The sequence below is a fragment of the Loxodonta africana genome, chromosome 6, assembly GCF_030014295.1.
Source record: "Loxodonta africana isolate mLoxAfr1 chromosome 6, mLoxAfr1.hap2, whole genome shotgun sequence".
NCBI lineage: Eukaryota > Metazoa > Chordata > Mammalia > Proboscidea > Elephantidae > Loxodonta > Loxodonta africana.
The window spans coordinates 70,447,076-70,591,254 of NC_087347.1; the positions used below are offsets into that span (position 1 = coordinate 70,447,076).

At 37.2% G+C, this 144,179-nt stretch overlaps 1 protein-coding gene across 1 annotated transcript; it reads right to left on the reverse strand.

Moving 5' to 3' along the window:
* Positions 1-15,848: 15,848 nt before the first annotated feature.
* MTX2 (metaxin 2) lies at positions 15,849-113,104 on the reverse strand. Its single transcript, XM_023542819.2, has 12 exons — positions 112,931-113,104; positions 108,499-108,826; positions 76,995-77,042; positions 75,976-76,022; positions 36,537-36,609; positions 32,979-33,055; positions 31,628-31,720; positions 31,105-31,143; positions 30,594-30,719; positions 29,278-29,354; positions 21,369-21,536; positions 15,849-16,240 (listed from the first exon to the last, which is right to left on the reverse strand). Exons 1-12 carry the CDS (start codon positions 113,102-113,104, stop codon positions 16,216-16,218), a joined length of 1,275 nt encoding a protein of 424 aa, XP_023398587.2. The 3' UTR covers positions 15,849-16,215.
* Positions 113,105-144,179: the final 31,075 nt, after the last annotated feature.

The following is a 144,179-nucleotide window of genomic DNA, read 5'->3' on the forward strand; positions in this document are numbered from 1 at the left end:
CATCTGTGTGCCTTACACCCTCGAAAAACTGACCGTCTAATTGGGGAGATAGACAACTAAAACAATTAACTATAATATATACAAATGTTCTATAACAGAAGTTAGCATGAAGTTGCATGGGACAGAAGAAGGAACAACTGAATAAATAGTGATACTAACTGAAGGAACAGCAGTCTTGAAAGGACACGTAGAACTTGAGGTGCTTATGGAACACCCAGTTGAATATGTTCAATAGGACGTTAGACATAGAGGTATGGATCTTATATATCAGCATATAGGTGATGAATCTCAAAATAAATGAATTAGTTAAGTTTGTTGGAAGACAGGGGAAAAAAAAGATTGTCTTTGGCATCTTTATACTTTGGTCTTATAAATACAATATTTGATTTTATTGTCATTTTCATCAAGTTTAAATTTTTATTTAAATCTTTCTGAATACCAAATAAGAATGTCTCAGTTTAATGCTAAAGACTTTCAGAAATCTTCTGAATCTAATGTCGTATTCCCTGATGTACCATTAAGTGTGTCATTTAAGATAGATGGAAACAACTTATTTGCATATGTTTATCTCACTGCATATATCAGTAAAAATAGCATGGTGATAATGACTACCTTCAATGAAAAAAAAAGTTCTTTCAATAATGCAAATGTTGGGATTAAATTGACAAGGGCAACTCGAAAGATTAGGTAGGAACTTACGGGGTAGTGAATTTATGTTAATGAGGGAGAAACAACTCAGAAAAGGAAGGTATCTTGGTCATCAAGTGCTGCTATAACAGAAATATCACAGGTGGATGGCTTTAACAAAGAGAAATTTATTCTCTCACAGTCTAGTAGGCTAGAAGTACAAATTTAGGGTGAAGGCTCCAGGGGAAGGCTTTCTCTCTCTGCTGGCTCTGGAGGAAGGTCTTTATCATCAGTCTTTCTTCCCTTGGCCTGGGAGCATCTCAGCACAGGAACCTCAGGTCCAAAGGACATGCTCTGCTCCCAGCACTGCTTTCTTGGTGGTATGAGGTCCCTATGTCTCTCTGCTTGCTTCTCTCTTTTATATCACAAAAGAGATTGGCTTAAGACACTATCTAATCTTGTATAACTGCCGATAATCCATCTTATTACATCATAGTGATAGGATTTACAACACACAGGGAAATCACATCAGATGATAAAACTGTAGACAATCATACAATACTGGGAATCATGACCCAGCCAAGTTGACAGATACTTTTAGGGGACACAATTCAATCCATGACCCAATCCATGACAGAGGGTGAGAATTGTTACACAACTCGAAGAGTGTAATCAATGTCACTAAATTGTACATGTAGAAACTATTTAGTTGGTGTATGTTTTGCTGTGTATGTATACTCTCAACAACAACAAAAATAAAATTTAGAAAAAAAAGAAAAGAAAAATGTAAATGTAATAAATCGTAGTTTTAAGGGGTATATAATAAGGCAGATGTAGTTCTGCTGTTAGAACTGAATGGAAGTAACTTCTCCAAATGAAGACAAATTGTATTTCTCTTTAGAAATTTTGAAGTCAATTCTGAATGCCTTGTTAAAGAATGTATAGTTTTCTTGGGGACTTTGGAAAATTGAGGAATTGTCTCCAAAGTTCATTTATCAATTGGTCCAAATATATGTGATACAGCAATGACTCAGAAGTGTTTACAACATTTGCTATGTATGGTTAAACTGTAAAACAGTTTTCAACATCAACTGGCATCAAGAACTCAATAAGTAAAACCTGCCACATGGCATTAAGTGCATACAATAGAAACAGGGACAACATCATCTGCTATTTAATCACCATTTACAGCCATTTGGTTAAGTTGAGAAAGAAATCCAATAATACCATTTATAAAATTTTTAAGTTGGCTCTGAGGTATCATTTAACATTTGAATAGCAGCCTCTCAAATTTACCAGAAAACATACTTAAGAAAAACCCTTATGATGGACCATTTCCTATCTTATACACATTCTACACGTCTGTATACTAAGAAACAAAAGTTAACATTCTCACAAATAACCTCACTAACTTGAAAAACTAAAGATGAAAAATAGTAGAGGGAAAGTTTTATTTAACCACCACCTCATAAAGATATGAAATGGAAGACTGCCTCAAGATGCCCATCCTGTGGAATGTGCATTTTATTTTTATCTAAGCAATGTGCATGATACAGAACATGACTAAACTTAACCCAATTTGATTTGTTTTGCAGTGGTTCTCCAAAGATCAAATCTATAAAATTACAACATGTGAAAGCTTAACACAGTGATATAAAATGGCAGTGGCACGGTTCATATCTTAAACTGACAGACTGATGGTGATTATTGCAAGGACAATGCCTTGCATATGTCAAATGATTTGCAAATAATTTATGTCACCTTCCCCTCCATTATTGTTTTTGCAGAGGACATAAACTGTGTCACCAATATTAAACTGTCTACAAAAAGAGCCGAGCTCAGCTTTCTCCTCTCTAAGAACGCAGAGCCATCTGCACCCAGACAAACATGCATATGGCCATCATTTGTCCAACATCTTACACAATGTGAAGGTTTTTTGCTTGAAATGCCAACCTGTGTGGCAGATGATGTATGTGTTTCCTCAGTCCTGTGATTACCAGGCCTGCGTCGCCGTGCCGCGCTCTCACCTCATCAGTTCCACAAGCTGCGCTCCAAGGTGTGTGAAGCATTTGCAGCAAGATGGCTTCTGACACACAGTGAGGCAAAGGCATTCTGGTGTGAATATTTGACTCCAGATTTTGTTCCAATCAGGGTCAAAGTCTGACCCACAGAAATTAGTGTGGGTAGAGATTTAGGACTCAAAAACAGCAATTTGAAAACTGGAATGAATATATTTTGATAAAGGGGAGAGCAAAGGCTACCACTGCTATCCCCTGGTTGACTGCTATGGCAAATGCCTTAGGGATAGGCTGTGTTTTGTTTCTTTGGAAGAGAATGTAGTATAAAGCATATTTGTTATCACCAGTTGTAAACAGAAAAGGTTACACCTACAACTAGCAGATGTCGTTAGTTTCAGGGATTTGCCATTACTATAGACTAAAAATAGGAGAATTGTTATCCCTGGAAAATGACCAGGCAGCTCTTCTACAGATTTGCATAAACATTTATGCAAATTATATATATATATATTTGTAGTTAGTTGCCATTGATTCAACTCCAATTCATGGCAACCCCATGTGTGCAGAGTAGAACTGCTTCACAGGGTTTTCAAGACTGTAACCTTCTAGAGGTAGATCACCAGGTCTGTCTGTCGAGGCATTTCTGAGTGAGTTCAAACTGCCAACCTTTCAGTTGACAGTTGAGCGCTTAGCTGTTTGAGCTACCCAGGGATCATATATACATGTGTGCATGTACACACACACACACACGTAAGAGTGAGATTCTAAAACATAATTGTCTGAACTATTGAGATAGAAATTTTGTTGCAACAACAAGAGCTCTACAGAATCCAGACACCAATTCAAGGTAGAGTACAATATTTTTCTCTTAATATGATCCTCTGTTTTTATCAGGGAAGGTAAAGGAGCAATACAGGAACATGACTAAGAAGTTTAAAGATTGTCCCAAAGGAATCCGTTTAGACCTCAAATAGCTTTTACAAAACCACACATTTTGATGAGTTAAGTGTAAATTCATCAGAAACACGTGGCTTTATTTTCCTATGAAGTTCACATGGACATAAAATACCTCCCCACCTCTTTTTTTCAAATATGGGTGGGTAGAAGGACTAAAAAAAAGACATGATATTTAGCTCTTGTCTTCTACTATTTACAATGTTTGGACATAAAAAAAGTTTCCAGACATTGGCTTTGAAAATTCACTGGAAAGTACATATTTTTCATAAGGGAGAATAATTCCTCAAAATTAATTTTACACAACAAATATCTATATACTTTCCAAAATGAAAATATATCCCACTTACGACCAGTTATACTCTGGGAGTAAGCTAAATCAAAGCCAGCAAGACCATCTTAGTTATGCACGATATCATTTCCAGAAACTGAATAGTCTCAATTTAAAATAATATGCAGTTAACAGAATTTCCGTCAATAATTTGCCACTTCTGATTACCTGTCATTCTTTCAATTAATGACAAGAGGGAAGAAAATGGAAACACACATGTTAATAATAAAATTATAGAAAACAAGCAGGATGGATTTTCTGAATTTTAATTCAGGGAGTTTTTAAGATGTGGCCAATAGTCCCATAGGAGCTTATTCTGACAAGTTTGATTTACATATTTTAAAGTGAGCATTGTCAAGGTTGGCAGAGCAAAATTACACCCAGTATACCCTTCCTCCATTCCCAAGCTTTTTGTTCTCTTATACTCTAAAAATACTACAAACATGTGGATTAAAGATCTCTCTTATGTCACAGGTTCTTTGGGAAATTCTTTAAATTAGCATTGTGAAAATTAATGCCTTTTAAAACTGCTTCCTGGACATATCTACTTAGATATCCAACTGAATGTATGCAAAACTGGCCTCCACATGAATTTGTTTTTCTATCAACTATAACTATTCTGCCACTAACAGTCTTTGACCATACTTCAACACATCCAATTAGCTATCAGCCCTGTTAGCTTTTCCTTCCTCTCAATTTTTTCTCAGATCTACCTTCTAGTACCTTTTTCTTAGCGACCTTTTTAATTACTTCACGCTTGAATTAATGAAATATCCTTTCATTTTTTTCTCCTTAGCTTGTAGCCTTCCTTGCCCACTCAAAAGCATTCTGCACATCACCTCCTGATCAATCTTGCTCAAAAGCCAACTGAATCATATCATATTCTTCTCTCCAATAAAAATAACACTTTGCACTTGTGGAGCGTTTCATAATTCACTAAGCACTTTCACGTGAATTAGCCCATCAAACCTGTGCGGTGAGCAGAACAGGTATTAACATTTCCATTTTGTAGGTGAAGAAGTTAAAACTTGGAAAGGGAGTGACTTTCCTCAGGAAACAAAACTACCAGTTTTGACTCCAAGCCCAGAGCTATTTCCATTATACGATGTTATCTCCGATGGCTCCACATTGTTTAAATGTCTAAATTGGTTAAGTGTATACTCAAGGTCTTTTGTAATCTAGTCCAAAATTACATTTATAACTTCATCTTCCTTAAATACCCTACAGAAACTTTCTGATCCAGCCACATTGGTTTAAAAACTGTTTATGAATTTGCTGGACACATTTTATTCATATCTTCTAATCTAAAGGATGTTCCCTGTTTATTCAAAGTCTACTACCTACTTTTTAAAATACAATTCAATTTGCTTTCTCCATGAAGCTGTCTGTAACCATTCCATTAAACATCAGTAACCTTTTACATGTGTAAACTCAGGGTCATTTTTTTAATACTTAAGTATATATGATCTTATGTCCTTTTTAAATTGTTACTTTTTAGAAATCACATTTAACTTTTCACACATCTTTGTCTTATCTACCCATATAGATCATAATCTTCTTGAGAGCAGGGGTTGTGTCTAATACTCTTTGTAGCCCCTTCAGAATCCAACAAATGCAACATAAAAGATATTCAATAAATATTTAATTGAATTGTTTTGTTAGTAGATGGCTTCTCTATTTGGAATTTCCATCCTGGCCTTATCATTGGAGACCCTATATGGATATCCTAACTACCTCCTATTAGATGTTTTTAATTTGCTATATTTTGTTTTAGTTATTCATTTTAAATATCATATAAATCATTATCATCTTCAAAGAAGAAGTTTAAAATAAAGTATATTTGGGATTATTTTAGAAATCAAGATTTTCTTTGACACATTATTTTCTAATTAGGTATATTAACACAGATGGTGTTCACTAATTCTTGTAAGAAAACTACTTGAAGCTTTTCTTCCTACAGCAAAAATGTACAATTAATCATAATTATTAAATACAATGTTTTGAAACATACCAAATGAAAAAGACATAGGCTTACACTTTGTTTATTCTCTTATATTCTTAATCATCTTAAGATCATTTCTAACACAAGCATAAATATGATAAAGTTCAGCATTTCAAGGTTTTCTACGCTTATTTAAGTGCATCTCCTAGAAAGCCAACCATATTAACCTTGGTTTATTTAAATTTATATAGCCCTTAACACACTTTTAAATTCTATCGTTGATTGTATGTCTAGAATGCTCATTTTACACAGTATTCTCTCCTTGCCTTCTTGAACATATGAAGTATATTTATAATAGCTGTTTTAGTACCCTTGTTTACTATCACCTGTATCATTTTGGGGCCTATTTCTCTTTAATGATTTTTCTCTTTATGGATATTTTTCTGCTTCTTTGCATGACTGGTAACTTTTTATTTGATACCAGACATTGTGAATTTTTCTTTATTGGTGCTTGAGATATTTGTGTTTCTTAAATATTTGGGGGCTTCATTCTGGGATGCAGTTATCTAATTTGATCCTTCTGAGGCTTGCTTTCAAGCTGTTAGCAGGTCCAGAACGGCCATTAGTCTAGATGTAATTTGGCCTTAGAAGTCCCTAGGTGTTGCAAATGGCTAAGTGCTCAACTACTTACTGAAAGATTGGCAGTTCAAACTTGCCCAGAGGTACCTCCAAAGAAAAGCCTGGTTATCTGCTTCTAAAAGGTCACAGCCTTGAAAACCCTATGGAGCAGTTCTACTCTGAAACACATGGGATCACCATGAGTTGGAATCGACAGCAACTGGCTTGGTTTTCTGCATTTTTTTTTTTTTAGTAATATAGCCCTGATACTGAGGCAATACCCTCCTGAGAACTCTATTTGATGCCATATGTGTCCAGAGGTTTTCTATTCTGACTTGTAGGACACCAACTATTTCCAGCTTGTCATGAGCTCTGAAGATTTTTTTGCTTTCTCTTTTCCCATAATTCTTTCCCTAGTCTCTGTAGTTTCTTTATGTGCACGTGCTGAGAAATACTTACTTGAAGGCTGGAAGAGGAATCCTCTACAGTTCTCAAGTTCTCATTCAATGCAGTTCTCTCCTCCCCAGTATTCTGCTCTGTGAACTCTAGCTACCTTGGCCTTCTCTCTCTTTTTTTTTTAATTGTGCTTTAAGTGAAAGTTCACAATTCAAGTCAGTTTCTCATACAAAAACTCACACACACATTGTTATGTGACTCTAGTTGCTCTCCCTACAATGAGACAGCACACTCCTTCTCTCCATCCTATATTTCCCATGTTCATTCTACCAGCTCCTGTACCCCCCTGCCTTCTCATCTCTCTTCCAGACAAGAGCTGCCCACATAGTCTCATGTGTCTGCTTGAGCTAAGAAGCACAGTTCTCACCAGAATCATTTTATGTCTTATAGTCCAGTCTAATCTTTGTCTGAAGAGTTGGCTTCAGGAATGGTTTTAATTTTGGGCTAACAGAGAGTCCGGGGACCATGACTTCTGGGGTCCTTCCAGTCTCACTCAGACCATTAAGTCTGGTCTTTTGACTAGAATTTGAGGCCTGCATTCCACTTTTGTCCTGCTCCACCAGGGATTCTCTGTTGTGTTCCCTGTCAGGGCAGTCTTTGGTGGTAGCTGGGCACCATCTAGTTCCTCCGGTCTCAGACAGATGGAGTCTCTGGTTTATGTGGCCCTTGTTTCTCTTGCACTCTTGTTTCCCTGTGTCTTTGGTATTCTTCATTCTTCTTTGCTCCAGGTGGGTTGAGGCCAACTGATGCATCTTAGATGGCTACTTGCTAGCTTTTAAGACCCCAGACACCACTCATCAAAGTGGGATGCAGAACATTTTCGTAATACACTTTGTTATACCAATTGACCTAGATGTCCCCTGAAACCATGGTGCCCAGACTCCCATCCCTGCTACTCTGTCCCTCAAAGTGTTTGGTTGTATTCAGGAAATTTCTTAGCTTTTGTATTAGTCCAGTGGTGCTGACTTCCCTTGTATTGTGTGTTGTCCTTCCCTTCACCTAAAGTAGTTCTTGTCCTTCTTGAACTCTGAACTCTTGTCTCAATTCAGGGAAACTACTGAGCTCTTTGAGTTCCTCTCCTCCCTGGCTGCAGCCTGGGAATGCTCTCTAAGCAGAAGTTGGGGCAATGGAAGGGCTTACTTCCTTTGTTTCCCTTCATGCAGAGATCACTGTCCTGAACCAACTATTGTTCCATGTCTAAAAACTATTGTTTCTAATATTTTGTCTGGATTTTTTAGTTGTTAAGGCAAGATGATAAATCCAGTGCCTACTAGTCCCATATCATGACTGGAAGTTGAAGTTCTTAGACAGCTTTATGAAAGGTAAACTTTGCTTCAGGGACCAGAGTGAAAATTAGCTCTTCTTATTTGAAGTGGTCAAAGAATAAAAAACAATAGAAATGAAAATTTACCCTATCTAAAATAAAACCTTAAGCAATGACATTAAATCAAAATACAAAAAGTAAAATCTTTATACACATATGAAAAGGTAATTCAACATTTTAAAGGTAATTTATTATCTTTCAAAATCGCTTTAGTTTCTTAAAGTTCACAAAAACATTGTTTCAATTGTCAGAAACATTTTCTGATATAATATTAAAATACAAGGTATTTTTTCATTTTTGTTATTTGGTGGCAAAAAAAACAAACAATATGATTGCAACACAAATCTATTGACAGTTCAAAAGGAGACAGAGAGACATAGAGGGAAAAAGGAATGAAATAAACAGAAAAATTGGTCTGAGCAAGCTGGCACTTTTTATTTTCTTTTACATGCCCCACTTTGTATTGGTAAGACCAGATAATGAGTAGCACTTTTTCTTTGTAACAATTCATTAATCAAAGAAATGATCCTTGCTAGTGTTTAGATGTTTTACTTAATTTGGTACCTCTGGCCTGCTGCCCCACTAGTGCCAAAATTATTATTTCTCACCCAGCAGGTGATAAATAACAACTTCAGTCGTGATTAATACCACAAATCCTTCAACCTGACTAATGCAAAAAACTTGAGACCTAAAGAACAAGTGGGTGATAATTGTTGTGAGAACTGTTGAAGCTCTTCTTAGCTTGTGAGGGAAGAAATCCACAGGAAATGAAGCGTTTGCTAGCAGTCCAGCTGATCCTAAGAGGCTTCATTAAGCCCATCTCAGCGACATTCACCATTTGAATATCAGTGTTAGATTTCTTCACTCCAGACATTAAGTTTTAAGTATCATCGGAAGAAAGAAACCACTAACTCATTTTGCATATATTTAACTATTCATTGAATGGATGGATGGATGAATAATAAATGAGAAAACAGAATTCTTACCCAAGTACTCTACATTGTAATGCTGGTCACTTCAGAGTTAAACCAAAGCCAAACAAGTTGCCAGTGCAGTGGACTCTGTCCTGTAGTGACCCTATGTAGAACTTCCCTATGGGGTTTCCAAGGCTATAATCTTTATAGAAGCAGACTGTCACATCTTTCTCCTGCAGAGTCACTGCTGGGTTTGAACCACCAACCTTTCAGATTGCAGCGGAGCACTTAACCACTGTGCCACCGGGGCTCCTTGCTTGAGAGATATATATGATTATCTCTTGTCATTTCTCTAATAATGCAATTGTGCACAAATGTAGTTTTGCTAAAACCCACAGCAAAATTAACATTCTCTGCTGACAAAAAGACTGTTAGCAATGACCAGTAACTAAAGCCTCATGGTGCCATCAACTTGATTATTATCATTTATTTAGCACTAGATACCAAGGCATTGTTAGCTGCCGTTGAGTCGATTTCAACTCATGGAAACACTGCTTTAAATGGTACTATATATTTTAAGTCACCAATCAACAGATTCATAATGGTGGTCAACTAGTTGAATTTAGCCTACAGACATATTTGTTTGGCAGGCAAAGTTTTTAAATTATTTTAATACCTTTATATAGGGGGCTGCATTGTCCAGTTTGACATAGCTACCATTATTCCCTATTGTCTAATACCCAGTCTGTTCATTATATGCCTGGCTTCTGAATCAAGTCTGTGATCCCTGGCTAAATGGAAAGATTAAACAATAACAACCTAAAAAAAATAAATAACTTGGATACAGATGTGGGGCTAAATATATCCAGATTTTCAAAAATAATTTTGCTGGTTTTGAATGTAGAGGGTGTCTTAGTCATCTAGTGCTGCTATAACAGAAATACCACAAGTGGATGGCTTTAACAAAGAAAAATTTATTTCCTCATAGTCTAGGAGGCTAGAAGTCCAAATTCTGGGTTATCAGCTCCAGGGGAAGGCTTTCTATCTCAGCTCTGGAGGAAGGTGCTTCTTGTCAATCTTCCCCTGGACTAGAATCTTCTCCGTGCAGGAACCCCACGTCCAAAGGATGCGCTCTGCTCCCGGTGCTTCTTTCTTGGGGTATGAGGTCCCCAACTCTCTGCTTGCTTCCCTTTCTTTTATCTCTTGTAAGATAAAAGGTGGTGCAGGCCACACCCCAGGAAAACTCCCTTTACATTGGATCAGGGATGTGGCCTTAGCAAGGGTGTTATGTTACATCCCACCCTAATCTTTAACCACAGGCAGAGATTATAACACACAGGAAAATCACAAAATGGAGAACAACCCCACATGGCCTTACCAAGCTGGCACATATTTTGGGGGGACACATTTCAATCCACTACAGAGGGGCACAAACAAGAGCAAGTTCCATTTGTGACCCATTTCTGTGAAGTCATTCCTGAAAGCACAACCCAGAATGTTTCTTCAGTACTCTTTAAGCCATTTAATATTCTGTAATAAACTTGCTGGTTAAATTACCTAGAGTGAATTCTCATGGGTTTTTTTTGTTTTCTAATGCTTGTAAATGAGTTTGCTTAGTCATAGAGCCATCATAAGCTAGCCTTACATATCACACAGGAGCTAGGAATTCAAACAGTAGTCATTTCTAGGACAGTTCTTCCTGCTAACCAGAACCCGAAGGACTTGACTTTTGTTTCCCTTTTCCACAGGAGTTCTGTGCAGTTGGAAATTATACATTTTCAACAGATCTGATGTCAATTTCCCATTGTCTTGCTCCACAGACTTCAACAAAAAGTAAACTGAAATTTGCTTAGCAATTGCAGTGTTCTTTATCAGTATTACTTTTGACATATACTTTTTTTTAAGGTCTCTCCTTATTTGCTAAAGTGGCAAAAACTTACAAGCGGAAAACTAAAATACTCAGAAATATTTTGCTCAACATCATACAATGAGGTTTAAGTGTCCAGTCACCTGCTCCATGGCTGCATCCAGTTGGTTCCTAGTACTCTGATGGGTCCACCCAATGGGTTAAAAAAAAATTTAGGTTATAGAAAATAAGCCAACCACAAGGACTTGGCACTCATTTCCCACAGGAGAGAGTGAAGCCTTCTGAATCATAGGATTCATGGGACCTTAAAACTGAACCTGAATTATACATAAGGGTTGGGAAGGAATTCTTAAACAAGATGCAAAAAGCTTAAATCATAAAGGAAAAGATTGATCAGTTTGACTATATTAAAGTTAAGAATGTCTATACATCAAAAGATACCATAAAGAGAACCAAAAGACAACCACAAACTGGAAGGAGATATTTGTATCGTAAATAATCGCCTATGCAATAATATCTGTATTACTAATAAAACCAAAACCAAAACCCAGTGCCGTCAAGTCAATTCCAACTCGTAGCAACCCTAGAGGACAGAGTAGAATTGCTCCATAGAGTTTCCAAGGAGCACGTGGTAGATTTGAACAGCCAACCTTTTGGTCAGCAACTGTAGCACTTAAGCACTACGCCACCAGGGTTTCCATATTACTAATAGGACTTCTATAAATCAATACAGATAGACAAAATACCCAAGAGAAAAATGGGCAAAAGCCATTATGAACAGCTATTTCACCAAAAAGACAGACAGACTGATAGGAGAAAAGAGAGAGAAAAAAGAAGGAAGGGAGGAAGGGTCAACAAACACATAAAAATATACTCATTTCATTGGTAATCTGGAAAATACAAATTAAAACTACATTGGAAAAAATTAAAGTCTAATAACTTCAAATGTTGGCAAAGATGTAGATAACTATTTAAATGTGTAAACTGACATGAATGCTTATGAAAACAAACTGGAATTACCAAAAAAATTCACTGCATAGAGTTGATTTTGATTCATAGCGATCCTATATTAAATATTCACATACCTAACAACCCAGCAATTCCACTCATAAGTATACACCCTGGAAACATTCTTGTGCATTTGTACCAAAAGATGTGTACAGAAATGTCCATAAGCAGTATCTTTTATAATAGCCAAACTCTGGAAACAACTTAGTCCACAGACAAAAGCACAGAGAAATAAATTGTAGTGTTAGCATATAAAAGAATACTATAGCAATGAAAGCTAATTAACTACTGCTGGGTGGGTGCAACAAGGAGACCTGGTGGTATAGTGGTTAACAGTTCAGCTGCTGTCATGGATTGAATTGTGTCCCCCCCAAAATATAAGTCAACTTGGTTAGGCCACGATTCCAATATTGAGGGGTTCTCCTCCATTTTGTGATTGTAATTTTATGTTAAAAGGTTTAGGGTGGGATTGTAACACCACCCTTACTCAGGTCTCCTCCCTGATCCAATGTAATGAGTTTCCCTGGGGTGTGGCCTGTACCGCCTTTTATCTCTCAAGAGTTAAAAGGAAAGGGAAGCAAGCAGAGATTTGGGGACCTCAAACCACCAAGAATGCAGCACTGGGGGCAGAGCACATCCTTTGGACCCGGGGCCCCTGCGCCTGAGAAGCTCGTCTACCATGGGAAGCTTGAGGACAGAGACTTTCCACTAGAGCCGACAGAGACAGAAAGCCTTCTCCTGAAACTGATGCTCTGAATTTGGACTTTTAGCCTACTTTACTGTGATAAAATAAACTTCTCTTTGTTAAAGCCATTTACCTGTGGTGTTTCTGTTATAGCAGCACTAGATAACTTAGACACCAACCAAAAGGTTGGCAGTTCAAATCCACCAGCTGCTCCTTCGAAACCCTATTGGGCAGTTCTACTCTATCCTATAGGATTGTTATGAGTTGGAACCAACACGACAGCAATGGGTTTGGTTTTGAGTTTTTCAGATGCAATAAAAGGAGCCCTGGTTGCACAATGGTTAAACACTTAGCCGCTAACCAAAGGTTGGTGGTTTGAACTTACCAGCTGCTCCACAGGAGAAAACACCTGACGATTTGCTTCTGTAAAGATTACAGCCTAGGAAACCCCATGGGGCACTTCTACTCTGTCATATAGGGTCACTATGAGTCACAATTGACTCAAGAGCACACAACAAGGTGCAAGAAAATGAATGAATTTCAAAAATGTAATATTGTGTGAAAGAAACATAACACAGAATACATACAGTATGATTCCATTTACAAAAAGACCAAAAACAGAAAATTAAATCATGAGAATGATTAACTGAAATTCAGTATAGTGACAATATTTAGGGGTGGGGTAGAGGGCTGGGATTAGACTAGATTGGGGAGTGCTACACAGAGGTCTTTTAAGATACTGCCAATGTTCTATTTTTTAATCTAAGTATGTATATAATCTATACAATAATAATAAAATTTTAAGGAAAAAGAATGCTTTTGTGTTACACTTTAAAAGAAAGCAAACTTATGTGAACTGATATGCAACACATGTTAATAAAGCATGTAAAAAAGAATGGGAGTAAAGGTTGGTCATGAGTCGATACCTGTTTAAGCAAGAACATGGGAAGTTCTTTTATTCTTTTCTCTACTTTTATACGTTTGACATTTTTCATAATACAACTTGTTTTAAAAAATTCAACAGGCATTGTAAATTGTATTTCTTATCTCAAGAATAAAAAGTGACCTAGATTTCCAGCTTCTTCTTAGAATGTAGAAAGTTGGAAAGAACATTGCTCCTACCCTTACAACAACAACAAATTCACCACTTTTCTTGAACTCATCAGAGAGCTGAGTTTGCAGAGCAAAGCAACACAATACCTAAGGAGAGAAGGGATGTGAGCACTTGCTAAAGGCTGAGAATGGGCTAACAAGAGAATATAAAAACTTTGGGGACAAAGACACAGGGGAATTCATACCACTCACAGGTTCTTTTCCAAGGACCTCAGTGGAAGTTCACCAAAAAATATTGAAGACAGATTAAGAATCCTGAGAAAGTGTCCCCTGTGGTGCAAGACTTGGAGAGAACACCAGCAGCTGCAGAAAAGGCTCAAAGCCCTGTCTAGATCCTTCTTTCCTATCTCTCAAACGGAACAAAAACCTAAATCACTGGAGGAAGGGGAATACACACTGTTGTCCTTAGGGGCACTGGTAAAAGTCCACTACAGCTGGAAGAAGGAAACACACACAAAAAAAGTCTCTGGGAAGGGAGGTGAGTGGCCCAGAAATAAGACCTAGAGCTGGGGGAAGAGCAAAATCACTGAGAACCCCCCATGCCTGAGACCCGGGAATACAGTGCCTGAGGCATAATTGGAGCAGACACACACACACTTAGAAGGCTAGCAAGCATCAAGTTACAAGAAAGCAACAGTCTGCTGCTGGGAAAGGAATAAGAACTTAAAGAGAAACGTTTTAGAGATATAGTGCAAAAGGAAGACCTAAAGCTGTGGGTTGAGTTGACACTGAGAAAAACTGTCTGGCAAACCAGACACTGTTCTAAACACAAGGTAACACTAGAGGAATCTGAACCCTGCAGTAGGTTGACCACAGCACCAACAAATCCCAAATCCAGCTAAACTCCTGACAGACTGACTCAACCCATCACAACAAAAAGCACAGCAGAAGGAAAAGGATGCCCATTTCCAGGCATAAAAACTATTTACCTCAGTCTGTATTGTCTTACAAAAGACATCCAGCTTTATATAAAAAAGCACAAGACATACAAAAAAGCAAAACAAAGCCAAAAAAAAAAAAAAAAAAAATCACACTCTTAAACAGACAAAGCAATTTGACAGAATCAGACTCCCATATAACACAGATGTTGTAACTGTCAAAAGGGGGTTTAAAATAATTATGATTAATAGGTTAAGAAGGAGCCTAGTGGAAAAGGTGAAAAATATGTATGATCAGATGAGTAATTTAAGCACAGTGACAGAAGCTATAAGAAATAATCAAATGGAAGTTCTAGAAATAAATGAAAGAAAGATAAAGAATGCCTTCAATGGGCTCAGCAGTAGATCTGACACAGTGAAAAAGATGCAATGAACTTAAAGATAACCCATTGCTATTGAGTCGATTCCGACTCATAGCAACCCTATATGACAGAGTAGAACTGCCCCATGGAAATGCAGAGAAACTAGTATAACCAAAACCATTTGAAAAAGAACATAGTTGGAGGACTCATAATATCTGATTTCCAGACTTTCTATAAAGCTACGGTAGTCAACACAGTGTAGCACTGGCACCAAGACAGACAAACAGATTAATGGAACAGGATAGATAGTTCAGAGATACTCCCACACATATATAGATAACTGCTTTTTTACTAAGATGCAAAAGATATTTTTTCCACAAATGGTGCTGGCTATTTGTATTTAAAAAAAAAAAAAATTAACATCAAACCTTACTTCACACCATATACAAAAATTAACTCAAAATAGATTATATTTGGAATCAAATGTAAAATCTAAAACTACAAAACTTTTAGAAGATGACACAGAAGAAAATCTTTGTCACCTTGGGTTAGGGAAAATTTTTTAGATATGACAGCAAACGCATAATCCATGAAATAAGGGATAAATTGGACTTCATCAAAATTAAAAACATCTGCTCTTTGGAAGACACTATTAATTAAAAAAAAAAAAAAAAAAACAAGCTGCAGTCTAGGAGAAAGTCTTTCCAAATCACTTATCTGATAAAGGACTTGTATCTAGTATAAAGAACTCTCAAAACACAATCAGAAAACAACCCAATAAAACAATAGGCAAAAGATTTCAACAATTACTTCATAAAAGAAGATATTCAGATGGCAAACAAGCATATGAAATATACCCAACATTCACACTGTTATTAGCGAAATGTAAATTTAAAAACCACAGCATGATACCTCTACACACTTACTTGTTGTTGTTAGTTGCCACTGAGTCAATTCCAACTCGTGGCAACCCCATGTGTGCAGAGTAGAATTGCTCCATAAGGTTTTCAAGGCTGTGACCTTTCATAAGCAGATCACCAGGCCTGTCTTCCAGTGCGCCTCTGGGTGGTTCAAATCGCCAACATTTCAGCTAGGAATTGAGTGCTTAACTGTTTGCACTACCCAGGGACTCCTATACACTTTCTAGAATGGGTAAAATTAAAAAAAAAAAAGTAATGACATCAAGTGCTAGTGACAATATGGCGCAACTGGAATACATTGTTGGTGGGAACGTAAAATGGTACAGCCACTTTTGAAACAGGCTGGCATTTCTGATAAAGTTATTCATAAGCTTACTGTGTAACCCAGTAATTCTACTCCTAGGTATTTACCCCTATGTTTACACAAAAGCCTGTACTCGAATGCTTATAGCAACTTCATTTGTAATCACCATAAACTGGAACAACCCAAATAGTCCTAACCTGGTGAACAGTTAAACTATGGTATACGGTATACTCATACAATGCAAAAATACCAACACAAAGGAGTAAAATACTAATACACACAACAACATGGATGAAGCTCAAAGGCCTTATAAATGAAAGAAGGCAGATTCAAAACACTACATACTCATAATTCCATTTATATGACATTCTTATAAAGGCAAAACTATAGGAATAGAAAAAAGATCAGAAGTTACGAGGCCTTAGGAGTAGGTGGCAGGGATAACTGCAAAGGGGCTCAGGCATGGTTTCTTGTGACGACAGAACTGTTTTACACATTGATTGTGGTAGTGTTAACATGGTGTGTACACGTCTTTCAAAACTTACAGAACTGTACACGAAAAGAGTAAATTTTACCATATGTATAATACTATACCTCAATTTAAAAATGAAAGCAAAAACAAACTAAAAACTAGAAAAAGAGAATTTATTATCAGTTTACTCTTTTGGGACCAAGTTGTTTTTTGTTTTTTTTTTAAGTCTGCACTTGTGAGTCATCCAACGGCCCACAAGCCAAATCCAGTCCATTGCCTATTTTAGTAAATAAACCTGTATTGGAACACAGCTATCCCCACTGGTTTACATATTGTCTATGGCTGCTTTCATGCTACAACAGCAGGGTGGAGTAGTCAATGACAAAAACCATGGCTCACAAAGCCTTAAATATTTACTACCTGCGCTTTTCAGAAAAGTTTGCCAAACCCTGGTCTATACAATATAGTCATAATATGATTTCTAACGCTGGCACCTAGGATCCTGACTGCATGATAAAGACACACATATGCTTATATTAATGTCTTTTAGGAAGTTTTATTTACCCCCAAGGAAACTTAGGCATTTTTCAAACATTCCTCACAAAATCATATAGGGTATAGTGATTACACAGGAAATGTTACTCACACTTCATGGAATTGGAAATGGAGTCCCAGGAAGATTTACTAAATTATCCCAAGTTACCCAGATATTTAGTAGGATAACCAAAATTGGATACAGTATTTCTAACTTTGTTAAGGTCTGTAACTATTCTCAATTTCATAAGGAGCATGAAATCATACTCTGGAGGGCAATCAGGCCATTTCAGAAGCATTCAAGTAAGACACCCTTAAGTAAACTGAAGGGATTTTCATAGTCTTATCACAAATTGGATTATCTAATTTGATGAAAATGTAAAAAAAAAAAAAAATTACAGATAGCAATCTGATCCCATGACAATAAATAATACCAAAGCTATAAAGAATTAAAACCCAGTCTTAGGAGCATAAAAATAAAAAATGTTTACATCAGTCCAGATATAATAGTTCCTTTTATTTAAGGCTCAAGAAAGTTTACAGATTAAGTTTCATGTGTATGTGGATATAAATGGCTGAGACATACTACAAAATAGAAGCAGAATATATACAAGTATTTGGCAGTAGAGCAACATTCAGCTCTTTTGTCAGCAAACTGAGTAACGGGAACGAGCATAGCTAACTTTTCAGTGATAATTTTTAGCTACTGTGATTGGGCGACTGGGCATAGAAACCTGGCAGTGTAGTGGTTAAGAGCTATGTCTGCCAACCAAAAGGTTGGCAGTTCAAATCCACCAGGTGCTCTTTGGAAACCCTATGAGGCAGTTCTACTCTGTCCTATAGGGTCAGAATCAACTTGACAGCAGTGGATTTGGTTTTTGGTTGGTGACTGGGCTTTATGAACCCAAATTTAAAAGATAAAGGCAGGAAATTGAATCACCATAACAGGATGACAAGATTTCCATTGTCTAATGCATTCTGTTTTGATAGTAATTCATCTCAACACTGGAGAGAAACAAGACCTCTCTAGAGTAATCCACAGGTTTTGTTCTTACTATATTTTTGCATAAATAACACACACTTTCTATGTTTGCCAACCTCACCCTCTTTTCCACCTCCCCCTGCAAGAGGTATTTTCGTAAGCATGCTATGCTAATTTTTTTTTTTTTACAAGTAAAAAAAACTTGCCACAGCAGCGCTTATGAAAATACCTCCTGGGGGGAGGGCGTGGTTGGCAAACAAACATAGAGGGCACGTGTTATTTGCATAAAAATATGGTAGTTGTCATCAAGTCGATTCTGACTCATGGCAACCCCATGTGTGCAGAGAACTGCTCCGTAGGGTTTTCAAGGCTGTGATCTTTTGGAAGCAGAATGCCAGGCCTGTCTCCCAAGGTACCTCTTGGTGGGTTCAAACTGCCAACCTGTCGCTAGTAGTAAAGCACATAACTGTTTGCACCACCCAGGGACTCCAGTCCACAAATAAAACCAAACCAATCCAAACCCATTGCCGTGGAGTCGATTCTGACTCATAGTGGCCCTACAGAACAGAGTAGAACTGCCCCATTAGGTATCCAAGGAGCAGCTGGTAGAATCAAACTCACAACCTTTTGGTTGGCAGCCTGAACTCTTAACCATTGCGACACTAGGGCTCCAATTCATAAACAGTCTACCCATTACCCATTGCCATCAAGTCAATTCCAACTCATAGGGACCTTATAGGACAGAGTAGAACTGCCCCATAGGGTTTCCAAGGAGCGCCTGGTGGATTCAAACTACTGACCTTTTGGTTAGCAGCCATACCTCTTAGCCATTACGCCACCAGGGTTTCCAGATAGAAGTCTAGTAAGTATTAAACAAGAGGAAATAACTTGGAATAAACCACCACTGTCTCATCATGTTCCTCAGATTAAGATAAACCACTTGTAGTTAATATTAAAATATTACAGCCCATGCTGATATAGTATCTTTATATCCAAAAATTCAAAGAAAAAAGTCTAGATCTTACATACTGAGATACAAATGGTGCTTATACAACTAAATGAATGAATGTGATGGCAATATTGAAACCAAAAAAAATGATTATATACAAAACAAATGCACAAAAATATACAAATAAACCTGTCATGAATATCATACGAAATACAGGTAGCTACGAACTTTAGTAACAGTACAAAATTAGTTCAGAAAAGCTATAATAGCACTACAGTCTCAAGAGAGAACCCAAAATTGATGTGGGATTTGGATTAAAAGGAACCTAACATATTCTTTATATAGTAAAAATACATAATCCTTTAAAAAAAAAAAAAGCATAGTGAGTAGTAAAAAGCTAAATGACACCAGACTGCCTGGGTTTGAATTCTAACTCTACCACTTAACTAACTCTATGACTTTGGGCAAGTTTTATCACCATTTCTGTGCCTCCATTTCCTCATCTGTAAACTGGGATAATAACCTTCATGGTGTTCTCTTAAGAATTTAACTAGTTTAAAATGTTTAGTATAATACATCTATTGGTCTCTTACCATCCAGAGCAAAGGACAGTGAAGAAAACCAAAGACTCAAAGGAGCAATTAGTCCAAATGACTAATGGACCACATGAACACAGCCTACACACCCCCAAGACCAGAAGAACTAGATGGTACCTGGCAACCACAACTGACTGCTCTGACTGGGATCACAACAGAGTCTGGGACAGAGCAGGAGAAAAAATTGTAGAACAAAAAATCAAATTCACAAAAAAGATCAGACTTACTGGTTTGACAAAGACTAGAAGAACTCCCAAGACTATGGCTCTAAGAAACCCTTCTGAATTGGAACTAAAGCCAGTCCCGGAGGCTACCTTTCAGCCAAACGATAGACAGGCCCATAAAATAAACAATTCCATTCCCAGAGATCACTTTTCAGCCAAACCATAGACAGGCCAATAAAATAAACAATACCACTGAGAGGAACATGCTCCTTAGAACCATCAATTATTTGAGATCAAAAGGGCAATACTAGCCCAGAAGCAAAGATGAGAAGGCAGAAAGGGACAGAAAATTAAGACAAAAGGAAATGGGGAACCTAGGACGGAAACGGGGAGAGCACTCACACATCGTCGGGAATGAAGCCATTGTTATGGAACGCTTTACGTACAAGCTATCCAATGGGAAACTAATTTGCTCTGTAAACTTTCACCTAATGCACAATAAAAAAAAATTTTTTTTTAATGTTTGGTATATAAAAGTATTATTCTACATATTTTCAAGAAATGATTTTTACATCTGATTATAGCATCCTTGGTTTTATTTATGAAGTAGAAAACTTGAAGACACAAAATATAATCATTAGTGCTTATACAGAAATTCCTGTTGATATTTCTGTGAAAACTATCCTCCCTATCCTACAAAAGAAATAAAATGGCATTATTAAAATGTGCTTGTACCAAAAAAAAAAAAAAAAAAAGATCTCTTTATCAAATGTAAATTATAGCTGCTATGGTAAACGTTTTTAAGGCAATTACATTTCTATATGAAAAATGTTTTTAAAAGTTAATCTGTTACAGGAATTAATAGCCATGTAAACGTTCACATTTTCTAAGTGCATACTTGTTAAGAATATTTTTCCCATGATTATGTACCTAGCAAAATAATCTTGGAGTATATAATACAAGTCACTTGCTTTTGAAAAAGCAGTTTATTCCACATGTATAAAGCTTAGTGAGTGGTTTTCAAAAGAAAAGAAAGTAAATATAACATCCATATAGTTAGTTAAACTTTATTTTTTATATGCATACACATTTCAAGGAAAAAGATTTCAGGATATAGAGTACAATATGTCAAATGGAATAATTCAGAATTATTTTAATGTGTACAGAAAGAACAGTAGAAAGCACATGTAAAGAACACAATATATAATTTGTTTTGAGGTTTCCAAAGCAGTGTTTTTGGTTTTAAAACTCTGATACCACTATCTATTATAACATTCAAGTAATATATACTTTAAAGGTTAGATTTTTTTAAAAAATAATAACTAAATTAACAAGTAATTCTAAGACAACCTGATAGATGAGCTACCACGATCTTCAAAATAATGATGTTCAATTCTTCTGCAGAAAGCAAGGAGGTTGCTATAGTTTTTCACCTTCTCAGAAAGTTCATCATTAGTCAACTGCGTGGTAAGAATGGTATACAAATGCCCAAATACCAGAGCATCTAGTTCTGTAGGCCTAAGGTAAAAGGAGAAATGAGAGTATCATGAATGGCATTTAACTTTTATGGTAGAAAATATAGTATATTCAAAAAATATTTTATTCATTAATTTAAAAGAAAAAAGTCACAGAAGAAAAAAATCCTACCCCAATGCTATAGAATTTTAAGAGTTCCTACTGTAAGATAGGAAAAAAAATATTTTAGAGTATGATTTGCTAGTTTTATGACTTGCTTTTTTAAATAGTTATATTATTCTGAGGTGAATCAAAACAAATTTTTTGTCATATGATTACCAATTAAATGTGTTAAAGTAATAAAGGTACAATGGATAACATTCATTTTATTCATTAATTCATTCACTGAATAAATAAAGTAGGTCTCCAGTGTGCCAGGAACTATGCTGATGCTAGGGACAGAAAAACAAGAAAGATACTCTAAGACATGGATACAAAACATAAATTACTAAACACAATTTAGTAAGTGCTTTAACAGATATACACAGTGCTATCAAGGCACCAAGGATTTCGCTGTGGTGCTAAGGTAACAAAGGGATGACTGGATATCCCAACAATACATTAACAATATGTGTAACTTTAATTTTACCAGTTCTAAAGTTTTTTTTTAAAGTAACTTAGCTTTCTGAAGAAAACATAAATAATCATAGAGATGGCCTCAACAGAAAATTTTTTAGTTTTCCCTTTAATTATATATTACTAACAAAAAATTAAATTAATCTACCTCACTACTAATGGTCTATAAATGGAGCATTACAATCTAAAAAAAAAACCAAAAACACAAAACCTGTTCCCCTCAAGTAGATTTTGACTCATAGCAAACCTACAGGACAGAGTAGAACTGCCCCATACAATTTCTAAGGAGCGGCTTGCAGTATAATGGATTGCTTTTGTGTGGCCTTTCTCTTCAGGGTCTTATAATTCCCACCCAGGTGATTGAGCTGGACTGTGAAGATATGGTAATTGTGGCCCACCAAAGGGATTGGTCAGTTTTGCAGTCCCACTGGGTTTGAAATGAGCCACCCCAGAGGCAGGGAAGAGAGAAACCCACCATCACCAAGGACAAACAGCCAAGAGCACAAAGTGCGTCCTTTGGACCCCCCCTGTGCTGAGAAGCTCCTGGAAGCAGGAGACAGAGAGAGAAAGCTGTAACCCTGAAGACAGTGAGAAGCAGTAGCACTACTGTGCCACCAGGGCTCCATTACCGATCTACATTATAAGAAAATAATTACTAGTACAACATTACTTACAGGAGAAAATAACATCCTAAGTATGAACTAATTATCGCTATCGGTCCTGTAGTGAGAAAGTTTTTGAGAAAGTATTTTTTAGACTACCTAAATATGAAAATATGTTGAGGTAATCTGGTTTGACGAAAAGAGAACAGATTTTGGGGTCAGTTAAATTGAAAAAAAAAAAAATTTTTTTTTTTTTTTTTTTAAATCGAAGTCTGAATCCTAACTATGCCAATTACTAGGTATGTGTCCTTAAAAGCTATTAATGAATGACCTCATACAGTTGCATGGCTTTAAATATCATCTTCATGCCATTAGCTCCCAAATCTCTCCCCTGGGCTCCAGACTCATACATTCAAATGTCTACAAGACATCTTCTCTTGAATGCTGAGTGTACCTCAAACCTATTCGTCCCCTATCTTTCCAAAATAAAAGGCATCACTATCTACTCAGCTGTTCAAACCAAATATCCAGGAGTTGCCCTTGAATCCTCTCTATTACCCTTCTATATCCACATCAGCAAGCCCAGTGAGACAGTACCACCAAAACATACCCTGAACGCCACCACTTAACTCACTCTCCATTATCATCTGCTAGGCTAAGCCGCCATCACCTCTCATCTGGACCATTGCAAGTCTCCTAATATGTTTTCCACTTCTATTTATTCTCCACCCAGTGGCCAGAGTAATTCTTTTTTCATGTCACCTGTTCATGCTACTCCACGTTTAAAATATTCTAATGGATTTCCATTCCACTTACACTAAAAGGCCAAACTCCTAACCATAACCATACAAAGACTAGATGATCTGGCCCGTGCCTACCTCTTCAGCCTAATCATCTAGCATTCTCTCCTTATCCTTCCTCTCAACAACCACCAAGCTGACCTTGTTCCTTTCATTTGAACATAACAAACTCAAGCCAATCTTTGGGCCTTGACAACAACTATTCCTGATGCCTAAAATATTCTTCCCCTGAACTTCATGTCTCTGGCTACTTCTTGTTTTTCAGATTAAGGCTTAAAGGTCACATCCTAAAGAAGCCTCTCCTGACCACCCAAACAAAAGTGGCCAGTCACTTACTACAACATGATCTTATTTTAATTATCCATGTGCCACTTAACATTATCATATTTTTTGTTTATTATCTGTCTCCCTCTACAGAATGTAAATTCTATAAGAGAAAGAATTTTATTTACCTGTTTCCTGCTGTGTCTCCAATACCCAGAATAATGCCCAGCACAAAGTTCTCAATAAATGTGTTGAATAAATCAATAAAAAGGTGACACTTCTCATACCACACTGTAACTGTATTTACTTAGCTATTTCCCCCACTATACTTCAAGCTCTTGAGGATAAACATTGTATTTATCTTCATATCCCCAACTGTTGGCAAATATCTAAGGAATTTAATGAGCATTTGCTAGATAAATTGAGTGAGACAGAAAATAAGGACTAAAGGTATACAGGGTATTTAATTTTTTCAATAGCAGTAATCACATTCTTTCAAAGCCTTCCCCCTTCTGACAGATTCATGAAGTATTCATCAAAATCAAGTGTGCAGTCTATGGCCATGTTTAAGAGGGCAGCCAACTACATAGTTCAAAAGATCATAAGTGTTCTTGGACTAAAGAGCACCATGATCTTATCATCACAGATAAATTATCATTAACAAACTGATCCCTGAAAAGAATCAAGGATGTAAAAGGTGAATAAATATAGAGATGACCTACTTCGTGAGATGTAATACAAACACCGACTCTTCCATATCCTAAACATATTTCTTAAAAGGTATATCTTACCTCACCAATTTACGATTTATTTTCCTAATCTTTGTTTAAGGCCAACTATCCTTCACTTCTTGTACTAGAGCCTAAAAAAAAGGTGACCATATTCCCTGATACAGTGTAGATGGACATCCTTTATCACTACGTAGAGATTTTGACTGAGTTCACGGATGAATATAAGTTAAAATTAGAGTAGTTTAAAAGTGCCCCTGAAATGGCCAAAATGTTATTTGCTAGAGATATACATCCACACAGCTCCAAAGGTGCTGAATTATATATAGGCATGAGCATACAAAAATTGATCAGATGTTACATATAGCTAGCAACTTTGTGGCAATCTACTTTAGAACATCTAACAGGAAATAAAATACAGTATACTAAATCAAACTATACATACACACACAGATATATATACACACACACATACACATATAAATACATAAATATACATCACTTTTGAGCTTAGGTATTTATTCCCTTTTTTATTGTGGTAAAATATATTTTACAAAACGTTTGCCATTTGAACCATTTTTAAGTATACAATTCAGTGACATTCATACACATAACTTCTAACCAATTTTTTTCACATAATCCTTACAAATTTCAACAACTGCTTATATTTTCATTGACTCTGACATATATAAATTACCAATGTTAAAAATCTCGGCAACTGCTTATATTAATTGATTCTGACATATATAAATTATCAATTCCTATAATTTTTTCATTTTAAAACACAGACTTTGTGATAGTGGTTGCATGACTGTGTACCTTTGTTAAAACTCATTAGAACTATACAACAAAAACTGTCAATTTGTATACGTAAATTACACCAAATTAAACCTAACTTGAAATTAAAAAGACAAGCAACAAACTGGAAAAACTCATATGAGAGACTTCAACAACAAAAAATACACTTTACGTAGTTATTTCTACTTAATTTTTTAATTATGTCAAGATCTTCAAATACCACTGGTTTTAATTAACTTTCTTACACAATATGAAAAGAAAACATAACTTTCTACTCTTCTGCTTACTAAAGAGTTTGTGAATTATAATTTGGCTATATATAGCAACTCTCCTAAGAACTCTAAGATCTTTCATATATATTGTCTCATTTATCTTTATAAGCTTTTTATTAGAAAAATATCCCAGGGTGACATACAAATATATTTTTTAAGCCCCAAGAAATTTGTTGTGATCTCATCTTGCATTATCATTCTTTCCACATTTCTGTTGGTTATCTACTACTCTTTCAATTTGAATATCAAAATGAAACTGTAGTGTAAAATGCGAATGTATTCCTAACCTTTCCCATTTTAAATTTTTCTGGTGCTCGTCTTTTTTGCTTTCTTTATTCATTATGATTTCATCTTTTTTCCTTTATGATACCTTCCATCTATCAGTCTAGTATCAAAAACATTAATTTTGTCTGGCTATTCCCTAATTTTCCTTTGCCAATACACTATTAACTTGTTATCTCTTGATACTACTATGTCTAATCTACATATCCTTTCTTTATACATTAATCACTATTCTTTAGGATTGTCATTCAAGTCTGTAAATCAAGCCCCTTGCCATCAACCTTTTTTCTATATTTTGCCTTAGAATATTTTTGAGTGATTTCCCCATTTTTCTTAGCTGATGACTTCTTAATTGAATAGGTTAATAAAATCCTATTCCTCCTTGAAATTTTCCATCTTAAGACTCCCAGATTTTATTTTTTGCACCATTTCCTTAGTATGCTCTCCTATTAGCATACAAGCATATATCTTTAAATTTTGTCCTTTATTTAATGGTTATTAACAGTATTTTTTCTTTTTCAAGTCTAACTCCTTCTTCAATTTCTCATTCAATTTAATCTAGTTTAACAACATTTATTGAGCTTCTTCTAGCTAACACGTTTTATTTGGAAAGCATCTAATCTGCAAAAAAAAAAAAAAAAGCAAGGAGTTCATAAATGCTTTAAAATAATACAACTCTTGCTATCCTTATTATATTTAGGAAAAATATATATATTTATTTTATTTTATTTCCCTTTATTAAAATAACGTGAAAAGGTCACTTTAAGAAAAATTTTAGTTTTACCATTCCAAGTCCACATTCACCACCTGAAAGGGATTAAATGCCCTAGTAGTCTTGGGTAGTTGTCTTAACCGGTATCACATAAACAAGATAGCATGGGTGCAACGGACAGTACAGATTTTGTTTTAAAATTATGTTTTAAATAGTTAGATATTCAACATTATATATTATGAAGGATAAAAAAGCCACCAATGTTACTAACCATCTTGTATTACTTTTTTTTTTTTCAAATTCATTTACCTTTTTCCTTCTCACAATTTACCTTCTTGTCTTCTCATCCCAATTACTATTATTGCTCTAAGATTTCCTTTAACTACCTTTTTCTTTTCTCTCATTGATTAAAGCCATTTGGTTTCTTGCATGAGTCCTCTCAACAACCCCAGCAGGTAAGCTAGAAGGAAACCTGATTCTGTTGAGGGGAATGGGGCATACAGGATACACAGGAAAACAAAGTAACCTGCCCAAGTTCAGTATAAGTTAGAGCCAAGACTAAAATTCAGGGCCCTGACTTGGCAGTCCAATGTCATATATCTTGACTTAAGCAAGTGCTCTATTCACTAAGCTATAGTGTTTTACAAAGTAATGACCCTGCTACAGATAAAGGGGAGCCCTGTTGGTGCAGTGGTTCAAGCACCTGTCTGCTAACCCACCAGCTGCTCCACAGGAGAAAGATGTGGCAGTCTGCTTCTGTAAAGATTTATAGCCTTCAAAACCCTATAGGGCAGTTCTATTCTGTCTATAGAGTCACTATGAGTCAGAATGGACTCGATGGCAGTGGATTTGCTTTATAGATACAGGAATGAGAAAATTTTTGCCACAACAAAGTGAAAATACAAATTACTTTTTCTTAAATGTAATTTACTTACATTCTAATATTAATTGGGTAAAATTAAAGATTAAATCTATTCCATTCTTTGACCATAATTGCTTGTTAGGGGAAAATGTTTATCAGTTTAAGCTTCAGATAAGATAAAATTATTTCAAAACCTACAATTTCATATTATTTAAGGAGTTCCTCAAAAGCAAGCCTTTGGTTTTGCACGTTCTAAATTTTGAATTTTTCACAATAAGTTTAAATATAATTATTTCCTTATAAAGAAAAAAATTATCTTGATCATGCCACTGAACTATATGCCAAATGACCCCTGATCACTAACTCTTTGCCAGCGGGTTTAAATAAGAAGAAAAATAAGTTAGATCTATTCTCCTGGCCTCCCCTGAAGACAGTGTGCATAACAAAACCAACTCTTAAAACAAAATGATGCACTTCAAACAATAAAACACACTCCTTCTGAGCTTTTCAACTCCAAAAAATTCCTATATCAGAAAGAAAAAGAACTACATAATACTAACATTTGGGTACATTTCTTTTGTGTTAGGGACTAAGCAAGTAGAAAGAATCTGCATAGCAAACGTCACTAGAAACATAGCCGTAGAGTCTTTACCTACCAGCATTTCATGGTTTGAACTTTGTGACCTTTCTGCTTCAGCGATCAATGGAACTCAAATTTTAGTTTAATGTCAGTTTATATATACTATACATGACTTATGCTACAACGTAATATAATTTAAATATTTCCAGGCTATCATCATAGTCATTTTTATCAAATCATCAAATCTCTATCAAAAGACGTTTGATATGGCTACAGAAGATGAATACCTTTGAAGATAAATAATCGCAAAGAAACCTTTTTAAAAATTATTAAAAAAAAAAAATTAGCCATCTAAAAATCCAGAAATTTTAATTAAAAAGCCAAGGAAAGGTTAGAGTTTCTAAGCAAACCACTAAAATTAAAATGCTAATTTAAGCTCATCTTAAACTGGATCACAGGATAGCTGATTCTGATATATTAAAATTGTAAGAATGTAAAAGAAGAAAATCCATTTTCACCTACATCAGAGATTCTTTTCAGGTTGCAAAAATATCCTATCTTAATGAAACATGAATTCCTCAGCTCACATAGATATATACACACACTTATTTATTTATATACATACATACACATATATATTTAACCTATATCCTTTATACTCATTCATGTGTTCACAAATACTTTCATTCATCTTTAAAAGATAAATAAGTTCATAACAGTGCACGTCCACTCAGCAATATTTTTGGTTTAACTTTATTCACTTTTATTCACCCTACATGGACACCTAGGGTTACACTAGTAGCATCTTCATGTTTTAATAGTACTTTACAAGTTGACAATCTTAAGATTTCATAGTTCCATACACAGCACCCCAAATTACCTTTATTAGAACCTTCCCATATTATACAATAATGACTAGTATACATATCTGCCCTTAAGAGAAACTGCTAATGGCAAGGACTGCATTTGAGAAATCTTAGTCTCCCGGAGCCTAGCACTGTGCCTGACACTGTGCCTGACACACGGGAAGTGCTAATAAATGTTTGATGAGTGCAAATATAAATTTGAAAAAATTAAATCTTTTCAAAAATAATAAATATTCCTTGAAACAGAACTCAGTTTTATATATTATTTATCTAATTTATTAGGCTATATGAAAAATAATATTAAAACATGATAATTTGGCTGTTTATTAATTGAGGAAAAAAAATCCTCTATCATGAAAGAAATTTGTAACCTAAATATATGGAAAAAATAAAATTTCTTACTGCTTATTGAAGAAATATGGTTGTGTTCCCAGTCTTTGAGAAAGAGCTTGACAGCACTGGTCTACATCTTCTAAGACCTAACATAGGTAACAGACCCCAAAGAAAAACATTTAAATGAGCAAAACAATAAAAAGGTGTCTAAAACAATTTATATCACATTTTATAACAAAAACATAAATTAATCTTTTATAATATATGGAGCTGTGGCAGTACAGTAGTTAAGAGCTCAGCTGCTAAACAAAAGGTTGGCAGTTTGAATCCACCAGCTGCTCCCTGGAAACCCTATGGGGCAGTTCTACTCTGTCCTATAGGGTCACTATGAGTCGGAATCAACTCGACAGCAATGGGTTTGGTTTGGTTTTTAATACTATATTTAATCAGACTATAGACTATTTATATAGGATAAGTAATACTTTTTATATAAGAAACAGGAAGAAAAATTGAGAGCAAATTTCCTTTAAACGCAAGTACATTTAAGTTACAATATAAGGATTATCACTGAGAAAGTTTTTCTCTCAAAACTCTACTCCCCGCAGAAATGTTTTCCTTGATCCGTATTTTCAAATGACTTTGCATATACAAAATAATCTGCTTCACAGAGATGACACTGCTGGCCCACCATGAGTAAAAGCATTTGACTTGTTTTCCCACTAGTAGTGATGGATTTTATTTACTCCATCCCTATTCATTTACAATCCCTCTTGTGGCCAATGGCATACATCAGTGAGATGGCTGGCTAGGATTCGGGAAAAAGAGAGACATTAATTAGCTTAATGATGCTTAAACTCATGACCGTGAAAAGATATACATTTCTTAAATTTTGCTACTTCAGTAAATTTAGGACCAAAGACAAATACATATACTAAGCACTGGGTGTGTTTTTTTAAGCCCTGACGTTGCAGATCTATATTTATCAACACAAAAGACGACCACAATGTATAGGTTATACAGTGGCAGGTATAATATGGCTCCACTTAAGGAAAATGTTATTAAGATGCATCTAAGAGAAATGTTCTCCAAGTTGTCAACTGTGGCAATTTCTAGGTGGTAGAGTCTCAGGCAGTTTTTATATCCTTTTTAAACTTTTCTGTATTATATAACTTTTTTTTACTTATATAACTTTTTTTACAATTAAGCATGTGTGATTTTTATAAAATGAATCATACAATAAGTATATCATGTTACAGAGAACAATTAGCAAATGTTTTGCTAACTTTATATTATAAAGGGTTTTTTTTTACTTGAGTATCAACTCAAAGAATAAATTTCTTTAATGTATAAAGTTGAGGGTTTTGTCAACTTCAGCCTGAACTGACCTGGTCCAGAGTCTTGTTACCCCATCCAATAGCTTTCATCTTACGTTTCACTTTCCACTGTTTCTGATAGGCCAAAATGTGATTCAGAGGCCAAGGGTAAGGGGATCCATACCTAGCATAAGTAATCTAAAGCAAAAAGATTCTGTTAAAAACATAGTTCTTCCTAAAAACAAAGGCTGTTTTTACAAATAAAATTCTGAAGGAAATACATTTTCAGAGAACACAAATAGAACAATCTGAAGAAAATACATAGCTTGCAGTCTAAAAAATTAAAATTTTAAACCATTCGCTTTAAAAATATATAAACTTTTATGTACTTTGCAACCAGTTATATCAAAGAATGACACAACTTCCCTAAAATGTATGTGCAAGCAAAATTAAAGTAAGTGAAAAACTATATCTCTAATGGTATAAACCACAATGTTTCATTTATGAGCAGGGACTTGCGATTCTGAACAAAAGTGTTTTCTCATTAAATTTTAATTAAGATAAATGCTGCAGAACCACTCACCTCCCCTACTGTAGCTTCATCGCACCACTGAAGATACAACTAGGAACAAAAGAATAGTCACTAAAACTTCACAATACCAAAGAGAAAATGGATAAAAAAAAAGTTATTTCTTGCCATAGTAATTTTTTATAAGTCAACTTTATAAAGGTCACATATGAGAGTTTTTCTCCCCTTAGCTAATATTGCCATAGAGAATCATAAAATTTAATGGTAATACTTTATAAAAATATTTCTTATTTATACAGTATATCTCTAAATACCATTAAAGTATTTTATAGATATTATTTAAGTAAACTTTACAAGGCTGAAGTAAAATAGTAATTGGGCAAGAATCACCCCTTTTTATAAACAGAAAAACTAGAACTGAAAACATCAATGATTAAACGATGTGGATAACCAGTTTAGCCCTACAGTTGCTTGACTATTTTTTTTATTTCTCAATAATTCTAAAACAATATAAAAGAAAGATGATATTTTATGGGCGGAAAAGCTTACTTTCAAGCCCTATTATCTTGTATTATACCTCTGCAGTCAACAGCATATTGTTGACTAATTCCATGTAGGCTTTCATTTCTGCTTTTTGGACTTCATCCAGCCCGTCACTAAGCGAATGGCCCTAAAGGGAATTTAAAAAAATTTAAAAGAAGATCATATTAAATACACAAAAACTTTCAGTTATCTTACCGCCAAGTAATATAATATCAATGTTCCTACTAGAGATGTCCAATGGATTAATTTCCAAAATTGATCCTAAAACAAAATTCTTTTATATGAATCCATATTTAATACTCTGCTATCATTAAAAAATACTCATTACTCGTATTTTTCATTATAAAAATGCATCTTTCAGTGGACAAAATTACATTAGTAATTATTTCACAAAAGAAAAAACAATGGTCAGTAAACTTTTTTTTTAAGAGACTAAGCTTATTTGTAATAAAGAAATGCTAAAATATTAACATGTATTGTTTATAAAGTGTTCAGTGATGAAAAATAGCATCAGTAAAGGTATAGGGAAACAGAATTCGGAATCAACTCAACAGCAACTAACAACGATACACTATAGTAACTGGTAGATGCATAAAAAGATATAACCTTTAATTTTGATATAAGATTTTAAAAGTACATACACTATGACATTGTAATATCACTCTTAGGAATTTATCCTAAGGAGACAATCAGACAAATGTGCAAATGTTTATGTACAAGAATATGTATCTTAATACTCCTTGTAACAGCAAGAAATTGGCAACAACCTAAATAGCCATCAGTAAAGACTTAAATAAGTAAATTATAACATATCCGTATAACAATTAATATACTATACAGAATAATATACAATTTAAAAAGATGATACATAACTACAGTCATTAACGTGGAAAAATCTCCAAACATTGATAATTTTAAAAGTCAGTTTGTAAAATAACACATATATGCACAGAGATAGTTTTAGAAGGATGGCTCCCAAAATGTTCATGGCGGTGGTCCTTAGATAAGTATTGAAATCTAAACTGAATAAATGAAAAGTATAATAATTCAAATGGATAGATTAGCACATTCAACTTTTAAACATATCCTATCTCCCTTCTCAAGGGTTAATCTGATATTGTATAACAATCTAACAGTTTTTATGACCAAAATTCTCAAAATAGTAAGCCGGAAAATTATCTACCGTTTTGGAAAGATTAAGCTACCTCTTATGCCACTGATTTATATTATGGAAAAAGAAAAACTTATATTGTAGAATTATTTCTCTAGTAGTTTATATCAGCATTTTATAAAACTAGGTTAAAATCAATGTAAATGTTAAAACGCACTAAAAAATGATGAATGGTTTATTTCTGGGTCATTGTGATCATTGTGTATTTTATTACCTTGGCTTTAACGAATTGGACAATTGGACCAAGTTCTGATACTACTTGATTTCCCACATGAATAAAAGGTACTTTACCTGTTGAGGAAAAAAAATGCATGAAAATACTTAGTAAATTAAAGTCTATGCTAACAAAAGGAAATTAACATAAAACTGGGATATATTTTATTAATACAGAGATTTCATTAAACTAAACTTTTGAAAATTGTAGTCAAATGTGTGTTAAGTTCTATAAATTTTTAAACACTGGTTACTGACTAATTTTAAAGCAAAAGAAAAAAGAACAAGTAGATTCATTTCTTGAGTTCTTCACTTGGATAGACCAACAGATCACAGTATTTCCTTTTTCAGAAACTAATGCTAGCAAATCACTATAAAGCAGTAAGTACAAATTATTCAAATTACTAAACTAGGACATTGGTTCACAACCACATGACCACTGATAAATTTCAAAGAAATTTAACTAGGTTTCTCTTCAGAGTACAAAGAATCAATCTGTATTTTAAACTACATTTAAGAAACGTTCTCTTTTTACATCTTTTAATTTTAAATATCTGATTCACATTAAGCTCAGTATTTTAAGCACATACTGGTACATTAATAAATGTCTTTGGCTCAAAAATACCATGAATTAAGAGAACTAAAAATCTTTGACAGTGTGCTAGTTTCTGTGTTAATAACACAATGTATGTTCCCAATACACGTGGGGTAAAAAGAATATGTAATATGCTTATAAAAGTTGGCTTCTCTAAGTAAATGCCACATTAAAAAAGTAACATCTCATATTAATACATACTAATATTTGATGACATTATCAGAGGTGGTAAGAATAAAATAGTCTCCAAACAGCAAAGTCTATCCCAAATGCCAGAAGATGAAACCTACTGTCAGACCTAGTTCAAATAGAGTTCACATTAACAGCAGGCTTCTTCATGCTCCTTTTCAATAGGTTCACTCCTCTCTGGCTCAATCAGCCTAAGGGTAATGGATGGGGTGCACAGCACCAACAAAAGCTTCATCTGCATCCACGGGATAACATGCATTACAAAGGAAAGGCAGGCCTTTCGGAGCACAACAATTCAATAGATGTATTTAGAAGACCCTTCCATGTTACCAATGTAAGAGCACTGAATTCTGTATTCCTTTTTTCTATCTCTTTATAAACCTTGCAACTACTATTATGCTATAAATAATGCAGGCTCTCTGGGATAAAATGATCTGAGAATGAAAGTTTGTCATAAATGAGTGCCTAGATTGAAGAGTACTTTGGGGGTGTGACACTTTTAGAGCAAGTATTTCTCATTTTCAATATATAGTTGGAGTCCCTGGAGAAAGAGTTTGCTTTTTTTTTTTCTTCTTTAAAAATATATTGAGCATTGTAGATTCTAAAGCAGTATGAGTAGTCAGTGAGTACTCATCTAATATATCTCTAAAGAGATATTTAAAAATCAAGGCAACAAGTTAGAAATGAATAATAATGTTTTCTGATGCTAACCTGACTGAAAATGAAACCAATGTTGTATCTTTATTATTGCAAGTATCGGGCAAAAGCACAGTCAGACAGTTATTCTCTGGTACCAATAAAAGGTCATTTTTCCTATAAAACTGAGGGGACCTCATTTTTCATTTTAGGCAGAATAATCATTTTTAAGAAATTTTACTTCTAAAGAATGCAAGAACATGTTGCCAAGCAAGTCTGTAGATTCAGAGAACAGACCTTGGATGTCATCCAATTCAACCACCTCAGGTTACAGATGTACTCTCTGAGGCTCAGAGGGGGGGAAAAAACCCAAGGAAATAGTTAATAAGTGACAAAGTCACAGAAGGATTAGAGTAAATATTTCCTAACTTTTAACCAAGCTGTCTTTTGACTATTCCAGGCTACCGTCTGCTTTAAAAATCGACAAGATCAAATAAGTAAATGAAGTAAAAAATGTTCCTTCGATTATTCAAAATCACGATGAAAGGGAACAGTAATTTGAGACGTGATGAAATTTAAATATCTTACTAGAAAGTGCCATTTTCATCTACCTACAGGCGCTCCTCCTATGACTGTTATGTATGTATATCTCTGTAATATTTATCTGTTTGCCTTTCATATTAAAAAAAAAAAAACCCATTGCCGTGAAGTTGATTCCAACTCAATGCGGCCCTATAGGACAGAGTAGAACTGTCCCATAGAGTTTCCAAGGAGCACCTGATGGATTCGAACTGCCAACCTTTTAGTTAGCAGCCATAGCACTTAACTACACTACGCCACCAGGGTTTTCTTGTCTTTCATAGAGTCTATAAAAAGAAGATAGATAAGTACTTTGGTGATACTAAGTACAGTACAGTCATTTTAGGAAATGGATGAACTATATGGCTTATCCTCACTTGCCAGAGATTTTAACTTTACTATTAGCTTATTGACCTTTTTATATGTATATACACAAACTCTATTTTGTAAAACTACATAGAGGAAAAAGATGGACAGAAAGCAACATAATTCGTTTGGCCAGAATTCAGTGTTTATAAAAACTTATGTATAATATCAGCACAGAGCGAGTCAATGAATATTCTACAAAAATTTAAAATATGTTTAGGCTTGTAAGTCTAGAAATTCTTTTATGGAAAATTTTTTAATGTATATTCATAAACCTATAAATGTAGATGTATTCATATAAAATTTTCAGGTATAGGGAGCATGTTTTCACACATTTTGACAATTTATTACCACGCTTAAGAACTTAAGATTTTTTTTAAATGTTTAACCAATGAAGAGATAAGTATCTGCTTAAAAAGCAATGTAACACATTTATACCAAATGTTTATACTCACTGGATTTACTCATAAAGAAGCGGGAAGCAATTCTATGTATTATTACTGCTCCATTAAAACCATAATCTATATCAAGTATATTTAATATTTAAATTACCAGCTTTGCAGTACTATATTTTTATGCTAAAAGTTATTTTAATCATATTTATTTAAAATAGTACTTTAATCTACTAATACATGACATTGAAGGAAAAGGCAACACTGGTTATAAAAAATAGCACAAAAGCAGAAACTTTAATAAAAAGTTATCTTAAAAGCTGTTAAAATAAAGCATTACGGGAAAAAGGTAGAAACAAAAACTTTCAGTAATGACTTTCACTCAGATCTATGACAAGCTAATTATTCCACAATGTCTCTTTTTCCCACCATATAATGGGTGAATATAATTTAGAGAAATGTGATGAATAATGAATGCATTCATTAATATTAAAATTTATTTTCTGACAAGTAAACAATCTTATATAAGGAAGACTGGGGAAATAAGAGGTCACACATTTCCTTAATATTTACTATTTAAAAATAATTCCCATAACATTTCAATAATCATCTCTGACCACAGAGTTGAAATAAGTAGACACAGTCATTCCAAGATTGCCAAGTCTGCAATTGCTGCTTCATTTTAACTTTCTTCAAAAGGTTTAAAAAAATAGACATTTTTAATATCTGCGTATAAACTGGACTATCGATAATTTTATCAATGCAGAGTATTAACAGAGAAGGAAAAAAAAATCACACTTACCAGATGGAGACATGTATTCTGCATTTGACCTACAAACCACTTTGATAGGCAGATTACACATTTGCAAAAAGGCCTGTAATTAACAGAAGTACAGTAAGGCCAGTGAAGTATATGCACATTTGAACATAACTTCCCCCCCAAACTAAAGTAGTAGTTGATATAGTAACACAACTGAAGAATAATAACTCAATTTAAAGTAAAGGATTTTTGTTTTCTAAACAAATGCAAAATGTCATGTTAGTACTAAAAATCGATATGACTTAGACACAAATAGATAAATGAAATTTAAAGCATTTATTCAAGTTTAAGGAAGAAAATGTAAATTATCCACATTTCTTTTACTGTATTAGTTTATGTAAGTCAGTGACATTGTATATTGCTTTTGGTTTCTTTAAGAAATCATTAAAGTCCAAATTTTATAAGCCATTGATTTCACTGCTCTTCCCAGGATCATTGTCTTTCTCTTGTGAGGGGAAAAATCCTCAAAATGTTATTCTGCTACTTCAGCATTCTCTCTAATATAATGCTCAATATCCTAAACTGTCACTTCTATGTTAATTCACTTTTTAAGGCTTAACTTGTTCATTTTAGCTTTTTTTTTTAATAATAGCAAACATTTTATAATCAACTTAAATATCCAACAATAAGGGAACAGTAAATACATTTATGGTAAATCCAAACTGTGGAATGTTATGCAGTCAGTTTTTAAAATCATATTTTTGAGGAATTTTTTATGACAAGGAATAATGTCCACATTACAATATTAAGTAAAAAAAATACAAAACTGTATGCGCCAAATCACACTAAATCACTTTTAAATATTTCTAAAATACCAGCGAACTCTTTGCCAAACCCATATGCCTTCTGCCTGGGAAAATACATAACACTCAAAGCTTACTCCCTTGTTCTTTCTGCTGTTACTTCTGGGTAAAACTTTTCCTCCACCCACAAGATTTACGTATGCTCTTTCTATAAACATATTCAACTGGGGAAGACTTAGGTTACAATGGTTCTAATTTATCACATACAAATTAGAAAACAAAACTTTTATCTATTTTGAAACTGAGGAAACTATTTTAAGTAGCAATCAAATGTAAATTAAGATAAATAAATACATTAACAAGGATATTACTTATAATATAGTAAGATTACTAAAATATTAACATCATATTGTAGGATAAGCCTACTCCTACCCAATAGATATTTCTCATAGGGTGTCTTATTACAATTCCTTCCTCAGTTCTAGATTGGAAATCAATCCTGAAGACTCTTGTTAGGTAGTAAGAATATTAAACAGTGCTTGATATCTTATACAAAGAACTCCATTTACCCAAAAGCATGTCAATTCTCTTCATCAAACCTGTCTTCCCAAAACTCTAGTCCACTGGAAATGCTTTCCTCTAAGATAAACCCCACACAAGTCTGATCCCTCGCTACTTACACCCTCTGATTCATACATTGCTCTGTAAACTTACGTATGTATGACTGATCTCTTCCAGTGAATGTAACCACTTAGAAAGCTAAGAACTAGGTTTTAATTTTTTTTGTAATTCTGTTTCCCCTTCTAATCTTCCTCATTCCTCCACACCTAATATAAGATAGGCAGTCCCCAGATTACAAACAAATTCCGTTCCTAAGTCTGTCTTTAAGTCGAATTTGTAGTTAAGTAGGAACAGTTAGGTACAGTTCGTATCTAACACCAGATAAGTCAAATGTTTGTCCTAGTATATAGTATGTAGTGTACCTTTCTATACATAAAAAAACATTAAAGAAACACTTGCAGATACACTAAAACATCTTTAACATAATAATATAGTAATAATAATGTTTTGATATGTGCCACAAAGTAGCACTAGTTTGTTATTACAAATCATTGTACGTACCTCAAAATTTTACGGGGGTTAATTTGTAACTACAGGTTGTGTATAAGTCAGACGTTCCTAACCTGGGGTCTTCTTGTACTTATAATAAGCATTCAACACCGTTTACTGACTGGGCCAGTAATCACTTCCAAGCGTTTACTGTGGCAGAGGCTGTTAGTTATCTCTCCCCCCTACCCCACCACATACATGTTCTTTCCTGTCTCTACAGTGGTGGAACTATGAATTATATCTGAGCACACAGCTACCTGAAATTAAAAACTTTATTTCACTGTCTTCCTTACAGCTGGGTATGGCCAGGGTCTAAACTCTGGTCAATTCACTTAAAGTTCTGTTCAACTCCTGGGAAACTTCTTTCAAAGAAGAAAGTATGACCTTCTCTTTTCTCCTACTGAATAGACTGTAGAAAGGGTTATAGCTATAGCAGTCAAACTGAATCAGGGAGTAGAAACTTAGTATTTGGGATTATAAAGCAGCAATAAAAAAGTGCCTAGGTCCTCGGTAATCGTGTTGTCAATCTAAAACCTGGATTGCCTATGCTTATATGAGAGCGAAATAAAGCTTCTATTTCTCTCTCTCTTTTTTTTTTTAAGGTAAAATATATATAATGAAGAGTTTACCATTTTAGCCACTTTCAAGTGTATAATTCAGCGACATTAATTACATTCACCATGCTGCGCTACCTTCACCACTATACATTTCCAAAAGTTTGACATCACCCCAAAAAAAAGAAACTCAGTACTCCTTCAGCAATAACTCCCATTCCATCAGCCCCTCTCCGTCCTTAACCCAAACCAAAACCAAACCTGTTGCCGTAGAGTTGATTTCGACTCATAGCAACCCTATACGACAGAGTAAAACTGCCCCATAGGGCTACCAAGGAGCAGCTGGTGGATTCGAACTGCCAACCTTTTGGTTAGCAACCGAGCTCTTAACCACTGCACCATCAAGGCTCCCCCCAGTAACCACTAATAAATGCCTGTCTCTATTCATTTGCCTATTCTAGATATTTCATATAAATGGGATCATACATTTGTCCTTTTGCGTCTGACTTATTTCACTCAGCATAATGTTTTCGAGGTTCGTCTATAGCAGAGTATATATCAGAATTTCATTTCTCTTTATGGCTGAATATTTCATTGTATGGACATACCATGTTTTGTTTATCCATTCATCTGCTGATGAGCACTTAGGTTGTTTCCACCTTTTGTGTATTGTGGATAATGCTGCAATGAATATTGGTGTACAACATATCTGAATTCCTGCTTTCAAGTCTATAAGCTAGAGGTGGGGCCAAGATGGCAGAGTAGTCAGATGCTTCCAGTGATCCCTCTTACAACAAAGACCTGATAAAACAAGTGAAGCGATTATATACATGACAAGTTAGGAGCCCTGAACCTCAAAGGCAAAGTTAGGAAATCGGATTGAGTAGCAGGGGTAGGGAGAGATGGTTCAGAAGCAGCGAGGAGTTGCTGGACCTGACTCAACAGGAACCGGCGCCCCTCAGGCATGATGCTCTGGTATGACTGTGGCGGGGCTGGTGGTAGCAATAGGGATGTGGTTTCCTCGGGGAGAGACAGCAAGCCACATAGTCTACTTACGCCTCTGGAATAAGAGAAGAACAGCACTCCTGGCAAAAGCTAAGTACTTCCATCTAATTTACTGCACCTCCAACCACCAAGCTGGCTTCAGTGGCTGTCGATTTCCCTGGGCCTGATACAGGTCCTACTCCATGTCCTGAGCCATTCTCCTGGCCTTGGAGAAGGAATAAATTAACAAGTGGGGGAAAAGAAAATCTGCCAGATCCCTAAGCTGGGTACTTGGGGCAGAAGCGGCTCCTGTCCGGGCACAAATGGTCCACAGATTTGAATATCTTTCACCCCTGCACGGACCTGTGTGGGGTCATTTCAGGAGTTTAGGCCCTTGTTGGCAGACTGCAATGGTGTGTGTGCCTGAGATCTGACTTCAGCTGTTTCAGTTGTGCAGTGAAGAGGTGACTTTTTGATGTTTGACACCATTTTTTCTATTAAACAGGGTCCTCACCTACCCACATTAGGGGCCTAAGGACTGGTGGATCCACCCATGTCACTTAACCACCCATGACAGGGGTCCCAGGATAAGTGGTGCCTCCCAGTCCTTATAACCAAAACCACTGGGTGCCCATGGTCCAGCTGCAGAACCCACCCATCTGTGCGCTCTAGGGAACAGGGACGCGCCTTCCTCACAGACACTTGGGGGACAGTTGTCAACCCCCTGCCTTGTTCAGAGAGTGACCCCCTGCTGTAATGAGATACGTGTGCCTACATCAATCACTCCTGCCCCTCTAAGGCTGTAGGGCAGAGCCTGCACCACACACTTGGTGACTGACTGCTTGGACAGCTGAGCTGAATCCATAAAAGAAAAGTGGATGGACTCCTAGGCTCATATACCTGGTAACAGCTCTAACCATCTGGTGACAGGACATTAGAGCTTCAAAGGCATAAATAATCACACTAGCTCACTCAAGCAGCCGATCGGGCATATCAAAATAAAACAAGGCAAGAAGCTAGGATACAGTAAGCAAACATAAAATAGATTAATAACTGATAGATGGTTCAGAGACAACAGTCAATATTAAATCACATAGAGAAGCAGACCATGATCACTTCAATAAGCTCTCAAAACAAAGAATCAAGGAATCTTCTGGACAAAGAGGTCTTCCTGGAATTATCAGCAGTAGAATAAAAAAAGATTAATATACAGAACTCTTCAAGACATCAAGAACGAGATCAGGCAAAATGCAGAACAAGCCAAGGAACACACAGATAAAGGAGTTGAAGAAATTAAAAAGGTTATTCAAGAGCATAATGAAAAATTTAATAGGCTGCAAGAATCCATAGAGAGACAGCAATCAGAAATTCAGAAGATTAACAATAAAATTACAGAATTACACAACTCAACAGAAAGTCAGAGGAACAGAATTGAGGAAGTGGAAGGAAGAATTAGAGAGATTGAAGATAAAACACCTGGAACCAATATATTTGAAGAAAAATTAAATAAAAGAATTTTTAAAAAATGAAGAAGCCCTAAGAATCATGTGGGACTCTATCAAGAGAAATAACTTACGAGTGATTGGAGTACCAGAACAGGGAGGGAGAACAGAAAATACAGAGAGAATTGTTCAAGATTTGTCGGCAGAAAACTTTCCTGATACCGTGAAAAAGGAGAAGATACCTATCCAAGATGCTCAACAAACTCCCCATAAGGTAGATTCCAAAAGAAAGTCACCAAAACATATAATAATCGAACTTGCCAAAACCAAAGATAAAGAGAATTTTAAGAGCTGCTGGGGCAAATGAAAATTTACCTACAAAGGAGAGTCAATAAGAATAAGCTCACACTACTCAACAGAAACCATGCAGGCTAGAAGGCAATGGAATGACATATATAAAGCATTGAAGGAGAAAACTGCCAGCCAAGAATCATATACCCAGCAAAACTCTCTCTCAAATATGAAGGCGAAATCGGCACATTCCCAGATAAACAGAAGGTTCGAGAATTTGCAAAAACCAAACCAAAACTACAAATACAAAAGGGAGTTCTCTGGCTAGAAAATCAGTAATATCAGATATCAACCTAACACTAGAACACAGGACAGAATGACCAGATTTCCGGACAGGGAAATCACAAAAATAAATCAAGATTTTTTTAAAAAAAAAAAAGCTCAAACAGGGAAATAGCAATGTCATTATGTAAAAGGTGAACATTAAATCAATAAAGAGGGACCAAAAAAAGGAGTCATAGATCTTTCATATCGAGAGGAAGTCAAGGTGATATAAAGAAATAAAAGTTTGGTTTAAACTTAGAAAAACAGGAATAAATATTAAGGTAACCACAAAGGAGACTAACAATCCTACACATCAAAATAAAATACAAGAAAAACATAAAGACTCAGCAGAAACAAAATTAACAACACATAAGAGGAAAAGACAATATATAAAGAAAAACTACTCAGCACAAAAAATTAAGCGGAAAAAAGAAACTGTCAACAGCACACAAAAAAAGACATCAAAATGACAGCACTAAACTCATAAAAAAAAAAAAAAAACTCATACCTATCCATAATTATGCTGAATGTAAATGGACTAAACGCACCAATAAAGAGACAGAGAGTGGCAGGATGGATAAAAAAAACATGATCTGTCTATATGCTGCCTACAAGAGACAAACCTTAAAGACACAAACAAACTAAAATTCAAAGCATGAAAAAAATACATCAAGCAAACAATCAAAAAAAGAGCCAGAGTGGCAATAGCCATTTCTGACAAAATAGAATTTAAAGTTAAATCCACCACAAAGGATAAGGAAGGATGCTATATAATGATTAAAGGGACAATATACCAGGAGGATATAATCATATTAAATATTTACACACCCAATGACAGGGCTTCGAGATACATAAAACAAACTCTAACAGCATTGAAAAGTAAGATACACAGCTCCACAATAATAGTAGGAGACTTCAACACACCACTTTCGGAGAAGGACGGAACATCCAGAAAGAAGCTCAATAAAGACATGGAAGATCTAAATGCCACAATCAACCATTCTGACCTCATAGACACACACAGAACACTTCATCCAACAGCGGCCAAATATACTTTCTTTTCCAATGCACATGGAACATTCTCTAGAATAGACCACATATTAGGTCATAAAGCAAGCCTTAACAGAATCCAAAACATCAAAATATTACAAAGCATCTTCTCCGACCATAGAGCCATAAAAGTGGAAATCAGTAACAGAAAAAGCAGGGAAAAGAAACCAAACATTTGGAAACTGAACAACACCCTGCTCAAAAACAACTGAGTTATAGAAGAAATTAAGGACGGAATAAAGAAATTCATAGAATCCAATGAGAATGAAATACTTCCTATCAGAACCTCTGAGACACAGCTAAAGCAGTGCTCAGAGATCAATTTATATCACTAAATGAACACATCCTAAAAAAAGAAAGGACCAAAATCAAAGAATTATCCCTACAACTCAAACAAATAGAAAGAAAGCAACAAAAGAAACCATCAGGCACCAGAAGAAAGCAACTAATAATAATTAGACCAGAATTAAATGAAATAGAGAACAGAAAAACAATTGAAAGAATTAACAAGACCAAAAGGTGGTTCTTTGAAGAAGTTAACAAAATCGATAAACCACTGGCCAAACTGACAAAAGAAAAATAGGAGGAAGCAAATAACCTGAATAAGAAATGAGATAGGTGATATCACAAGAGACCCAACTAAAATTAAAAGAATCACATCAGATTACTACAAAAAACTGTACTCTAACAAATTCGAAAACCTAGAAGAAATTCAAGTCTGTAAGCTTCTATCTTTTTAAGCCACTGCTACTTTGGGCTTTTCTGTCACTCACGGCCAAGCCGAATCCTAACTAATCTACCAATTACTGTTTCTAAGTTTAAACACCACCTCACCCAACCAAATGTCGATTCCCTCTAAATGTTGTAAAAATTTACAACAATAACGTTGTTTCTCGATAGACCCACAAGTGTAAACTAGGGCAGTGCTTCTCAAATTTCAGCAGGCATCAAAATCATCTGTAAGGTTTGTTAAAACACAGTTGCTAGGAGGGAAAGAATTAGAATAAGTATAATCAGCTCTTAAAAAGCCTGGCTGAGAAGAAAAAGAAGAAAGGAGTAGAATGGCCAACTCATTCCTATTACGTATGCATATGTATCAATGCTAAAGAAGATTTGAGCCCATTAAAACGCAAATAGGAAAAAACAACAGTAGAAATAGGCTAAAATACAAGAAAGAGGTGTAATAACTGATATATACGATCCAGGAGAAGGTAAACAGGGATGAAGTAAAAGTATGGGTTGAAGGATTTGTTTGTCAGGAAACAGGACGCTTTTCCCACTGTAATATGAGGGAACTGGTCAAGAAGCTGTAAGGAAAGAAAAGAAAATGAGAGAGTGTCCACATTCTGTGAAGTGGAAAGAGAGAATATCTGCTAAGAATGACGTACTAGGAGAGAGGAGGGGACTGAGGCCTTCGGAAGAGCGAAGAGTTTGAAAGAACTGCTTAATGTATCTTCTCAAGGGCCTGAATAATATTTAGTTGCTAATTAACAATTATAATATTATACGAAATAGGAAATATGGTATCTTTTGCTTAAACTACATACATAAAAACCAAAAAAACTAAACTCGCTGCCGTCGAGGCTATTCCGACTCATAGCAACCCTACAGGACAGAACAGAACTGCCCCATAGGGTTTCCAAGGAGCAGCTGGTGGATTCAAACTGCCAATCTTTTGGATAGCGGCTGGACGATTAACCACTGAAACATCAGAGCTCCAAACTACACACATAGTGGTAACTATACTAATCAATATTCCAAAAAAAAGAGTTGTGTTTCACTAAAACAAGTATATAAGAAAAATTATGTTTTGCAATCAAACCCATGCTTTTGTCTTGATATTTTTACTTTACTAAAAACTGACTTAATTTTGACCAATTTAACAACACTCAGCTTACCAAAGACCTCAATAGTGATGTAATTCTGGTTAGCCAAAGATTAATTTTACAGCATTTACTACAATTACTCACCACTGATTCAAAATGAATTTTCTGAATTAATCTGAAGTTCACAAAGTTTCATGTCACAAGTAATGTTTTCATTCAAATATTAAAAATGCAAAAACAGAACACTGTCATGGCTATCTTCAAGAACATAAAGATCTAAAACCAAATCAGGCCTGGAAAGTATCTCTCCTTTCTGTTGCAGGATGGAAGAAAACCTCCTAAACCAAAAAAAAAAAAAGAAAAAAAACCTGCCGTCTAGTCCATTCCGATTCATAGCGACCCTATAGGACAGAGGAGAACTGCCCCATAGTGTTTCCAAGGCTACAAATCTTTACAGAAGCAGACTGCCACATCATTCTCCCTCACAGCAGCTGGTGGGTTCGAACCATCAACTATTCAGTTAGCTCTTGAGTGCTTTAACCACTGTGCCACCATCAGCATCCAAAAGTACTCCAAATAAAGCAGGTAATACACCAACTTAAACATGTTTTTATTATCAATTCTGAGATAGTAATCTGCATACTTTTATTCTTATGTAAATACAAAGAAAATGTTATTCTAATTATAATCACTTAGAATATTCACCTATTTTCTGTTCTCCAGGTAGATATTTTACTCCAAACTAATTTAAATAATCGATAACATAAAATAATTTAAATAAAAAACTTAGAATATTCTATCAGAATAATATTCTATAACTGCACTGTCCAATATGGTAGCCATATTGACTATTTAAATCGAAATTAATAAAAGTACTTTTTTTTTTTTTTTTTTTAATTCAGTCACACTAGCCACATTTCAAGTACTCAACAGCTACAAGCGGCTAGCGGCTATGGACCAAATAGAGAATATATAGAATATCTCCATCATCACAGGAATTTCTAGTGGACAGTGTGGGTCTACAACAATGTCAATTACTGCTTAAAAGAAAGCTTAGTTAGAAAGACTGACATTATCTAAAAGTGATTAGACTAAGCACTATAAACAACATGGGTAATAGTACAGTACCCCACATATCCTGCAAGTGATCAATCAGCTTTTGATAATGGTGAAATATTAAACACTATAATATTTCTAATTTCAGAGAGAACTAATAATATGGTTTACTCGTTTGCTGAGCAACTCCCATTACTAAAATGATCAGGCAAATTTATTAACACATGAAAACTAAAAACTAAACAGTAGATAAAGCTGAAACCAATAAATACACTCATTCTTTCTATATAAATTTATTAAGTGCTTAAGCATATAACATGATGGAAAATATTTTAATTTTTTATAATTTTAATTGCACTTGCAGTTCAGTGAAAGTTTACTAATCAAGTCAGTCTTTCACACAAAAACCCATATACACCTTGTTGTTGTTGTTGTTGTTGTTAGGTGCCATCGAGTTGGTTCCAACTCACGGCGACCCTACGCACAACAGAATGAAACACTGCGCGGTCCTGCACCATCCTTACAATCGTTGTTATGCTTGAGCTCATTGTTGCAGCCACTGTGTCAATCCAGCTCGTTGACGGTCGTCCTCTTTTCCGCTGACCCTGTACTCTGCCAAGCATGATGTCCTTCTCCAGGGACTGATCCCTCCTGACAACATGTCCAAAGTATGTAAGACACAGTTTCGCCATCCTTGCCTCTAAGGAGCATTCTGGCTGCACTTCTTCCAAGACAGATTTGTTCGTTCTTTTGGCAGTCCATGGTATTTTAAATATTCTTCACCTACACCACAGTTCAAAGGCATCCTTATTCATTGTCCAGCTTTCACATACCTATGATGTGATTGAAAATACCATGGCTTGGTTTTTTTTGGGGGGGGGGGGCTAGCGCGCCTCAGTCTTCAGGGTGACATCTTCGCTCTTCAACACTTTGAAGAGATCCGTTGCAGCACATTTGCCCAATGCAATGCGTCTTTTGATTTCTTGACTGCTGCTTCCACGGCTGTTGATTGTGGATCCAAGTCAAATGAAATCCTTGACAACTTCAATCTTTTCTCCGTATGTCATGATGTTGCTCATTGGTCCCGTTGTGAGGATTTCTGTTTTCTTTATGTTGAGGCGTAAGCCATACTGAAGGCTGCGGTCTTTGATCTTCATTAGCAAGTGCTTCAAGTCCTCTGCACTTTCAGCAAGCAAGGTTGTGTCATCTGCATAACACAGGCTGTTAAAGAGTCTTCCTCCAATCCTGATGCCCCGTTCTTTTTCATACAGTCCAGCTTCTCGGATTATTTGTTCAGCATACAGATTAAATAGGTATGGTGAAAGACTACAACCCTGACGCACACCTTTCCGGAATTTAAAACAATCAGTATCCCCTTGTTCTGTCGGAACAACTGCCTCTTGATCTATGTAAAGGTTCCTCACGAGCACAATTAAGTGTTCTGGAATTCCCATTCTTCGCAGTGTTATCCATAGTTTGTTATAATCCACACAGTCGAATGCCTTTGCATAGTCAATAAAACACAGGTAAACATCCCTCTGGTATTCTCTTTCAGCCAGGATCCATCTGACATCAGCAATGATGTCCCTGGTTCCACGTCCTCTTCTGAAACCAGCCTGAATTTCTGGCAGTTTCCTGTAGATATACAGCTGCAGCCGTTTTTGAATGACCTTCAGCAAAATTTTGCTTGCATGTGATATTAATGACATTGTTCTATAATTTCCACATTGAGCTGGATAACCTTTCTTGGAAATAGGCATAAATATGGATCTCTTGCAGTCAGTTGGCCAGGAAGCTGTATTCCATATTTCTTGGCATAGACAAGTGAGCACCTCCAGCGCTGCGTCTGTTTCTTGAAACATCTCAATTGATATTCCATCAGTTCCTGGAGCCTTGTTTTTCGCCAATGCCTTCAGAGCAGCTTGGATCTCTTCCTTCAGTACCATCGGTTCCTGATCATATGCCACCTCTTGAAATGGTTGAATATCGACTAATTCTTTTTGGTATAATGACTCTGTGTATTCCTTCCATCTTCTTTTGATGCTTCCTGCGTCATTTAATATTTTCCCCATGGAATCCCTCACTATCGCAACTCGAGGCTTGAATTTTTTCTTCAGTTCTTTCATCTTGAGAAACACCGAGCGTATTCTTCCCTTTTGGTTTTCCATCTCCAGCTCTTTGCACATGTCATTATAATACTTTACTTTGTCTTCTCGAGAGGCCCATTGAAATCTTCTGTTCAGTTCTTTTACTTCATCAATTCTTCCTTTTGCTTTAGCTGCTCGACGCTCAAGAGCAAGTTTCAGAGTCTCCTCTGGCATCCATCTTGGTCTTTTCTTTCTTTCCTGTCTTTTCAGTGACCTCTTGCTTTCTTCATGGATGATGTCCTTGATGTCATTCCACAACTCATCTGGTCTGCGATCACTAGTGTTCGATGCGTCAAATCTATTCTTCAGATGGTCTCTAAACTCAGGTGGGATATACTCAAGGTCATGCTTTGGCTGTCGTGGACTTGCTCTGATTTTCTTCAGTTTCAGCTTGAACTTGCATATGAGCAATTGATGGTCTGTTCCACAGTCGGCCCCTGGCCTTGTTCTGACTGATGATAGTGAGCTTTTCCATCTTCTCTTTCCACAGATGTAGTCAATTTGATTTCTGTGTGTTCCATCCAGTGAGGTCCATGTGTATAGTCGCCATTTATGTTGGTGAAAGAAGGTATTTGCAATGAAGAAGTCATTAGTCTTGCAAAATTCTATCATTCGATCTCTGGCATTGTTTCTATCACCAAGGCCATATTTTCCAACTGCTGATCCTTCTTGTTTCCAACTTGCACAGTCCAATCGCCGGTAATTATCAATGCATCCTGATTGCATATTTGATCAATTTCTGACTGTAGCACCTGATAAAAATCTTCTATTTCTTCATCTTTGGCCCTAGTGGTTGGTGCGTAAATCTGAATAATAGTCGTATTAACTGGTCTTCCTTGTAGGCATATGGATATTATCCTATCGCTGACAGTGTTGTACTTCAGGATAGATCTTGAAACATTCTTTTTGACTATGAACGCAACACCATTCCTGTTTGAGTTGTCATTCCCAGCATAGTAGACTATATGATTGTCTGATTCAAAATGGCCAATACCAGTCCATTTCAGCTCACTAATGCCTAGGATATCGATGTTTATGCATTCCATTACATTTTGACGATTTCCAATTTTCCTAGATTCATACTTTGTACATTGCAAGTTCCGATTATTAATGGATGTTTTCAGCTGTTTCTTCTCATTTTGAGTCGTGCCACATCAGCAAATGAAGGTCCCGAAAGCTCTACTCCATCGATGTCATTAAGGTCGACTCTACTTTGAGGACTCAGCTCTTCCTCAGTCATCTTTTGAGTGCCTTCCAACCTGGGGGGCTCATCTTCCAGAACTATATCAGACAATGTTCCGCTGCTATTCCTAAGGTTTTCACTGGCTAATGCTTTTCAGAAGTATACTCCCGGGTCCTTCTTCCTAGTCTGTCTTAGTCTGGAAGCTCAGCTGAAACCTGTCCTCCATGGGTGACCCGACTGGTATCTGAATACCGGTGGCATAGCTTCGAGCATCACAGCAACACACAAGCCCCCACAGTACGACAAACTGACAGACACGTGGGGGATACACCTTGTTACACACTCCCAATTACTCTCCCCCTAATGAGACAGCCCGCTCTCTCCCTCCACTCTCTCTTTTTGTGTCCATTTCACCAGCTTCTAACCCCCTCCACCCTCTCATCTCCCCTCCAGGCAGGAGATGCCAACATAGTCTCAAGTGTCCACCTGATCCAAGAAGCTCACTCCTCACCAGCATCCTTCTCCAACCCATTGTCCAGTCCAATCCATGTCTGAAGAGTTGGCTTCAGGAATGGTTCCTTTCCTGGGACAACAGAAGGTCTGGGGGCCATGACCACGGGGGTCCATCTAGTCTCAGTCAGACCATTAAGTCTGGTCTTATGAGAATTTGGGGTCTGCATCCCACTGCTCTCCTGCTCCCTCAGGGGTTCTGTTGTGTTCCTTGTCAGGGCAGTCATCAGTTGTAGCCAGGCACCATCTAGTTCTTCTGGTCTCAGGATGATGTAGTTTCTGGTTCATGTGGCCCTTTCTGTCTCTTGGGCTCGTAATCACCTTCTGTCCTTGGTGTTCTTCATTCTCCCTTGATCCAGATGGGTTGAGACCAATTGATGCATCTTAGATGGCTGCTTCCTAACGTTTAAGACCCCGGACTCCACTCTTCAAAGTGGGATGCAGAATGTTTTGTTAATAGATTTTATTATGCCAATTGACTTAGATGTCCCCTGATACCATGGTCCCCAGAACGCTGCCCCTGCTACGCTGGCCTTCGAAGCATTCAGTTTATTCAGGAAACTTCTTTGCTTTTGGTTTAGTCCAATTGTGCTGACCTCTCCTGTAATGTGTGCTATCTTTCCCTTCGCCTAAAGTAGTTCTTATCTACTATTTAATTAGCAAATACCCTTCTCCCATCCTCCCTCCCTCCCCCCTCTCGTAACCACAAAAGAATGTTTTCTTCTCAGTTTAAACTATTTCTCAAGTTCTTAGAATAGTAGACTTATACAATATTTGTCCTTCTGCAACTGACTAATTTCACTCAGCATAATGCCTTCCAGGTTCCTCCATGTTATGAAATGTTTCACAGATTCCTCACTGTTCCCTTATTGATGCGTAGTATTCCATTGTGTGTATATACCATAATTTATTTAGCCATTCATCCGTTGATGGGCACCTTAGTTGCTTCCATCTTTTTGCTATTGTAAACAGTGCTACAATAAACATGGGTGTGCATATATCTGTTGGCGTAAAGGCTCTTATTTCTCTAGGATATATTCCAAGGAGTGGGATTGCTGGATCGTATGGTAGTTCTATTTCTAGCTTTTTAAGGAAGCGCCAAATCGATTTCCAAAGTGGTTGTATCATTTTACATTCCCACCAGCAGTGTATAAGTGTTCCAATCCCTCCACAGCCTCTCCAACATTTATTATTTTGTGTTTTTTGGATTAACGCCAGCCTTGTTGGAGTGAGATGAAATCTCATTGTAGTTTTGTTCTGCATTTCTCTAATGGCTAATGATGGTGAACATTTCCTCATATATCTGTTAGCTACCAGGATGTCTTCTTTACTGAAGTGTCTATTCATATCTTTTGCCCATTTTCCAATTGGGTTATTTGTCTTTTAGTAGTTGAGTTTTTGCAGTATTATGTAGATTTTAGAGATCAGGCGCTGATCAGAAATGTCATAGCTAAAAACTTTTTCCCAGTCTGTAGGTAGTCTTTTTACTCTTTTGAAGTCTTTGGATGAGCATAGGTGTTTGATTTTTAGGAGCTCCCAGTTATCTAGTGTTTCTTCTACATTCTTAATAATGTTTTGTATACTGTTTATGCCACCTATTATGGCTCCTAACGTTGTCCCTATATTTTCTTCCATGATCTTTATCGTTTCAGATTTTATATTTAGGTCTTGATCCATTTTGAGTTAGTTTTTGTGCATGGAGTGAGGTATGGGTCTTGTTTCATTTTTTTGCAGATGGATATCCAGTTATGCCAGCACCATTTGTTAAAAAGACTGTCTTTCCCCCACTTAACTGTTTTGGGGCCTTTGTCAAATATCAACTGCTCATATGTGGATGGATTTATGTCTGGACTCTCAATTCTGTTCCATTGGTCCATGTATCTGTTGTTGTACCAGTACCACGCTGTTTTGACTACTGTGGCGCTATAAAAAAGAGGTTCTAAAATCAGGTAAAGAAAGGCCTCCCACTTTGTTCTTCTTTTTCGGTAATGCCTTATTTATCCGGGGCCTCTTTCCCTTCCATATGAAGTTGGTGATTTGTTTCTCCATCTCATTAAAGAATGTCATTGGGATTTGGATCAGAATTGCATTAAATGTATAGATCGCTTTTGGTAGAATAGATATTTTTATAATGTTCAGTCTTCCTATCCACGAGCAAGGTATGTTCTTCCACTTATGTAGGTCTCTTTTGGTTTCTTGCAGAAGTGTACTGTTGTTTTGTTTGTATAAGTCTTTTACATCTCTGGTAAAATTTATTCCTAAGTATTTTATCTTCATGGGAAAATGGGAGCTACTGTAAATGGCACTGATTTGGTGATTTCCTCTTCAATGTTCTTTTTGTTGGTGTAGAGGAAACCAACTAATTTTTGTATCTTTATCTTGTAACCCTATACTCCGCTGAACTCTTCTATTAGTTTCAGTAGTTTTCTGGGGGATTCCTTAGGGTTTTCTGTGTATAAGATCATGTCATCTGCAAATAGAGATACTTTTACTTCTTCCTTGCCTATCTGGATGCCCTTTATTTCTTTATCTAGGCTAATTGCTCTGGCTAATTGCTCTGGCTAGGACTTCCAGCGCCATGTTTAATAAGTGTGGTGATAAAAGGCATCCTTGTCTGGTTCCCGATCTCAGTGGGAATGCTTTCAGGCTCTCTCCATTTAGGGTGATGCTTGCTGTTATCTTTGTATAAATGCCCTTTATTACGTTGAGGAATTTTCCTTCTATTTCTATTTTACAGCGAGTCATTATCATGAATGCATGCTGAACTTTGTCAAATGCCTTTTCTGCATCAATTGATAAAACCATGTGATTCTTGTGTTTTATTTATGTGGTGGATTACATTAATTGTTTTTCTAATGCTGAACCATCCCTGCATACCTGGTATGAATCCCGCTTGGTCATGGTGAATTATTTTTTTGATATGCAGTTGAATTCTATTGGTTTGAATTTTGTTGAGGATTTTTGCATCTACATTCATGAGGGATACAGGTCTATAATCTTCTTTTCTTGTGGTGTCTTTACCTAGTTTTGGTATCAGGGATATGACGGCTTCATAGAATGAGTTTGATAGTATTCCGTCCTTTTCTATGCTCTGAAATACCTTTAGTAGTAGTGGTGTTAAGTCTTCTTTGAAAGTTTGGTAGAACTCTGCAGTGAAGCCATCTGGACCAGGGCTTTTTTTTTTTGTTGGGAGTTTTTTGATTACCTTTTCAATCTCTTCTTTTGTTATGGGTCTATTTAGTTGTTCCACCTCTGTTTGTGTTAGTTTAGGTAGGTAGTGTGTTTCTAGGAATTCATCCATTTCTTCTAGGTTTTCAAGTTTGTTTGAGTATAGTTTTTCATAGTAATCTGATACGATTCTTTTAATTTCAGTTGGGTCAGTTGTAATATGGCCCACCTCATTGCTTTCTCTCCTGTTTTTCTTTTGTCAGTTGGGCCAGTGGTTTATCAATTTTGTTGATTTTTTCAAAAAACCAACTTTTGGTCTTATTAATTCTTTCAATTGTTTTTCTGTTTTCTGTTTCATTTAGTTCAGCTCTAATTTTTAGTATTTGTTTTCTTCTGGTGCCTGTGGGTTTCTTTTGTTGCTCTCTTTCTATTTGTTCAAGTTGTAAGGATAATTCTTTCGTTTTGGCCCTTTTTTCTTTTTGGATGTGTGCATTTATTGATATAAACTGGCCTCTGAGCACCGCTTTTGCTGTGTCCCAAAGGTTCTGATAGGAAGTGTTTTCATTCTCATTGGATTCTTTGAATTTTTTTATTCCATCCTTAATGTCTTCTATAAGCCAGTCTTTTTGGAGCAGGGTATTGTTCAGTTTCCAAGTGTTTGATTTCTTTTCCCTGCTTTTTCTGTTATTGATTTCCAATTTATGGCCTTATGGTCAGAGAAGATGGTTTGTAATATTTTGATGTTTTGGGTTCTGCTAAGGGTTGCTTTATGACCTAATATGTGGTCTATTCTAGAGAATGTTTCATGTGCACTAGAAACAAAAGTATACTTTGTTGCCGTTGGGTAGAGTGTTCTATATACGTCTGGGAGGTCAAGTTAGTTGATTGTGGCATTTAGATCTTCCGTGTCATTATTGAGCTTCTTTCTGGATATCCTGTCCTTCACCGAAAGTGGTGTGTTGAAGACTCCTACTATTATTGTGGAGCTGTCTATCTCACTTTTCAATGCTGACCAAGTTTGTATTATGTATCTTGCAGTCCTGTCATTGGGTGCATAAATATTTAATATGGTTATATCTTCTTGGTGTATTGTCCCTTTAATCATTACATAGTGTCCTTCCTTATCCTTTCTGATGGATTTAACTTTAAAGTCTATTTTGTCAGAAATTAATACTGCTACTCCTGCCTTTTTTTGATTGTTGTTTCCTTGATATATTTTTTCCATCCTTTGAGTTTTAGTTTGTGTCTCTAAGGTGTGTCTCTTGTAAGCAGCATATAGACGGATCTTGTTTTTTAATCCATTCTGCCACTCTCTGTCTCTTTATTGGTGCATTTAGTCCATTTACATTCAGGGTAATTATGGATAGGTACAAAAAATTGTTTTGTTTTTGTTATGAATTTAGTGCTATCATTTTTTTGTGTGTTATTGACAGTTTCTTTTTCCCACTTGATTTTATGTGCTGAGATTTTCTTTATATATTGTCCTTTCCTCATATTTGTTGTTGTTGATTTTGTTTCTGCTGAATCTGTATTTTTCCCTTGTATTTTATTTTGATGAGCAGGATAATTTGTCTCCTTTGTGGTTACCTTATTATTTACCGCTATTTTTCTAAATTTAAACCTAACTTTTTCTTTGTATCACCGTATCTTCCTCTCCATACGGAAGGTGTATGATTACATTTCTTAGTTGCTTTTTATTGTTTTAATGTTGTCTTCTTTTATATAATAACATCGCTGTTACCCTGTTTTGGGCTTTTTTTTTTTTTTTTAATCTTGCTTTGTTTTTTTTTGGATTTCCCTGTCTGGGTTGACTTCTGGTTGCTCTCCCCAGTGTTCTAGTCTTGGGTTGATACCTGATATTATTGATTTTCTAACCAAAGAACTCCCTTTAGTATTTCTTATAGTTTTGGTTTCATTTTTACGAATTCCCTAAACTTCTGTTTATCTGGAAATGTCTGAATTTCACCTTCATATTTAAGAGACAGTTTTGCTGGATATATGATTCCTGGCAGGCAATTCTTTTCCTTCGATTTTTTAAATATGTCATCCCATGCCTTCTTGCCTGCATGGTTTCCACCGAGTAGTCCAAGCTTATTCTTATTGGCTCTCCTTTGTAGGTGACTTTTCATTTACCTCTCACTGCTCTTATAATTCTCTCTTTATCTTTGGTTTTGGCAAGTTTGATTATAATATGTCTTGGTGACTTTCTTTTAACATCTACCTTATGTGGAGTTTGATAAGCATTTTGGATAGATCTCTTCTCATCTTTCACAGTATCAGGGAAATTTTCTGTCAACAAGTCTTCAACAATTTTCTCTGTATTTTCTGTTACCCCTCCCTGTTCTGGTACTCCAATCACTCGTAGGTTATTTCTCTTGATAGAGTCCCACATGATTCTTAAGGTTTCTTCATTTTTTTTAATTCTTTTATCTGATTTTTCTTCAAATATATTAGTGCCAAGTGATTTATTTTCGAGTTCAGAAATTCTAGCTTTTACTTGCTCAATTCTGCTCCTCTGACTTTCTACTGAGTTGTCTAATTCTGTAATTTTATTGTTAATCTTCTGAATTTCTGATTGCTGTCTGTCTATGGAGTTTTCCAGCTTTTTAAACTTTTCATTATGTTCCTGAATAATCTTTCTAACTTCTTCAATTGCTCTATCTGTGTGTTCCTTGGCTTGTTCTGCATATTGCCTCATTTCCTTCCTGATGTCTTGAAGGGTTCTGTATATTAAACTTCTGTATTCTACATCTGGTAATTTCAGGAATGCATTTTCATCTAGAAGACCCCTGCATTCCTTGGTTTGAGAACTTGTTGCGGTGATCATGGTCTGTTTCTTTATGTCACTTGATATTGACTGTTGTCTTCGAGCCATCTATAAATTATTGTATTAGTTTATGCTTGCTTACTGTGTCGTAACTGCTTGCTTTTTTTTGTTTTGGTATACCCCTATCGGTTGCTTGAGTGAACTAGATTGTTTTCACCTTTGGAGCCCTGGTGTCCTGTCCCCAGCTGGCTAGAGCTGTTATCAGGTACATCAGTGTAGGAGTCCATTCAGTTTTCTTGTATGAATTCAGCTCAGGTTTCCAGGAGCTGATCATCAAGTGTGTGGTACAGGCTCTGTCCTACAGTCTTAGAGGGGCAGGGGTGATTGGCGTATATACCAGTATCTGATTGCAGCAGGGGGTCACACTCTGAATAAGGCAGGGGGCTGAAAACTGACCCCCAAGTATCTCTGAGGAAAACACGTCTCTGTTTCCTAGAGTGTGCTGGTGGGTGGGTTCTGCAGACAGACCATGGGCACCCAAAGTTTTTGGTTACAAGAACTGGGAGGTATCAGGTATCTTTGGACCCCTGTCGCAGGTGGCTGGGTGACCTGAGTGGAGCTACCAGTTCTTAGGTCCCTGATGTGGGTAGGTGAGGACACTGTTTAATAAGCAAAGCAATGTCAAACTTCAAACACCCACCTCTCCACCACACAGCTGAAATGGTTAAAGTTTGCCAACAAGGGCCTACTCTCCTGAAGCAGGCCCACACAGGTCCATGCAGAAGGGAAAGGTGCTCAAGGTCCACAGACGGTTTATGCCTGGACAAGAACCGCTTCTGTCCTAAGCTCCCCCAGTCAATGGAGCTAGCAAATTATCTTTTCCCCCCAATTGCAATTTTTTTACCTTCCCCAAGGCTAGGAGGATGGCTCTAAGTGCTCACCAGGGTCTGTCTCAGGCCCAGGGATTCAGCCACTGAAGCCGGCTTGGGGGTGGGGGTGGGGGTGCAGTAAAATATACGCAAGTACTTAGCTTTTGCTGAGAGTGCCGTTCTCCTCAGGTTCCTGACGTGTGAGTAGGCTGTGTAGCTGGCTTCTTCTTTCTGAGGTAACTGCGGCCGAATGCTAGTACCAGCCCACTGCCACCGCTGCTGCTTCAGGAATGGTGCCTGAGGGCTCCCCGCAATTCAGGTCCGGTAACTCCTCTCCACTTCTGAACGTTCTGTTCCTCCCCCGCCCCTCAGTTCATTGTCTAAGCTTGCCTCTGATGCTCAGGGCTCCCAGCTTGTCACAAATATACTCGTTTCACTTGTTTTTTCGGGTCTTTGTTGTAAAGAGGGCTCGCTAGAAGCGTCTATTCCACCATCTTGGATCCGCCTCCGGGAAATTTTTTTAAAACACACACACATACATTCACACAGGACTCAATACAAAGTACCTGACTTATAAACCTCCAAAAAAACCCAGTGCCGTGGAGTCAATTCCGACTCATAGCAACCCTATAGGACAGAGTAGAACTGCCCCATAGAGTTTCCAAGGAGCACCTGGCGGATTTGATCCGGTGACCCTTTGGTTAGCAGCCATAGCACTTAACCACATAAGATCCAAAAATTTAATATGCTTGAAGTAGTTTTAAAATATTGAGTAAATTAATTGAATTCATAATTTCAAAAAAAATTTATTGAAGGGTTAGGGTGTCAGGATATTCTTCATTTCCAAAAAAAAAATTAAAGGAAAAAATAACCAGATCATCAATAATTGGTTAAACATGAAAGACTGAATTTATACATTTATTTTTACAACCTGTTGAAAAACACTAAAATAGTAGTGAAGAAGTAGAAGAGGTATAAACCCAGAAAGACACAAAGAATGGGAAAGGAGACAATAGCAGACCAGAGACATCAACAAATTTTTGCAAGACGGAAAGCAGACAGATGAATGCTAACAGACCTAGCAAGGCAGAGGAAGCTGAAACCTTAGAGCCTGCAGAGGAACAATTCACTGTATTTGTATCACAGAACACTAGGAAGATTTCAAAGCTGGAGACACCAAGTACTACAGAAGAAAGGGGTAAGATATGAAACTGAAAACAGATGGCCTAGATGAAAGTGTACAAGCATCAGACAACTACACCCTCCCCCTTAAATCTGGCAGGAGACAGAAGGTTTATTCCATGGGAAAAGTAAACCAGAGAAGCTTGTGACTCAGGGACCCAAGGCACAGCAGAGGGCTGGGTATGGTGTCACCCTGAAAATAGATAGGTTAAGTGAAAGCATACACAACGACTGAAAAAACCTACACACACACGCAACCCCAATCTCCCTCTCTGCTCTCAAACACTGGCAGTCAAGTTAAACTCCGCCACGACATCTCTCTGGGAAAGACCTACAAATGTTGACTAACGGTTCAACTCGGGTGGGGAGGGGCAACAAAAATGACAGTTCACTGTGTAATCAGTCCACAGTGAAGCCCACAAGTCAAAAAGCCCCTCCATTAGTTCTTTCCTCATTCCTAAATAAAACTTGTTAGCAGAGATCAATAAATATTCGAGAAAAGCCTCAATCATAAAATACAGAGCCTAATCATAAAACAAACCACAGAAAAAGGAATTCAGAAGAAACAGAGAAAACGGAGAACAGAAGACAACTTCAAAAAAGAATTATAATGGCTGATAATATTTATTGAGGACTTACCATGTGCCAGGTACTTGTGTAAAAATTTTACCCGATGAGGTAGGTACAAGTATCCCTATCTGAAGATGAGAAAACTGGTGTACTGAGAGGTTAAGTAATTTGATTAAGGCATACAGCTATGATGTAGTAGAGCAGATATTTGAAACTAGGTAATCTGGCTTCAGAGTCTATATGCTTTCTCAGGAAGCTAATGAAGAATATGCTTCACCAAAACAAAAATAACAAACCAAGAAGAAAAGAACAAGGGATCCAGAAAACAGGGAATCCAACACAGAAGAAAGGCAAAAAGAACTCCCTGGATGCCGATGAACAGTAGTCACAGGAAAACCACTCTTCAGCCAGCCAAGAAAGAACCATTCCAGTTAAAGCAGAAGGAATGGGGCTTTCAAATGTGGTGTTTCCAAGGGAAAAAAAATAAAGGAACTGATAAACTGCCTGATGTGTTGACCATTGTGAGGCATAGCTTTACAGTTCTGCCAGAGATTGGGAGGGAAATACTAACCAAATGATTATTTAAATAAAGGAATTGCTTATCCAAGAGAAAAAAAAATTATATAGAAAGAATATGTTCACCGTACACTAAGTCACTCATCTGAGAACAATATTTACATTCTAATTAAATGTAAACATTGAATATTAATTTAACCAAAACAGTGAGATAACTATTGAGAAGATGGCAAAAGAGAGGGGAAGGAAAGCTAAATTCCACAGTGGATTTCAATAGATATAAAAAAAAAAAAATAGTTAATATTAAAAGAAAAAAAAAAAAGGAACTTATGCACCTTACTTAGAAATACAGAGATAAATACCAGGAAAAATAAAATAGCTGAGACCATTAAAAGGTGTATCAGGATTTGGGGGTGGGTTAAGAGTGGTGCAGTACACTGGTTTTTTGTTATAAATCTCTCATATATTGCTGGTGGGAATATATTTACTATAAGCATATACCTCCACTATGAGCTGGCAATTTCACTCCTAGAAATATATCCAAGAGAAATGAGGCATACGGCACTAACACATACGTACAAGAATGCTCATCGCAACTTTATTCATAATAACCAAAAACTTGGAAACAACTAAAATGTCCATTAAAACAAATAGCAAATTTAACTCTAAAATGCGTAACTCCAAGCAAAAACTAATGCATGATGTGTCACCAATTGCTATTATGAGAAAGGAAAAAGTAAATATAAAAGGATTATACCTTTTTCTTGACTCTAAATTCCTTAGAAATAACATTGAGAATCTTTAAATCAGAGAAATTCCAGAAACAGTCTCTGAAGAAGATGACTTCTGTGATACTCCATGAAGATTCTAAATTTTATTTCTTCAGCTATTATTTCTGCATCGTCTATCTTCTTGGTAATATCAAGTGACTCAAATTTTTTAAAAGCTGGTTTGTTGTTAGGTGCCATCGAAATCAGTTTCGACTCATAGCGACCCCGTGTACAACAGAACAAAACACTGCCCGGTCCTGCGCCATCCTCACAACCATTTTTATTCTTGAGCCCATTGTTGCAGCCACTGTATCAAAAACTGGTTTAGAGAAATAAAATATACTTTCATTTACACACAAATGAAAGTAAGGCTAGGGATCTAAAGAAACAAGAACTATCTGTTATCAGTCAGTTCAACGTGTACAAATTTCTTAAATTCAAGATTCAAAAGTTACTGTAAATAGCATTGCCACTATTTTTTATCGCACAGTTGTTAAGAGTTCAGCTGCTAACCAAAAGGTCAGCAGTTCAAATCTACCAGCTGCTCCTTGGAAACCCTATGAGGCAGTTCTTCTCTTTCCTATAGGGTCACTATGAGTCGGAATCGACTGGACAAGAGCAGGCTATTTTTTTTTTTTTAACCATTTTTTATTAGATTATAAACCTAGCAACTTAAACATTGGGAAAAAAACTTTCAAATGTTGCAGGTAACAAAATACCAAGAACATAGCTCAGGATTATATTACAGCATATTCCTTCAAGTTACATGGTGGCCAGGCTTCTCTGACTGCTCTTGCTTCCATTTCACATTCTCCTGTCTTCTAAAATTGTCTTTTTCCTAACAATTAATACAAAGATACCTAAGTTCATAGAAAACTAGTAAGCTCAACGAAGATTTGTTATTTTATGGGTCCAAAGATCACTGCTTTAAAAAGTCAGATGTCACTCCTGTTACATTCAGAGATATTTTTAAAAATCAATAGTTACATATATCAATAAGCAGATATTGTTTTAGAAAACAATAACAGGAATTTAACTTACAGAAAAATAATTACCTGTGCAGAAATTATCAGAAACTACAATTCAATAAGCATAAAAAAAAAATAAATAGAGCAAATTTGCTACCAAAAATGTGAAATGTTATTTGAAACCATATACAAAGATGGATCACATCAGAAAATAGAACTCACACTCAGCTGCTGACCAAAAGGTTGGAGGTTCGAGTCTACCCAGAGGTACCTGGGGACCTACTTCCAAAAAACCAGCCACTGAAATCTATGTAGCACAGCTCTAACCTGACACACACAGGGTCACATTGAGTTAGAACTGAGTCAATGACAAATGGTTTGGGGTTTTTTTTTTTTTTTTGGTAATGTTAACTCTCATCTGAAAACTATTGCTGGAATACTTGACTCAATTTAGATAAATCAACATCTCACAGCTGTAAAAAAAAAAAAATCAAGTTCAGAAAGAAAACAAGAAAAAACATAGCCAGAATAGGAAAAGGTATGAACTTTCCATCTTGGAATTGCATATAAATAAACTCGTAGGGTCAAAATGAAGCAAAAGAGTTATAAAAAAGTCAAAGGCACAGAAAGAATCATTCTTATAACCCAAGAACTTAACACAATACCACTGCTGGCACTCAATGAACAATCTGGAAGTAAAGAAAGGAAATTACTTTTTTTCTGAGCTCCTACGATTAACATTCTAAAGTTTTGTTAATCATGGACAAAAAAAAATACTCCCAAGTGATAAAAATAACAACGAAAAAAAAAGCCACCAGATTTAAAATCTTTACGATAAGCTAGGTAGTAGATAGCAGGGATATAACACGTATTCATCTCATTTAACTCACTATTGAATCATCTACCAATGAGCAGCACCAAAAACGAAATGAACATTTGTTTCCCAAGTTAAAATACATAACAATATTCTCCTTAAATGCATCTAAGCAATAAAAACAGCATTGTTTACCCAAAAAATGTAAAAACAATTCAAATTTTTAATTATTCTTAATAAGCTTTTCAAAAATTGGGTGCTTTATATTAATACCATGGAATTTAAGGGATTATAAACATAGCTTCTAAATGCATGTAAGCCACATTAACAAAGTTATCCCAAATTCTAGGTAGGGAACAATCCATTTTCAGACCAACCCCATAAAACTATCCTTAGACAGCAGACCTCAGGTTTTCTTCTTTGGGAGAAACCTGCTCTTCATTTCATATTTAAATTTGAAATACTTTATCTATGAATTCACTAAAGACTTATAAAAGACACAACACCATTCTCAGGACACAAAGTGAACATGCTTCTGAATCTTAATTCATATCCTGTTTCACCAGGACACACAGGAAAATCTGTGACAACAAATGAAGAATATTTTTCACCTTACTGAAAAAGCATGTTTTAAAATTAAAAACCATGAACAAACCTACCTACAAAATAATTCATTTTTTATATCAAATAGCTGCACATGCTGTAATTGAAATAATGTATCTAAGGTTACAAATGAAAAGTGTTAGGTATCATTCTTGAAGTGACAGATTAAGTTACTAATCCAGTTACGGTAACAGCCATATTTGTAGTTTAACATAAATTAAGACCTTGATTATATTTGTGACTATTTTAAACCAAGTAACAAATTCCTTTGTACCTGTGAATGTAATTTATAGCAAAGCCAGGTTCATTTTCCAAACCAATCTATTTCACACTGTAGAAATACTCTGGTATAATGGTATAATGTAATTCTTGTTGTAGAATGTTGAAAAGAGTAGATTCACTAAAAGCACAGAAGAGGTTTGAAGATAAATGAAGATGCTATTCATTCAAGGGTAATTTCATCTTAGAACTATATGAAAGATGTTTCACTCACACAGGGTAGTATATGGCCTCAGATTTAAGTGTATTTCCAGTTCAAATATAATGCTACTAGATCGATTATGTTGATACTGTATATCTAATAATGAAGAATTCTAGCCTTTTCCTATTTAAAAAATAAGACTTTTTTTCTTACTGTCTTTTTATTGTTTTGCCTAACAGCAACAAATTTTAAAACCCAACTTGCTCTTTTCTTTTTAAACAAAGAAGTATACCCTATGACTGATATACTAATTAGTAACTCCTGTGAACTATAAGAGTGTGATTATTTGCTGTTAAATATTTATATTAGTAAACCATGTGCAACCATTTTATATTAATATATTTATTTCCTTAATTACTAAAAATGACAACTCTAATAGCCACCTAATCCTGACTATACCTCAATCCTACAAATCCTACAAAACTTTAATTTAAATGTTCTATTTACACCATACCATTTATATATTGAGATGAATACTGAGAATGTTTTTAATTTTCTAAAATCTGTTTGCAGTTTTAGTTCAGTTATCGTTTACAAAGATCACATTTCATATAACTTAATGTTTTATAAAGATCACTGGGAACCCTGGTAGCGTAGTGGTTAAGTGCTACGGCTGCTAACCAAGAGGTCTGCAGTTCGAATCCACCAGGCGCTCCTTGGAAACTCTATCGGGCAGTTCTACTCTGTCCTATAGGGTTCCTATGAGTCGGAATCGACTCGATGGCAGTGGGTTTGGTTTTTTGGTTTCTTATAAAGATCGTATTTTATATATTTAAATCATTCCATATAAGTATAAACCACCAAATATTTTAATACTTCTGCTACATAAAAGATAATGTAATACAAAGCAATCAATTTGAAGAATTTACATATCAAAGAAACATCTTCATTCTCTATTTTGCTAGTTTTCATTCATCTAGAACACTGATAAGGATTTAAAAAAAAAAATTGTCCTCAAGTTGATGCTGACTCATAGTGACCCTACAGGACAGAGCTGAACTGCCCAACAGGGTTTCCGAGGCTATAAATATTTATGGAAGCAGACTGCCACATCTTTCTCCAGCAGAACAGCTGGTGGGTTCAAACGGCCAACCTTTTGGCTAGCAGCTGAGCGCTTATCCATTGCGCCACCAGGGCTCCTTGAAAAGGATTTTACAAGTCCCCTTATTTAAGCAACTTTAACTAAAATCTCTCTACCCCTTAACTTTCCTTTTTTCTCCCAACTCTGAAAGTGAATACAAAAGCCTCATTTTGCAGAGGACAATCAAAATGGGATGAATGAACAAACATTAAGGACTAAAATTTCACACTTTATGCAACTTTAACAAAATTATATCAATTTTTAAAATGCTTTTCATAAAATATTATTCTATTAATTCCCTCTATTAAAATATACCCACTGGTGTCATCCTACTTGTACTTTTATCAGGTTTAAACTGACACTTAAAGTTGCATACAGCCACAAACAACTTGTTTAAAACAAAAATGTATTCAACCAGACTGAAAATTCAAAATACTTCCTTCTAAAATTTTCAGGGAAGCTGTATACTGTGGCCATCTGCATGACAAGACAAGTTTACAGAGGCAGTATTTTCATACTCATGGTTGTTTCTACAACTGACCTGTAGCCCCAAAGAAAATAGATTGCACCCTCCTGCTCTTCCCCATTCACATTAGGATATTACCATTTAACCACTAATTAATATGTCTACCTAAAAAGCACCGTTTGCTAAAAGGAAAAAGCAAGGGTCAGCTAACTATCAGCAGATCAGACAGTTAGTTTTCATGACCCAGCATTAATGGAGCCTATAAAAATGCTGGCTTTTTTTTACTGATACAATATATTCAACAGAAAGTAAATTGTTTGTTTGTTGGCTTACTTTTTGCTTTTAGAGATCAAGTATTTATTCACAAAGCGTTGGGGAAAACAAAGTTATCCAATGGAAAAGGGATATTTCCCTTAACCTGCACTAAATGTTATTCTCATAGCAAGATTCCTCTTATAGCATTCTAATAATTGTCATTAGTTTGAGACACTCTCTAAAAATAAATTCAAACTTTTACAATATTTAGATTAAGTCATACATTAAAAGGAAAATCAGTTTTTCAGTTGGCTTCATACAAGCTAAATTAAATTCTTTCTAAAACTTATTAGAAAATATCATTTTATTACATAAAAGACACTTACAAAATATGTATCTAAATCTTCGAAGTCAAAACAGGCATTAATTCAGCACTCAGTATCATCGTATTTCTATTGCTTTCACTTTTGAAAAGAAATTTCTTACTTATTATCTAGCTTGATCCTCACAAGGAGCCCTGGTGGTGCAGTGGTTAAGCACTTGGCTGTTAACTGAAAGGTCGGACGTTCAAACCCACCAGCCGCTCCGCAGGAGAAAGATCTGGCAGTCTGCTTCTTTAAAGATTAAAACCAAAAACTGGTTGGTGTCGAATCAATTCCGACTCATAGTGACCCTATAAGACAGGACAGAATATCCCCATAGGGTTTCCAAGGAGCGGCTGGTGGATTTGAACTGCTGACTTTTTTGGTTGGTAGTCTAGCTCTTAACCACTACACCACTAGAGCTTATCTGTAAAGATTACAGCCTTGAAAACCCTATGGGGCAGTTCTACTCTGTCCTATAGGGTTGCTCTGAGTCAGAATTGACTCGACGGCCGTGAGTTTGGTTGGTTTTGATTCTCACAATAACCCATAATACAGTTAAGACTGACTTTATCCCATTTCAAAGATCCAAAAATAAGACATTTACCTTTTTGCACTTCAGTATAAATTATAAATTGTAAGAGATTATTTGTTAGGCAATGTCAGAAATAATTTGTGAATTAAATGTTCACTTGCTTTTTGGACAAAATTCAAAGATTTGATATATAGCAAAGTATTATGAATATATACTCTCAGCTCAGACTTCCTGGGTTTACATTTCAGCTCTGCCAAGTATTATAACTTTGGGCCAACAGTTTAACCTCTCACTGTCTTAATTTCCTAATCCATAAAGTGGTAATATAGTAACTACCTCATAGGGTTGCTGTCTGTGAGGATTACCTAGGATATCTAAAGCACTTAATCTGTCTGACACACAGATTAAGTGCTGTGTAAGTTTTAACTACAATTATTGTTTTTATTAACATTATCTGTAGAATAGGGATTATAATAACACCTACCTCATACAGGTGTTGTGAGAATTAAATGAATTAATAAGAATCAAGTGCTTAACATAGTGCCTAGCACATAGTAGGCACTCAACCTATGCTGTTGTTTTCAGCTTATATTCACAGCTGTGTGGGCTCTTTGACTTCAGGCAGAGCTTCTCTAAATTTCATTTTCCACATCTTTAAGATGAGAGTAATAATAGCATCCTACGCTTGCCCTGGAAACCCTGGTGGCGTAGTTAGTGGTTCTCAGCTGCTAACCAGAAGGATGGCAGTTCAAATCCACCAGCCGCTCTTTGGAAACCCTATAGGGCAGTTCTGCTCTATCCTGTAGGTTCGTTATGAGTAGGAACCAACTCGATGGCACCTAACAACAACAACAACAACACTAGGTTGTGGTAAGGACTGAATGTGACACTCTGCATAAAACTTCTCAGTATAGGGCGGTCCAACATGGCAGAGTAGCCAGACACTTCGTAACATCTCTCCTATGACAAAGACACAAGAAAACAAGTGAATCAGACATAGATGAAAACTTTGGGACCCTCAAAGACAAGGCTGAAGAATTGGACCAAGCACCAAGTGGAAGGAGAGACAGTACAAAAACAGGAGACATGGAGAATTAAAGATTGCCAGCACCCTGCTAGCCAAAACTGCATAGTGCAGCCGTATTTAGACAAAGCAAGGAGCATTCCCAACAGAGATCCCCATCACCTGGTGCAGCCAAGCAAGAGTGACTCTGCACTCACTTCCAGAGCCAGGCAGAAGTGTATCTCACCCTGTAAAATTAAGTGCACATACCTCACCCACCATGCCCACCCCAGCCCCTCATGTCAGAGGCATGGCCAGTGGGGCCCCCCAACCTGCCTTGCCTAGTCCCCCCTCCCCACACAAAATCACAGTCCAGCAGCACCCACTACCACCCCACCCCCTAAGCCAGGACCTCACAGACTGGAGGCACCCACCCCTTTGCTCAGCCACTTGCACCAGGGACCCACAGACCAGCAACATCTCCTACCCCCTCCAGCCACCTACATCAGGGGCCTGAGGGCCAGCGATGTCTCCCTCGTACTCTCCAGCCACCCGGATCAGGGACCTGAGGACCAATGATGCCTCTACTCCCACCAGCCACCTGCACTGGGGGCTTGAGGGCCACTGGAGCTTTCTACTCCCTCTGGACATCTGTGCCAGGAACCTGAGGGCCAGAGGTGCCTCCTACTCCCTCCAGCCAACTGTGCAGGGGCCTGAGGGCCAGAGGTGCCTCCTACTCCCGCTAACTATCCTAGCCAGGGGCCTGAGGGCCAGAGGTGCCTCCTACTCCCGCTAACTATCCTAGCCAGGGACCTGAGGGCCAGTGGAGCCTTCTACTCCCTCTGGCTACCTACACAGGGGGCCTGAGGATCAACGGTGCCTACGATTCCCTCTAGCCACCGTGCCAGGGGCCTGAGGGTGGTGCTTCCCACTCCATCCAGCCACCCACACTAGAAGCCTGAGGGCTGATGGTACATTCCACTCCCTCCAGCCAACCACAAAGAAAGTCAACAAACCTACTCATCAAAACAAAAAAAAGAAAAACATAAGGACTCAGTAAACACAAAATCAATAATAACGAAAGAAATGCAAAGAAAATCTACAAACAAAAAGAACTCAGCACAGAAAATTAAGTGGAACAAAGAAACCATCAACTCTACAAAGAAAAAGTACAACAAAATGACAGCACTAAACTCATACCTATCTATAATCACACTGAATGTAAATGGCTTATATGCATCAGTAAAGAGAGAGTAGAAGAATGGATTAAAAAAAAAAAAAAAGACCAATCAATATGCTGTCTACAAGAGACACACTGTAGACAAAAGACATAAACAACTAAAACTTAAAGGATGGAAAAAAATGTATCAAGCAAACAATAACCAAAAAAAAAACAAAAGCAGGAATGGCAATACTAATCTCTAATAAAATAGACTTTAAGGCAAAATCCACCTAAAAGAAAAAGAAGGACATTATATAATTCACCAAGAGGATGTAACCATAATAAATATATACATACCCAATCACTCACCAGGCGCTCCTTGGAAACTCTATGGGGCAGTTCTACTCTGTCCTAAAGGGTCACTATGAGTTTTCATACCCAATCACAGGGCTTCAAAATACATAAAACAAACTCTAACTGTATTGAAAGGAGAAGGAGTTCCACAATAATAGTAGGAGACTTCAACATACCACTTTTGGTAAAGGACAGAACATCTAGAAAGAAACTCAACAAAGATACAGAAGATCTAAATGCCACAATCAACCAATTTCATCTCATAGACGTATACAGAACACTCCACCCATCAGCAGCAAAGTATACATTCTTTTTCAACACACATGAAACATTCTCCAAAACAGACCACATTTAAGGCCACAAAGGAAGCCTCAACAAAATCAAAAACACTGAAATAATACAAAGCATTTTCTCTGATCACGATGCCATAAAAGTAGAAATCAACAAAAGGAAGAGCAAGGAAAAAAAACAAATACATGGAAACTGCATAACACCTTGCTTAAAAACCACTAAGTAATAGAAGAAAAGAAAGATGGAATCAAAAAATTCCGAGAATGAAAACACATGTTACCAAAACCTTTGGAACACAGCAAAAGCAGTGCTTAGAAGTCAATTTATAGCAATAAACACACACGTCAAAAAATAAGAAAGCGCCAAAATCAAAACATGAACCTTACTACTTGAACAAATAGAAACAGAACAGCAAAAGAACCCCACAGCCACCAGAAGAAAGGAAATAATAAGCACTAGAGAACAGAAAAACAACAGAAATAATCAACAAGACCAGAAGTTGGTTCTTTGAAAGGATCAACAAAATTGATAAACCACTGGCCAAATCAACAAAAGAAAAGCAGGACAGGAATCAAATAAACCGAATAAGAAATGAGATGGGTGACATTACAACAGATCCAACTGAAATAAAAAGGATCATAATAGAATACTATGAAAAACTGTACTCCAACAAATTTGAAAACCTACAGGAAATGGTCAGATTTTGAAACATACTACCTGCCTAAACTAACACAAACTGAGGTAGATAAACTGAGCAGACCCATAACAAAACAAGAAATTGAAGAGGCAATAAAAAAATTCTCAACAACGACAACAATAAAAAGCCCTAGATAAGAAGACTTCACTGGAGAACCCTACCAAACATTCAGGGAAGGGTTCACACCAGTACTACTCAAACTATTATACATACACACAATGGAATATTACATAACGATAAAGAATAACGACAAATCCATGAAACATCTCACAACAGGTAAATTTGGAAGACGTTATGCTGAGTGAAATAAGTCAATTACAAAAGGACAAATATTGTATGAGACCACTATTATAAAAAGACAAGAAAAGTTTACACACTGGGGAAAAAAATCCTCTGATGGTTACCAGGGACGGGAGGGGAGGAAGGGAAAACTACCAAATAGAAGATACATACTGGTGAAGCAAAAAGCAATACATAATATGGGGGAAGTCAGCAAAGCATGACCAAAGCAAGGGAGGACACTGAGAGGAATGCAAGAACAAAGGGCAACAATGGTAATTACTATAGCACAGGCAATCCTGCAACAACAGTATTCACAATAATTTTCCAATAGATACATTTTTTTTACATAGGTAGATAGGTAGCCAAGAGATGTGGGAGGGTTTAAGGGAACACATCTACCTGCAGACATAGGTTTAGTGGTAGATACTTCTACATGCCTGACTGTAGATGCTACTGATATACTAATATAGACAATAGAGCACACAAGGGCCACAGTCAGCACAACTTCTTAGACATAACCAAATACCTCGTTGGACAAAGTTCCTAGGCTCGAAGGCAAAGGACCATATACTAGGGGGACAGGTACATCAATTGGCACACCAAAGTTCATAAAGACAAAGTTCTGTACCCTACTTTGATGAGTAGAGTCTCTGGTCTGAATAGCTTTCAAGTAGCCATCTAAGATACAACTATTGGTCTCTTACCATCCAGAGCAAAGGAGGGTGAAGAAGACCAAAGATTCAAGGGAGCAATTAATCCGAAGGACTAATGGACCACATGAACCACAGCCTATGTGACCCCAAGACCAGAAGAACCAGATGGTGCCCAGGTACCAGTGGCCACCACTCTGACTGGGATCACGACAGAGGGTCCCAGACAGACCAGGAGAAAAATCACAGAACAAAAATCACATTCACAAAAAAGACCTGGCCAACTGGTATGACAGAGTCTAGAGGAACCCCTGAGACTACGGCCCTAAGACACCCTTCTGAACTGGAACTGAAGCCATTCCCAGAGAACACCATTCAGCCAAACCACAGGGCCCATAAAATAAATAACACCTGAGAGGATTGTGCTCTTTAGAACAATCAATTGTATAAAATCAAAAGGGCAACATTTGCCCAAAAGCAAAGATGAGAATGCAGGAAGGGAATGAAATTGGAACTTAGGGCAGAAATGGGGATAGCACTGACACGTTGTGAGGTATGAAACCAAAGTCATGGAACACTTCACCTACAAACTATAGAATGAGAAACTAATTTCCTCTGTACACTTTCACCTAATACACAATAAAATTTTTTTTTAAAAAAAGCTCTTAGTATATCAGATACTCCACACAAAAGCTCCCAGTATATCAGTACATAAAAGTATTCGATAAATATTAAATTTTAAAACAAATCTTTTTTAGTACTTTACACAAAGTTATTTTCAATCACCTTGACATATTTAGGTATTACCAATCCGGCAGACTTCCATTACTCTTGCTGACACTGATCACATGTATCTTTGTCAGAGAATCAAGAGAGAAAGTAATAATAACCAACATCCACTGCATATTTACAATATGCCAGGTACTTTTCTAAGTATTTTACATATGTTAGCACATTTAATTCTCACAACAACCCAATCCAAATATCTCTAAATTTTACAGATGAGGAAACCGGAGACAAAGAGTACTATTCAAGGTATGCCACAGAGCCCTGGTGGCACAGTGGTTAAGACCTTGGCTGCTAACCAAAACGTCAACAGTTCAAATCTACCAGTCACTCCTTGGAAACCCTATGGGGCTGTCCTCCTCTGTCCTTCAGGGCCACTATGAGTCGGAACTGACTTGAAGGCAATGGGTTTGGGTTTTTTTGGTTTTATATTTGGAATATCACTTTGAGGACTAAGGTGCGCCTGACCCAAGCCATGATATTTTCAGTTGCCTCATGTGCATCCGAAAGCCAGACAATGAATAAGGAAGATGGAAGAAGAATTAATGCCTTTGAATTATAGTATTGGCAAAGAATATTGAATATACCATGGATTGCCAAAAGAATGAACAAGTCTGTCTCGGAAGAAGTACAGCCAGAGGGCTCCTTGGAAGTGAGGATGGCGAGACTTCATCTCATGTACCTTGGACATGTTATCAGGAAGGACCAATCCCTGGAGAAGGACATCATGCCTGGTAAAACAGAGGGTCAGTGAAACAAAGACCCTTGACAAGATGGACTGACTCAGTGGCTGCAACAATGGGCTGAAATACAGCAACAATTTTGAGGATGGTGCATGACTGGGCAGTGTTTCACTTTGTTGTACACAGGGTAGCTATGAGTTGGAACCACCAACTCAACAGCATCTAACAACAACATATTTGGAACTGAGTCCCTGGGTGGTACAAACACCAGAAGATGTTTTCAACTCAAGACTTTTAAGGATAACAAAAATAATAAAGGATTAGTTGAGGCAAACAGGAGTCCCTGGGTGGTGTAGTTATCAAGCTCAGCTGCTAACTTAAAGGCTGATAATTCAAGACCACACAGGGGCACCTCAGAAGAAAGGCCTGGCAATCTACTTCTAAAAAACCAGCCATTGAAAACCCTATGGAACACACTTCTACTCTGACAGGCATGGGGTCGCCATGAGTCAGAATGGATTCAATGGCAACTGGTTATTTGGTTTTATATTTGAGACAAAGAGACCAAGTGCCCATTACATTTGTGGAATCACCTATAAAAACAGCATATGCTGAATCACTAAAAACATCAACTTCTTGAAGAAAATCAAACAAAACACTTAATGCAAAAAATTTGCAGAGTTCACACATATTTGCTCATACTGTATTTCTAGACCTCCCTGTCCAATACAAGAGCCACTAGCTACATGTGGCTATTGAGCACTCAAAGTGTGGCTAATGCTGAGATGTGCTGTAAATGTAAAATACACATTAGACTTTAATCTGAAAGAGAAAAAAAATGCAAAATATCTCATTAATAAATTTTGTATTGATTACAGGTTAAAACGATATTTGAAATATTGAAGTAAAAATATATTATTAAAATTAATTTCACTCAGTTCTTTTTATTTTTTTTAATAGGCTACTAGAAATTTTTTAATTACACATGTGGCCCACATATTACACATATTGGACAGCGGGTTTAGGTTTAGGAGGTAAGAGAGACTCAAAACATAAAATTATTATCAAAGTTCTTTTCCCAATGAATATAAGCTTAAGTCTTCCAAACATAAGTATTGTGCAGAGGAAAATTTTATTTTCTCTCTCTTCCTCTAAATATATATACACATGCACACATACAGACGTATATATTTATCCTTAAATATACATACATATTTATACACACACCTGTGTGTGTGTGTATATATATATGCACGTATACGCACAAACACATAGCTCATGAGAAACAGAGGAATGTGCCACGCTAATGCTTCACTATATTCAACATACAAGACTATTGCATAACCAGGAAACACTTTAGGTAATGCCAATCCTTTATAGATGAGACAAGGAAAGCAAATCTAAGGAGAAATGGCCACAGGAAAAAATTCATTTTCCTTTTAACTAAAATCATAAAGGAGCCCTGGTGGCGCAGTGGGTTGAGAGCTTGGCTGCTAACCAAAAGGTTCACAGTTCGAATCCACCAGCTGCTCCTTGGAAACCCTATAGGGCAGTTCTGCTCTGTCCTACAGGGTCGCTATGAGTCGGGATGGACTCAATGGCAATGGGTTTGGTTTGGGATTAAAATCATAAAGGTTTCTTCAATCAAAAAAGATCTACTGTATTTTAATGCAAATAATGTGTGTGTGATATGTTTTTCTGTCAACTGTGCAACACCCTCCCCCATTATTTTTCTAGGCATGCTATGTGCATTATATGTGTGGATGTGTTATTTACAAAAAATACAGTAACCACTTAGTTTCAGGAGTATAATAAATACCAAGTCTATGTGGTAAGTAGATTTTAAATTTCTTGATAGCTTAACTGGCAGACTATTAAAATATCTGATGTTTGATATCTTCTACGAAATATCCAGTTTATGGATACCTGTCATACTGTTTGATCAATTTTATACATCAAAAGTGAGGCCTTTAACTGATTCTTCTAAATGGATACTGGTCCACCATATAAAAGAAAATTACTCCATAAACTTTACATCAGATATTTGGAAAAGTCACATTTATAGTCATGGCTACTATCAGCTGTCAAACTAAAGAATATTGAAGAAAACCAAGACTTTTTAATATATGCTGGTTAATTTATCATCTAAGTGACATATGTAGGATAACAAAAAAAATTGAAATGGTTAAGCAAAATTCTACATTTTAAAAGGTCCTTTTTTCTAGTTTTATTTTTAATTGCAAATACAATTTGAGAAGAGAAAGTAAATTAATAGGAACCATAAAAATGGAGTCACTAAATAAAATACACACTAAGAGATCAACTACTTAGCAAAACTGCTTTTTTCTTCCCTTCCACAGATTATCTGAAACATAAATATGTGTGTATGTGCATACACGTACACACACCCACAGAGGAGCCCTGGTGGCACAGCAGTTAAAGCACTCAGCTGCTAGCCAAAAGGTCAGTGGTTCAAACCCACCAGCTGCTCTGCAGGAAAAAGATCTGGCAGTCTGTTTCCATAAAGATTTACAGCCTTGGAAACCCTATGGGGCAGTTCAACTCCATCCTATAGGGTCGCTATGAGTCAGCATCGACTCACGGCAGTGGGTTTGGTTTTGCATGTATGTGTGTATTTTTTCTTTTTTAAACAGTAACATAGCGATAGTGGAGCCCGGGTGGTGAAGTGGTTAAGAGCTCAGCTGATAATCAAAAGGTCAGCAGTTCAAATCTACCAGCCACTCCTTAGAAACCTGATGGGGCGGTTCTACTCTGTCTTATAGGGTCACTACGAGTCAGAATCAACTCGATGGCAACAGGTTTTTTGTTTTTGTTTTTTTTAATATACTGATATCTTGGTTTATACCAAAAACTAGTTAAACCATCTATTCCAGGGTTTCTCAACTTCGACACTATTGACATTTGGAACTGGATACTTCTTTGTTGTGCAGCGGGCTGTCCTGTGCTTCATAGGATGTGTAGCAGCATCCCTGACCTCTACACATGAGATGCCAGTAGCACCCCACTACTACCAATATGACGACCAAAAACGTCTCTAAACCTAGCCAAATGTTCCCTGGGAGATAAATATCTTACCCAGTTAAGAACCACTGATCTATTCCTACCCAAAATACCTTCCTATCTGGTGAAAATTACTTCAGTACTTCCTGAACTACTACTCTTTAGCTTAAGGGGTCTTCGTAGCACATCCCCAGATGGCTTCAGCAGGGAGATCAGTAAACCTCCTGAAAACATATATAGAACAGCATGGTTATGTTTTTATTTGTGTGTGTGCACTGGAATGTTTTCTATAGCTTTCATCAGATCCTAAAAGACTTACCCAAAAAATGTCAGTTAAAAAAAGGTTAAGAATCGTGCTTCAACTAAAGTATTCACTGTGTCCTGAAGCTGTCTTTTCAAACATATAAAGACCAGAAACACTATACACAGTGATTAATTTACTTGTGCTGTTGGTTATCAGGCAAGATTGCTTTCATCACACCTAAAAACTTTTCATTCAGCAAACAGTTCTTAAGTATATATTATATACCAGGCACTATGTTATTAACATCTGCAAGCTAAACTTAAATTCCACCTCCCTCACAGAAAAAGGATTAACATTGTAAGTATAAATTCATTTTTATTGCATATAACCAACTGAGAATTTCTGCCTATTGGAAGAAAACACATTTCTTTCCATCTTTTCCTGCCTTAAACAAAACAAACATGTACTAAATGACATATTATGTTTCAGACATTGTTATTAAGCCCAGAGGATACCAACTTGAATAAAAACGATAAATGAGAAGACCTAAAATTAAGTGCCTAGCATTGTGCCTACAGCACAGCAAAAGCTCAATAAACAGTTCCTTTCCTTCCTTTTCTTTCTGTCCTCAAGAAGCTCACAGTCTCATCTCCAATAAACACGTCTTAAAATTTCTCTAGTATCTCTTACCCATTGCCATCGAGTTGATTCCAATTTATAGCCACCCTACAGGACAGAGTGGGACTGCTCCATTGGGTTTCCAGAGTGGCTGGTCCATTCGAACTGCCAACCTTTTGGTTAACAGCCAAGCTCTTAACCACTGCGCCACCAGGGCTCCCTTTTATCTTTTAGATGTTCCAAAATAAAATCCTCTTTGTGAAATTCAAACTACATAAGCTAACTAAATAAATCACAGCTAAATATGTACAAAATGTTTGAATAACTGTAATTCTATAACCTACATAAACTTTTTTTTTAAGCAAACAATCCCTAAATATCCTATCCTTTCCACAGTGCAGTTTAGAAGGCCACTAATCTTTTTCGATCTTACAGCTGTGATACACAACTTAAAGAGTTATCACATTCAAGAAGTTGTTCGGGATAATAAGTATTAATGTAATTAATAAATATAAAACAAGTGGCTAGAGAAGAATACGTTTGCTTCAAGATCACCAAAAGGATTAGGCTAGAATGAGTAAAATGAGTAGAATAAAGCTTAAAACTATGTAATGAAAAAATCTTTACAAATAAATTAGAAAATAACTTTGTATCCATAAATTAACATACAACCCCAAATAATCAATACTATCATAGCTAGCCAAAAGCAAAACAGCTAAGAAATAGAATGCTAGTACCTAAAAGTGGTTTTTAAAAATTAAATAAACAATGAATAATGAAGATTTTTATATTTATGTATTGACAACAATTAACTAAATGACACTACATACGAATTACGCTTTAACGGAGAAGCAATGTTATGTTGATAATAGTAAATTACACAGAAAATTTTTAAACACATAGTATCAGACTTTATGGAGGGGAAAAAAATAATTGAACTCCAAATGACTCAAATCACCTGGGGCGGTTAAAAAAAAAAAGTCTCCATGATTTATATATTTACCTGCACAGCAAGAGAAGCCGCATTGTCAGAAAGCAAAATCTGCTCGTCTGTGGAAACGCAATAAAAAAGTCCAAGTCAACAGTGTAATCACTAAACAAGTAAAATATACTTAATTTTTATTCTTAAAAATTCATTCCTATTTTAAAAAAGAAAAGGCATAGCCTTTAACAAATTATGAAATTCTGTATCAATGCTACTGCATAATTATAATTTTGGTTAAATTATCATAGTATGCAAATAAATAATGAAATGGCTATTTCCTCAAACTGTTTAATCATATATCTCATTTTATCGGCAATATGTAATTAAAATTGCTCATTTAAAAACAAATTCATTTTTCAAGTTTTCAAGAAATATTCCTCTCCTTTTTTTTTCATTAAGTAAAACAGTGCCTATTCAAACCCGTTTAGTTAAAAGCAAAAGCATTCACAATCATATAAAACCAGCCTGCAGTTAATACTGCACAGTGTGTCTAAGTCTGTCACACAAAAGAAAGATGACAAGTTCACTGCAATAAAAATTCCGTGCTTAGAAGACTAGGGCTGCTGCCTATTAGTCTTCATTACTTTGCAGTCTTCTGACAACTGTAGCAGGCTGCTGAGCCCCAAATGGGGTCCATAATGTGATCTGATGATATATGAAGAGCTGCTAAAGGAAGCCTGAACCATCCTAGTCTATACATTTTAACAGTTCCTTTTTACTGAGAGCCCACTTTACCACAGGACTTCAAAAATCTGCTGTCTCAGCTCTTGGTGCAGTAAATCTGCCAACTGCGCCTGCAACCACATCATTTTACACTGCCCATAGCAGCCAGTATAATGAGTCAATAATAAACTAAGGATCTCACAGGCCATGAATGGTTGGTTTATACTGGCAAGTTTAGGTAAAACCTCCTAGATAAACTATACAAGGGAATCCCTTCTTTATATTTTACGTTCTCTTTGCAATATGTTACTGAAGCTTTTTTAAATAAATATATTTTGATAAAAGGCCATTTTTAATTGTGAACAAGTACCCACCTTTCAGCTGCTGATACAACGTAGCATTTTCAGGCCAAGGTTCTACAGCTGTGGAAACAAAGCAGTGATAATCAGGTGCATAGGACAAAAAAAATATCAATAACCAACCAAAGTAATAATTATGTTTGCCTAGAGCATTTAAAGTCAATTGCCAAGGTTACCTTATACATGGTTACTAATCACACTACCTCAGATTCTATGGTAACCTGTACTAGAGGAGCTGTTTTAAACACGTTTGGTTTATTGTTTGGTGGTGGTTTGTTTTTTATGAGGAGGTGGGAAACAGCTTGTGAGATCAAAATTGAGAATTTAAAAATTAAATAGCCTATATGCTATAATTCCCTTAAGCTCCTTCAAACACAGATCCAAAATGTTACTCATGCATATAAAAAGATACCAAATTTCCATCCGCTACAAAAAAAAGTGAAAGCATATTTTACTGTAAACTTTTAACTAGGTAAATTTTCAAATAGACAAACTGTACAAAAGAATCAAATACATCTGTATCAGGTTGTGCACCTTTCCTTATAACCTGGTAGTATTTAAAAACAGAGAGGACTCCTGTCGTATTCTAGAAAATTCCATCGTCTTGACACTCCACCACCACTCCACAAAAACATGATGAAATAATAAGTACCCACAACCTGAAATAAAGCTAACCAATCAGCCCATTGTTGTGGAGTCGATTCCGATTTACAGTGACCCTATGGAGCCCTGGTGGCACAGCGGTTGAGAGCTACAGCTGCTAATCAAAAGGTTGGCAGTTTGAATCCACCAGCTGCCCCTTGGAAACCCTAAGGGGCAGTTCAATTCCGTCCTATAGGGTCACTCGTCGAATCACCTCCATGGCAACAGGTTTGGTTGTTGTTTTGTTTTTTATAGGACAGAGTAGAACTGTTCCAGGGTTTTCAAGGCTGTAAACTTTTCAGAAGCTGACTGGCACATCTTTCTCCTGCAGAGCAGCTGGTGGGTTCAAACCATCGACCCTTCAGTTACCAGCCAAGCTCTTAACCATTGCACCAGCAGGGCTTCTTGAAATAAAGCTAGGAAAGCTAATTTTAGGCCTGAAGTCAGGCTTGACCATGACCCCTTAACCTCTTATAGGCTCCAGGTACAAAGAGAATATTAGCCATCTACCAGTTCTTGGAAAAAGCACTAGATTCGAATTTTGTCTAATTAACCGCACTTGAAAAGCAATGGCACCACTGATAGACTATACAGGATATCATTTGTTGAATTCTTCTTTGTGAAAGGCCTAAGACATCACAAACACCAATTTTAATACAGTAACTACTTTTGACCTCAGCAAGAAAGTAAATCAAATATATAAGATTTGAAAATAATTGATATTTTTCTTATTGTGTTTATACTAATCTAGTTGCTGTGGCATGGCAACAGATTACCATTTTTGAGATATAATTCCGGTTGATTTAAAAAAAAATTATGCACACGAAGTATTTTTTTCTTAAGACTGATCATTTAAGACAGTCCCTCCCATGGGTGAAGGAGGCAAGACTCCTTAATTTGCTTTCACTATACTTCAGAATAAAAAGAAAAACCTAACAGTATTACTATAAATTATAAAAGTTACTTTTGGCTTGGTTTGGTTTCAGCAACATAAAATTAAACTCATACTTAAGGATAATACCACAAAATCATCAAGCAAATAATGGGCAATACATAGTTTTGTATGTTGTTACTCATAATATTATATAAACATGTAAAGCTATTGAGTTCCAACTTACGTACCAAAAAGGTAGTGAAACAATATTATACTTTATTGAAAACTTTTTAACAAAGTAAAATTTCAATAAGAATCCAATTAACCTATATAACACAGTTTTTAAAATAAAAGTCAGGGAAATAAAAACAAGCTGACATCAGCGACTTACTCAAAAATAACCTTTTGGGATAAACTGTATGGTCAGCACTTCTATACTATGTACTAGAAACAGTACAATGAGGTTCATTCCTTACAAGACCTAAATCACCAAAGATTCAATTATATGCATTACATTAATCTTATTAGAGCAATAAAATATAGGAATAAAATTAACAAAAATTTCAAATAATAAAGATTGAAACTAAGTTCCTTGCCAGCACAGATGTGTTTTATGCATCTGTGAATTCCACACTGTGCCATGGTTTGCATACAGTTGGTATTCAGTGTGTGCACAGAAAGAGAAGTTTTTTTTTTTTAATTTTTATTGTGCTTTAAGTGAAAGTTTACAAACCAAGTCACTCTCTCATACAAAAACTTATATACACCTTGCTATATACTCCCAGTTGCTCTCCCTCTAATAAGACAGCACACTCCTTCACTCTATTCTCTATTTTCGTGTCCATTCTGCCAGCTTCTGACCCCCTCTGCCCTCTATCTCCTCTCCAGACAGGAACTGCCCACATAGTCTCATGTGTCTACTTGATCCAAGAAGCTCACTCTTCACCAGTATCATTTTCTATCCCACAGTCCAGTCCAATCCAATCCCTGTCTGAAGAGTTGACTTTGGGAATGGTTTCTGTCTTGGGCTAATAGAAGGTCTGGGGACCATGACCTCCAAGGTCCTTCTAGTCTCAGTCAGTCCATTAAGTCTGGTCTTTTTATAAGAATTTGGGGTCTGCATCCCACTGCTTTTCTGCTCCCTCAGGGGTTCTCTGTTGTGTTCCCTGTCAGGGCAGTCATCGTTTGTAGCTGGGCACCATCTAGTTCTTCTGGTCTCAGGCTGATGTAGTCTTTGGCTTATGTGGCCCCTTCTGTCTCTTGGGCTCATAATTACCTTGTGTCTTTGGTGTTCTTCATTCTCAGAAAAGGGGTATTTTTTATTAAATAAACTTACCATACCATTCCATAAATATTCTCACTAATCAAAGTTTTACTGAACCTAATATTATCAAATTATGTTAAGATAATGGAGTGTTCTGATTAAATACTCTGGTAATTTTAACATCTGGCTAGTTTTTTTGGTTATACACTACACATGGATTACAAATTTTCAAAATAATGGAATAAAATACATTCTTTTATTTCATTTTACTTTGATCCACAATCAACACCCATGGAAGCCGCAGTCAAGAAATCAAAAGATGCATTGCACTGGGCAAATCTGCTGCAAAAGACCTCTTTAAAGTGTTGAAAAGCAAAGATGTCACCCTGAGGAATAAGGTGCACCTAATCCAAGCCATGGCATCTTCAATCGCCTCATATGCATGCAAAAGCTGGACGAGTAATCAGACAACCAAAGAATTGACACCTTTGAATTGTGGTATTGGCGAGGAATACTGAATATACCAGGGACTGCCAAAAGGATGAACAAATCTGTCTTGGAAGACGTACAACCAGAATGGTTCTTAGAAATAAGGACAGAGAGACTATGTCTCACATACTTTGGACGTGTTATCAAGAGGGATTAGTCCCTAGAGAAGGACATCATGCTTGGTAAAATAGAGGGTCAGAGAAAAAGAGGAAGACCTTCAACAAGATGCACTGGCACAGTGGCTACAACAATGGGCTCAAGCAGAGCAACAACTGTGAGGATGGCGCAGGACCGAGCAGTGTTTCGTTCTGTTGTGCCTAGGGTCACTTTGAGTCAGAACCGACTCAATGGCACCTAACAACAACAGCATTAAATATAAGAATAAAAGAAGAATATAATTTAAGCATTCTTTGATAAATCAGATGCTACTTCACTACTACGTAATATTACAGGGTTCTCATATGAACGGTAACTTACATGTCCCAGTTAACTCATCATCGTCCCCATGGATTCTCTTGATTCTAATACAATAGACATATGGGAAAGTAACAGAAATCTTACAACTTATCATTTGACTGCAAATAAGAATAAAGAAGCTGCCTACAAATCTCAAAAGTTCTGTTATTAAGAACCTAAAGCTAGAAAAAAGAAAAAAAAAAACCCCGTTACCATCGAGTTGATTCTGACTCATATTAACCCTACAGGCAGAGAAGAACTGCCCATAGGGTTTCCAAGGAGCAGCTGGTGGATTCAAACTACTGACCTTTTGGTTAGCAGCTGAGCTCTTAACCACTGCACCACCAGGGCCCCAAAGCTAGAAAAGAAGGAAGTATTATTTTACTTGGTCCAAGATACAAACTATGTTCCAACTCAAAAATTACTGTTGAAAATAAATTCTCAGAAAGTTACCCTACCAAAGTGGGGGCAGTGGTAGTTCAGTGGCAGAATTCTTGCCTTCCATATGGGAGATCTGGGTTCAATTCCTGGCCAATGCACTTTAGGCACAGATACCACTTGCCTGTCAGTGGCAGTTTGTGTGTTGATATGATGCTGAACAGGTTTCGCAGAGCTTCTAGACTAAGATGGACTAGGAAGAAAGGCCTGGTGATCTACTTTCAAAAATCAGACAATGAAAACCCTACGGATCACAATGGTCCAATCCGCGACCGATCACGGGGATGTCACAGAAATTTGCAGCATTTCATTCTATTGTGCATAGGGTAGCCATGAGCCAGGGCCAACTCGATGGCACTTAACAACGACAACCCTACAAAATGATGTTTTCTTCAAAAATACATCAGTTAAAAAGAAAACGCAACTAGACTGATAGAAACCTATGTAATGATAATAACTGAAAATTCTACAGTATCATGAATGAGTAGGCAAGAGACACAGTGTGCGAAGAATAACCAGATGCCTATCTTACCCATGAGCAGTACTCAGAGTATACAAATATTACTGACATATATATTGCCTATGTGAACCAGCTCAAATAATTATATTTTAAGCATAACATGGGAAAAGAAATCACTAGTGTATCATCCGATAATAGTGCCAAAGGAGAAATCCTAAACCAGGTGTCATGGCAGTGGATCCACAAATAAACCATGCAGGTATCATTCTGGGAAATGAGCTCTATAACTATCTTCATGAGTAAATCCATGAAAACACGAACATTATCCTCTACACATAACAAAGCCTATTTCTTGCTTTGAGTAATATTAATTCAAGTCTTTTTATTGAGAATTACATATTACAGGAAACATACTCAAAGTCCAAAAAGACAATTTCTTTCCTACTCCTTTCTTTCCCAAGGTCAAACAAATCAATTCCCACCCCTCATGACTGGCTGTGTATAAAAACCAGTTGCTGTCTAGTCTCCCTGACCCATATGTCAGAGTATGACCGTGCTCCATAAGGTTTCCAATGGCTGATTTTTCAGAAATAGATCACCAAACCTTTCTCCCGAGGCACCTACAGGTAGACTAGAACTCCAACCTCTCAGGTAGCTGCCAAGAAAGTTAAAAAGGTAAAAAAGGGAGGGAGATTAAGAATTTAAACTTACGGTACTAACAATAAACCGTAAAAATCTTACAAAGAAAAATATTTTAAGATAGTAATAAAACATTTTCACCTTTTACTAATTTTATTTCAATTGACTTGAAATGTGTTAGACCACCAACTACTTCAATAGTGAATAAAACTTTATGACTCACCTACTCTGCCTAGTCTCAATTTCTACCACCAAAAGCCAGTCTTAGAATAAATATCGATAGTGATATTTAGTTTCAGAAACTACAAGTTTCTGAAAAGGAGGAAATGATAGGAAATGGGAGTGAGGGAGAATATTTATCCAGTGCTGTCAAGATGCAAGTTACTGGTATTATTAGCACATCAAAAGTAAACTTGATGCTCGAGACACATCAACAGTTACGTGGGGCTCTTGGAATAAAGACCAGAATCTTCAACTTGGTCTACGAGGTCCTACTTGGCCTTACACATCACCATCTCTACCTTCCTGGCCTCATCACACCTCCCGATTCCAGTCTCTGTGCTCCAGCCACACTGGCCTTCACCCAGTTTGTGAATGTGCCATGCTCCTTTCTGCCCCACAGACTCGCTTGTGTTGACTCTTCTGCTTGGAACAATCTTTCCCTCCTACTGTGTCCTCACATCTGTGTGCAAACATCACTTCCCCAGGCAGAGCCAGCTTCATGAGGCTACAACCTATGCGGCTGCACAGGACCCCACGCTGGCTTTAATCCTCTGCTATTGCAGTCTTGAAATTTTTAATAATTTTTGAACAGGGGTCTCACGTTTCCATTTTACACTGGGCACTACAAATTACATAGCCAATCCTGCCTTCAGGGAAGCCTTCGCAGACATCCTTGAACAGTTCAAACACTCCAAAACACTCTCTTTACAAACTTTTATACATTGCACACCCCTTTATACTACCACTTGGAACCCTGGTAGCATAGTGGTTAAGAGCTTGGCTGCTAACCAAAAGGTAGCAGTTTGAATCCACCAGGCACTCCTTGGAAACTCTATGGGGCAGTTCCACTCTGCCCTATAGGGTCGCTATGAATCGGAATCAACTCGAAGGCGACAGGTTTTCTTTTTTTGGGTTTTGTACCACTTATCACAGTCAACATTTTCACATCAACTTGAGTGACTATTTGTTCATTTATCTCCCCTACTAGAACATAAGCACCAAAAATCCAGAGAGTTCATGCTTGATTTTTGCTTATCACTTTATCCCTAGCACCTATTATATAACAGGCAATCAGCAAACAATGGCTGAATAAATCTTTGTTTCTATTACTACCATTATCTTTACTGTTATTACTCTGTACCATTTAGGGTAAAAATTCAGCAAAGAAGCTAAGGAAACTACACAATGTGACAAAAAACAAAAACAAAAAAAAGGACACTTTACCTAGAGAACTTTAATACTACAATCAACAACACAACTCTAAAAATATTAAAACAGCTGCCTAAAATAGTTGACAGAACCTGATTCTATAAATTAGCTACATATTTCCTACCTTGCACCAACCCTAAAACTGGAAATCTGTTTCAATGTTTTATATGAAAACATATAAAACATATAGCCTTCATCAGATGTTACCATTGTTACACTTCTAGGCCTAACAGTCAAGGCCCTCAACCACGTGACAAGCCATCTCACTATTCCCTTTTCCACATCCTAGGACTCTACTCCAGAAGTCACCATGTTTTTAAATCTAATGTCTCCATCAATAAAATATTTGCACAAGCAGCCCCAAATGGGTTAAGAAATCAAATGCTTGGTATTTCTGTACTAATATATCATGTACATTTATAAAACATACACTTCAAAAGAAAGTTAAAAAAAGAGGTTAAAAAAAAAAAAAAGATCAAAATTCGAGTTCCAATATTTTCTTCCTGTACTGCAAAGGACTGTCTTGTACCACAGGATGCACACACCCCACCCCACTTTGGAGAACATCGCTCTTAATAAATAACTAATTATTTGACATTTTAGCAGGGAACACAGCCATTCACGTAAACCTGAGCAAGGAAAAGTCCTCCTCTATCTATCCTGGTGAAATCATCTTCTTTGACCAACCAAAAATCTTGGAGAGGAAATCACACACATGAATTAGTGAGGAGGATGAGGACGCCTGCTTGCCCACCTACCTACCTAACAACAGGATCCTCATATCCAGCCAGAGTACTTAAAATTTCCCCAACACGCTTCATACATTCTCACCTTCATGACATTGCTCAAATGGTTCCCCACAGCCCAGAATACTCCTTCACCACCACACGTCCAAATCTTTTTCAAGACCAGGTTTAAATGCCACCTCCTTCAAGAAGGCTTTTGTAACTAAACAAATCTAATTTCTCCTTTATCTATACTGTTGATAGCAGTTTGTACTTGTCTTATGTCTTATGCTATTTTCTAGTCTATTCTAATGTGATGACAATATCTTATCACTCCAGAGTAAATTCCAAGTGTGAAAAATTCCTATGGTCTGGGGGCATTCATTAAAGACTTGGTTTCTCAACTGCTTCAAACTGAATATGGCATTTACAATAATATATACCACATATCAAATTCAAATTAAGCAAGATTTAAATTTTTTGTCTAATTACCATTTAAAGCTAGTATCTTTATTACAAGAGTTCCAAAGTAAAACTATCTACCTTTCAGAAGTTAATTTTTTCAGGATAAAGAAACTACTATGTATATTGTTTTTATACCAAAGCACAAACTTACTCTAAGGTACTCTAGTGACCTGCATTAATTCACTCTTTAAAATTAGAATTACTTCTTATTCACTAGCAAAACATCCATTAAATTTTCTATAATTTTTATAAAGAATATATTCCTAGTGTATAATATAACGAACATCTAGAAATAAAACAAATATCAGAGCCCCTCACAAATAAGCTCACATCCAAATAACATTACTAAAAGTCTTTTACTCAGTTAGTCTTTTACCTACTTTCCAATTTTGCCCAGACCTACAGCCTACTTATTTTACATTTAGTGTCTCCTTTGAAGCCCTGGTGTTGCACTGGTTAAGATCTCAGCTGCTAACCAAAAGATCGGCAGTTCGAATCTACCAGCCGCTCCTTGGAAACACTATGGGGCAGTTTTACTCTGACCTATGAGGTCCCTTAGCAGGAGGAAAAGAGATGCCTCTTAAAGTTTCAGTGTTTAGCAGGGATGAAGTGTTTTGTATTCAAATAAGTACTTCTTAAATTAAAAAAAAAACTTTCTCCACTCCTATAAGCATTTATGTGAGAGAGTAACAAAGCACACACTCTTGGACTTTTCAAAAGCATAAGATAAATAATGCATAAACAAATACATACATACATATTTTTTAGAAGTATTAAAAATATATATATTTGCTTCTTATTTATTTTAATTGTCTTTAGGCTACCTATTTTTTAAGCTTTATCATCCAATGCAATATTTTTTTAATCAATATTCTTTACTACTAGTCCATTATAATTTTTAGTCAAATGACTGCTGGCCAATAAATTCACATATGTATACCCCTATGTCTCTTAAAGGCTCTATATTTATCTGCAGTATTCTCTTTTAACTTTCAAGTTGAGTGATATGTCATTCTGGTGGCAGATGATCTATCTATTCCATTCAACTCAGAGTATTTCACAGTATAAAAGCACTATGACCCGATAAACTAGTCATAATTCCAAAGTCCATCTTGCAACGATCTAATCTAAGAGGACAAGAAAAGGGTCACGAAAAAAGGTGCCCTCTTTTTCCTTTTTTTTTTTAAGTTCTGCATTCTTAATGTACATCACGACTCCTCTGGCATATGAATGTAGGTGAAGACATAATTTGTAGAATAATAGGCACTAATATTACATGCTGCTTCAATTCTGTCATATTTCCAATCCATCAAATTGATTAATGCCATAATAACTCTATACAAACCTATCATTTGTGCACTAATGAAGTCAAACTCAATTTATCCCTAGGCAACTAGATTCCAAAAGCTCATAGACATCATCTTTTCAGCCTACCAAGACTACTTAGACAGCGTTACATATATGGAGCAATAAACACGTGTAGCATATCTCCAAATTTGCATGGCTTTCTGCCAAAGGTGTAAATGCCAAAAGTGTAAACACTACTAATACAACAAAAAGCTCAAAGAGCATTTGGCAGCTCTTTAACATGGACAAGTTCCTGCAAGACACACAGGGAAAAGAAGGAAATAAATTTACTAGCTTGCCATGAATACTATAATGATGCTCTCAGTGATATCAACCTAGACAAAAAGTTCAAAACTCATCAAGTTTTAAGGCAATTATGATATGAAGGTTTTATTTAAAACAGATTTTTAAGATGTTTACACTTCGTCAAAACTAAAACTTAAAAGGGCTATGTATTATGTTTAACAGCAATTCAACCTACAAACTCCAGTATAATTCAAAGATAACACCATATCCCAGATAATACTGATTGTGAAATTATTAAATAGTAATACCCTTGAGCCACTGTCCCATAGGGGGATGTTTAATGATATTACACAGGATGTATAAGCAGGAAGTGACTCTTCCCACAAAGCGGGTTTAAAATTATTCTCCCACCACCTCAACAGTCAAAGATCACAGTTCATGTCAGGAAGTAATTCATTTCAAAAATCAGACTGGGCTATGAGACATAAAATGATACCGGCAAGGAGTGTGCTTCTTAGCTCAAGAAGACACATGAGACTATGTGGGCAGCTCCTGCCTGGAGGTGAGATGAGAAGGCAGAAGGGGCAGGAGCTGGTTGAATAGACACAGGAAATACAGGGTGGACAGGAGGAGTGAGCTGTCACATTGTACGGAGAGCAACCAGGGTCACATAGCAATGTGTGTATGAGTTTCTGTATAAGAAACTAACTAGGATTGTAAACTTTCACCTAAAACAAAATAAAAAAAAAAAGAAAGTGGCTTATCTTGGAGAAGGAAAAAGGGAAATGCAGTGTCATGCTGTCATTTCCATAAACCTCAAAAACAGGCAGTCAGCATTCTGTAGCATAATGGGAAGGCTACTTAAAGAATATATTTCGAGCAAGTGCAGATACAAAGATTAAAGACTACATTAGATTGAAGTAATGGCTCTGAACCAAGAAGCACATGTTCTAAGACAGAGAGTAGACTGGAGAAGTGTGAGATACAAACACAAAAGGATTCCCAAACTCTAAAAGAAGATTCAGACCAGATCTATTCCCTTGACTACAAGTTATCATCAATCCTTATGGAGATATGACTTGTTGACTGACATCAGAACCCACTGTATATCCTTTATTGCTTGTTGTATATAAATATGTATAGTAAATTGTACATAGTCCTCATTTCGAAAAGTGAATTTAGCTACATTCTACAAATCTGTTTTTTTCATTTATTCAGTAAATACTTACTGAATGCTTATAATGTGCCAGGCACCATTCTAAATGCTAAAGATACATTTATAAAGAAAACCAAGTAACTGCCCTTAAGGCACTCATACTCTAGTGGTATGTATGGCCAAGCTCCATATTTCTGACCTTTATAACATTTGAAGTTTAAAGAAAAAAAAAAATAGTAGGATCTACTGACTATGACAATAAAGATTATCTGGCATACCCATAACAAGGCTTACTTCTGTTTGGGCTACATGTTACATAAGAACTAAGAAAAAATTACATACAACAGTACACAGTCTTCAGAATGCCTAATGACTGCCAACTTACTGAACCCATGACAAGTAATTCACATAATATCCCACAAATTCCTCATCAAAACTCCAGCCACTCATTTGTAGCAAAGTGGTAAACAAAAGGTTAAAATTACTCTAAGTGAAGTCACATGAATGAATGAATGATGTAGTAGAATTAATATCTATGGTACATACTGCCATTCAAGAACCAGAGCATGGAAAGCAAAACAGCCTGAAAATGCAGGAAAACTCCCTCACATCCAAACTTGAGGCCCAAATGAACCTAGAGAATAATGACAATCTATCCCTTTCCAGTCACACACTATTAGACTTCCATGTAGGTGATAATTATAATTATGAAGGCGGTGATAGCCGTAAAGATTCCTCAAGACTCACAGAGCTTATATCCAGAATATATAAAGAACTCTTACAACTCAATAATAAAGAGACAAATAACCCAATTTTTAAAGATGGACAAAGAACTTGAACAGACATTTCTCTAAAGAAGATATATGCATGGCAATAACACATGAAAAGACGTTCAACATTTAGTCTTTAGGCAAATGCAGATCAAAATCACAATGAGATATCACTTCACACTCATTAGAATGGCTATAATCAGCAAGACAGATAGTGTTTACGAGGACATGAAGTAATTGAAATTCTCATACACTGAGAATGTGAAATGGTGCAACCACTTTGGAAAACAGTTTGGCAGTTCCTTAAAATGTTAAACATTGAATTACAAGACCCAGCAATTCCACATGTAGCTATTCACCCAGGAGAAATGAAAACACATGTCCACACAAAGACTTGCAAGTGAAATGTTCATAGCAGCATTATTCACAATAGTTAAAATATAGAAACAGGCCAAATGTTCCTCAATAAGTGAATGGTAAACAAAATGTGACATAGCCATACAATGGAATACTACTTGGCAATAAAAAGAAACGAAGTACTGATATAAGCTACAACATTGATAAACTTAAAAAGCATTATGCCCAGTGAAAGATGCCAGTCACAAAAGAAAACACACTGTATGACTCCATTTATATGAAATGTCCAGAATAGGCAAATCTACATAAGTAGAAAGTAGATTAGTAGTTGTCTAGGGCTGGGGGTGGAAATAGGGAGTGACTGTAAAAGGATAAACCAAAACCAAAACCAAACCTAAACCCATTGCCATCAAGTCAATTTCAACTCATATTGACCATATTTGGAAACCTTTGTGGCGTAGTGGTTAAGAGCTACAGCTGCTGACCAAAAGATCAGCTGTTCAAACCCACCAGAAACTCCTTGGAAAATCTACGGGGCAGTTCTACTCTGTCCTATAGGGTCACTATGAGTTGGAAGCAACTCAGCAGCAATGGGTTTGGTCGGGTATGGTTTATTGACCCTATAGGACAGAGCAGAACTGCCCCACAGGGTTTCCAAGGCTGTAATTTTTACAGAAGCAGAACGTCACATCTTTCTCTCACAGAGTGGCTGATGGGTTCAAACCACTGACCTTTCGGTTAGCAGCCAAGTGCTTAAACACTGCGCCACCTGGGCTCCTATAAAAGAGGAAGGAATGTCTTTTCGGGATGATGGGAACGTTCTAAAATTAGATTAGTGATAGCTACACAACTCTGTAAATATACCAAAAAATCATTTAACTGTATACTTAAAAAGGGTAAAAATCTTAATAAAGCTGAGGCAAACAGAAATTTTTAAAAGACTCATATTGCATTCACTGTGTGTAATGTGCATTGTTCTAAGTGCTTGACATATATCAGCTATCTCACAATAACTTTATGAGGCAGATACCATTACCATTATCCCTATTTTACAGTAAGAAAACTGAGGCACGAGCACAATAATTTGCCCAAATTCACAATGCTGTTAAGTGACAAGAGTAAGCAAACACACAACTAAACAACTAAGCAGAGCCCATAAATACACATTCTCTGGTAATACTTATTAGAATTAAAGCAATTATACTCACCCTAGGACAGTGATTCTCAAGCCTTTGTATGGAATATTGCATATTTCCGCCAAGCCTTAAACTCAGAGATTCTGATACCGTAGAGATAAGGACCAAGAATCTGCACTTGCAAAAAGCACCCCCAGTAAATCTAATGCAGATGGTTTGTGGACAACACAAAAAAAGGGCTGTCCTAGGGACCTACATTGCACTTGGAATAAGATTAAGTTCTTTTCACCTTTTATATGCATTTGCCTCAGACAATGTGGTACTGGAATTTGCAAGTTAATTTTACTCAAGAAGACTTTTGCCCACCTTATTCCACTCAAGTTTTGTGGACATGGCTTCAAGCTGTGTTTTAAAACACGCCTTAGTAACACGTTGTCATTTTATAGCGTTCAATAGTAAGCCTTTAAGATTAATGAACTGAGGCTGCACTGGTTTGGGAACCAAAGTAGTTAAATGATAGCTTTTTCATTAGATTTAATCAATAAGGAAAGTAAAATTAAGCTAGTAATTATAAGACTTGAACATCAACCATCTAAGCCTAGAGATCAATTTCAAAATGATATTCAAGGATCAATTTCATAAAACTGACAAACTTCTAGAGGTTAACAAGGGTCAAATAAAACTCACAACCATCCACAAGCTAATAACACAGACTAAAGGGAAAACAAGTCAAATGAAAAACCTTCCATTCTTGCTAAGTATGCATGTGTCAGGTTCTCAAGTGGTTATGCTTAGACTTTGTCTAATTATAAAAATGATATGCCATTTTTCAATAATTTACACTAAAAAGCAGGCCAACCACACATGGTTATTATGAATTAACAGATATGAACTTGTTTTTTAACCTTGTAGCTAGAACTCAAAACTTGAATTCTCTTTCTAAAAATGACAGTATGAAATTCACAAAAGAAGAGAAAACACTGACACCATGTCTAGGCTTTTCTCGAAAATAGAGATGAACCTGACAGCAATAGCAGAACTGTAGGCATGCCTCGTTTTATTGCGCTTCACAGATACTGTGTTTTTTTACAAATTGAAGGTCTGTGGCAACCCTGAGTACAGCAAGTCTTTCGGCACCATTTTTGCAAAAGCATGCGCTCAATTCATGTCTTTGTCTAAATTTTGGTAATTCTCGCAATATTCAAAACTTTTTAATTATTATTATATCTGTTATGGTGATCTATGATCAGCGATATTTGATGTTACTATCCTCATCGTTCTGGGGCTCCACAAACCATGCCCATATAAGACAGAGAATTTAATTGATAAATGTGTGTGTTCCAACTGCTCCACCGATCAGCCATTCTCCCATCTCTCTCCCTTCTCAGACCTCCTGATTCTGAGACACAGCAATATTGAAATGAGGCCAATTAAAAACCCTACCAAACCAAAAACCAAACCCAGTGCCGTCGAGTCGATTCCGACTCATAGCGACCCTATAGGACAGAGTAGAACTGCCCCAAAGAGTTTCCAAGGAGCGCCTGGCGGATTCGAACTGTCGACCCTTTGGTTAGCAGCCGTAGCACCTAACCACTACGCCACCAGGGTTTCCAAAAACCCTACAGTGGCCTCTAAGTGTTAAAATGAAAGGAAGAGTCACAGGTCTCTCACTTTAAATCAAAAGCTAGAAATGATTAAGCTTAATGAGGAAGGCATGTCAAAAGCTGAGGCGGGATGAAAACTGGGCCTCTTACACCAGTCAGCCAAGTTGTAAATACAAAGGAAAAGTTCTTTGAAGGAAATTAAAAGTGCTACTCCGGTGACTACAAAAATGATAATAAAGCAGAACAGCCTTATTGCTGACATGGCTGAAGTTTTAGTGGTCTGGATAGAAAATCAATCCAGCCACAAAATTCCCTTAAGCCAAAGCCTAATCCAGAGTAAGACTCTTCAATTCTGTGAAGGCTGAGAGAGGTGAGGAACCTGTAGAAGAAAAGTTCGAAGCTAGCAGAGGTTGGTTCATGAAGTTTAAGGAAAAAAGCCACCTCCATAACATAAAAGTGCAAAGTGAAGCAGCAAGTGTTGATGTAAAGCTGAAGCAAGTTACCCATAAGATCTAGCTAAGATAACTGATGAAGGCGGCACAGTGGTTGAGAACTTAGCGGCTAACCAAAAGGTTGGCAGCTCAAATCCACCAGTTGCTCCTTGGAAACCCTATGGGGCAGTTCTACTCTGTCCTATAACGTCACTGTGAGTCAGAATCAACTTGATGGCAATGAGTTTTGGGCTACACTAAATGACAGACTTTCAAGATAGACAAAACAGCCTTATGTTGGAAGAAGATGCCATCTAAGACTTTCATAGCTAGAGAGGAGAAGTCAATGCCTGGCTTCAAAGCTTCAAAGGACAAGCTGATTCTCTAGTTAGGGGCTAATGCAGCTGACGACTTTAAGTTGAAGCCAATGCTCATTTACTATCTGAAAATCCCTTAAGAATTATGCTAAATCTACTCTGCCTGTGTTCTATTAACAGAACAACAAAGCTTGGATGACAGCACATCTGCTTATAACATGATTTACTGAATATTTTAAGCCCACTGTTGAGGCCTACTGCTTAGAAAAAAAGATTCTTTTCAAAGTATTACTGCTCACTGACAATGCACCTGGTCACCCAACATCCATTCTGCAGCCCATGGATCAAGTAGTAATTTCAAGTCTGATTATTTAAGAAATACATTTCACAAGGCTATAGCTGCCATAGATATGATTCCTCTGATAGATCTGAGCAAAGTAAATTGAAAACCTAATGGAACAAATTCACCATTCTAGATGTCATTAAGAACATTCGTGATTCATGAGAAAAAGAGTCAAAATATCAACATTAACAGGAGTTTGGAAGAAGTTGATTCCAACCCTCACGGATGACTCTGAGAGGTTCAAGACTTAAGTGGAGAAAGTAACTGCAGATGTGGTGGAAACAGCAAGAAAACGAGAATTAGCAGTGGAGCTTGAAGATGTGACTGAATTGCTGCAATCTCATGATAAAACTTTAACGGATGAGGAACTACTTCTTATGGATGAGCAAAGAAATTGGTCTCCTGAGATGAAATCTACTCCTGGTGAAGATGCTGTGAACATTGTTGAAATGACAACAGATCTAGAATATTACATAAACTTAATTGATAAAGCAGTGGCAGGGTTTGAGAGGACTGACTCCAGTTTTGAAAGAGGTTCTACTGTGGGTAAAATGCTATCAAACAGCATTGCATGCTACAGAGAAATCTTTCATGAAAGGAAGAGTCAATTGATGCAGCAAACTTCATTCTTGTCTTATTTTAAGAAATTGCCAGAGCCATCCCAGCCTTCAGCGACCACCTCCCTGATCAGTCAGCAGCCATCGACATCAAGGCAATACCCTCCACCAGCAAAAGAATTACAACTCGCTGAAGGTTCAGATGATGGTTAGCATTTTTTAGAAATAAAGGATTTTTTAATTAAGGTATGTACAGTGTTTTTTTAGACATAATGCTATCACACACTTAACAGACTACAGTATAGTATACATAACTTTTACATGTACTGGGAAACCAAAAAATTCATGTGACTCACTTTATTGTGATACTCGCTTTATTGTGATGGTCTAGAACCAAACACACAATAATCTCCGCGGTATGCCTACATACAAAAACAGCTGTTTAAGATTAAGAGTGCAATTTCTGGCCACGAAATGCAGAGAAGACAAACAGCCCCACGTAAGTATTAGACCTCCATAATGTTAACCTTCAAGGTGCAATAGTTTAATGGTTCTCTGAATGTAATCCCAGAAAATGCAAAATAGATACCCCCCACGCTAAGGAGCAGTTCCCCCCACTACTCCAAAACAAATAAATATCATAAATGTTAATAATAGCACCTATTTTTAAAATTTAAGTTCCTACCATATACTCCCTATTTTAAGTACTTACATACACTCTCTATCTCCCATCAAGCTAAGTAAAAAATCATCTATTTCTCCTTCCTCACTCCTCCCAGCTAGCTATGAAACAAATGATCCCCTACAGAGGATTTGACTTGTTATTATACCCCCTGAAATCTTGGCAGAACTGTAGGATTTCCTAAGAAGAAAAAACAAGCAATAAGGTAACTTAGCCTTCTCGTCACAGAACCCCTTCATGAATATGAGAAAAGGGATAGAAAAACCTCAGAGATTAAATGTATTTAACTGAATAACAAACACAGGTTATTAAACTTCTAAAATGTACCAGGGACTATAATAAAAAGACAAAAATGAAAATAAAACTTTTATTGCTCTCTGGGATCTAATTTTCTCGAGTGGGTGGAAGGCCACAAAAGGGGATTAGAAAGGAGAGTGATTGGGATACATATAAACAATCACTGACAATATAAAAAGTGAATACATAACCCAAACAAAAAAAGAGCAAAGGACTTGAATAGACATTTCACCAAAAAGGATATTCAAATGGCCAAGAAACACAAGAAAAGATGTTCAACGTCTTTAGCCATCAGAGAGATGCAAATCAAAACCACAATGAGATATGACTTCACTCCCACTAGGATGGCTATGATTAAAAATAATAACAAGCGTTGAAGAAGATGTGGGGAAACTGGAACCCTTATCCATTGCTAGTGGAAATGCAAAATGGCACACCCATTCTTCAAAAAGCTAAAAATAGAACTTTCATAAGACCCAGCAAATCCCATTCCTAGGTATATACCCAAATGACTTAAAAGGAGCAACACAACAGAAATATGTACACCAATGTTCATTGCAGCACTATTCACAATAGTCGAAGAGTAGAAACAACCTAAATGTCCATCAACAGATAAGTAGGTAAATAAAATGTGGTACATACATATAATGGACTACTACTTAACCCTACAGAGAAGACCTGATATATGCTACACTATGGATGAAACTTAAAAATATTATACCGAGTGAAATAAGTCAATCACAAAAGGACAAATACAATCTCACTTACATGAAATGTTAAGAATAGGCAAATGTATGGAGACCAAAGTTATTTGTGGTTACCAGGGGTAGGAGGAAGGGGCAAAGGGGGAACCACTATTTGGGAAGCAATGAGTTTTTGTTTACATGATGGAAAATTTGATCTTGGTTAAGGGTAATGATTACACAACATGATGAATGTAATTGTAATTAGTATCACTGAGCTGTACATCTGAAAAAGGATGAATTGGCAAGTCCTGTGTTACATTTATTTCTTCAACAACAACAACAAGAGCAGCTACTGAGGCTGATTGTGTAAAATCAAACACTTCCTGGGACTTATTTTCTTGGTTTGTTTTCTTTAGGAGCATGGTTTCACTGGACACCAGTCAATTGGCCTAACACTGTTTTTAGTGTTTCTATTCTACCTCCCATTTCGTTGCATAGTGCCTGGGGTCTTAGAAACTTGCAAGCAACCATCCAAGGTACAACAATTGGTCTCTAATTGCCTGGAACAACAGAGGAAGGAGAGTCAGGAATCAGAGGAGGAACTGGAATGCTAGAATGTGTCCAATTGCCTCCAAGAACAACTGTTTCCTTTGCCATGAGACCAGAAGAACTACATTCTGCCTGGCTACCGTTATGAAACATTTTGATCAAAGATTCTACAGAAGAATTCTCATCAAAAGAAAAAAAATGTGGAGGAGAATTTCAAATTCTCTTGGAATACAGAGTTTCAGGAGGAATTGAGGCTGGATGACCCGGAAACTATTACCCTGAGATAATCTTTAAACCATAAACTGAAACTAGTCCCTGAAGTCATCTTTAAACAAAACAATAGTTTAATTAGTAAAGAATGAAAAGGATACCAAGAATGGTTGCACATCTTAAAGAGTGTAATCAGTGTCACTGAACTGTACACGTAGAAATTGGTGAATGTTTTACAAAGTATATTTTCACCAAAATAAATTTAAAAATTTTTAAAGTGAATACAAGCACAGATCTTGGAGTCAGACATACCTGGGTTTCCTTCCCAACTCTGCAACTAACTGTCTGAATGACCTCAGGCAAGCTGCTTAACCTCTTCTTGCCTCAAATTTCTCATTTATAAGAGAGGAAATATAAGCTACTGTGTAAAGTTGTTAGAAGAATAAAATCAGATAAATTATGTAAGTGCTCTATTAATATAAACATCAGCTGAGAAATGTATATAAAGTACTGTAGGAATACTTAAGGAAGTAACTAAATCTGCCTGAAGAAGTCAGAAAAGAATTCATAAGGAGATGAAATATGAACTGGGTCCAAAAAATATGTAGAAGTTAGCCAGATAAAAGGTGAGGGGCAGGAAGAGGAGATGTTTACCAAAAATCTAGCACGCCTAATTTAGCTGGGGGGGAAAGAATGTAAAATTCTCAGTAAAGGATTCCAGAATTAGGTGCCTTTGTGCACATTTCTATTATAACATACACCAATTTATACTGAAATTATCTGTTCCCATGAATGTGTCCTGCACAAGAATGTAAGCTCATCAATGGCAAGAATTGTGTTACTCATTTTTGTACCCCCAGCACCTGGCAGAGCACCTAGTATGAACTAGGTACTCAATAAATATGTATGTTCTGCAGAAAAATATAAGCAAATCTTCCGCTGTCTAAAGCCTGAAAGATATCTAATGGCAAAAAAAATGCTGTAACTCTGGAAATAAGCCCAACAAGCCAAATTACAGAATGATAATATCTCCACAACGTATACTAAATTCAACGGTATAAACTCAAGATACTCACTTTCTCTCCAAATTGTTCAATAGTTCTTAACTAGAGAAGCATAGCCAAATCATCCATGGAGTATTTGAAAAATATACTTGCCCTAGAGTCATCACCCTCAACTTTTCCATGTAATAGGCCTGGAGTGAGAAAAAAGAGAATACATGTGTGTGCACATGCTCACATGCACGTGCTGTGGGGAATACAGCACACAGCACACATCACTTGTTTTAGAGAGCTCTACAGATAACTGATTGTAATGTACAATACCCCCTTTAAACACTATTCTACCCACCCCCGACCTCCCATGCATCCCACCTGTTTTACAACCTCTATTAGGAGTTCCCAGCCCTTATTAAAACTGGCTCAGCAGGGCCCTCTGCACCACTAATATTACCACATTGGTTACTATGGCAAATTATATTTCTTAAAGATAGCCACAACAATATCTCCCAACCCACAAGCTCTTCCATACCCTTACCACTCCCCCACTAAGAAGTAAAGTTTAATTCCCATCTCTTGAATCTGGGCAGGCTTGTAACCCTCTTGACCAACAGAACATGGCAGAATTGATGTCACCTGACTTTCAAAGCTAAGTCATAAAAGATGATGCCACTTCTATCTTGTTGGCTTGGACACTTCCCGTTGGAGACCTGAGCCACCATGTAAAAGATGTGACTACCCTGCAGCCCCCAGGCTCTGAGGAAGCCCAGGCCGCATGGAGGGACCACCTATATAGGTATTCCAATAGACTACCCCAGCTGTGGTCCTAGCCAGCACCAACTGCCAGGCATGTGAGTACAGAAGCTTCCATATGTTTCCAGCCCTAAACCACTGAATCACTTCCAGTCTTTGAGACTTCCCAGCTAAGGACCCAGACATCATAAAGTAGAGACGAGCCATCTCTGTCTTGCCCTGTCTGAATTACTGACCCACATGACCCATGAACATACTAAAATGGTTGCCTTACTCCCCTAAAGTGTGGGGTGATTTGACACACTGAAACAGTAACTGAACAGTTACAGTTTTGATCATGACTATTATCACAGATTTATCATTAATGAAAGGCAATTAAATGCTGATTCATCTGAAGTCTCAGAATTTCTTCTGTTCATCTAAATCAGTTACCAAGCTGGCTCCTGACCATATTATAAATTCCAAGTTACTGCTTCAGATATATATTTTGACATTTCCACCTTCGCTCCAGTTTTTTTTTCTCCAGTTAGTTTCATTTTATTAACCCATTACCTTGAAACTTTGCCTTCCTGAAATCTCACCCCACTTCCACCTTCCTGACAACATTACTAGTAGTCCCAGCTACTAGTCCCAATTTGGTACCCAGTGACCATAATGGCTTATTCACATCAATAAAAATTCTGACCTGATGGCAGTTATCTTATTCTGGGATTGAGAAAAGAGAGAATCTCAGAGAAAAAAACAATTTAATCCTGCTAGCCCAATTCAAATCATGCCATAATCTTTTTATAAAAGGCAGACCAGTAAAGTCATTTACCTATGATACAAAGATAATCCAAAACTGTAAATAATAACATATTTTATGTCTTTAAACTGTACCCCATGATTTTTAAAACATCTAAATATTTAATAGTCAATTTTTATTACAGTCTCCAAATAACCACTAAATGATAGTATGAGAAAATCAGTACAAATACCTGGCAAGAAGAAGTGAGTTTAGACAGAAAATCCATCAGGAATAACTCACAATCTCAACTGAGGAAGTTAATGTTAACAAATAGTTAACATTAAGTAACTGGTTGTAGTTCTTAACCATTGGCCAAACCAGAATCTCAAACTGATGAACAGTAATAGAAAAATTACAGTGGTAAAAATGACTACTGAAAAAATCAGACAACTTTTATTTTTACATTATTTCCTATTGACATACATTTTTAAAATTTATAAATAAGAAAATTAGAAACACTACTTAAAATGCATGAGTCAAAACATTTTCCTATATCATTATAACTAATAATCAAAAGAAAAGGACGTCAACAAAAGGCCAGATCATTAAAGAGTTAGCTGCCAATATTACTTCAAAGAAATAAATACTAGAGTAATGATGGCCTCTTCATGTTTAACAACTGAAACATTTTATTTATGTAAAGTACTAGTCATGCTCTAGGTTGACCCAGATATTATGACACATGGGGGGAAATTCCATTACAATATCGAGAAATACTGACCCAGTGGATCAATATGTACACCGACAATCTTTCCTAAAAGTTCAAACACAGGTTAAGTCACAAAGAAACTTCTTTGGCTTATAGAAGTTTAGAGGTAAGAATATATTACCAGCACAAAAACATAGCTAAGTGTGTAACAACAATGAAATGGACTTTATGGTTTCTATTTTGCTAACGCAGTTAGTTAATGGGAATTGTCATGACAAAATGATTGTTTTTTATGAAAAGAACCTTATTACTAACGAATCAAATTTCATTTTTACTACTGATGTAAAAAAGTTCAAAACCACGATTCATTTATACAGTGTACAAAAATAAGAAAATTGTTCAAGAATAGAGTAGAGGATCATTTTCAAGGCAATAAAAAATTAAAGCATGCATTTCTCTTACTGGCAAGGCAAATACTTCCCTTCTACACATAAATGCAGCTGGATTTGCTGAAGATTATTTTCTGTCTCTGAACAAAAAATGAGAAGCCTGAACTTTCAATATCTCATCTTTGTTTGATAACTTAGTCCATCTGTTAAGTGCTTATCAAGAAATTTCTAAAATGTTTGAAAAATGTTAAGTTTGATGACAGTTTCTTTCAATTTTCACTTAAAGATGGGAGGCTTGGGCCCACATTAATAACTCAAAAATCATCACAGAAATAAGACTGACAAATTTAATAGGGCGTCCATCACCAAAATCTTTTAAATTAAAAACTAAAAAACATAATTCCAGAGTATGAAATAACAATAAAACATACCAGAAAATTAAAACCCACACTATATCTAAACTATGGACTATTACAAGATCAGAAAACAAGCCTTTCAAGTGATTTTAACATCATATCAAAGTTTTCTAAAAGGTAACAAAGCATTGCCTCTAAGAATCTGGTTTCCATGCTATTCACAAATATAGTATCATAAAATAAAATACCCCACACTACTGTCAACAAACTTGACTTCGCTTCTAAAGGGAAGTATTAACATATTTTGTCTTTGTTTTACTTTACCATCTGCCCCTTTAAATTCATAACATCAAGTTCATATATGTACCAAGGTGATAGCACTATCCACCCAAAAACCCACTGCCGTCGTTGATTCCAACTCATAGCAATAGCACTACAGTATGAGACTATTCGTATGACTAATATGAATGAAAAAAAAAATTCTCTGAAATGTGATAGCCAGATCAACAACTTCTCAAAAATTCCTCAGTGCCTTTCTCAATACTGGAAAATCCTCCAAATATTGAGTAAAAATAACTAACAAAATATATTTTCAAGAACAAAGAAACAGATAATTGCAAATTACCTGTTGCAATTACCAACATTAAATATTCTGATATGCAGATGCAAGAGCCTTTACTGTCATTTCATTCATTCTCTCCTAAACATACCTTGTGAGCAACTGCATCACTTCTAAATTAAGGACTTTTAGCTTATATCTTCCACTTCTTTGAACCCTTCTGAGATGCTTTTAAGTCCAGATTCCCCAGTACTTATATGGAGGAGAGAAGGGATAGAAAACATCTATTACTGATACTGAAAAAAAAATTTTTTAAACATGTCTGTTTTGACCACACTTACTTTCAAGATGCTTACATATGGGTTCCACGGGACATTTTCAAAACTACTTTCCTAGATCAGACTATAAATTAATGCTACTGCTAGAATGAAGTTATTAATAAATTTAAATAATTAAGCACCCACATGCCCACAATGAAATATTCAAAGTCTTCTTTTTCCATCCTTTATATAGTTTACTGAGCTTCTAAGAACAGAACAGATGTTGTCCTGATTTCAAAAGATTAATAAAATACAGTATGATGAAATTAACTGAAATGCTTAAAATACAGCAAGGCACTGGTAAAATAATAAGATAATTCAGAAAAGATGGTATAACAGTACAGGCAGTCTCCAAGTTAGGAACATCCAACTTACATACAGTCTATAGTTACAAACCAACCCTGTAAAGCCTGTTATATTAAAAACTCAAGGTACACACAATGGTTCTTAAAAACAAACAGGTGCTACTTTGTGATGCACATCAAAACTAGTTGTTATTATTACTGTATTATTATGTTAAAGATATCTTAGTTTATCTGGAAGTGTTTAACGTTTTTTTATGCATGAAAAGGTACCATATACTAAGACAAACATGTGACTAACTGAGGTTAGATGTGAACAGTACCTAACTGTTCCTACTTACATACAAATTCGACTTAAAGACAGATTTAGGAACGGAAGTCGTTCGTAATCCAAGGATTGCCTACAAATAAATATGAAGACACTTTGGACATTTTTCTACCAATTACCCAAAATGGTAACTGGATACCAGAAGTAAAAAGGTAACACCCTCAAAGGCACCCCTGCTATAAGGAGAAAAGTTTTTAGAAAAGTAAAAATAGAAACTACCATGTATGAGCCCTTATTATTTACCACACTATACTAGATGCTTACTATACATTACAAAATATATTATTCTTACTCTTTTAAATGAGGTAACTGAGTCCTAGATAGGCCTGCCCAAGATCACAGAACAAGAGGCAGTGCAGAGATTAGAACTCAGCTGTCTTCCTCCACTGACCGCTTTCTTCAGTTTCAATAGCCTCATCTACAAAAAAGAATAATGCCTATCTACAGAATTAAATTGTTAATATTAGCAACTATATATATAAATTACCTACCACAGCATCTCAAAAATGGAAGCTTACTCTTATAATTAGTTAACCAGCTACCTGCCAGCTAAGTTCTTAAGACTAAAACTTTTTGGCAATGTCTAATACACAAACCTCCACTGAAAAAGACCCAGAGCATACACACTTACGACCTATACCCAAGGTTCAATTTTATAATGAAGATAAACATGGCTGGAACTTACCAAATGTATAACCTTAAAATAAATATCCTAGAATAATTTGTTATAAGAGTAATTTTAATTATTGTAGATTTTTATATTGCTGAAATAAATTATGTATTCTATTAAAAACAGTTTCTAAAAGCTTTATAAAACTTGAATCTGTACACAGCTGGAGGCAAAGTCTGGTAAAAGAGAAAAACTGACCAGTATGCAGCTAAAAATAGCATAAACAAACATTTATTGAGTGCTTACTGTGTTCCAGACACAATGCCAAACACTTCATATATTTTCTCATCTAATCTTTAAAATAATATATATATTATCATCACCATTTTACAAATGAGGAATCTGAGACTTAAAAAACCCAAGGTTCCATGGCTACTAGCAAGTACATAAACAAGACCCAGGTCTGACTCACTCCAAAATCCATAGAAAGTATAAAAACAAGGTGAAGGAAGCAATTAACACGGTAGCAGATTTCTGTTACTTAGTACTCAGCTTCTCTCTTCCCTTGTTTTGTGTATATCTGATGGCACTGAAGCGCCCTAGAGCCTGAAAACTCTCCTGGCACAGGAATGGACAAGTGAGTCAGACCTGTCCATCAGAGTATTCCATCTTTTTGACTACGGCGACTGCTCTAAAAGGAGCCCTGGTGGTACAGTGGTTAAGCACTTGGCTGCTAACCAAAAGGTCGGTGGTTTGAACCCACCAGCCACTCTGCGGGAGAAAGACACAGCAGTCTGTTTCTCTAAAGATTTACAACCTTGAAAGCCCTATGGGACAGTTCTACTCTGTCCTGTAGGGTCGCTATGAATAGGACTGACTCCACGGCAACAAGTTTTGACTGCTCCAAATGTGGTCACACAATCCAAATTGGGTTACTCAATCCTCCCCTAGGATATAGTCATACCCAGCTGATTGCTTAAAAAAAAAAAAACCTCAAGTAATGTATTGGAAAACCTTACCATTAAAAAAAAAAAGAAAGTAAAAATTGAATATACACCAGTTGTTATAAAAGATTTTGAAAACCACTCAATATTCAGAACTTTTTTTTATCCTCCTTTAAAGTTCTAAATCCAACATATCACCATCTAGAGTTCCAAGATATTCATTCAAGATTATAATTTACCATTCTTTTCCATATTATTGGGAGCCCTGGTGGCACAGTGGTTAAGAACTCGGCTGCTAACCAAAAGGTTGGCAGCTCGAATCCACCAACCGCTCCTTGGAAACCCTCTGGGGGAGTTCCGCTCTGTCCTCTAGGGTTGTCATGAGTCGGAATCAACTGGACAGCAGTGGGTTTGGGATTTGGTTTTCCATATTGCTGAGTCAAAAGAACAATTCAAAATCCTCTTCCACTTTAAGAAATTTATCCCAAGAAACTATTGAGCCAATGCATATCGTATATATAAACACAGTTTACAACAGAGAAAATAATCCATATACACCTGTGATGGTTTTGGATGTATCAACTTGGCTTGACTGAACTACCTTTCTCAGACTTCCTTTCTAGCATGTTAGAGCCGGCTACAGTGTATATTCTCTAGCAGGAATTAGAAAAACAGAAAGAAGATAGCAATTGTTTTGTAGGGTACGCATATCTTCTCCCAGGTATTCAAGCGCTAATCTAGGTGCTGCTGTGAAGAGATTTTGTAGGTATAATTAAAATTCCTCATCAGTTGACTTTACATTAACCAAAAGGAAGATTATTCTAAGTGATCCTGACTTAATCAGTTGGAAGTCCTCTAAAAGAAGGCCTAACTCCTCCCTGATACCAGACACTACAAGCAGCAGCAGGGCCCACTAGATCCTCCCTTCCTGACAGCCTGCCTGTAAACTTCTAGCTTCAGCCTGAACTTGTGGGGTTCTAGCCTGCTCATGATGTTCCCTTTCTGCCTGCCTGCCTGCCTGCCTTGTAGATTTTTCACTTACTTGGCTAGCCCCTACAATAGTATAACTCAATTCCATGCATATATAATTTCTTACTGGTTCTGCTTCTCTCATTAACTGACTGATAAAAAATAAAACGCCCAAAATATCCATCAGAAGAAGACTAGATAAATATAGTTTCTTCATTACAATGAAATGTCATTAAAAATGATGATGTATAATTCCATTTATGAACATGGAAAGAGACACCAAATGTTATATGACAAAACAAGTTATAGAAAAGTATGTATACTATACATTATTTATGTCAATTTTTTTTTTTTTTTTAATTTAGGGAAAGAGAACAAGATGACTTTTGTTTACCAAAATTTGAATGATGATGGGATTTTAAAGTCTGAATCTAGATGCTGCAATTTCAGGTGACTTTTGCTTTATTCTTTATACTCTTCTGGATTGTTTTTATTTTTTTACAATGGCTACGTATCATTATTATCATCAGAGGGAAAAAAAGAAGCTTTCTCATTTGACAGGAAAAAAATAAGTCAGGTAGACATACAGTTTAAAATGGTGCCCTGAGTTAATTCTTAAACGACAAAAAGGAGCTATCCTAGGAAAGCAGACATTTCAGGCAGATAGCAACATGTGCCAAAATTGGAAACTACAAATAGTTTAGAAAGTTCAAGGAAAAGAGTGACAAGAGATGAGACTAGTGAGACTTGGGCTAAGTTATGGAGCTTCTACGGGACCAGTCCCTAGAGAAGGATATCATGCTTGGTAAAGTGCAGAGTCAGCAAAAAAGAGGAAGACCCTCAACAAGATAGACTGACACAGTAGCTGCAACAATGGGCTCAAACATGGCAATGGCTGTGAGGATGGCACAGGAATGGACAGTGTTTCATTCTGTTGTACACAGGGTTGCTATGAGTCGGAGCCGACTCAACAGCACCTAACAACAAGTTGTGGAGTGTCTTATATGCCTCACTCCAATGGAGAGCCAAGGAAGGTGTTAAAGCAAGAGGCATCACATCAGCATTTCAGGGAAATAAAAACAAAACAAACCATTAAGGCTTTCAGTGTGGAAACTGTATTGGAAGGGGGCCAGACTGGAAGCAGAGAAGCTTATTCAAAGGCTACTACAGTAACCCAATCAAGAAATGACAAAAGGCCTAAACTAAGAGAAGAGTAGTAGAGATGAAGAGAACAAGTCCTTCGGTAATATTAAGGAGTAAGAACTGGCAGTTCGAATCCACCAGGCGCTCCTTGGAAACTCTATGGGGCAGTTCTACCCTGTCCTATAGGGTCGCTATGAGCCGGAATTGACTCGACAGCACTGGGTAAGAACGGACAGAACTTGGCAGAGGATATATTGGTAGCAAAGAGACAGAAGTAGTTCCCTTAAACTTGAGAGTCCAGGGAAGACTTCCAAAATAATGTCCTTAAAGGTCTCAAGGAGCGCACTTTAAAAATATTACAGATGGATACAAGTTGCTTTTAAATATTTCCAAAAGAAATACTAAACACAGTGTTTTGGCTTCACTGGCAGGAAGAATAAGTAAATTGTTAAATACACTAAAAGTCAGAGCTCTAAACTACAAAAACAGATTCATGATTACTTCTTAAGTTATAATCCCACTGCCGTCGATTCGATTCCAACTCATAGCCACCCTATGGGACAGAGTAGAACGTCCTCACAGGGTTTCCAAGGAGCGGCCGATGGATTTGAACTGCCGACCTTTTGGTTAGTAGCCTAAGCTCTTAATCACTGCACAACCAGGACTCCAATAATAGGACTAAGTATATATATATCTCTAACATCTTCAGGTTGACCTCTTTCATGAAAGCCCTATTACTGCCAGAAACAGAATACTGTGAATTGTGGTCGGATTTGAGTCACACTGATATGTCAAACACAGGGTTTCAGATAAATTATCATTTTAGCCCTCCTTTTTTGGTTTCTTGTTAAAATATAATCTTTTAAGTTTTTATAATTACAATCATTTAAATTACAAAAGTAAAACACGCTTATTACAGCAATCCTAACAATTCAGAGGTGTAGTTTAGTCTCTCCCTCCACCCCGACCAACACCGCAGCCTTATCACCCTGAAGTTACTGGTTTAAGTTAGTTGAATAGTCTTCCATAACTTTTTCTTTGCTTACATAAACATATACATGTCTACATAGGATTTATTTACTTAACAACAATGTATTCATACCAAATATATATTACTCTGTAACTTGTTTTTACTCAACATAATCATGGCTTTCAAGCCAAGGTATTTAACAAGCACACCTCACCATTTTTTAGCATCTGCAATATTGTATAAAATTTATCATACCATAATTTGCTATACATTTAGGATATTTTTAGTTTTTTGCTATTACAAATAATGCTATAATTAATATTTTTGTATATTTCTTTAAGTGCTAGTCCTTGCATCCCCAGAAGTGGAATTCCTAAGTCAAAGGATAGCATGTCTTTAATTCTAATAAACATTGCTAGATTAAGTTCTAAAAAAAAAAGTCATGTTTACAAACCTACTTAGTTTGAAGGTAACTGTTCTCTGCATGCTCTTGTCGGTACTAGAAATTATATTCATTTTTGCTCTCAGTAGATGAGAAAAATTCTATTTACCGTTAGCGATGGAGAGCATCCTTTAAAATGTTCATTGCCATTTGCATTTCCCCTTGTGTGAATCACCTGTTCATATTCTTTGCCCATGATCCTGTTGGGTCGTCTTTTTATTAATTTGTAGGATCTTGGGTATAGTGTTTTTTATTACATAAAGTTTTTTAAATTTTTCTGCAATCAAACCTGCCAATTTTTTTCTTTTATGGATTCTGTGCCTTACTTAAAGCCTCCTCTACTATCCAAATAATCTATAGTTTCTCCTATAAAACCCAAAAACCTCTACTATCCAAATAACCTATACTTTCTCCTATATTCTCTTCTAATTATTTTATTACGACTTGGTTTTTGTTCTTATTTTTTATCTTTAGTCTATCTGGAATTTATTCATGTGGTGTCATGACTGAGGAATTGTCCCAACACTATTTATTGAATTATCCATCTTAGAGCAATGAACCCACTGTTGTCTTGTCAATTGACTCATAGTGGCCCTATAAGACAGAGCAGTACCGCTCCACAGGGTTTCCAAGGTTATAATCTTTAGCGAAGCAGGCTGCCACATCTCTCTCCCACGGAGCAGCTGGTGAATTTGCACTGCTGACCTCTCAGCAGCCAAGTGCTTAACCACTATACCACCAGGGCTCCTTCTTAGGGATATACCAAAACCAAACCAAACCTGTTGCCATCGAGTCAATTCCCACTCATAGGGACCCTATAGGACAGAGCAGAACTGTCCCATAGGGTTTCCAAGCAGTGGCTGATAGATTCAAACTTCCAACCTTTCGATTAGCAGCCAAACTCTTAACCACTTCTTAAACTTCACTAATTGAAGGATTCCAAACATTAAAAGTTTACTGAAAGACATTCGTCATTCTCTCTTTAAAAGAAATTACACATTGGGACACAAGCATACATTATACAAATATCAGCATACACTGTAAAACGGTCAATTTTCTTTAACTTAGCAGCAATCTAAATCTAATTATCTTACCATATAAAACTGATCTTTTTAATGTAAATGGTAATAATAGCAATAATCACTGAAATCTCAACATTATTCATTGGTTCAAGTCACAAATATCTATTGAGCACCGTCTGACAGGTGGTCAGGATACAACGGGGAACAAAAGTATGACCCCTGCTTTCATGGAGCCTGCAATCTAGTGGAAGCTTCTCTATTTTAAAAAACAATAAATTTATTCTAAGGTGGAAAAGGAAAAAAGAAATGTTCACACAAATTCAAGGCAATGAAAACCATTTTGGCAAATTTTATGACACTCAGTACTTCCCACTTCCTAAATACTACCTTTTTATTTCAAAAAGAAACCCTGGTGACATAGTAGTTAAGAGCTACAGCTGCTAACCAAAAGGTCGGCAGTTCGAATTCACCAGGCGCTCCTTAGAAACCCTACGCAGCAGTTCTTCTCTGTCCTATAGGGTCACTATGAGTCGGAATCGACCCGACGGCAATAGGTTTGGTTGTTTTTTGTTTGTTTGTTTCATTTCAAAAGTACCTACTTAATCCTGGGGACTATCTGATTACTGGTCTTATGCTGAAAATACTTTCAGGGATTTAACAGTAAATCCACTTAAAGATTAATTATTACCTAACCATAACCAACACTTAGAATACCTATGCCTAGTTCCCTTGTTTTCTCAACAATACTTAACTTCTTTTACCATAGTAAAAAAACAACCTCAAAACAGAAAGCATCGTAATTTTAGATCTACCTGCATCAGTCATGCTCAGTCCACCAAATTAAAGGTGCTTCTTAAAAGCATACGTAGATTTAATACGTTTCAATGAATCCTAGAGACCTGGAGAATGGGAGTGTTGTGTTGCTTGGAGAGGAAGCAAGAACTTCGGTGGCCCCTCAATGACAAGAGATAACAAGGGCGACTTATCAGTGGCAGTCACCTTAAACTTTAGGTCCCAAGACCAAGAGGAGCCCCCACTCTCCAAGCCTTCGGTTGTTCAACCCCTGTGGCCACGCCCCCTAACTGAATCCCAGCCCAAGGCCTCCTCCACACACACTAGCCCCTCGAGGCTGAACCGGGCCAAGGACAAAGCACCGCCCAGGAGACGAAGACTGGAGTTCGACCCTGGCGGGGTGACCTTAGCCAAGTGTCTCCACCGCAGTATTCTCATCACTGAAACGAGGATGATACTCCATGCCTGCCTCTACCCACAGGCCTGGGTTCAGGACCTAGCGCCTCAAGGCTAGAGGGAAACTCCAGTTCTGTACCCCACGCTGCTTCCTGCGACTGCCCGGCGCCAATCCCCCCGCCTCGGTCCACAGCCTGGGCCCGGGGGCACGCGCGCTACCTGCGATCTGAGAGACGAAAGCTTCCGCCACCAGAGACATTTCGGCTAGGCGGCCTCGAACCCGTACTTCCCGCTCCCCGCGGCCCCGAGCAGCCTCCTCGTAACTCCGGCAGCTCCTGGCAGCTAACGAGCCTGGCCTGGACTGACGATCGGACTTGCAAAGCACAACCCGCAGCAGCGGCAGCGGCGTGAGCGGCGGCAGCGGCGGCGCGGCGGCAGCGAGGCTCCCAAGGTTACCGCCAGGCCCAAGCCAGGAACTTCCGGTGCAGCTGACAGCCGTGCGCGAGCGCTTCCGCCGGCCCCGCCCCCGCACCCACGTATGGGGGCTCTCGGAGTCGGGCGGTCAGGTGCTCTCCGAGACCCGAGCTTCCTGCCAGTCCGCGTGGGTCTCGACTCGAGTCGCCAGTTTAGGGGGCAGTCTCCAAACTCCGGGAACCCTCGGGGTTTTTAAGTATCATTTTTGTGAGCAAAAGGAAGGAACTAACATTTTTAAAGCCCCACAGGTACCAGAAACTTTAAAAATACATATATTCTACTTCAGTTCATACTCAACAACCCGATAAAATGGTATTGTTATCGCCACTTTACGAATAAGGAAATAAGCGTAGAGAATTTAAACGGCCTGCTCAGGGAGTCAGCGCAGGCCCAGATTAATTCCCTTTCCACTGTACTGCTGAGTTGATGGGTCCGTGGGCAGCCATTAGTGTTTAATTATTTCTTTAGTCAAACATGCTTGCCAGAGGTAAGGTCAGTACCCACGCTGGGAGATAGTTTTCGCTTCAATTTCTGTACACCTAAAATGAAGCTTATCTTGGAGAAGAATCCTTAGCTCCACACACTTTTCACCGTTTGGGAGTGGTGCGACAGGAAGAGGAGAGTATACTAAAATCTACAAGCGATCTTTTCTCCCTTAACCTAGTAACTTCATATACATATACAATTAAATAAAAATCAGTATATATTATGGATTTCCAAACCACCAAACCCAATGCCGCAGAGTCGACTCAGACTCGTAGCGGCCCTATAGGACAGAGTAGAACTGCCCCATACGGTTTCCAAAGCTGTAAATCTTCAGAAGCCGACTGCTACATCTTTCTCTGCCAAGCAGCTGGTGGGTTCCAACTGCCGACCTTTTGTTAGCAGCTGAGTGCTTTAACCGCTGGGCCACCAGTGCTCATTCATTATAGATTCGTTCTTGTTGTTAGGTGCCCTCGAGTTGGTTCCGACTCATAGCGACCCTATGCACAAAAGAAGGAAACACTGCCTGGTCCTGACCCATCCTTACAATCGTTGTTAAGCTTGAGTTCATTGCAGCAGCCACTGTGTCAATCCACCTCGTTTAGGGTCTTCCTCTGTTCCACTGACCCTGTACTGTGCCAAGCATGATGTCCTTCTCCAGGGACTGATCCCTCCTGACATGTCCAAAGTATGTAAGATGCAGTCTTGCCATTCTTGCTTCTACGGAGCATTCTGGTTATACTTCTAAGACAGATTCGTTTGTTCTTTTGACAGTCCATGGTATATTCAATATTCTTCGCCAACACCACAATTCGAAGGCGTCAGTTCTTCCATCTTCCTTATTCATTGTCCAGCTTTCACATGCCTATGATGCAGTTGAAAATACCATGGCTTGGGTCAAGCGCACCTTAGTCTTCAAGGTGACATCTTTGCTCTTCAACATTTTAAAGAAGTCCTTTGCAGCAGATTTACCCAATGCAATGTGTCTCTTGATTTCTTGACTGCTGCTTCCATGGCTGTTGATTGTGGATCCAAGTCAAATGAAATCCTTGACAACTTACTGTCTCTTCTCCATTTATCATGATGTTGCTCACTGGCCCACTTGTGAGGATTTTTGTTTATGTTGAGGTGCAATCCATACTGAAGGCTGTGGTCTTTGATCTTCACTAGTAACTGCTTCAAGTCCTTTTCACTTTGAGCGAGCAAGGTTGTGTCATCTGCATAACGCAGGTTGTTAATGAGTCTTCCTCCAATCCTGATGCCCCGTTCTTCTTCATATAGTCCAGCTTGTCATATTAGTTGCTCAGCATACGGATTGAATAGGTATGATGGAAGAATATAACCCTGACGCACACCTTTCCTGACTTTAAACCAGTGTCCCCTTGTTCTGTCGGAACAACTGCCTCTTGATCTATGTAAAGGTTCCTCATGAGCACAATCAAGTGTTCTGGAATTCCCATTCTTCGCAATGTTATCCATAGTTTGTTATGATCCACACAGTCGAATGCCTTTGCTTAGTCAATAAAACACAGGTAAACATTCTTCTGGTATTCTCTGCTTTCAGCCAGGATCCATCTGACGTCAGCAATGATGTCCCTGGTTCCACATCCTCTTCTGAAACCAGCCTGAATTTCTGGCAGTTTTCCTGTAGATATACAGCTGCAGCCGTTTTTGAATGGTCTTCAGCAAAATTTTGCTTGCGTGTGATATTAATGATATTGTTCTATAATTTCCACATTCAGTTGGATCACACTTCTTGGGAATAGGCATAAATATGGATCTTCTTCCAGTCAGTTGGCCAGGAAGCTGTCTTCCATATTTCTTGGCATAGACGAGTGAGCACCTCTAGCACTGCATCTGTTTGTTGAAACATCTCAATTAATATTCCATCAATTCCTGGAGCCTTGTTTTTCACCACTGCCTTCAGAGCAGCTTGGACTTCTTCCTTCAGTACCATCGATTCCTGATCTTATGCTACCTCTTGAAATGGTTGAATGTTAACTAATTCTTTTTGGTATAATGACTCTATGTATTCCTTCCATCTTCTTTTGATGCTTCCTGTGTCATTTAATATTTTCCCCATAGAATCTTTCGCTATTGCAACTTGAGGCTTGAATTTTTTCTTCAGGTCTCTCAGCTTGAGAAACACCACGCGTGTTCTTCCCTTTTGGTTTTCCATCTCCAGCTCTTTGCACATGTCATTATAATACTTTGCCTTCTGGAGCCGCCCTTTAAAATCTTCTGTTCAGTTCTTTTACTTCATCAGTTCTTCCCTTTGCTTTAGCTGCTCAACGTTGGAGAGCAAGTTTCAGAGTCTCCTCTGACATCCATCTTGGTCTTTTCTTTCTTTCCTGTCTTTGCAATGACTTCTTGCTTTCTTCATGTATCATGTCCTCGATGTCATTCCACAACTCTTCTGGTCTTCGGTCACTAGTGTTCAATGCATCAAATCTATTCCTCAGATGGTCTCTAAATTCAGGTGGGATATACTTAAGGTCATATTTTGGCTCTTGTGGACTTGCTCTGATTTTCTTCAGTTTTAGCTTGAATTTTCATATGAGCAATTGATGGTCTGTTCCACAGTCGGCCCCTGGCCTTGTTCTGACTGATGATATTGAGCTTTTCCATCGTCTCTTTCCACAAATGTAGTCACTTTGATTTCTGTGTGTTCCATCTGGCGAGATCCATGTGTATAGTCGCCGTTAATGTTGGTGAAAGAAGGTATTTGCAGTGAAGAAGTCATTGGTCTTGCAAAATTCTATCAGTCAATCTCCGGCATTGTTTCTATCACTAAGGCCATATTTTCCAACTACTAACCCTTCTTCTTTGTTTCCAGCTTTCGCATTCCAATCACCAGTAATTATCAATGCATCTTGATTGCATGTTCGATCAATTTCTGACTGCAGCAGCTGATAAAAATCTTCTCTTTCTATTTAGAGACATAAAATATTACAAGTGGGCAGACTTCAAAGGCTATCTGGTGAGCCAAGGCCCCTTTCACTGATGTGAAACGGTGAGTGGCATGAGTCATTTTAAATCGCACAGTAAATCACAAAGTCAGACAGCTTACTAAGTTTTTGCAAAAGAAACCTGGTGTTCTAAGAATTGCTGCCCATGACATTTAGAAATCTGTCTGCTTTCCTTGTGCTTCCATAACCCTCTGAAATTCTATGACAGTTGAATTGTTCATATTTATGCACCCTTAACGAGATAATTTTTTTAAGGATAAGCCTTAAATCAACACACCCACTCCTCACTTACTGACATCGTTAGATTCCAAAAACCAAGTTGTTATGCAAAAATTGGCATTATGCAAAAATGGAGAATGGCCACATTAGATCACAAAATGGAAGATGACTGTATCATTACATAACGGCCAAATTACGTTGTTATATAACTGCCAAACCACTGAGAATTATGGCCCAGCCAAGTTGACATATAACCTTAACTATCACAGCCAGCATTAATCTCACCTCATACTTCGGTGATCATTACTGCCAGACATACGTCATTAGTATGGAAATGGTCAAATAGTAGATTTTTTATTATTGATGTAAATGCAAAATGCCAGATAACGAGATAGTCAATAAGTGAGGAGTAGGTGTATTTGTATTCCCCTCAGCAACTAAAAAAAAAAAAATTTTTTTTTTTTTTCCAGCAACTAGGAATCTTGTTAAACTAAATTTAAATTTACCCAAAAACTTCCATGAACATAAACACAGCAGTGTCTTCTGTCTGGCTGAGATTCAAAGTTGACAAGTGCCTGTGAATGGTAGACATAGGAGGAGACAATAGGCTTTTCTTGTTTGTACTGAAGGAGATAAGGCTGATAGTAAGAGTATGCTATGCCCAGTTTCTTCCTCCTCATTCCATGGGCAATATTGGCCAAGATAAATGAGCTACTCCAAGTATTTTGGTACCAGTGAAAAGAAAAGCTTTTCATTCCTGTCTGTGCTCATCACAGTGGAGAATTATGTATAACTGTAAAAATGAAGAAGATCCATTGTCATTTCAAGTTCTATGACCATGTCATGGATTGAATTGTGTCCCCAAAAAATGAGTGTATCAATTTGGCTAGGCCATGATTCCCAGTATTGTGTGATTGTCCACCATTTTGTCATCTGATGTGATTTTCAAATGTGTCGTAAATCCTATTTCTATGATGTTGATGAGATGGGATTAGCAGCATTTATGTTAACAAGGCAGGACTCAAGCTACAAGATTGGATTGTGTCTTGAGCCAATCTCTCCTGAGATATAAAAGACAGAAGTGAGCAGAGGGACATGGGTTCCTCATACCACCAAGAAAGCAGCACCAGGAGCATAGTGCATCCTTTGGACCAATGGTCCCTGTGCTGAGAAACTCCTTGTCATGGATTGAATTATGTCCTCCCAAAAATGTGGATATCAATTTAGCTGGGCCATGATTCCCAGTATTGTGTAATTGTCCTCCATTTTGTGATTGTAATTTTATGTTAAAGAGAATTAGGGTGGGATTGTAACACCGTTACTATGATCCAATGTAAAGGGAGTTTCCCTGGGGTGTGGCCTGCGCCACCTTTTATCTCTTAACAGATAAAAGGAAGGGGAAGTATCAGAGAGTTAGAGACCTCATACCACCAAGAAAGAAGCACTGGGAGCAGAGCGCATCCTTTAGACCTGGGGTTCCTGCGCAGAGAAGCTCCTAGTCCAGAAGATTGACAAGAAAGACCTTCCTCCAGAGCCAACAGAAAGAGAAAGCCTTCCCTGAAGATGACTCCCTAATTTGAACTTCTAACCTACTAGACTGTGAGAAAATAAATTTCTCTTTGTTAAAGCCATCCCCTTGTGGTATCTCTGTTACAGCAGCTCTAGATGACTAAGACACTCCTCTACTGGGGGAAGACTGATGGCAAAGATCTTCTCCCAGAGCCATCAGAGACAGAAAGCCTTCCCCTGGAGCTGGCACCCTGAATTTGGACTTCTAGCCTCCTAGACTGTGAGAGAATAAATTTCTGTTTGTTAAAGCGATCTACTTGTGGTATTTCTGTTATAGCAGCACTAGTTGACTAAGACAACCAAGTTTGATTTGCCACCATTATAAAGCTGTTCTACATTTTTAACAGTTTCGGGATTTTTAAGGCTTCTCCATACTGTAGAACCTGAGCCAAATCCTTAGAGAATACTGTGGATCGGACTGGAGAAAAGAAAATCAGATAAGTTAGATAAGCGCAAAGGTGAGCCCCAAAGTGGGAGAGAGGGACAAGAGCCAGGGACTGGGAAGACATGGAAGAGAAATGGAGCAAGATCAGAGGCAAAGTAAAACGTGCCCTGAAATTTTGGTCAGGAGTTTATCACTTGGTGCATTTGCATGAGTGAGCTGACTCAAAGTTCTGGGTTGGGATGGATACCAACCTTTGCTATTTTGGTGAGCTTTTTAAAAAAGACAGGGACCTACTGGGGGCACTATCTATGCTCAACCCTTTCTTCATTGTAACCAAGGAAGCAGAATCACCAGTGCCATATGGATTCGCTTTCTCTCCCTGACTGATGGTTCTTTTGCTTCCCACACAGGAAAGTTTAGGCTGGAAAGAATCTATAATGTGGGAGGTCTTTATAACTAAAAATTAAATCCAATAAAATGCAGATGTCCTGACAGTGCCCACAAACAAGCTCTCTTTGTAATAAATAGCCAACTGGAGAAAATAAATTTATGCATCTGTATTAGAACAACTGGCAGATTTAAAACTGAAGATCTGTTAAAGATCACCACAACTAAGGGAAATACAAGAAACAAGCCAATGGAATTTTTAAGAATGAGGTTATAAAACAAAAGTGCTAGGAAATCCATATGTTACCAAAAGGATACTCACACAGTTATTTAAAATAAAATATTGGTGTATTGACAACATTATTGTTTGCCTCAATAAAATCACTTTTCTTGCAAAACTGCTCTGTCATAAGAATATTTCCATGCCTCTAATCTAGATTTTATATTTCTTTATTAAATAGTCAGAAAACATACAGCTATTGTGATGAATATATACTGTATTAAGTAAGATTAAAATACAAATGTACTTTTCTGCAGTTCATTTTTCTCTGACAAAATGTTAATATTTAAATATTAATATTTTCTTTTAAAAAAATGCCTACGAGAGGAAATTTTTATCTGAGATTCCTTCAAAATTATACTATTTATTGGATATATGATAAATTCAGGTCTTTTTTCAAGTTAGTTTCTCCTCAGTCAACAGAATTATCCAGATGTCAACTCCAAATAGATGGATAATACAGTTAAAAACATTAACCATGCCTTTTTTTGCCCTAAAGATTTTTTGTTCGTAGGTAACAGTCTTTAATTCTTCAAGAACAATGAATCTATCGACAACTCAAACAGTCTAACATATGGGGTTTATAAAGAAATTTTTTTAAGGGTAAAAGATTATGGCAGACTTTTGTCTTTGTGTCTTTCCCCTTTCCTCTTCTTCTGCCCCTCCGCCCACCCTTTTTCATTCCTAAGAATTTATGACCAATCCAGGCCTATTAGGTTCTTACCTTTTTCTCACTTTCTGATCCTATTCCTGTATATTTTGAGCTAGTACACCCTCAACAAAGACTACCAGCCAAACTTTGGGAAATATCTACATTGTTGTTTCAAGTGGGCCTAACTAACGAAACTAACTGGTTGCTGTGGAGTCAACTCTAACTCATGGTGACCTCAAGTGTGCCAGAGTAGGACTGTACTCCACAGAGTTTTCTATGGCTGATTTTTCTAAAGTACATCACCAGGCCTATCCTTCTGAGGCTCCTCTGGGTGGACTCGAACTGCCTGCCTTTTGGTTAGTAGCCCAGTGCTTAAGCATTCACACCACCCAGGTACTCCTAAGTCAGCCTAGATTCTTCAACTATTAACTGATTTTCAAAGAAAATTTAAACACTAAATGTGTATAAAATAGTCTGCCAAATTGGGCCTATGCGTTGTCTCACTTTTCCATTTTTTAGAGTTTTATTTTTGATTGTGTTTTTATTGTTTCCTTTTTTTTTTTTTTTAAATAACATTCTATTGTGTTTTTGGTGAAGGTTTACACAGCAGTTTAGGTTCCCGTTTAACAATTTCTATACAAGTTGTTCAGTGACGCTGGTTACATTCTTCACAATGCATGATCTTTCTCATTATTTCTGTTCTGGTTGTTGTATTTTGTCTCACTTATTATTGGGAGCACAGCCCTGGTAGCACAGTGGTTAACAGCTCGGCAGATAACCACAAGATCGGAGTTCAAATCCAGCAACCGCTGCTTGGAAATCCTATGGGGCAGTTCTACTTTATCCTCTAGGGTCACTATGAGTCAGAATCAACTTGATAGCAACAGTTTTGGGGTTTTGGGTATTATTTGGAAGCCAAGTCTTTTAACTACATCTACTGATGGTGCTCTTTACTGGTGGTTGATAAATGTCTTATCTACATTGATAGGAACTCTACTAGTTAGAACTTTTCTGGTTGCAAGTGACAAGGACACAATTAGGCAAGTTTAAAATTATTGCTTCACAGAGGTAGAAAAGATACCAGGATAGTTCATAGAACTGAAAGAAGAGCTCTCAGAGTCAGGATGTTAGTGCTTCAGCTCTCTGTCTCTCTCTTCACCTCTCGTCTCTATTTAGCTTTATTCTTTTTAACAGAACATAAGCCTTCTCCCAGGTGGCAGGAAAAATTATGCTAGCAAAACCAACCTCACTTCCTCCTAGCTTGGCAATCTCAAGAGAAGAGAGACTTACTCTCTTCTAGCTTCCCAGTGAAAAACTATAATTGGCCTTGCTTGGATGTTCTTACCCCAGGATCCCTGGATTAAATACTTTGTCCAAGTGAATGAGTTAGACATTTCACCAGACTAGAAGGTAAGGGGAGTGGGAGGAGGCTGTTACAAGAAGAAAAATGGGGAAAATATACTGGGTGGCCAACACAGTAGTATCACGATCCACAATAAGAATCAAGGGTGTTATGCTGCAGCTACCACTTTCTTTAAAATTTGACAAATCATGTAAACTCCTTAATATTTTCCATTTTCATAAAAGGCTTATAAAATGTAGCAAAACTTTAATTGTAGGCCCTGGGGTGGAGAAGGAGAAATTCAGAGACTGTGTTAACCAAAAAGAAACAGAGCTGAGAACACCTTTATCAAATTATGATATAAAAAAAAAAATTATGTTAGTTATGTAAAAATACCTGCTTTTACATGAATATGAACTAACCCAACCCTAAATCACTATAGCAGTAAACTTACGGGTTTTCAAAACAAAACAAAAAACTCACACACAGTTGTCTCATCCTTTGGTGTAAGTAATACCCTTCCAAACCTGGCTAACAAAAATATATCCTTTCTGAGGCTATAAGTAACACGTATGAAGTCTGTATAACAACATGGAAAACATGAATGACACAACGTTAAGTAAAAAATAGCAGAATGCAAAACGGATTTTATTGTGAATACAACTATATAAAAGCATATACTATTTTAAAAAACTGGATGGGATTTCTCACATGTGATAATGTGTCGGGGGTGAGTTTTTTTGTTTTTTGTTTTGTTTTGCTATCTTCTAAATTTTATGTAATATTCTTGTGCCACTTTTACAATTTAAAAAAATACATATTTTTATCACACTGGGTAAAACTTTTTAAAATGTGACTATTAAGGATTGAATTGTATCTCCAAAAAATATGTATTGAAGTCCTGACTCGTGTACCCTTGGATGTGACCCTGTTTGGAAACAGATTTTCTTTTGTTATGTTAATGAGATCATACCAGAGTTGTGTGGGTCCTAAACCTAATCACTTCTGAGTTATAGAAAGAACAGAATAGACAGAGACACACACTGGGGGAAACAGACACCAAGGAACTTCCAGGGCTACTGACAAGGAAGGACACTTTCCTAGAGCTGATGCTCTCTCATTTGGACTTCTACCCTCCAAAACTATGAGGTGATAAATTTGTTTTTTAAAGGCACCCATCTGTGTTATCTTTTGTTACAGCAGCACTAGGTAACTAAGACAGTAACTACTGTGGCAAGTATTCTGACCTGTCTACATCTAGGCCTGTTGCAATATAGGTCTCATTAGCTTTAATTTAGTGCAGAGAACCTATCTTAAACCAGCTCCATGATCTATAGCAGAGATTCACTCCTAAGGTAATAATGAGGGAAGAACATGTATAGACAGGACAACATCAAAATACTTTATTGTTTGTATGTCTTTAATTAAGACTTTAAATGGGCAAGACACATCTCAAAATGTGACTCTTATTGTTGAATATTGAGTGATGTTGAACAGGGAGAAACTCGCAAAACATGTAGACCAGTATCCTCCTCCAGCAGTCTACTTCAGGCCTTCCTAATCGTTGTCACCAATCTTTCAACTTTGTTTAAGCATTATAAAATAAAATATAACAATTTGGATAAAGCTTAAAGCAAATGCCAAATCATCATCAAAAGCAAGAAATTCTACACTATGTGAGTCACAAACAACTGGTCAAGAGATGGGCCTCAAACAGTAGAAATTTGAAAGGACCCTGGAGTACTTGGAACCACTTTGAGAAAGAGGGTCCTATGATGGAGAGATCTATCACCTCTGATGTAAAGCTGGCTCATAGAGGTTATGTCAGGAAACATGGCTGTCACTACTTTTCTTTACCTTCTTTTCAAATAAGAATCTATATTACGGCATGAAATTCATTCACTCATTTATTCATCAAGTAATTATTGGGCCCTATTTTGAAATGCTGGGCACTCATCTAGACCCTGGAGGTAGTACAGTGAACAAAATTCAGTGTTTGCTCTCCAACAGTTTACAAGCCAATCAAGAAGATTGCTTGTAAAGCAAGGAAGGGCAGGGACACTAGATAAGTGGAAGCAGAAAAAACAGAATGGAAGTCGTGAGAATGCTGACATCGCAAAAATTGTAACCAATGTCATGGAACAATTTTTACAAAAGTTATTAAATGGGGAATTGATTTCCTGTGTAAACTTTCACCTGAAACACAATAAAATAGTCAAGAAAAATGAAGACAGAGTGAGCGAAAGATGATACCTAAAATAATAAATTTACTTTGGTATCTAACAATAACTTAAAGGTCATATGAATAGCCTATATATTTTTTCTTATGAAAAACTAAAAATATATCTTTCAACTTCCCTTTAATGCCCACTATCATGTTGAAGTGAATATTAACAGCAAGACAAGCAGGTATGCTTCGTAGCCTTGTTTTGGTACATGTTGAAACCTCACAATCTCTAAGAGGCACAACAGGCTTCTGTTCGCAGTGATTATTTTTTTTCCCCTAGATAAAATAAAAACATCTCATCATATAACTCTTCAGAATTATCCAAAGCAATCATTTTAAGCTGTTGTTCAGTTTAAGTTTCAGTGCAAAATATTTTATATCTTGCCAGCTTCCTTTAAAAAACAACAGTATCCCAGAAATAAAACACAGGAACTCAAAAGAAATACCAAATGAAATCCATTGCTGTCGAGTCGACTCCGACTCATAGTGACCCTACAGAAATAACTAATATCAGATAGCAGCACCTCCTTCCAATCATAGCAAATGTTCCCATTTTCCCTCAGGAAAGTTTTGTTTAAAGTGGCTGAATATTCTTTCATTCACATGAACCACATGGACTCTATCTAGATCTTCTGTTTAGTTTTGCCTGTATTTTATGTAAGTAAAGACATAATTCTAAGCCTCTTCTATTCTAAGTTGTACTTCTAATAGTAGTAGTATCGTCAGGCTATTACTCCAATTCAGGAAAAGAAGATAAGGTGTGTGTAGCACTCAAAGTACATTAAACCAAAAACCCATTGCTGACAGGTCGATTCTGACTCATAGCAACCCTATGGGACAGAGCAGAACAGCCCCCATAAAGTTTCCAAGGCTGTAATCTTTATGGACTCTATGGGGCAGTTCTACTCTGTCCTATAGGGTCACTATGAGTAGCTATAAGTTAGAATCTACCCAACGGCAACGGGTTTGGTTTTGGGGGCCCTGGTGGCTCAGTGGTTAAGTGTTTGGCTGCTAAGCAAAAAGGTCAGCAGTTTGAATCCATCAGCTGCTCCTTGGAAAGGCTAGGGCAGTTTTACTCTGTCCTATAGGGTTTCTGTGTGTTGGAATCCACTTGTGGCAATGGGTTTTTAATCTTTATGGAAGCAGGCTACCCAATCTTTCTCCTGCAGAGTGCCTGGTGGTGGGTTCAAACCGCGGACCATTCAGTCAGCAGCCAATCGCTTAACCACTGTATCACCAAAGCTCCTTACCAAACTACATTAGTTGCATTTGGTTTTGATGCAAAGTACATTAGTGCATCTAAACCAGAATCTAAACCTGAAGCATTAAAAACCCAAGTAAGAAGTTCTTTCACTAGTTTAGGAAGGGATAAGTGAATTCAGTTTCTCCATACACAACTCCCTATCAAGTTTTCTCCAGAGAATTTGTAAGCAGACCCCAACATAGCTGAGAAAAGAGAGCCAGCTTATATAATGTACCTGTGTAAAGGTGTTTGGTAAAGTAGAGGGTAACTGAAAACAAGAGAAATTCTCAATGAGATGAATTGACACAACAGCCACAACAATGGGCTTAAACCTATCGAGGATGATGAAGATGGCACAGGACTGTGCAACGTTTCATTCTGTTATACATACGGTCACGGTGAGTCAGAGCCAACCTGATAGCAACTAACAACAACAAGAAAATGTAGGTTTAGTTGCACATATACATAAACACAAATATGAAAAACAAAGTATTTCAGTGTCTTAAATGAGATGAAGACAGACTGAACAAAGATGATACCGAAGAGGATAAATTCTTAAAAATAATAATAAATTTACTTTGATATCTAACAACAATTTCAAGATCATATAAGTAGCCTATATATTTTTCTTATGATAAACTAAAGATGTATCTTATTTTGGTGTTTGCCTGATGGTAACTTTTGTTTTCAACATTCTTTTTACATTTGTTATTAGAATTCTACTGTAAGGGTTCTTCCATCTTCCCCTTTATTTATTCAGTTGTTTATTATATCACTGTGGATTCATGGATGTCTATTTTATTCTATAGGTTATAATCCAAAATTATTATTATTTTGTCTCTCAATTTTTCCCAGATCTGGCTATTGGGTTATTCTTCAAGTTGGTTGCTGTGTTCTTTCAAATCTAATTTATCCTTTTCCCTTTTTTTTATTGTGAAAATTTAGATAGCATCACATTTGCCAATTCAACATTTGTCACATAAACAATTTAGTGAGATTAATTACATCAATCATGTTGTGCAATAGTTACCAATGTCATTTGCCAAGTTTTCCATCCCATTAAACAAGCACTGTAAGATACTCCAGGCTCATCTTGTATTTTCCTTGCCCCACCTTATGGAATCAACCAATTCTCCGAACAGTTCTGGTTTCCTTTATTAGGGAATAACGTTTAGATACCAAAAGGTCTGGGTGCTAGGTATGCCAGCTGATACTGGATTGTCACTGCCTCTAGGCACTTTCAGTGGACGAATACAGTGAAACATGTGAGAGCCAGAACTCGACGGAACTGCCTTGTTTTTCCAGGTCTCGAAAGTTTTCCACCTTTGACAGGGTGCAGTCTTACCACTTTTCTATCACTCCTTCTAGTGGAGAATATTTGGATTTTCCTTCTCTGACAGGTTTCCACCATACACAGGTTCCAGCTTCCACAGGTTTTGCTGTACAGGAAATAAATGTGTGTGTATTATATATTAACATGTAAGTATGTATGTACATACATAATCTATACTTATTTCTATACCTATCCATCATATATATGTTTGAAACTGTGAGTTCATACTGATAACTTCAATTTCAATCCCACACCACAAAGCTCAATTGAGCCCTCCCCTGTCCTTATTTGTAACTTCTTTCCCTAAAAGTGGAGCCCTGGTGGTCTAGTGGTTAAGCTCTCGGCTACTAACCAAAAGGTCAGCAGTTCAAATTCACTACCCACTACTTGGAAGCCCTATCAAGCAGTTCTGCTCTGTCCTATAGGGTCACTATTCCAAGTCGGAATCGACTCGATGGCAGTGGGCTTGGTTTTTGGTTTTCTCTAACAGTGAGAAACCTGGCTGTCATTATCCACAATATATTTCTTATTTTTTCCATACAGGCATACACGTAAAGCAGTTTCAGAATTGCAAACCCATATCTCCAGGAGAAACAATTTTACTAACCAGACTACATTTCTGACCAGGTTTTTTTTTTTTTTTTTTTTTTTTGTCTTTAGCCTTACAGTTTATAATCAAAATACTGTTTCCCAAGGTTGTTTAGGTTAGTTTCCTTTCTCGCCCACTTCAATGTGATGATGTTATTCACTTAATACGGCCAGGTTCGTTTCTTACTCTTCATATTCGGTTTTGAGTTCTTCCCACATACTGGCTCATTTTAATTATGTATTTATTTGAGGGGTATGCAAAACATCACTATGTTTCTAAGAGTCAAAGCCTGGCAAGAAAAGACACTCAAAGAAGAGTCACTGCACCATCCTCCCTATTCCTACATTCTTTCCACCCTATTCCCACCCACCTCCATAGGTAAGCAATCTTGTTATTTTTGGTTTATCTTTCCTGGATTTCCTTTGCACAGATGAGCACATATGTACATTCTCTTATATCCCCTTCCTTTGTACATAAAGTAGTTTATCTTCTTCAACGTTTTTCTTTCCTCATAGTTTCTGTCTTTCAGGATTATCCTGATCATTCCTGCATGTCTGCTTTTCCACATGAACTTTAATATCAATTTATTTGTTGTTGTTGTTAGGTGCCATCGAGTCAGTTCCAACTGACAGCAACCATACGTACCACAGAACGAAATACTGTCTGGTCCCTCACCATGCTCAAAATTGTTTTTATGCCTGAGCCCATTGTTGCAGCCACTGTGTCAATCCCTTGCGTTCAGGGTCTTCCTCTTCTTCACTGACCCTCTACTTTGCCAAGCATGATGTCCTTCCCCAGGGACTGATCCCTCCTGACAACATGTCCAAAGTATGTAAGACGCAGTCTCACCATCCTTGCTTCTAAGGAGCATTCTGGTTATACTTCCAAGACAGATTTATTTATCATTCTTTGCAGGCACCACAATTCAAAGGTGTCAATTCTCCGGTCTTCCTTATTCATCGTCCAGCTTTCACATGCATATGAGGCGATTGAAAATACCATGGCTTGGGTCAGGCGCACCTTAGTATTCAGGGTGACATCTTTGCCTTTCAGCATTTTAAAGAGGTCTTTCGCAGCAGATTGCCGGATGCAATGTGTCTTTGGATTTCTTGATTGCTGCTTGTATGGGTGTTAATTGTGGATCCAAGTAAAATGAAATCCTTTACAATTTCAATCTTTTCTCCATTTATCATGATGTTCCTTATTGGTGCAGTTGTGAGGATTTTTGTTTTCTTTATTTTGAAGTGTAATCCATACTGAAGGCTGTGGTCTTTGATCTTTATCAGTGTTTCAAGTCCTCTTCACTTTCAGCAAGCAAGGTCATGTCATCTGCATATCGCAAGTTGTTAATGAGTCTTCCTCCTGTCCTGGTGCTCCATTTTTCTTCAAGCAGTCCAGCCTCTCAGATTGCTTGCTCAGCATACAGACCAAAAAAGTGTGGGAAAAGGATACAACACTGACACACACCTTTCCTGACTTTAAACCACGCAGTATCCCCTTGTTCTCTTCAAACAACTGGCTCTTGATTTATGCACAGATTTCTCATGAGCACAATTAAGTGTTCTGGAATTCCCATCCTTCACAATGTTATCCATAATTTGTTATGATCCACACAGTGGAATGCTTTTGCATCGTCAATAAAACACAGGTAAACATTTTTCTGGTATTCTCTGCTTTCAGCCAGGATCCATCTGACATCAGTAATGATATCCCTGGTTCCACATCCTCTTCCGAATCCAGCCTGAGTTTCTGGCAGTTTCCTGTTGATATGCTGCTGCAGCCACTTTTGAATGATCTTCAGCAAAATTTTACTTGCATGTGATATTAATGCTATTGTTTGATAATTTCTGCATTTGGTTGGATCACCTTTCTTGGGAACAGGCATAAATACAAATCTCTTCCAGTCAGTTGGCCAGGTAGCTGTCTTCCAAATTTCTTGGCATAGACGCTGCATCTGTCTGTTGAAAAATCTCAATTGATATTCCTGGAGTCTTGTTTTCTGCCAATGCCTTCAGTGCAGCTTGGACTTCTTCCTTCAGTACCATCAGTTCCTGATCATAGGCTACCTCTTGAAATGGTAGAATGTCGACTAATTCTTTTTGGTATAATGGCTCTGTGTATTCCTTCCATCTTCTTTTGATTCTTCCTGCATCGTTTAAGATTTTCCCCATAGAATCCTTCACTATTGCAACTCAAGACTTGAATTTTTTCTTCAGTTCTTTCAGCTTGAGAAACCCTTTTGGTTTTCCATTTCCAGTTCTTTGCACATGTCATTATAATACTTTACTTTGTCTTCTCGAGCCATCCTTTGAAATCCTCCGTTCAGTTCTTTTACCTCATCACTTCTTCCTTTTGCTTGAGCTAACCTATATTCAAGAGCAAGTTTCAGAGTCTGTTCTGACATCCATTTAGGTCTTTTCCTTCTCTCCTGTCTTTTTAATGACCTCTTGCTTTCTTCATGGATGATGTCCTTGATGTCATTCCACAACTCTTCTGGTCTTCGGTCATTAGTGTTCAGTGTGTCAAATCTATTCTTGAGATGGTCTCTAAATTCAGGTGGGATATACTCAAGGTCGTACTTTGGCTCTCGTGGATTTGTTCTAATTTTCTTCAGTTTCAATTTGAACTTGCATATGAGCAATTGATGATCTGTTTCTCAGTCAGCCCCTAGCCTTGATCTGACTGATGATATTGAGCTTTTCCATTGTCTCTTCCCACAGATGTTGTCCATTTGATTCCTGTGTACTCCATTTGTCGAGGTTCACATGTATGGTCACCGTTTATGTTGGTGAAAAAAAGGTATTTGCAATGAAGAAGTCGTTGGTCTTGCAAAATTCTATCACATGATCTCCAGCATCATTTCTATCACTAAGGCCATATTTTCCAACTACCGATCCTTCTTCTTTGTTTCCAACTGTCGTGTTCCAATCACCAGTAATTATCAATGCATCCTGATTGCATGTTCTATCAATTTCAGACTGCAGAAGCTGGTATAAATCTTCAATTTATTTATCTGTGGCCTTAGCAGTTGGTACGTAAATTTGAATATAGTCATATTAACCTGGTCTTTCTTGTAGGCATATGGATATTATTCTATCACTGACAGCACTGTACTTCAGGATAGATCTTGAAATGTTCTTTTTGATAATGAATGTGACGCCATTCCTCTTCAAGTTGTCATTCCTGGCATAGTAGACCATATGATTATCTGATTCAAAATGACCAATACATTTCAGATCACTAATGCCTAGGATGGAAACCCTGGTGGCAAAGTGGTTAAGTGCTACGGCTGCTAACCAAGAAGTCAGTGGTTCGAATTTGCCAGGAGCTCCTTGGAAATTCTATGGGGCAGTTCTACTCTGTTCTATAGAGTGGCTATGAGTGAGAATCGACTCGACAGCAGTGGGTGGCGGTGTGGTGGTGTAATGCCTAGGATATTGATGTTTATGCGTTCCATTTCATTTTTTACTATCTCCGATTTTCCTAGATTCATACTTTGTACATTCCATGTTCTGATTATTGATGGATGTTCACAGCTGTTTCTTCGCATTTTGAGTCATGCCATATCAGCAAATGAAGGTCCAGAAAGCTTTACTCCATCCACGTCATTAAGGTCGACTCTACTTGGAGGACGCAGCTCTTCCTCAGTCATCTTTTGAGTGCCTTCCGACCTGGAGAACTAATCTTACAGCACTATATCAGGCAATGTTCCGTTGCTATTCATAAGGTTTTCACTGGCTAATGCTTTTCAGAAGTATACTCCCGGGTCCTTCTTCCTAGTCTGTCTTAGTCTGGAAGCTCAGCTGAAACCTGTCCACCATGGGTGACCCTATTGGTATCTGAATACTGGTGGCATAGCTTTCAGCATCACAGCAACACACAAGCCCCCACAGTATGACAAACTGACAGACACATGGGGGATCAATGTGTTTGGTTCCATAAAAGGCCCTGTTGTTATTTTTATTGGAATTGCTTTAAATCTATTGATTAATTTGGGGAGAACTAATGTCTTTATAATATTGACATCCTATCCAAGAATAGTGGGTGCTTTTCAATTTGTTCAAGTCTTCTTTTTTGTCCTTCAGAACCCAACCCCCTGTGCTGTCTTGTTTTAAATTTTCCACATATAGATTTTGAACATTTTTTATTAAGTTTATTCCTGAGTTGTTCATCTTTTTTATTACTATTAAAACAGGATTTTCTTACCCTTTATGGACTGTAACTGGTTATTGCTTGTGTATATAATGGCTATCAGTTTTTGGCATTTTATCTTATATTTTAAATGTCAAAGAATAATGTTGGTAGTTAAACTTTGTGCTGAAAGAGAGCACCAACTGTGCCATTATTTCTGACAACAACAAAAAAATGTTTGGGTTTGGTTTGTATGTATCTTGGAATACACTTTGGAAATTTTAGAACATCCTGTAAACCAATTTTCCTTAGACTCCTCTGTGCCCTCAAAGTCAAACACAGAATCTAGGAATTTTATTTTTATTCTACAGGAAACAGCATATTCTAACTCTAGAAGACTGCCAAAAGGTACTCCTACTACATTCACACCACAGCCCCAGCTGAACAGCATGCTGAAAACTCTAAAGTAGGAAACCGAGCTGGAGAGTGAGACGGAAACAGCAAGAGGGAGAGCTGAGGAAAAGTGATGGCTCTGCTGAGGGCAGAGGAGAAGAATAAGGAACCATCCGAGTCAAAAGGTCCAGGAATATTTGGAAACTCAAATGCAATCTGGCAGCGTCAGTTCTCAAGATGTCTGAAGGAGAAGGATCAGAAAGACCCTCTGGTTTTCAGAAGTAGACCCTCAGTCCTGGGAGTAGGGCTGCTACAGCTGTTTCCAGGGGGAAACAGCTCCTACCAGGGCCTGTGCAGACTGAGCCTGAGAGGGGCACATGGCTAGGCAGTTAGGGTGGGGACCGGGCTTGCCTGGGATTCCATCTCTCAAACAGAAAACATTCTAAACTCAAAAGTAATTGCAAGAAAATCCAAAATGAAATTTGCTAAATGAAAATCATTTTTTATTAGCAAAGAAAAAATGCTTGTCTTAATAAACATCTTAAAGGAAACTATAGTGACAGTGGAAGCCAAATAACAAAGAGTTGGGTGGATTTATTGTAAATCTATTCACTGAGATGTAGCATTCATTTAACAAGAAGTCATATCGTTTGCAAAAAGAAATATTTTGCAGTAAATTAAGGAGGATGACAATCACTTTGTTACCAAATACTAAGATTCTTCACCTAAAGGCATTGCACAGTCTAGGGATAAGAGGATATATAATATAGTTGACTGTATCAAAGCTTGCCTTACGGAACTCCCCCTAGCTTTACTTTCTAAATTTTCTCAAATTCTGAGCAGTCCCAGCAGTAAAGCTAGCAGTATATGTATATACACAGAGAGAGAGAGATTTATATCAAGGAAATGTCTCACATGGCGGTAGAGTCTGGAAAGTCCCAAGTCCTTGGGTCAGGTGTCAAGCTAAAGATTTCCCCTGACTCAGGTAGCAGCAGGGGCTGATGAACCCAAGACTGGTAGGCAGACAGCAGGCTGCTGGCTCATGGGCTGCAGAAGATGATGAATCCATGATCAGCTGGTAAGACGGCAGACTGCTGGCCCAAGTCCCAAGAATTGGAGGTCAGATGATGATGAGCTGAATGCAGGATCCAGAGAAGAGCAAAAGCCAACAAGCTTTGCCAGAAAGTCCATATTTATTGGATACAGGCCACACTCTCAAGGAAACTACCTTTCTGCTGATTGATTGCTCATAGCAGATTTCATCACGGAGGTGATTACATTGTATAAGATTTCATCCGGGAGGTGATTACATTATTACATAACTGCCAAACTATATCATAGCTGCCAAACCACTGAGAATCATGGCCCAACCAAGTTAACCATCACAGGTGGATATACCCTTAATGCACGTTATATATAATTTCCCAGAGCAAGTTGCATATATTAGAATTACAAAATATACAAAGAAATAATTGACTGTGAGAGTCAGCAGATACAACAGATCACATGATTAGACCCTCAAGCACTCAATTAATGGAAATATCGTCCAGATATTACAAAACATCTGATTTACATAATTGTAGACTTCACAGAAGAAATAAATATAAGAAAAGAACAAGCCATAGACATTTGTAAAAGGTATTTTGGGACCTCATTCTGGGCAGGTTGTTTGGGAAAGGGGAGTGAGCTGGGCACAAGCAGGGCTAAGAAAAATGGTTGGAAGTTGCCAGTACTACAAATCATAACGTCCAAGGAGCTGTTGTAAACTTTCATGTTATTCAATTAATGTTAGATTTTAGATATTAAAAATGTTAGATTTTCTGGGTGAGGTATAGTGGCAGAGATGGCCATGAATTGGTGATAATTTAAGTCAAATGGTGGAAGAATAGTGGTTGTGTTCAGCTGAAAGCTTGGTAGAGTGTAGAGGTCGTGATGGAAGGTGAAAGACAGCAGTTAACAAGGGCTAGACAGATTGTCAAGACCCTAATCAAGAAGGCTTGGGTTTAGGGCAAATATCTAGTCTAGGAGAGAAACGGGTTGCAAAAAAATTGGGCAAGAATTCCTTTAATGAAGATTAGGCATGTATGAAGGAGATCAACAGCCGGGAAGACATAGTTCAGGGCCTTATATGTCTTATATGACATATATACGTCACTGTTGTTAGGTGCCTTCAAGTGGATTCAGACTCATAGTGACCCTAAGTACAACAGAACGAAACACTGCCAGATCCTGAGCCATCCTCACAATCGTTGTTATGCTTAAGCCCATCATTGCAGCCACTGTGTCAGTCTATCTTGTTGAGGATCTTCCTCTTTTTCGCTGACCCTCTACTTTATCAAGCATTATGTTCTTCTCTAGGGTCTGGTCCCTTCTGATAACATGTCCAAAATACGTGAGGCAAAGTCTCGCTATCTTTGCTTCAAAACTAAGCCGCTAACCAAAATGTTAGCAGTTGGAATCCACCAGCCGCTCCCTGGAGACCCTATGGGGCAGTTCTACTCTCTCCTATAGGGTCACTATGAGTCAGAATTGACTGGACGGCAACAGGTTTTTATATATATATGATCCACTGGTTTTGCTTCTCTACAGAAACCTGCCTAAGACACCCCTGGAAAGGTTTCCCGTTTGCTACCACGAAGCACTCCAGAGTGTTACTGGTCTAGTCTAGACCACTTTTTTTAGGTTGATTTCTTAGCTTGATGGTGAAGGGTTCCTGGACTTCTACAGGTACTGTAAATTCACATGATAAAGTCACACTAGGGTAGGCATGTGGTCATGAACTTTAAAAGGACACTATTTTTCTCTACCCAGAGAACAAGTGAAAACCATGAAGCTTCCTTGTTGTCTTCCTGTATTGGTAAGAAGATTTTTGTTAGTCTGACCTTTCTTGAAGAACACAACCTTATGAAGGTAATAGCATTATGTGAGGGTCTGAGCTGACACAAGCCCAAGGCCTTTCATATTCTTGCAAAAGATAGTAAAACCCAAGCCTCTGTGTTAACAAGACCAATATACTCTCTAGAGCAGCAGTAACATCAGCTTCCATAATACCATTTTGGTTTTCAATCCTCTCTTCTTTTTTGGTACATGGGGATGTTTTATTTTATCCTGAATTTCTGTGTTTTGCAGTGAGAGGGTTTTCCAGATTATCTAATAAACTGTTTTGCTAGAAATAGAAGTGTCCGTATGCCTTTTTCATGAGAAACATTTTATAATTCTATCAGTATAATTATATATCATTAAATGTATTTTTAAGTACATAAAAAAATGTATGTTCAGGAAAAATAATGGCTGTTCCTAATGAATGTATTTCAGAGAACATTTCACTGTAGTTTATATATTTGTTACATATCAGACCTAAAATACAATTTCTACTCTGTGAAATAATAAAATATCATTCATTCCCTATTATCTTTTCCCATTTTTTATATACCCACTAACATTCCGATTTAAGCCATTATCTTGTGTCACAACTTCTGAAATAGACTCTTAATTGATTTTCCTGTGTCTAGTCTCTCCTGACTCCAAATCATTCCACAGATCACTCCATATTAAATCTTCCTAAAATGCTCCTCCCAAGGTAGCATGCTTTCCACATATCTTCTGATGCTTCTCTGTACAAATTCAAACATCTACTCACTATCTGCCTGTAACAAAAACAAAAAAAAAACCTGTTGCCCATTGAGTTGATTCCGACTCACAGCGACCCTATATGAGCATTCCCCCATACCTAATAAAAAACCTAATACTCCTTGTTAATTCTTTTATTTGCTCATAACTTTCCTCTCATCTGGAATGCCCTTTTTTTCTCACTTCTTTTCCAGTTCCCACCCATCTTTAAAGACTCTGCATAAATCTTCCATCTGGAAGTATTTTTTTACCTTCCCCACTGAAAGCAATTTTGCTCTCTTTAGTATCTAGTATGTGAAATAGAATACATATAATCTCCAATTTACAGACAGGTTGTATTACAGAAGCATGTTTGCAAACTGACTGCTTGAAACGCTGAATGCTGTTTCCCTTAGAAGTCAGATTATCAGTGCTGGTCATGTACCGAAGCTAGCTCGCGAAACCTATTCAGCCCTTAATGAAACTGAAGCAAAGCACTCACGGTATCTGTTAAGAATTTGGTGTCAAAGTTTATGCTACCCAGGAAAGAGGAAAAAGATTAATATTAATTTATTTCCCCCTTTTGACAATGCAATAATTTCTACACGTGGGCAAATTTCTATTTAATCAATAAATATTCATTGGACAATTACTAAATATGAGGTACTGTGCTAGGTACTGGAGAAATCCAGTAAGCAGGACAGACACACCCTTGGCCTCATGGCAGTCCTTTCATCCCTGCTGTTGTGCTGTTATGTACCATTGAGTTGATTCTGACTCATAACAACCCTACAGATGGAGTAGAACTGCCCTATAGGGTTTCTTAGGCTATAATCTTTACAGGAGCAGTTTGCCAGGTTTTTTCTCCTGCAGAGTCACTGGTAAGTTTGAACCACCAACATTTTTGTTAGCAGCTGAGTGCTTAACCATTGCACGACCAGGGATCCCCACCCCCTTGTTTTATGCAGTCCTCCCCACTTCGTCATGTGCCTCTCTCTCTCTCTAACCTGATGACTGAGTTGTTGGAAGTAGTGTCATTCAACAAGGGAAGAATTGCCAGAGGAACAATGAGTTTTGTCTGGGGTTTTTCAGTGACTGGTTTTTTGTGATGGTTGTAGCAATGGCACTGGTTTCTGCTTTTGTTATATTTTTCTGGAGAAGAGGTGGTGTGTTGGGTAGAGAAGATTGTAAATCGAATTGGAACTTAAGAGTGTGGCATGCTCGTGGGATACCAGATAGAGGTCTGCAAAGGAAAAGGACAGAAACACTTTGGGGAAAGAAAGTGACCTAGACCAGATCTAGAGATTTGGGGGTCATTGGTGTCCCAAGGTAATCGTCCTCATCAGGAGTGTGGGTAAGATCATTTTCGCAAGTATGGGTTGCTTGAAAGTTTATTTTTTAAAGTGTTAAACTGGCTGTATAGGCTTGGGTTTGTTTGTTTGTTTGTTTGTTTCCCTTGAGGGCATTTTATAACAGTAAGTAGCCTGCTCCCTAAAAAAAAGCAGATTTTCCAATCCAACTTTATGCCCCTATGAAGACTTGAATACTATATGGATTCGATAAATATTTGTCAATTGTTCCACTGTGTCAATGTTAGATTCTGAGACATATAAATAATTTCCCTAGGGTTAATATAAGTAATTGTAAACAGTTGGATAGTCTGATGTATCACAGGCTGACTAAATATAGCAATAATAGCTACCACATTTGCTAAAATAATGGCTAAACTGCTGTGCACAATTTGAGATTAAAGACTAATTAAATAATAATACAATTCTTTCCAGGCAAACCAGCCTGCTCGTTATTCCAGAACAGGCCTTGAATAGTCCTGCTCCCGTGCTTCTGGTGACTTCATTTATTCCACCTGGAAAGACCTTATCACCCCTTTCCAAGAGCCTGCCCTTCTCAGTCTTGTTAAACTCTCCCAAGTTCCAACTCTCCCAAGTCCCATCTCTCCCAAGTCCTTCCCAAATATTCGTTTCCACCTCTCAGTTCCTCTAGCTCTGTACATATTGCCCTGTTTCCTTTTTTATCCTATCTCCCTAGCCAGACTAAAAATGAATCTTTTAAACCTTTTGGTATTCCCCTTGCCTGGCACAATATGGTGCACATAATAGGTACTCCATAACTCCATGATGTTGATGATGATTGAAAGAGTTGTTGTTGTTGTTAGCTGCCATTGAGTGGGTCCCTGAGTCATAGCAACCCCATGCACAATGGTTCAAAACACTGTCCAGCCTTGTGCCATCCCCATGATCAGTTTCAGATCAGACTGGCTGATTTTCGGAAGTAGATAGCCAGTCTATCTCAGTCTGGAAGCCCTGCTGAAACCATAAACACCAAAAAAGTCACAGGGTTATAGACTGTTAGAGTTGGAAGAAAACTTTGGGAATTTGGCCTAATACCTAACAGATAATGCCCATTTGTTCTCAAATTGACTATATAAGCTACTCAAAGGTTCCCAATTAAAAGTCCCCAGACAACTGCTGAAATGAGGATTTCTGATAGTAAAACCAAACCAAACCCATTCCCATCAAGTCTGATGGTGAAGGAGGTCAGAAAAACTGGACTAATCCAACCTTTTTATTTTAAAAATCAAGAAACATAATCCCAGGTCCAAGATCATACAACTGGTTAATGATGGAGTTTAGAAACCCAATTTACAAAGCCCTCCCTTTTGCACAATGGTCCATGGGTGGCACAGTTAAGCACTCTATTACTAGCCGAAAGTTCGGTGGTTCAAACCCATCCAGAGGCACTTTAGAAGACAAGCCTGGCAATCTGCTTCTGAAAGGTCACAGCCTTGAAAACCCTGTGAAGCAGTTCTACTCTGCACTCAGGAGGTGACCATGAGTTGGAATCAACTTGATGGCACTAAGGACAAAAACCTTTTGCACAATGTCAAAATGTTTGAAGACTGACATCTTGGGTACATTACCTACCTAAAGGACACAGATGCTTGACAACTCCCCCTCCCTATTTTCAATGACGATATTTTTAGTTCAAAATCTACTGAATAATTGAACTAGGCAGAGACTGGATAAAAATTTTTCTTTGAGCTAACCAAAATAACTACTTAAAAAGGCTCTTTACAGCTATCCCCATTGAGACTGAAGTCCAAATGGAGAGAAGTAGGAGAAAGCTTCCAGAATGAAACTGGCTTCCATGATTCCATACTTGCTACCAAATCCCACAAGGACAGAGATGCTATGAATTACTAAATACTCCAAAATACTTCTATAACATAGGTAAGCTTCTTTGATATTATGAAATTATCGTGTTGCTTCATCCTGTTTTGAACATTCTAGATAAAATTCAATAAGGTTAAACAGTAGGAGGCTTTAAAAAGTTTAGTGTGCTATGATATTGCCAATACCTCAAAAAGACAGCTTACTAAGTAATCAAGTATATTTAACTTCCACGGCATCCCCTCAAAGTTCTAATACTGAGAATAATAAATGCCAAAATCAAAAGCTTATTTATGTCAGATCTATGTATGCACTTTAAGAATTTGAGGGTACTATTTTTTATCTCAATATGGTGGAGCCCTGGTGGTGCAATGGTTAAGAGCTTGGCTGCTAACCAAAAGGTCTGCAGTTTGAATCCACCAGCCACTCCTGGGAAACCCTATGGGGCAGTTCTACTCTGTCCTACAGGATTGCTTTGAGTCAGAATCAGCTTGACTGCAATGGGTCTGTGTGGTTTTTTGTTTTTGTTGTTGTTTCTATATAAAAAAAATTGCCATGTACTAGAAGAAAAGCTTTCTTGCTCTTTCCCTTCCCCCATCTTTGAAACTAACAATAAAAAAGAAATATGAATTTTACTTTTCATATAATTTATTCAGCCTTGCTATTGTTGTATCTCCAGAGGCTAAATTTACATTTTGAAAAATACCATAATGTCCACACCCTACTCCGCTGACATATCATAGATACTATACAATAACATCTGGGAATATTGAACTTTGCCTTTACTGGCAACCCAATTGGCATCTTTAATTCACAGTGCAGATGTTTTATACTGATGTGTTTTGGAAATATTTGAAGTATTCTCAAGACAGTATTCTGAGGTTTCTGCAGTGGTCCTCTTGAGTCTTTTGAAGTTCTCTACACAATAGGATACATGCATAAATTTTTTCCAAAACTTGCTTTGGTGGGAAAAAAAAAAAGAAAAGTTCAAGTTGGCATTATGCAAAGCTTCCTGAGTAGTTTGTATCTAATTCCTTTTTTGCACTATTGTTTTGGCAGTTGATGTGTGCTGTAACACCACTCTGATAAAACTTTTCCTGTCTGGACCACTTTGTGGAAACGAAATCATTTTTAATGCTTGTATTTATGAAATACTCATATTTCTAAAGTATCAATATAAAATTTTAATTTTACCTCTGAGCACTTCATGTTTTGGCTGGGCTTCATACACAGGATGATGTCCCATGATAATAATTATTGCTATGTGTGCAGACATGGCTGATGGGTCCAATGTGTAGGGATGAGGCCTTGCACAGTGTGTTCACAGTTGAACACTGTTCTTTTATTCAAAGCCTCAGCCACTTCTTACAGAGCTTGCTCCTGTTTACACCACTGGTTCCTCAACTTGAGCACAGTTTGGCCTTTGTTTAAAAGAAGCTGCCTTAGCCGTCTATTGCTAGAGTTTTACAGTAGTCCACTACTGTGCCACATGATTAAAATGTGGCTTCGGAACATTTTTAAAGCAAAGTTCACATCTTCCCAGTTTCAGAGTGCAGAAATCAAAAGCACATAGACTTTAGAGACACATAGACCTGGATATAATTCTTAGCACCACATGTTACTTACTAGATATGTGGCTTTGGATAAGAACTCTCTTTGACTCTCAGTTTTCATCTTCCTGAGATGGAGGTAGCAATATCTTCCTGATTAGATGGTTAGGGAGTGTAACTGTCATTCTCTGCACTCACTTGGCTTAGCAAGTATTAAAAAGCACACCTTTTCAATTCTTATAAACTAGCAACAATTCAGGACTTCATTATTAATAACCTTGTCCTGGTATTAAATCATTAAATTAACATCGCCACATGTATATTCCATTCAAGGCGTTGATGTGCAAACCAATGCACCTATCTGTATATGCATCATACTGTCTAATTAGATTACATAGAAATGATGACGTATCCTTCCATGGTTATCTCCCAGCCTTCTCCTTTGTGCCCTCTGGATAACAGTAACTACACTGTCAGCAAACTCCTCTCATGCTCCTCCACCTCACAAAATTTGCCCTACCTCTTGCCTGTGGAGAACTTGAGAACTTTCTGTATCCCAGCAACCTCCTGCAGCTCCCTGGAGTAGAAGCTGCTCATTTTCTACCCCCATATTCAAGAGTCCCAAAGGCTGCATTGGCCTTTCTAGTATTCTGTTTTAACAACATTATTCTTCAATCTTCACGCAAAAACACTTTATCCTTTGAGTCTCTCGTAGACTGAGATAGCCAACAGGATTTAATGAGAATGTAGTGTGTGAGAGAAAGAGAGCAAACAAGGATAATTCCAAGGTTTTGGGATTTGGAAGAACAGAGTTGCTATTAATTAAAATAGAGGGGACTGAGGTAATGATTTGCGTGGAGAGGAATATGAGAAGATATGTTTGGACATGCTAAGTTTGAGATACTCAGATACTTAATCTATCTCCAACTGAAGATGATAAGAAGTCAGTGTGGAGCTCATGGAAGAGGTCCAGAGAATTTGGGATTCATCAGCCTGTAGATGGTATTTAAAGCCATGGAACTCAATGAGATTATGCAGAAATCAAGTGTAGATAGAAATAAGAAGAGGTCAAGGACTGAGCCCTAGAATACCCCAAATTTCCAAGACCGCAAGGCACCAGAAGAGACTGAAAAGAAATGGCCAGAAAGGTAGGAGAAATAGTAAGTTAACATGGTAATCTGGAATACAGGAGAAGCGTCTCAAGGAAGAGGGTCATCAACTGCCAAAAGTTGCCAATGGGTCAAGTAAGATGAGGCCTGAGAAATGTCAGTGGGATTTGGAAATGTGAATATCATTGGTTTCAGTGTGGTGAGGGCATGAAGACCTGCCTAAAGTGGGTTCAAGAGAGAACTAAGGAAATTGAAGTTGGCTGGTATAAACAACCAAGTCAAGGAATTTTGAAGTAAAGGAACAGAGAAGTAAATGTGGTAGCTGGAAGGGAATGTAAAGTCAAGAGAGGTTTTCCAAGATGGGAGAAATAACGACATAATTGTATGCTGATAGGAATGATATAGTAGAGAAAGGGGAAATGATGATGCAAAGGAGAGGGTGAGAATTGCCAGAGAAATGCCCTAGAGTTGAAAGGGCATAGCAGTAGTGCACATGTGGTAGGACTGGCCTTGCTTAGGAGCATGGGCAGTTAGTCCATAGTCACGAGAGAAAAATAGTGTATATGTGCAGAGATACAATAGATGTGTAGACATGACAGTGAGAGTTTGGAAAATTCTCTTCTGATTGCTTCAAGTGCCTTGGTGAAGCAAAGTCATCACCTAAGAGTGAGGAATGGCAAGAAAGTGGTGAAGGTTTGAGGAAAGAGAGGATACAATATAGTAATCTAGAGCAGTGCTACTCAACGTGTGGTCTGCAGACCAGTGCTTTTTTGCAAATTCTTTCTTACCCGTCCACAAAAAGATAAGTACAGAAATTAAGAGTAAGCATTTAGAAACTTTTGTAGTAATTGGACAGTGTAAATTTTATGACCGTTAAATTTAACAGTAAAAATTTGGGGCTTGTATTTTTTATGTTTTTGTTTTATTTCATTTTTTCAGTAATTCACTTTGGTTGTGTTTTTAAGAATTTGTATTCCAGGATGGATTTAAAATTTTAAGAAGCTGGTTCTTCGCCACAGGTAGTTTGACAATGATCTAAAGAGTGGGAGAGAGACTAGACTAGACTAATACTGTATATCTGCTGGAAATCAGTCGTGAATTGAAAACACACACAGTCAACATAGTTGGTTTTTTCTAGCCTTTTTCTTTTTTTCCTAGTCTAATTCAACAGCTCAGGTGAATTTTTATGGGATGGAGAGTTGGGTTTAAGCAGGATTTTGGTTTCTCCAGGTGAGAGCAACGAAGGGAGAAGGGACAAGGGACTTGGAGTGTAGCAAAGGATCGATTATGAAATGTGACTATATAATCTGTCAAAACTCAATGAATGTACAATGAAAGATGCATGCATTCCTTTTCATGTAAATTTTACATCAAAAAGGAAAGCTGTAAACAAATATTGAACTCAGTGATATGCTTGCCGAAGTACTTTTTTACTTGTAACTTAAATTTACTACTTCTGAAGTATCCTCCAAGGTTTTGCCAGTATTGAGTTAATATTTCTCAAATGGTTTGAAGAATATGAAAAGTAAATAAAATATATGGTATTATATTTGGTCACATAAAGAAAAAAAAATACATAGTTTTTAATACTTCAGGAAGCCAAAGATACTATATACTATTGAAGAAATGAATGATTTGGCAGGGCCTCTTTTAACATTGGGGGAAGATATTTCTTACTTCATATGAGCATCTTTCCAGAGTGACTTTTCCATCCACCTGTGTTTGCCATCCTCTTATTTTTCTTATTTGTCAACTTAGTAAATATCTACCTTGATTTTCTGAATACCACATTTATTAAGTAAATATATAATGAAAGCTTATAAACATTAAGTGCAACAAGTTTCTCCTGAATCTCCCAAGGAAAACCTAACAGATACATATCTAACCCGTTGTGGTTGAATCAATTTAGACTCATAGTGACCCTATAGCACAGAGTAGAACTGCCCCATAGGGTTTCCAAGGAGCACCTGGTGGATTTAAACTGCCGACCTTTTGGTTAGCAGCCGTAGCACTTAAACACTACACCACCAGGGTTTCCAAAATGAATACATAGACACAGCCAAAACAGAACTTCTGTAAATCTGCTTGGGCTGTCAAAAGAAAGAGTAAGGGAAGAAGAATTGTGCAGGAAGTAAAAGAGTCAATGAGACAAATTAAAGGAAATAAAGAATTCTGGTGTGGATTGAACTGACAAGCTCCAGAACAAAATGATAAAGACCTTTAATCACGTCAGAAAGTCTATAAAGCTGTGTAAGTACAAGGACTAGAAAATGTTAATAATAAACCTTATCCTATTACATAAGAGACAAAATGAACTGCCAAAGCTTTGGAAAGGTCAGATCTATCATATATTGAATCTGCATCTGTATTGAATGCTCATACTGAAAACTAATTGGAAGTCTTATGAAGAATTTGCTTTGCTAAGAAGGAAGGATCTTTTAATAAGTTGGATGATTTAAAATATGAAAGACCCTTAGATCCCTGTGATTGCCATGAAAATATGCCTGGGCTAAACTGCTATAGGATAAGACACAAGGAACAAATGAGCCATCCCAGCAGGAGCAATCCTAGGTCAGACAACAGCCAATCAACTAGTGAGTGAGCCCTAGCTGAGATCAGAAAAAACCACCAGCCGGGCCAAGCCAAGTCAGCAGAACCACCCAACCATGTTCAGCCAAGATAAGCAGAACCACCCAGACTCAGTCCCTCTTTACAGAATAGGCCACAGAGGGTGAGAGCAAGGGCAAAGAAGGGAGACCAGTGAGCAGGCTACTGCAGTAATCCATGCACCTAAACCACTGATCAATGTTGACGCCACAAAGAGAGAGACAACCAGGCACTAGAGGAATACACACCACCACCTATGAAGTAGTCTTCCCCAAAAATAGAACCTGCCATGATTGAGCATCCAGAATCTGACTACCAATTTACAAAAAATAACAGTGTATAAAGAACATGATTGCAATATAGGGGTGCCATCAGCAAAATCCAGACTGAGGAAAACTTTGCAAGATAAATTACATGGTTTCTTGACTCAAAGATAGTCTAGAGTCTTTAGACAAATCAACTGTAAAAAAAAAAAAAAGATACTTTATGATACAATCAGGAACATTTGAACATCAATTGGATATTTAACAATATTAAGGAATTACTGTTTTGTTTTGTTCCAGATGCATTGTGGAAACCCTGGTGGTGTAGTGGTTAAGAGCTACGTCTGCTAAGCGAAAGGTCGGCAGTTTGAATCCACCACACGCTCCTTGGAAACCCTATGGAGCAGTTCTACTCTGTCCTATAGGGTCACTGTGAGTCGGAATTGACTTGATGGCAACGGGTGTGGGGTTTTTTGGGTTTAATGGCATTGTGCTTACTTTTTTTTTTTGAATCATATAAAAATACATATTGAAGTATTCGTGGATGAAAAGATATGATGTCTGGGATTTCCTTTAAAAAAATACAGTTTGGAGGTGGGGAGTGGGTGGAGGGTATAAATGAAACAATATTGGGCATGAACTGATCATTGTTGAAGCTTGTTGATGGATGCATGAGGGTTCTTTACATTTGTGTATGTTAAAATTTTTCCATTTAAGAAACATGTTTTTAAAAGTATGGAAGAATATCATTTGCATACAACCTATGATTGAAACAGGATCATGGAGACAGCTTCTTTAGTTTAGTAGGGCTACCATAACAAAGTACTACAAGCTGGGTTGCTTAAAACAACAAAAATTTATTCTTCCATATTCTGGAGGCTGGGAAAAAAAAAAAAAAAAAAAACCTCTAGCAGGCGAGTTGATTCGGACTCACTGAGAACCTACTAGAGGAAGTAGAACTGCCCCGTAGGGCTTCCAAGGAGAGGCTAGTGGATTTGAACTGCTGATCTTTTGATTAGCAGATGAGCTCTTAACCTCCAGAGGCCAGAAGTCTGAAATTAAGCTTTTGGTAGAGCCGCGCTCTCTGAAGGCTCCAGTAGAGACTCTTCTATGCCTTTTTTTAGTTTCTGGTGCTGCCAGCAATCCTTAGCATTCATTGGCTTGTAGACACATCCTTTCAATCTCTGTGTCCATCATCACATGGCTTTCTCCCTGTGTGTCTTTGTGTCTCTTCTCCTCTTCTTATAAATGACACCAGTAATAATGGATTAGGGCCCACCCTAGCAGAGGCGTAGCGAGGGAGGTGCAAAGGGGATCACTTGCCCCCGGGCACAAGTCTAAGGGGATGCCAGATTAGGCCTGAAATGCCATTCAGGGGCTCCACAAATAGAAAGGCACCTGACTGAGGCAGCAGGGCAAGAGGGGGGAAAAGGAGTTTCTGCTAACCCATCTCTGCTATCAATGTCTATTCATCTTGAAATTGGGAGGTGGGGGGCGCTACTTAGAGATTGTCCCTGGGCACTCATTTCCCTCACTGAGCCCCTGCACCCTAATGATCTCATCTTAACCTGATTACATCTGCAAAGACCCTATTTCCAAATAAGGTCAGATTCACAGGTATCAGGACTTCAACATATTTTGGGGGAAGACGCAATTCAACCCATAACACTGCTGTTCCTCATGACTGACAATAAAGTCCTACTATTGCAAAAATCCCTTCTTTCTTTGAAGATGCTTGTTCCTCTAGAGACCACAATGATATTGTTAATCCAGTGATGCCCCTGAGCTAGAGAGTGCTTTGAATCAACTCAGGAATGAAATGAAACCATGCTAGAGACACATACATGCAATCTGTGTCTGTATACGGAAGCCTGTGTTTTAGTGTATACTCCCTGAATGACTGCCTTCTTAAAATAAACTTGATTTTTTAATTATGAAAATAAAATCACTTTCATAACAAAAATTCAAACGGAACAGAATATGGGGAAAAGGTGGTATGTAGGGATTCTCCCTTCTAACTCTCAGTGTCACCCCCAGAGGCGTGGAATCACTTATGTAACACATTTTTGAGTGTCCTTCCAAAAATGTTCAAGGCATAATCAAGTGTGTGTGTGTGTGTGTGTGTGTGTGTGTGTGTGTTTGAAAAGTTATTTTTAAGGAATATTTGATTAAGCACTGAGATTATCTGGCATTTGGTTAACTTTATTATAATTATCAGTGAATACATAATACATCTTTATGTTACAGCAACAATTTTATATCCACAAAGAAGACATACAGCTTAATCATAGCCCTCTTGTCACATATGATTTTCCACATCATTCTAATACAGTGACTTATATTTTTATTGATTCTTTGGAAATATAGCTGGATTTTTCACCCTAACATAAAACCAGATACATTAAAATGAAAACAAATTAATGGCTTATTTATTATTGTTTCTTTAAACCCTTGAAACTGAAACCGTTTAGATAGATTTTTCCGTGGGGCTATTACAATGTTGCCTCACGTCAACAAAGTAATACAAAATTTTAGTGCATGAAAATAAAAAAGCTTGGTACCTTTACTTATTCTTATATCACCTGCCTGAATTATGGGTAAAAATGGGGGGTTAGTTTTGTTTCATTTTTTTCAGTGTTCTGGTAAGAATGAAATACATATGCATGTGTGTGCTACAAAATGTGTAATTCCGGTGACTCTATACACAAGTTCAGTGTTTTTATATTTGCGTTAAAAACTGGCCTCACACAATATAAAGATAAATGGTAAAAATCATACTAACAACTTCATTTTTTTTTTCTTTTTTTTTACTTACAGTGGCGTTAAATAGCAAATAAAAAACACCATGACAAGCCAAGGGAGAGACCTTGGAAGAAAGAAAAAAGCTTTGTATTTTAGTATCTCTAGTGGTGCTATTTGTCCAACTTTTTGAACCAGGGGCCCCACGTTTTCATTTTGCACTGGGCCTCACAGCTTCTTTAGCCAGTCCTGGTTACATGTTTTTAATCTGCACCGGTAATCGTTCTGCAGGAAGCATCTGTCTTCCATTCTGAAGTCATTAGCTCACCCTTGCTGCTGAGGTTTGGCTGGGGAAAGGACTTCTTTATTTTGGCAAATGGGAAGAACTGACAAACAGAAGTAGCAAAAGGAATAATCATGTGTCCTGAAGTCGGGTATGGTAAAACGCGTAGGCTGTTACAGGTTTCCTTGCGGTTTACAGCTGTAGATTTTTCACACTGAAGATAGTTGCCAAATAAATATTTTCCTTCATCACTTTGTTACAAAAGCTCAAGACTTCACAGTGCCGTCTCGCTGTGAATTTTCTTTTCTCTTAGAACTACTGGAGATGACTCCGGACTAACCAAAAGCCAAGCTATTAATTTTTATTATGCGCTTTTATGTCATTGTCACTGATGAATCATCTTTAATTATTTCAATATTTATTGAGAGACAGCTTTATGCCATACAACTGTGTGAGGCACTTGGGATACCAAGCGAAATTGAGAGAGTCCCCGCCCTCAAGGAGTTTAGGTCCAATGATCCTCTGGCGGGAATAAGTGAGGCCAAAATGTGATGGCGAGCAATCTAGCGGCTCATGGAAAAAGTTCCTTTTTTGTTTGTTTGTTTTTTAATGAAAACTCAGTGAATACTATTTTTCCTAGTACCTAAATCACTCCCTAATAGCAAGTTAAGCACATTAAGTTAACTTAGAGTACCACCAGGTAAGTATGTTATTTCTGCAGGAAACAGCAAAAAGGGATTGAAACTGACTGATTTGGGAGGAAATACTCCTTTGAAGAAAACTGCTGCTGTCTTTTTTAGTTCAAATTTCAGTTTCTCTGATTTGAGAAGCCAAGTACAGAAATGCTATTTAGGAGAATCTGACCAAAATAAAAACTCCCGAAGTCCCAAATCTGTGATTCACAGTAACTAACTCCCAAAATCCCGAATCTTCAATTCAGAGTAACTCCACTGATGGTAATCAAAACGATTCGTCAGCTCTTGCCAGGCTGCTGTTACACATCTAGCGTCCATTTATCCCTACGTCTCTGAGCTCTTCATTTTCAGCATTCACTTGTTCTTCTTCATCCCTAACACCCGCGTGAAGAGCGATACCTTCTGATGTGCTTATAACACCAGGCTCTTGAGAGTCGTGCTGTGGTTCTATTATTAAAATGTTCCTGAAAATTATTTTCATATATTATTTAATTACGTATGTAACGTTGAAGGACCAAGATTCTTTGGGACTTCTTTTCATGAAATGCTTGTCGATCCTTTACCTCCAATTAGCCCTTGTTATATATTTGTCTACTCCCCAATAACTATTCTTTCCTTTTTCCTTGCAATAGTATGCCTGATTTGTAGTTGGGCATGTAGCCACTCGGAATAAAGATATTTCCCAGCTTCCCTAGCAGCTATATAGCCCTATGACTAAATTCTAATTTGATATGAGCAAAAAATATGTATATGATATCTTTCTTTCCTGTTGGCTGGGATGCAAATGTGATTGCTAGAGCTCCAACAGCTACTCTGGGCCATGAGACTGAGCACTAAAGACAGCACAACAGGAAGATAGGAGGAATCTGGCTGGACTCCTGATGACTTCAAAGGCTGACTACTTTTAGACTTTTACATAAAAGATAAATAAAGCTCCATCTTGGTAAATCCGTTGCCGTTGAGTCGATTCTGATTCATAGCAACCCTATAGGACAGGGTAGAACTGTCCCATAGGGTTTTCAAGAAGCAGCTGGTGGATTCAAACTACTGAATATTTGGTTAACAGCTGTAGCCTTTAATCACTACACCACCAAGCTTCCATCTTGGTAAAGCCATTATTATTTTAGTTACTTGCAACTAGGCCTAATCCTAATGGTATATCTTAGAGTTTTGGTTCATTC

What these genes read in the sequence shown, in the direction of transcription:
- MTX2 (XM_023542819.2), bottom strand. Translation starts at nt 113,104, where the DNA reads ATGAGGAGGAAGAAACTGGGCATAGCATACTCTTACTATCAGCCTTAT. An exon ending in TTTCGTCTCTCAGATCGCAG is followed by an intron (nt 77,043 to 108,498) that starts GTAGCGCGCGTG and finishes TTGTTTCCACAG; the next exon opens with CTGTAGAACCTTGGCCTGAA. An exon ending in CGTGGTAGCTCATCTATCAG is followed by an intron (nt 16,241 to 21,368) that starts GTTGTCTTAGAA and finishes TACCCATTCTAG; the next exon opens with AAAGTGTATAGGAGTCCCTG.